Source organism: Gossypium hirsutum, chromosome A11 (assembly GCF_007990345.1).
Source record: "Gossypium hirsutum isolate 1008001.06 chromosome A11, Gossypium_hirsutum_v2.1, whole genome shotgun sequence".
In the NCBI taxonomy this organism is placed as follows: domain Eukaryota; kingdom Viridiplantae; phylum Streptophyta; class Magnoliopsida; order Malvales; family Malvaceae; genus Gossypium; species Gossypium hirsutum.
Window position 1 is genome coordinate 42,542,546 of NC_053434.1, and position 144,179 is coordinate 42,686,724.

Below are 144,179 nucleotides of genomic sequence, written 5' to 3' on the forward strand. Positions count from 1 at the left end.
TGAGTGGGCTACCTTTGACACCCACCAAGAAAGATTCTGTGTGGGTAATTGTGGATAGGTTAATGAAATCTGCCCATTTCATACCTGTTCGTACTGATTACTCACTGCAAAAGTTGGCCAAGTTGTATGTGGCGGAGATAGTGTGACTGCATGGGGTGCCAGTGTCGATTATTTCTGATGGAGACCCTAGGTTTACATCTCGGTTCTGGCAGAAGTTGCAGGAGGCATTGGGTACACGATTGGATTTCAGTACTGCTTTTCACCCTCAGACAGGTGGACAGTCGGAAAGGGTTATTCAAGTTTTGGAGGATATGTTAAGAGGTTGTATCATTGATTTTCGTGGTAGTTGGGAGGACTACTTGCCATTGGCGGAGTTTGCGTACAACAACAGCTACCAAGCAAGTATTCAGATGGCTCCATATGAGGCACTTTATGGGCGAAGATGTCGTACACCTACGTGTTGGACAGAGTTGGGTGAACGACAAGTGCTTTGATCGGAATTAGTGGCAAATACTGAAAGTAAGGTTAAGTTGATAAGAGATCGATTAAAGGAGGCATCTGATAGACAGAAGTCGTATACAGATCTAAAGCGTAAAGAGATTGAGTTCACTGTTGGGGATATGGTTTTCTTGAAGGTTTCACCTTGGAAGAAGATCTTGAGGTTTGGCAAGAAAGGCAAACTGAGTCCGCGGTTTATAGGGCCTTATCGGGTTCTTAAACGGGTAGGGCCAGTAGCATATCAGTTAGAGTTACCATCGGAGTTGGACAGAATCCATGACATCTTTTATGTGTCCATGTTGAGACGATATCGATCGGATCCTTCACATGTTGTGCCAGTGGAGGAGATTGAAGTAAAGACTGATTTGACCTTTGAGGAGGAACCCGTGCAAATTTTAGATCGAGAAGTTAAAGTTTTAAGAAGGAAGTGGGTTCCATAGATGAAAGTACTGTGGCGTAATCATGGAAGGGAAGAGGCTACTTGGGAGTCAGAAGACACTATGCGTCAACAATACCCTCAATTATATGGATCAGGTATATTTCGAGGCTGAAATTTTTTTAAGGGGGGTAGAGTTGTAACGCCCTGATTTTTGGGATTTTCTGGGTTTCTGTGATTTTTGGTAAATTTTGAAATTTTGGTGTTCTAAATAATGGAATTGTGCTTAAATGTGTTAATGGGCCTTTAGAAGGCCCAAGCCTAAGTTAAACACGGTAAAATATCAAGGTTGGATTTTCAGTGAATAGGAGACTTGATTAAATGGGCTTTTAAGAAGAACTTCGTAAATTACAACAAAAATAAGGCCTTGGTAAAGTGGCAAGGTAGCACCACTAAGTTCCTAAAAAAATGGCGTCTGGGAAGGAATTAAAGGTCCAGGGTTCAAGTTGCAAGGTAGGCATATTATTACTTTTTAATTTTAGGCATGTGCCGGGCATGTGATCACTTAAGTGAATTTCGGCAAGGGCCTTAGGGAGGTTGGGCCGACTATTTTAGTTGATATTAGGGTTAGGTTCTTTTCTTTTTCTTTCTTGGAGAATTAGGGTTAGCCACATGAAAGCTTTTACTGTCATTCATCCTTTTTGAGTTCTCACAAAAACCGAAAAAGCAAATTCCTTCTCCTTGGTGCCAATTTCTTCTTCCTCTCTTTTTCCTCTATTTTCTTTCTTCATTTTTTCTTTTTCTTCTAGCCAAAACTTTTGATCACCTTACTCACCTCCTCTGTCAATCCCATCCTCCACAAAACCTCCATAGCCGATTGCCATAAAAGCCGAAATCCCGAAAACTCACTTCTTGTGCTGATTACTCCAAGCCAAAATCCTTCAGTTATTTTTATTCTTTTTAATCAAATTTCATCTTCTCTAAAGCCTTAGTATCTGTCGACAACATTACTTCAAAGTTATAGCCTCAAATCGTCATCTTCTTCATCACTTAAAAAGCCGAAATACCATAGATTTAGGGACTTATAGCCGAAACTTCAGATCTCCTGGATTCGAGTTCTACTATCGTTTAGAGGATAGATCTGCATCAGATCTGCATAGAAATCAAAGAGGAAGAAGTGGTAAGTGCTCATCACCTCAGATCTAGTCTTATTTTACAATTTAGAAAAGCCGAAGTCCCTAAAATCTAGGGAGGCTGTCGATTTTGGCATAGGGCTTCAAGGGTATCTAACCGACGATTTCTTTTGGTGATTAGTGTCTTCTAGAGGTTTGATCGAAGGCTTGGATCTTTGGAACAACTAGACTTAGATCTAGTCATCAGTTTTTGGCAAAAAGGTAAGATTCTAAAGGCTTTAGAGGCATGGTTCGAATATGGGTTGCTGAATATTGGGATTGGTTGTTGTGGGTTGCAATCTAAGAATTGTGGTAATCAATTGTAGGACATCGTAAGGGATCTCAGTAGCAGTCGTCGTGAAACAGGTGTGTATCGAACACCCTCTCATAGTTCAATTCGGCAAAAGTCGAAATGCCGAAATTCCAGCATTTAGTGGGCTTGTGAGTGTGCGAGTGCTCCCAAGACGTTTAGAAATCATTAAATCTGAAATTGAAAGTGGTAAGTTAGTTGTGTGTGAAGTTTCGTGCACTTCGGTAATTGGGCCTCGATAGGCTAAAACTGGGCCCAATTGGCTTACGGGCCCATACAGGTAAATAATAAAAAATTAATAAGAATATGTATAATATAAAAAAAATAGGCAATAAGTATGTTCTGTTAGACTGTAGAATCGAAACTCCTTAAACCGGTAAACTGGTCATAAAACTTATATTAAATGGGCTTAAATTGCTAATGGACACTGTAGGGCCCATTAGGGGTTTTAGGGCCCAATGGCTAAAATTGTGAAGTTGAGATAAATAAATTACTGCGATGACAAATGGGCTAGTAAGGACCGTAACATTCATGAGAACCCTTAAAACTGATAAAATTACTGAAATACCTTTATAGGTGGAAAGTTTACAGTTTTAATCCAAGAAGCAAAATTACTGATATACCCCTAGGGTTAAGGTTGACCTGAATACATGTTTGGCTATTACTATTTACTGTATGCCATGTTATTATTATTTGATGCATGGGACTGGGTTATTGATGGAGGAAGTACTGAAAGTGGCTTGACCACGTACTGGAGGCTTTGCCTCAGCTTATTGATATCTGAGCAGCTATGCTGCAACTGTGGAGTGTAGGGCTGGGTGGGTTGAGCTATTCCCCACATGGAGTGGAGGGCTGGTACGGGTGGAGTGTAGCGGTTGGTTATAGGCTGGGTTAGGCATGCATACACGAATATGTCTTTTCTGTTCTCGAATGGGCCTACGGGCCATACTGTTATCTGAAAAGGGGCTAAGGCTCAGTTTATCATATTCTGAAAAGGGCTTCGGCCCAGTACCTGCGGTTATCTGAATAGGGCTTAGGCCCAATGGGCTTGAGCTAACTTGGGCTTTGGATGGGTTTTCCATATACACAGAGTTTTCCAGACTCACCCCCTTTCTCTTCCATCCTCGCAGGTGAGCCCTAGTTGGTGGACTTGGAGCTAGGCGGGATTCAGAGTGGCCACGAATATTAAATCTTTGGTTTTAAATAAGTTTCAAGTAGCTTCCTTTTAAATTTCGCATTTATTTTTGATTATTTCTGTGTTGGTTAAAGTTGTAATAAGGCCGCTCTATTATTTTTATTTTGGGTTTTTAAATTACTTAAATTGTTTTCGACTTGAGATTCACATCACTTAAATTGATTCCTTGAAATTGGTTAACTCTGGGTTTATCAAAAATTACTTTTTCCAAACCGACACGACAACCAAACGTCTTCAAAATGAAACTTTTCAAAGTACAACAAAAGTCACGTTTTTCTAAACCCTTAACAATCGATAATGGATAGGACTCACACTAGTGAATCGGAGCATTTCTCTTAAAACTTCATTAATGGTTTTTGTAAAGCTCACCCAAACTTTAGTAAACTAGGTAACTTGGTTAGTGGTAGGTAATGTGACACACCAGATTCGACCGTAACATCTAGGCCGGGTTTGTGGTGTTACAAAATTGGTCCGTAAGGGATGTGACACCTATCTTGCGTAATTCTTGGACATGAATATGGATAGTATGGCATTGTAGAATATTCAAATGGTAAAGGAGTTTCCTGACGTCTTTCCTGAGGAGCTGCCAGGTTTACCTCCTGAGCGTGAGGTCGAGTTTGGTATTGAGTTGCTATCTAGGACAACATCAGTGTCCATTGCACCTATCATATGGCACCTAAGGAGCTCAAAGATCTTAAGGCTCAATTACAAGAGTTGTTGGATCGTGGCTTCATAAGCCGAATGTATCACCGTGAGGAGCTCCAATTTTTTTAATAAGAAGAAGGGTAGGTAATGAGGCTGTGAATCAATTATTGTCAGTTGAACAAGTTGACCGTGAAAAATAAGTACCTGTTGCCAAGGATAAATGACCTATTCGACCAATTCCAATGAGATATGTCTTCTCTAAGATCAATCTGAGGTCAAGATACTACTAGCTTTAAATGATGAAGGTTGATGTGCCGAAGACTACTTTCATGACTCCGAATGGGTGCTATGAGTTCTTAGTGATGCCCTTCGATCTTACGAATTCTCCTTTTGCATTCATGGACTTAATGAATAGAGTCTTTCAGCCCTACCTTGATCAGCTCATTCTTGATGATATCCTAATCTACTTCAAGTGTGATTTGGAGTATGATGAGCACTTAAGGTCATTTCTTCAAACCTTATATGAGAAAAGTTGTATATGAAGCTCAGTAACTGTGAGTTTTGGCTCTAAGAAGTGACTTTTTTTGGACATGTAGTATCTGCTTGAGGTATTCGTATGGATCCAAAGAAAATCGATGCTATCTTGGATTGGAAGCAACCAAAGAATATTAGTGAGATTCGGATTGTTCTCAGATTTGTTGGCTATTATAGGAAGTTTGTGGAATTATTCTCATTAATTGTAGCTTTGATGACTAAGTTGTTGAGAAAGACTGGATTGTTTAAATGGACTAGTAAGTAGCAAGTTAGCTTTGAGAAGCTTAAGACAGCTTTTACTCAAGCACCTGTGTTGTTCCAACCTAAGTCTTGGAAAGATTATGTTGTCTATAGTGATACATCCCATTCTTGTCTTGGTTGTGTGTTGATGCAACATGGGAAGGTTATGACCTATACTTCGAGGCAACTCAAGCCATATGAGTGCAATTATCCAACACATGATTTGGAATTGGCTGTTGTGGTATTTGCTCTTAAGATATGGAGGCACTATCTTTATGGGAAAAATGTGTCATCTATACAAATCATAAGAGTCTTAAGTATCTTATCACCCAAAAAGAGTTCAACTTAAGATAGTGGTGTCGGATTGAGTTTCTGAAAGATTGTGATAGCACCATCGAGTACCATTCGGGTAAGGCTAATGTTGTGGCAAATGCATTGAGTAGGAAGTCCATGTTAGAGTTGAGCGCAATGTTTGCTAGGTTAAGTGTAACTAATATTGGTGGTTTGCTTGTGGAGTTACAAGTGTGGCCAACTTTGATTGAAGAGATTATACTAAAATAGGTTTCAGATTCATCATTAGAAGCTTGTTAAGGAAGGTAAGACTTCAAATTTTGCTTATAATTCTGAAGGAGTCTTGTGTTGTCATGGAAGATTCTATATGCCTTCTGATTTTGAGTTAAGGCAATCTATACTTCAGGAAACACATAGTAGTCCCTATGCTATGCACCCTGGAGGTAGTAAGATGGATAGAGATCTTTGTGAGCATTATTGGTGGCCAAGACTGAAACGTGACGTGATAGACTTTGTTGCAAGATGTTTGACGTGCCAACAAGTCAAGGTTGAACACCAATTTCCTTCGGGTTTACTTCAGACTATTCAAGTTCCTTTGTGGAAATGGGAGCGTATCACCATGGATTTTTTTAGTGAGCTACCGTTGACATCATCCAAGAAAGATTCTATTTGGGTGATTATGGATCGATTGATGAAATCTACCCATTTCTTACCAATGCACATAGACTATTCATTGTAGAAGTTGGCGAGGTTGTACATCAATGAGATTGTGAAACTTCATGGAGTACTAGTGTCTATCATTTTTTATAGAGATCTTTGTTTTACGTCTATCATCCACAATCTAATGGACAGTCTGAGAGAGTTATTCAAATTTTTGAGGATATGTTGTGAGGTTGTGTAATCGAATTCTAAGGTAATTGGAAAGAACATTTACCACTTGCAGAGTTTGCATATAACAATAGTTTTCAGTCAAGTATTCAGATGGCTCCGTATGAGGCACTTTATGTGCGCAGGTGTAGGACACCTTTGTGCTAGAAAGATTTGGGAGAAACGAAAGTGTTTGAACTAGATTTAGTTTAAGAGACTAAGAACAATGTGAAGATTATTCAGGATTGATTGAAAACTACATCAGATCGATAGATGTCCTACTCTAACTTGAAGAGAAGGGATATTGAGTATAATGTGGGTGATGAAGTCTTCCTTAAGGTTTCACCTTGGAATAAAATATTGAGATTTGGTCATAAAGGGAAGTTAAGTCCAAGATTCATTATACCTTATCGCATCATTAGGAGGGTTGGATTGGTGGCTTATTAGTTGAAGTTACCTCCAGAGTTGGATTGTATTCACGATGTGTTTCATGTGTTGATGTTGTGATGTTATCAATTCGACCCTTCTCATGCGAATTCAATAGAGGATATTGCGGTTCGTTCTGATTTGACATTTGAGGAAGAACCAGTTTAGTTCATTGACCATGATGTTGAAATATTAAGAAGGAAATAGGTTTCGCTTGTGAAAGTGTTGTGGAGAAATCATGGTTCAAGTGAGGTAACTTGGGAACTTGAAGATGCAATGCGGCAACAATATCCTTACATATTTCCATTAGATAATTTCAAGGAAAAAATTTCTTTTAAGGAGGGTAGAGTTGTCACATCTCATTTTCTTAATTAATTTTAATTTAGTAGAGAGAGTGAAACTACTAGCTCTTATGTCTTAAAATTATTCGTGCAATATTGAGCACAAGGAAGTGTAATGGTCAAGAGGTTAAGTGCTCCTTAGTTATCATTGAAATCCCTAGTTCAAATCTCAATGTGCGTATTATTTTTATTTAATTTTTTCACTTTTTGGTTTGGTACATTCAAGTTTTTGTCGTCCACCTATGTTGCCATATAAGGAGGATTCCTTTCCTCTATTAGCAAATCAAACTTACCTTTTTATGTGAAACACATCCCTCTTATTGCTTTTACGTTTCCTCACCTTTCCCATTCCTCACCCTTACCAAAAGTACAAGTGTTCACCACCAAAAACACCCTAGCAGGCACACCCTCATGTCCACCATTTTATTCTTTTTCTTTCTCCTCTCCACCCTTTTTTTCTCTCTTTTGACAACCACCACCACCATCCTTTTTTCTTTTCTCCATCGTAAGCTTATTTGTACCACCACATCACCACCATCCACAACTAACTTTAACTTTCCTTTTCTCTCCTCTCCACCCTTCTTTTCTCTCTTTTGACAACCACTACCACCACCATTTTTCTTTTCTCTGCCATAAGCTTATTTGCACCACTATATCACCACCATCCACAACCAACCTTTACTTCTATTTTCCTTACGCTCCCCCTCCCCTCTTCCACCGTGCACAGCTGTGGCAGCTGTCGCAACCACCGAGGGCCATCTCTTCCTCCAATATTTTCCTTTTTCTTCTCTTTTTTCCCTTTTTTTTCAATTGAAAGTGATTGTACCCTCTCCATTCTTGTACTTTCGCACCACCATCGGACCAGTGCACTCTATCACCAAACCGCCACCTTTAGACCACCTTCACTACTACCACCGATGACCAATTTTTTCCTTTTTGATTTCTCTTTCTTTTGCTGATTACTCTAGTGACTAAAACACATATTTTCTTTTATTTTATGAGACTATTTTAGATTATCCAACCCTCGATTTCACTCCATTTCATTCCTTCGATTATCTAGTAACGAAACAAGCATAAGTGAAGTTTTGGGATTGAAAATCCTTCGTCCTAAAATAATTATGACATGGTCGAATGGTATAGGGCCTAGAAATTTTGTATTTAATTTTATTATTTCGAAAATCTTAAATACTAACATGATCTCGTGTCGACATGAAGGACCACCAAACAACAATCTTCCAAGAAACCAATAGTGTGACATAGCAAGAGCGATGGATCCGAGCATTCGAATCGAGGGTAAGTGTTGGTGATATTTCCACATTAGATCTCGTATTAAAAGTTATGTTATTCGATTAATCATGACTAACATGGGTTAATCATGTGATTAGATTTGCGATCGTGACTAGATCCAAATTAGACTTCTAAAAAGGAGCGTACGATTTAGATTTGTTTAAGGTGTGGGATCTAACTCTTGTTTCAAGTGAAATATAATGTTATTTACTCTAATAAAATGTTATTTAATTAATTAATTTGTGAGTACATTAAGTACTCGAGTGGAGTTGAAAATCTCAATCAAAGAGGAATCCAAGTGTCCCAAAATATTTAGTGTTGTGAAAATCCATGATTTGTTATATGTGATATATGTTATGTTCATTTGAACTCTATGTTATGTGGTTTATGGCTAGATTGATATGTGATGATCTAAACATGTGATATATGTATGTGTATATTAAGATCCATGTTTTAATATAAATATGTATATTAAAGCATGCTAAAGTGAAAACTATGTGATACGTGAAAATGCAAGCATGATACATGCATATGTGTAAAAACCGAGAAATATGAGTTACGAATATGAATATGCAAAAAATGTAAAAAGTGAAACATATGTGTTAAAATGGCCATATCAGGTGCATGGGGTGGGATTAAGAAAGGAGGAAGTTATGTGGGAGTTTAATTGCGATTATATGGCTGTTATTGGTAATTATGTGGTGCCTTGTCCATGATGTGTTATGTGACCGTTTATTGGTATCTATGTGGTGGCTTGTCCAAAAATAGTGTGTTATCAAATGGAAAAGTTCTGGAGAACTCGATATTGGTGTGTATCAGATATGAGTAGGAAACCTATAACACCCTTTACCCATGTCCGACGCCGGAACAGGGTATGAGGCATTACTCGACTTAAACATACACATTCATACAAAAATCGGGCCATAAAATCTATTTTAATTCAAAACCTTTCAAACACATGCATGTCGTTCCTTATTTGGGTCTACAAAGCCCAAACATTCATCAAAATTGATTCGGGACTAAACTGAGAACTTTGAAAAGTTTCAAGAAAACTTAGAAAATTTTCCCATAAAATAGGGTCACACGTTCGTATGGACATAGACACACGCCCGTGTGCCTTTGGCACGCCCGTGTCCTCAGGCCGTGTAACTCTCTATTTATGACGTCAGCATGCACATCGAACCACATGGCCAGGCCACACGCCCGTGTCTCCAGGTCGTGTCTCTCACACGGCTGAGACACACGACCATGTCTCAGCCCGTGTAGCCAACACTTAGGCTATTTTCCAAGCCTTCATGTTACCCATAATCTCATACAACCTTATGCACATCAAAATTGCAAATCATGGCATCATTTTAGTGATTAAACACTCTTTATTAAGACATATCCTTAACATTAACATGTCATCTTACAAGTAATGCATCTACTCATGCAATACCAAGTCTAGATTCCTTATTTCACATTCATAAGACTTTTCATTTTGATGACCACTTTTACCATTATACTATGGTTACCAACTTATCCATCAAGCACTCAAGTTCAATCATTATAACGTTGTGTTTATAATGTGTGATTACTACATGGCTATGACCACCTCAATTGGTCATAGAGCATACATCCAACACACATGTCATATTACTATCCATGCATGGCAAACAAACATAATCACCTTATAAACATTAGACATTACATGAATAGCTAGGCTTACAAGCCAAAATCAATATGAGCCGCATCTCATGGCCATATACATATAACTCAACATAAGCCAACACATTTGGCCAAAGCAAAATAATACATGTCAATCAACTAGATCCTTATACATGCCACTCACTTGAAATTTCTAATATATGCTTTATTATTCCAAAGGTAGCAACTTGATAGTGTGATGCTGCCTCTGACGATCTCCAACCCCGAGCTAACTTGAAAACACTAAAGGAAAGGAAAGGAAGGGAGTAAGCTTTATAGCTTAGTAAGATCGTATGAAAATAATAAGCAATTTATCAACTTGCTTCTCATGGTAAATGTAACATCCCGAATTAGGACCTAGTCAAAATAGTGGTTTTGAGACCACAAATCCAAAGTAGAAATAATTATTTTATGATTATTATAAGGTCTATGAGCTATTTACATGCTTGTGTGAAAATTTCATGAAGAAATTTTATGTCTAAGGTGCTCGATTAGACTTTAAAGACTAAATTGAATAAATTACAAAATATGAGTTCTAGACGTTTTTAGTATGAAATTGAATTGGATTTTTAATTAGGGGGTCTTAAATAGCAATATGACCAATTTCTAAAATTTTGGACAAAAATGGGTTTGGATGGATAATTAAAGAAAGGCTAAAAGGGCATTTTGGTCATTTGGTCATTAAATGGACTAAAAGACAATAAAAGCCAAATTTCTTGTCCATCTTCTACCTATGGCTGCATGGGAGAAGACATGGTTAGGGTTTTCAAGCTTCCAAGCTCAATAATAAGTGCATTCAAGCCCCGTTTTTTTATGTTCTTTATATTTTTGAAATCCCAGTAACATACTCTACTCATGTCTACCATTATTTTGAGCTAGGGTTTATGTTTAAAAATTTACCCATGAATGATATGCATGTATTTTGATGTTTAATGGTAGAATATGAAGGCTCGGTGTGTAATAAATGACTTTTGCTAAGTGATTTTCGGTAAAAATGCTTAAAAAGGACTAAATCGTAAAAGTTATAAATTAGTAATAAAAGGGTGATTTAGTGGAAATTGGGGGCTGTCATAGTTATGTAACTGATTCGACTAGGCTTGAAATGCAAGGAAATTGAATAAAAATCATTTTACGAGTATTGGGGAAAAAGTAAAAATATGTAAAAGTTTAGGGGTCAAAATGTAAATTTGTAAAAATATAATTTTTGGACCCATATGAATAATGTGACTAGTTAGTAGGATAAATGTGATATTATAGACCAAGGAAAACAAGATTCAGGCTTAGAACGAGGTTGAACAAGGTTAAGCACATACTCGAAATAAATAGTCAGACTCGAAACCGAGGTAAGTTCATATGTCAATGATAATGCAATGATATTATTGTTCATACTTGAACTTAAATTGATGTGTTAGCATAGTGTGATGGATATTTATTTAGTTGATATAAAGATTATATATTGTAACAAATGTCTAAATATAATTATATGCAATACCATGTTTATTTCATGGACTAATGTCTAAATAAACATGGAAATGTGTTGAATTGGATGTACATTGCCTGATTAGCTATGCAAAATGAGATACTTGATGAAAACCAAAAATCCCAGTTGAATAAAAAGGGAAATCCGATGGATAAACCACGGCTTACATGACTTGTGTAACACCCTAAATTTTAGGCCTAGAAGTAATAGGCCTTGAGTTTGGGATCGGTTAGAAGGCGGCTTAAATAAATGAAATGTGCTTAAATATTTTATAATTGCATGTTTAGTCTAATTGTTAAGTGATTTAGGAAGGTTTGGTAGTGTGGAAAAGTCCTGGGTTCAATCCAGGGCTTTAGCAAAATTTTGCTTTTTTTTTCTAAAGGACCTTAAGCAATAGGTGGAAGGCTTAGTAATAAGGCCTGGTAAAATCTAACACAAGGAAATGCTTGGCCTAGTGGAAAAAGGTGTTGGTAGCAAGTAGGAAGTCTAGGGTTCGAGTCCTGGCCTTGGCGAAAATTTTTATTGCTCATATGATTAGTAGGGAAGCTAGCGTTTAGGCCTTATATATGTGTTTGGTGGAAATTCGACACAAAGGATGTGCTTGGCCTAGTGGTATGATGGCGTTAGGAGTAAGGAGAGGTACTGGGTTCAGTTCGCGGCATGAGAAAAAGTTGTGGGTTTTTTTAGACAACCTGGAGGTCGACAAAAAGACTTTATAATTAATTGAGGGAGGAAAAACGACACAAATAAGGTAGGTACCGTAGTGGCAAGGGACGTATAGTGTACCACCTATAGTTAAAATCAAAGGGATTAGGATGAGGAGTAAGTGTGGATATGATGATGATAAAAATTGGAGAATTTGAAGGGAATTTAACTGGACAAGTTTAAGTCGATTAGGGAGTGTATGTTTGTATTTTTATTTATTTATTTATTTTAGTATATATATGTGTGTCGTATGGGCAAATTAGGGCATTTGTTGTTTTTGTGTGCTTCAGTCGCATATCATCTCTTATTTTCTTTAAGACAAACTCTTGATCTTTTCTTCGCTATTTTAATTGAATCAACCTCTTCCCTCTTCAACTTAGTCGACTGTTTCTTTTTCATTTAAAAGTCGAGTCATACACTTTGGGGGTTTGATTTCTTGTTGGCAAGCGATCTCGCAATCGGTAAGTGAATTAGATCTTCTTCGACTTTTGTTAAATATTTCTAAGTTCTTTCGTTTCTACACTCTTAAAAGCTGATTTTTATTTATTCTTTCCAATACTTTCATTAACCTATGGTTTCTCCATTTATTTCTCTTTTTCCCTCTTATTCAAGAGTGTGATCGCTGGCTAAGTATTAGTTGACGGAAAAAGGGGGCTTCTAGCAGAGAAGTTGGGATAGAGGCTCCTAAGTTTAAGCGACGTAAGGTGTCAGCCATTCGAGACTTTTGGCCTGGATACGGAAGGGGGACTACGTCAGATTTCAAGTTACATAGGCAGATCGCAGCCGATCAATCTAGTCAAGGAAAGTATAGGTTGTTCTTCGATAAGTAGTGGATTTATCTTGAATTAATGGGATGTGACTGATGGAGTATAATGTTGAATATAGGGTCGGGCGATTATGAATACTTATTACTCCAGGTGATAAGATGTGTACTTCTACCCTCTGATAGCTTGATATAAAGCCGAAGGTGTGTACATACATTGCACACACACAGTAGATCGACAAATCTTGAAATGCCGAAAAACCAAAATACTGAAAAGCCAGAAGTTTGGCTACAACAGACTTGCGAGTGCGCGAACACTCGTAAGGGAACAATCAATAGGTTATCTGAGGCCTCATGGGCGATTCCATGGACTTGGGCCGTCTATTGGCCAACCGAGCCAGAATGGGCTAAATGGGCCTGATGAGCTGTAGGGCCCATAATAGGCAAAATTGGCAAATTGATGCTAAGTGATGGAAAATCGTATTAAAGCATGACTATGAATGTGATTGGGCCTAATGGGCCATATGAATCTGATTTGGCCCTAATGGGCCAATTGAATGTGATTTGGGCCTAATGGGCCATATGAATAAGATTGGGCCTAGTGGGCCATATGCATGTATGTAGACTTGTTTGGGCCTTGTAAGGGGATCCGGGCCTAGTATATGATAACTGGACAAAACTTGATTAATTAATTAAATTGCGACCGTGGACGAGTCATAAGGTTAAGGTGTGGCAATAGGTATATGCATGTCTAGGATTGGATCTAGGGTGAGCTTGGTACTTAAGCAGTCTTAATAACTCACCTCCTCTTCTCTGGAATCCTACCTGGTGCATTGTATCTGTTCACTTTAGTAATCGAGGACTTGTTAACGGGCCAAGGTAAGTAATAAACCCATAATCAAGAGAAATTACCGAAATTCCCCTAATGGCAAAAATGACTAAAATACCCCTATGTGTGGAATGTAAGATTTATGGATGTTACATGTATACCTGCTGCATTCATATGCATTCATATAATATTCTGTTTAGGTTGCATATGGGTTAGGAATTATGGAACGGAGGAAGTATATGAGGATCGCATGGTTGCTTGACAACCGTGGATCCACCGAGGGCTATTAAGCCCAATATATGATTGGCAGCTTGCTACAATGAAGGTAATTTCGCAACCGAGCTATCATTGATATGTATCGATTGGGTGGGCCGATATTTATATCCCCACATGATGTGTACCGGGGGACAGAGTTGGTGTGTAGCAGTTGGATTATTGGGGTGGGTTGCACAGCATTGCACGTATGATATTATAGTGATATTATTGCAATATGGCCTTCGGCCCAACTGAGACTAACATGGGCTAAGGCCCAAAGGCCACCGTTATTGAATTGGGCTCAGGCCCAAAATGACTGATGATTGCTTCATACTCGTTGAGGGTTGTACACACTGAGTTTTCGAAACTCACCCCCTCTTTTTAAATATTTTAGGTGATCCTCAGTAGGCGGTTCGACGGATAGAGGGACTCGGAGGTGGCCAACTTGCATAAAAGTTTAGACTTAGTCTTTATGTAATTTTTAATATTTTTATTTAGGTTGTAACAAGGTCTTTCCTCTGGCTAATATTTCAAATTAGGATTACTATCATTTTTATGTTTTATATTTATTAGAAGTAGAACGTTAAACCATAACTATTTTTTTTTAAATACTACGTTTCCGCAACTAAATTTTTAAATGACAAGTTACATTTAAATTAAATGTTTAAAACAAAGCTTCCGCAACTGAAAAGAGATTTTGCAAAGCAATTGAGGTGTATCATTTTAAAGAAGGGTTTTCAATAAAAACAAGATTTTCACTAAAACACTTCAATGTGACACGCCAGATTCGACCATAACGTCCAGGTTGGGTTTGGGGTGTTATATTTAGTGGTATCAGAGCTAAGTTCAAAACTTGGGCTATGAAATAGGCTTTGTTTTTGGGCTTTTAAAATTTTTTACAAATAATATTGAGGTGGTTTTTAAAGATTCTATTGTGTGGCACACCGAGTCTCCGACGTCGAGCTAAGTAAGTTCTTTTACTCCTGAATTATGTTGAACTGTTATACTGCAATATGTCTTAAGCTATTAATTGTTTATATTCAATAGGATTTCCTTAGATGTCAGATTGTATTAAAACACTTGAATCTGAATTTGATACTTATTTTGTGTGTTTGAGAATGTTTGCGATAGGTGGATGTTTTGAATATATATTAAAATTATTAGGATTAGAGTGCACAGCAGTAGCGTAGTGGGATAGTTGATACACGACTACCCAGTTATTTAGAAATTTCGAGGACGAATTTTTTTTTAGGAATGGTGAATTCTAACAACCTGAATTTGGGCCTAGAAATAATGGGCCTTGAGTTTGAGATCGGTTAGAAGGCGGCTTAAATAAATTAAATGTGTTTAAATATTTTATAATTTCATGTTTAGTCTAATTTTTAAGTGATTTAGGAAAGGTTGGTAGTGTGGAAAAAGTCATGGCTACGATCTAGGGCTTTATCAAAATTTTGCATTTTCTTTTCTAAAGGACCCTGAGCATTAGGTGGAAGGAGTAGTAATAAGGCCTGGTAAAATCTGACACAATGAAATGCTTGGCCTAGTGGCAAAAGGCGTTGGTAGCAAGTAGGAAGTCCAGGGTTCGAGTCCTGGCCTTAGAGAAAATTTTTATTACGAATATGATTAGTAGGGAAGCTAGCGCTTAGGCCTTATAAATGTGTTTGGTGGAAATTCAACACAAAGGATGCGCTTGGCCCAGTGGTACAATGGCGTTAGGAGTAAGGAGAGGTGTTGGGTTCAACACACTGTTGGTACGTATGTGTTCGCGGCATGAGCAAAAGTTTAAATTTTTATTCTTTAAGAAAACTGAGGCTTAGGCATATAAGCCTTATAGTTAATTGTAACCGAATGGTAGCACAAGATAGGATCTGGTGCAGTGGCCAACAGCGTGTTGGGAAGTTGGAGGGCTAGAGTTCGAGTAGTGGCATGCGCAAAAGGGAGTTTAATTTTGCTACTCAACGCAGGGAAGGATTGTTATTCTGTGGAAGCAATTTGAATGCAATTCAAATTGGAATTGTTGGCTAAAATCAAAGGGATTAGGATGAGGATTAAGTGTGGATATGATGGTGATAAAAATTGGAGAAATTGAAGGAAATTTAACTGGATAAGTTTAAGTCGATTTGGGAGTATAGGTTTGTATTTTTATTTATTTATTTATTTATTTATTTATTTTAGTATATATATGTGTGTCGTATGGGCAAGTAAGGGAATTTGTTGTTTTTGTGTTCTTCAGTCGTATATCGTCTCCTCTTTTCTTTAAGCTAAACTCTTGATCTTTTCTTCACTATTTTAATCAAATCAACCTCTTCCCTCTTCAACTTAGCCGACTGTTTCTTTTTCATTTAAAAGTCGAGTCATACACTTTGGGGGTTTGATTTCTTGTTGGCAAGCAATCTTACAATCGGTAAGTGAATTAGATCTTCTTCAGCTTTTATTAAATATTTCTAAGTTCTTTCGTTTCTACACTCTTAAAAGTCGAGTTTTCTTTATTCTTTCCAATACTTTCGTTAACTTATGGTTTCTCCATTTGTTTCTCTTTTTCCCTCTCATTTAAGAGTGTGATCGCTAGCTAAGTATTAGTTGATGGAAAAAGGGGGGTTCTAGTAGAGATGTTAGGATAGAGGCTCCCAAGTTTAAGCGACGTAAGGTGTCAGCCATTCGGGACTTTTCGCCTGGATGCAGAAAGGGGACTACGTCAGATTTCGAGTTACATAGGCAAATCGCAACCGATAAATCTAGTCAAGGCAAGTATAGGCTGTTCTTTGGTAAGTAGTGGATTTATGTTGAATTAATGGGATGTGACTGATGGAGTATAATGTTGAATATAGGTTCGGGCGATTATGAATACTTAGTATTCCAGGTGATAAGGTGTGTACTTCTACCCTATTATAGCTTGATATAAAGCCGAAGGTGTGTACATACACTACACACACAGTAGATCGGTAAATCCCAAAATGTCAAAAAATTAAAATGTCGAAAAGCCGGAAGTTTGGCTACAACAGACTTGCGAGTGCACGAACACTCGTAAGGGGAAAACTGATAGGTTATCTGAGGCCCCATGGGCGATTCCATGGACTTGGGCCGTGTATTGGCCAACCTGGCCAGAATGGGCTAAGTGGGCCCAATGAGCTGTAGGGGCCATAATAGGCAAAATTGGCAAATTGATGCTAAGTGATGGAAAATCGTATTAAAGTATGACTATGAGTGTGATTGGGCCTAATGGGCCATATGAATATGATTTATGCCTAATAGGCCAAATGAATGTGATTTGGGTCTAATGGGTCATATGAATGAGATTGGGCCTAGTGGGCCATATGCATGTATGAAGACTTGTTTGGGCCTTGTAAGGGGATCTGGGCCTAGTATTGATAACTTTATAAAACCTGATTAATTAATTAAATTGCGACCGTGGACGAGTCATAAGGTTAAAGTGTGGCAATGGGTATATGCATGTCTAGGATTGGATCTAGGGTTAGTTTGATACTTAAGTAGTCTTAATGATTCACCTCCTCTTCTTTGGAATCCTACAAGATGCATAGTATCTGTTCACTTTAGTTATCGAGGACTTGTTAACGGTCCAAGGTAAGTAATAAACCCATAATCAAGAGAAATTACCGAAATTCCCCTAAGGGTGAAAATAACTAAAATACCCATATGTGTGGAATGTAAGTTTTATGGAACGGAGGAAGTATATGAGGATCGCATGGTTGCTTGACAATCGTAGATCCACCGACGGCTATTGAGCCCAATAGATGATTGCAGCTTGCTGCAATGAAGGTAGTACCATAACCGGGCTACCATTGATGTGTATCGGTTGGGTGGGTCAATATTTATATCCCTACATGATGTGTACCAGGGGACAGATTTGGTGTGTAGTGGTTGGATTATTGGGGTGGGCTGCACAGCATTGCACGTATGATATTATTGTAATATTATTGCGATGTGGCCTTCGGCCCAACTGAGGCTAGCATGGGCTAAGGCCCAAAGGCCACCATTATTGAATTGGGCTCAGGCCCAAAATGAATGATGATTGATTTATACTCATTGAGGGTTGTACACACTGAGTTTTCGAAACTCACCCCCTCCTTTTAAATATTTCAGGTGATCCTCAGTAGGCGGTTCGACGGATGGAGGGACTCGGAGGTGGCCAACTTGCATAAAAAGTTTAGACTTAGTCTTTATGTAATTTTTAATATTTTGATTTTATATTATTTCTATTTGATTTGGGTTGTAACAAGGTCTTTCCTCTGGCTAATATTTCAAATTAGGATTACTATCATTTTTATGCTTTATATTTATTAGAAGTAGACCATTAAACCATAACTGTTTTTTTTTAAATACTATGTTTCCGCAACTAAATTTTTAAATGACAAGTTACATTTAAATTAAATGTTTAAAACAAAGCTTCTACAACTAAAAAGCGATTTTACAAAGCAATTGAGGTGTATCATTTTATATAAGGGTTTTCAATGAAAACAAGGTTTTCGCTAAACCACTTCAATGTGACACACCAGATTCGGCCATAACGTCCAGGCCAAATTTGGGGTGTTACAACTTGAGATCCTGCATGTGTTGCAGAAAAGGATTTAGCCCGGACAAGTAATCCGTTGATCTCAAATATAGAAAAGGATTTAGCCCGGACGGGTGTTCCTTGAGTGATCGAGCCTCTTGTACATTAAGGATTTAGCCCGGACGTGTAAGCCAGTTAGGATCTGAATTTAGCCTGGAGTGGTAATTCAGATCCGATCTCATTTGAGTATATGTCGTTGTAGGGGATTTTGCCTAGACTGGTAATCCCAACAATACTCTATGAGTTTATATTACGGGGGATTTAGCCTGGACTGGTAATCCCGCCGTAAGATGTGAGGTTCACGGGAGTGCGTACTTGAGATGATCACTTGTATGACTTGACAGTAAATGGATTATCCATCAAGATTTCTGAGAAATTCAATGGGTATTTTAATGAATAATGTGATGAAAGTCCTGAGATGGGCGCGGTGATAAAGGTAAAGTTAATTGATATGCTACAGATTTGTATAGGTACGTACATTATACTCATAAGTGATGCCTTATTGAAATGTGATAAATGATGAGTAAGCAAATTCATGCATATATATGTGTATACATGATAAACAAGTAAAAAGGTTTGAAAGATGAACCATCCTTATGCTTATGATTATGAATTATGAATTATGTTGTAATATCATGTTAACTTACACAACTTAACCAAAATATGAGTAAAAGTGTCATTATGGTTGATTGCCTAAGGAAACATGTTGTTATAGTGCTTATTATTTTCATATGGACTTACTAAGCTTTAAGCTTACTCCCTCCTCTCCATTTCCTTAGTGTTCTCAGATTGGCTCGGGGTTGGAGATCGTCAGAGGTAGCATCACACTATCAAGCTATCAACTCCAAAGTACTGTCACACGTGTGTTAAACACTTTCAAGTGAGTGGCATGTATAAGCACTAGTTTTTACATTAGATGTTGTTATGATTAGCGAAATGTACCAGCTTATATTGATCTATTGTATATAGCCATGCGATGTGGCTTATTATGGTTATGGCTTGTAAGCCTAATTATTCCTGCTATGGGTTAATGCATGTCGTGTGATTATAATTGGTTGTTATGAATAATTAGTATAACACAGGTATATGATGAATGTCCTAGAACCATTCGAGGTGGTCGCGACCATGGAATGAATATGTGGCGGATGTGTAAAGTATGGGAAAGAATTAAGGACAACATAAGGCTTGGAAAATAGCCTAAGTGTTGGCCACACGAGCAGAGACACGGCCATGTGTCTCATCCGTGTGGAGGACACGGTCTAGCACACGGGCGTGTGGCTTGACCGTGTGGATCAATTTGTTTGGCTGACGTCATAAACAGAGAATTACATAAGCTGAGGATACGGGCGTGTCCCAAGCCACAGGGGCATGTGTGACCACGGCCCAACCCACACAGGCATGTGACTCTCCAAAGCAAGAAAATTGGTTAAGTAGTCAAAAGTTTGTCAAAAGTTCTTGGTTCAGTCCCGAACCACCCCGATGTATGTTATAGGCTTCGATGGCCTGTATAAGGGACAATATGCATGTGTATGAGATGTTATAATTTTAGGCAAAAATTTTGTGGCTCAGTTTTGCATGTTGTGAGTGTTTAAGTCCGGTAACGCCTCGAACCCTGTCCCGGCGTCGGATACGGGTAAGGGGTGTTACAAATACAACCCTATTTGCATTTTTACTCATGTTCCAGTCAAGCTATTTTCTTGAGTCATAGTCACTGAATTATTTATATCTGAAGCTACGGAACTCCAAATTAAGTTCTGATATTTTTCCTGAAACTAAACTCACATATCTTCTTACCATAAAATTTTTAGAATTTTTGGTTTAGCCAGTTAGTACATTTTATTCCTTAAAGTTACCCGTTTTTGCTGTCTAATAGTTCTAACCCCTCTTCACTAAAAATTAATTATCTTATTATACGGGACTCGGATGATGTTCCTATCTATTTCTCTTGAAAATAGACTCATTAATAATTCTAAGCATATAAATTATAACTCATAACTATTTTTGTACAATTTTTAATGAGTTTCTCAAATAAGAACAGAGGATTTCAAAGTCATTCTGACTCTATCTCACAACAATTATAATATTTCATAATATGAAACTTTTTTTCTTACACTATGTGAAACTAGACTCATTAGGCTTTAATTTCATATTTTATTTAGCCTCTAAATCAATTTCCATAATTTTTGGTGGATTTTTAAAGTCAGACTATGGCTGCTATCCAAAACTATTTTAGTGTAAATTAACGATACTACGTTTATCACACCATATTAATTCATTTTCACCACACTGGTTAGGTTACATATTCATACATCATAAGTATAGACCTATAATCATAAGGTCATCACAAAATCATTCTCATAAGCATGAATTACCTGTTTACATCTTCACTAAATGTACATCATAAACTAAATTCATTTCTCATGAGCTTGGCATACATACCTGTGTTACTCAACATGCTCATATTCATTCCTTACTAATCATATGACATGAATTGAATTCACATCTCATCAATTTCATGTAAGTGTCTGTATAACTCACAATACGGTCATAACCTTTCTCATTTAGCTTAAATCATAACTCTCACCGTTAAACCATTCGGAAAGCTATCGGATATTCATTAAGCCTCAAACATAGGGTATAATACCGATGCCATGTCCCATATATGGTCTTACACTGGCTCATCCATCAAGTCAATGCCATGTCCCAGACATAGTCTTACACTGACTATCAAAATTGAGGCCGACACCATGTCCCAGACATGGTCTTACACTAGCTCTCACATATTTGTGCCGATGCCTTGTCCCAGACGTGGTATTACACTGACACATCTCGTAGCCGATGCATGTCCTAGACATGTCTTACTCTGGCACACAAATAACTCGAATGTCATGACATGAATATCCGAATTTTTCTTAAGGTTCAAACGGGAATTCTACTATCTCAATATTCATCAAACATAATCATTTCCACAACCAAGCAATTCATGCTATATCAATTTAAACACATATAATAACAATGTAGTTGTATTATTTACATACAACTTACTTGTTTCAATGGAATATCTTATTCCATCAAATCTCCAAGCATTCAATCAACACATAAATGTTATTTACATTTGACATCACTTTCTCATATACAATATCATCAACATAAACTTTAACACAATCATGGCAAGATAGATTTTCAAGTATAATAACAATGGCATAAATATCATGCTCATTTAATCACCAGACTTACCTCAAATGCAATTTTGGCTAATTATTCTCTTTTTGTCTTTAACCACGTACTTTCTCGATTTAAACCAAAATCTCGATTTTCTTGATCTAACATGATGAAATTCACTCATTTAATCACTAAATAAATTTGGACAATCAAAATTCACATTTTTGACAAAATTTCCTTATTAGCCAAGCCTAACCGACCAATTATTACTCTTATGACAAACCCAAATTTCCACTATTTCACACAATTAGAACCTATTTTATAACTTTTACAAAATGGCCCTTTTAGGTGTTTTCCATGAAAATCCTTTCACAAAAGTTGTTTATTACACAACCAAGACTCATTTTCTTCCATAATTCAACAAACAACATAAATCCTTTCGTGAAAAATCCCTAAACTATCAACTATTTTACAAAATAGTCCCCCCATTAGCTAGTTCACGCTACAAGGATTCCAAAAGTACAAAAATTATCAAAAATAGGCATCTAAATTACTTACTTGTAAGGGATATAAGTTGCTAAAATTTTTGAGCTTTCAAAACCCCCTCTTTGCTGGTATTTTCGGTGGGGAAGAAGGAAGATGAAAAAATGACAACAATTTTTTTTCTTTTTGTTTTATTTTATTACCAAATAAGTCACCTAATGCACACCAATTTTGACTTTTCAACCTTTTTTTTGTCTCCTTGAGCAGCCACTAACATATTTATGGTCTATTTACTCAATAAATACCTAATTTAATGTTCTATAGCTATTTGACACATTTAGCTAGAAAAACAAAACTTTTGCCTTTTACACGATTTACTCCTTTTTCGCAATTAAGTATGAAATCGCTAAATTATTTCACCAAAATTTTCATGCACTCATATGATCATGCTATAACACATAAAATATCATTAAAAATAATTTCTTCAGCCTCGGAATAGTGGTTTCAAAACCACTATTCTGACTAGGCCCAAAATCAGGCTGTTACAAAACCCTATGAAATGTGCATTATTACATAAGCATAACTTGTTATGTTCATTAAATCTGATATGTGAATTCTGTGAAAGTTATATTTATGATGATTTGGATGTGTTATGCTACGTGTTGAAATATATGTTTGTAACGATCTCACACTGAGCTTTTTAAAGCTCACCCATGTTATGTGTGTATCTCAGGTAATCCCTATAATTGAGGCTCAGATTTGGATCTTCAAGGGGGCTCACGAATTAATGATCATGGTCATGGTTTTTTTTTATAATGTGGGGCTTTTACTAACTATATGAGTTCATTTTAGATTTTTATTATGTACTTTAATTTGGGTTTGTCTTAATAACTCTTTGGACTTTATTTTAAAATTATGAGCTATGGCATGGGATTTCTATTTTGATATTTTGGGATAATATTCAATGAATTGTTTTTATATGATTTTTAAACGAACAATAAACATTTTAGTAATTATTAGCCTCTGCAAATTTGTGATTTAAAAATTAAGTTACAGTACGAATATTTTTAATTAAAAAGGAACAAGTAAATTTTTATTGAAAGAGATATGATGTTCTAAAAATGATATATTTTCAAGACAAGTGAGTTTTTTTATAAAACCGTTTTGGCCATCTCTATGGCCCATGTAATTACTCAAATTGGGTTGTAGCGTCTAGGCCTGATTTGAGGGGTTATATAGCTCGACCCGAAAGCCCACGTGAAAAGTGGAAGGGTTTGGGTAAAAATATAGGCCCAAAAATGGGCTTGGGTAAAAAAAATAAGGCCCGTTTAGAAAACTAGCCTCAGGTAAGCCTTTTTTGGCCTGACTCGAATATGCAAAAACCAAATTGCTATTTTTTTTTATTCTTTTCTTGTTTTTACTGTTTTGTTGTTATTTCTTGTTGTGTTTTTTTGCTATTTTGCTACAATTTCACTATTATGTTACTACAATTTTGTTATTATTTTTTAACTATTGTATAACTCTTATTTTATTATTAATTTCGTTACTATTTTATAGGCATTTGCTTGTCAATTTGTACTTACCTTAGTGTTATTTAAGCATACTTATTTTTTGAAAATTTATTTTCAATTTGTTGGGAAACATTTATTTTAATATTTTTAGTATTTTTGATGTATTATATATATATTTTTAAAAAGTATATAAAAAATTAATACGGGTAGAGCGGGTCGGACTCAAGTTTTAGTATTTTTATCCGGACAGAATTTAGGCAAAATTTTAGGCTCATTTTTCAAGATGGGCCTGGGCCTAAAGTTTTGGTTGGGCCTAACCTAGTTCGGCCCATGGACACCTCTACTTGTGGCTATTCTGTTCTTTTGTTGCTCTTTTGTCTTTGAATTATTTTTGCTTTATTTTCGATGCCATAAAGAATTTTTATTGTAAATTGTCACTTTTGAAGAGCTAAGCTGACTTAGACGGATTTGAAATAAAAAAATATCTAAAGTCGCACGAATTGCAAAACTAAAATTCTATCCTCGTGATACTAATCAATCTATAAATTTTAAAAATTTCCTCTTGTTTTTTAGTGCAAATGTTTGGGATCAGGTTTGCTCGAAGGTTCTTCGTATTTTAAATGTGTGGGCACTTATGAATCCGAAGTACTTAAGTCTAACCAATTATGGTTCGGGAGAAAGTACTGTTTCTAGGGCCTTTGCAATAGAATCAAACGGAGAAAATCAAGGGTTGTTGTAATCGTTACTTATCTCAAGTGGATGTGAGGTTTTAATTAAATATATATTACTTCAGACTGCATTTTCATTATGTGATAAAAATGACTTCAATTATAATCTTTTATTGGTGGGAGGGGCCTAACAAGCGTGGCATCCACCGGTTACAATGGCAACAATTGTGTGTGCCAAGTCCAGTGGAGGACTAGGTTTTTGTGGTCTAACTAAGTTCAATATATTCAGTTTTAAGGTTAAATATTTTTCTAATTGTGACTTTTTACGGAATAATCTGCCTTTATCTTGCCATTCGTTTCGGAGTGCAAAAGGATTATTGCAAAATGGTATTCCTTGAGTCTTTTCTAGTTATGTTACCATTGTTTGTTACTTACAATCAGGAAGTCTTACTTGATCCATGCTCTTTTTTAACTATATCACTCCTGATTCATGCTCTTTTTTAACTATATCACTGAAAAATGACATGCATCAAGTAAATCTAACATAGGTTGCTATTCTTTTATTCAAGAAAAGAAAAATATGTATGGTTCATAATATAGTTACAAAGAAATCAGAGTACAAGCTTCAGCATATTGTCCTTTCAAGTTTCAGCGTATTGTTCTTTCCAGACCTAGGCTATCAACCTGGGTTTCAACAACTGCATTAACCTTAACCCTTTATTTAATCTGGCAAAAGAATCAATTATATTAAAAAATTCTATCTAATTGTGGGAACCACTTGTTTGTTCCTCCTATTTTTGGGTCTCAATTAGAACCCCACAAGCTGTGTGTACTGAGAATATGCTTCTGACTGCATTGCGATCGGGGCCCTTAAAATATAAGGAGGAAGATCAAATGCATCTATAACTTCCCCGGCAATATTTCGAACTTGGAAACTCAAGTACTGTGTGAGCTTGTTGATTGCCTGCGTGGAGGAAAAAAAATGTAATGACACCTCACCAAAATTGTATCTCTAGCAAGTCTAATAACTCGAATAAACACAAATACTAGGACGTGTTATAACCGTGCATGAGATGTTTATAGTCATTCCTGTTCTCCGGGGATGGTTACATTATAAAAAGAGCCCTTTTTATATCTTATAAAGTCTAAACTGTTCTGAATAACACTATACCTTGGCTTTGTTTGGTGCAACATAATCAACATTACGGTATGTTCCTATGTCTTTCCAGATCCGATCCAGGGCATACAGATCGCACAAAAGTTTTAGTGCAGCTTGACTGCTTGCATCAGGACAGCTGAAAATTACATTCAAAACAATTAAGAAACTCAAATTTATATATGTGGCAAGTAGAAAGAAAAGGAATGAATTTGGTGGCTGAGTTTAGGAAGTACTTCTGAACAGCTTCAATAAACTTTGCGAGGATGACAGATTCAATATGAGACTCTGCAAGTGTGAGAAGGTGATTCAGACACCTATTCCAAGCACCAAAGCTGCCAAGAGTTTTGGTGTGCTTTTGAAGTCGTGCTGCTACACTTTGAAGAAGTCTTGACGTTCGGTACTGCATACCAAAATTGTAAAAGATTGTGTTACTTGCAGTTTAAACTGACAAAACACTGAATTACAACAATGAAGAAAATACTCACCCGGAAAGCATCCAACTGGAATTTTGGGTCTCTCAAGTGATCTTCACTTTCCCAACGGGCAGTTACAGGATTTGGCTGAGACAAGTATGTGCTCATAGATTCTCTCAAGTAGTTCCATGTGACAGAAAGAGCACCACCTTGGAACTTGTCCTTGTATTGCTTCAATAAATCTGCAGCTACCTACATCCCAGTAAAAGGTTCGTATGAAATTTATCAATGTTAAGACCAGACTACAACACATATTAGGTTCCGATGAAGGAAAACAATCCAAAGGCCCTTGCATACAGAACTGATTACTAATGACTGATGAGAAGATTGGTGTCATTGGTAAAAAAAAGTTGTTAACAAACTAAATGCCCACCCCCCAGAACCACATTTCCAGTCCCCGAAAAAAGAATAAAACACTTCAGAATAACGAAGTCAACAAATTTCCCTATTGCCTTAAATAAACATGACAAAAAAATCTAATCAGACCCAAGGAGTCCACGTAAATGGATCAACAACAAGGTTTCTATAACTCATTTTAAAATAATGCAGGTCATAGCGACAAAAGAGCTTATATATGTCAGGAGAAGAAATGAAGAGGAATCAAAGAAAGGATAAGCGTGACCATATTTGAAGAATCATGATGAATGGATGTAGAAGGCATGAAAAGATTGGCAATCTAATTTCTAAGTGGTTCACAACTGAATACAGATTTGAAGAAAAGCTCAGTTAGGCAGTGTACCTAAAGGCTTGGAGTAAAGATGACATTAAACACAAAAGCTATCTAAAGGGGTCACTACTGATCCTTTTATCTATTTTATATCTAACATATTTCTAGACACTTACCAAAACTAACATTGTAAATTCTCATGCAAGGTTGTGATATAAAGGGGTTTGTATTATACCTGTTGCAGAAGTACTGTATTGTCTCCTTCAAATGTCTGGAAAATGTCATGATCATTCCTCAAGGTACCAAACCGGTTGACAGCAGCATACCCATGACCTCCACAGGCTTCCCTGCAGGTACTCAATGACTTTGCTGTAAATGATGTCACATAGGACTTCAGGCCTGCAGAAAGAGCATGCACATCTCCAACCAGTTGTTCATCATGTGTCTTCTTCATCTCTGAATATTTCTCTACCAAATACTGAGTGGCAAAATAAAATGCATAAGTTGAAGCCAACATTGGCATGAGCTTGTGCTGCTGAGATTGATAATCAAGAATGCTGACTTCAGGCTGTTTTGGAGGACCAAACTGCTGACGTAGTAAGGAGTATCGTACTGCAATAGTGACAGCAATCTTGAGGATACCAACTGAAGAATGTGCGAGGCCAACCCTCCCACCTACAAGTTCACCAAGAGTAGCAGCAAAACGTTTATTTATTGTAGGGAGACTACTTGTGTATTTTCCATCTCGGGTGACATCCCCAAATCGATTAAGAAGATTATCTCGGGGAATTCTAACTGAACGGAATCTCAGTGCTCCATTATCCACCCCATTCAGGCCAATTTTGTGGCCACAATCATTTATTTCAATTCCGGGAAGTGGCTGGTGAGTTTTTAGATCCCTTATTGGCACAATGAAGGCATGGACTCCCATATCAGAAACTCCTTTAGAGTCATGAGTTGGTAAAACCAACCTAGCAAAAACTGTTGCAAACTTGCCATGAACCGCAGCATTGCCAATCCACCATTTAATAGCCCCATCGTTTGGTGTGTCAATTATAAATTCATCTGTAATTGGATCAAATGTTGCAACGGTTTGAAGACCTTGAACATTTGAGCCTTTGAGCAAAAATTTGAAAGTTTAGTTTGGCATGCAAGCTTGGCAGATTATGAACAAAAAAAAAATCACTTAAGGCAGAAAAATGGGTGCACTTTGCAATATTAGAATGATACTCTAACATGAAAAGCACAGTAACCACTCACACCATATCATCACAATTATTTTCTTCAGCATAAATTGTCTTCTTTAACTTACTTTATGCCTATAACATGAATTTATTAATAATATAATTACATATTTAATTCACACTCTGTTGCATGCCATGATGAGTTCTAGTGCAGAAAAGTAGAAGGATAATGTCAAAGGAAGCACAACAATATACATCTAAGAAACAGAAGAGGGAAAAAAATGTAAATAAATAAAGAACAGACGGCTGACCATGATGCAGTTCTGTCATAGCGAAGCAACCAAGATAATCCAAATTGTCAATACCATCAAAATACTTATCTCGGTGCTTTTTAGTGCCTAAGTTCAACACAGAACCTCCCCAAAGACTGCATAATAAAGCATTCAACATCAACAAACGATATAAATCCAGAAATTCTACAAGCAATATCACGTCGGTTAGCATCATGCATCTATATCAATGAATTTTCATCCATGATACACTTCATTCCATCATCACATTCAATACTTTAACTAACAGTATTTTACCAAGAATAAGCTCAGATGCAGTATTCAAATGGTCCACATGAACAATAAAAACATTACCCAAAACAAACCCACCCCCAAACTCAATCTCCAAGTATTTGTATCCAAAACCCACATACCTAAAACTCAAAATTTAATCCCAACCCCCACCCCAAAAGATTTCCAAGACTAAACATTTAATGGCAAAAGAGACAGAAAAGCAACAACGTATTTACCTATACTGGACACCAAATTTGATACCAAGTGATATATCAATACTCCCAACCGCCTCAGAAATAGCAAAATACTTAGCAGGATCTTCAACAACATATCTAAAAGGCTTGATCTTTGCTTCTCTAACCAACCCGAAAAGCTGTCTCAAACAAAGCTCCCTATGTTCTTTCATTGAAATCTCAGTCGGGGTTTGCAAATCAGGCCTTGAGTTAAAAAAATCAAAAATCTTCTCTTGAATTTCCCTATGCCTCCCTCTCATGTAGCTTGAAAGGGAGGCTACGTCGACCTCCTGCTTATTGGCCTTGGCGCATGTCAGCATGTCCAGCTGAGGTGAACGTTGGAGGAACGGAAGTGGGATAAGGTGAAGAGACAAACGTTGGATGCGACGGGTCACGCTGGCGATGGATGGTTGTGATTCATCCTCGATCGTCTGACTCGGTTCCATAATTTTCTTTAGCCAAAAGAAAACTAAAAACAACGGGGAGGGGAAGCAAAGGGTTTTTAATTTTCCTTTTCTTTTCGTTTCTTTTCTTTTCTTTTCTTTTCGCTTTTTCCGGGACGGAATGAGACTGCGAAGCAGGGGGGAGATTGAGTAACTTAAAAGGAAAGGTTCTGATGAGGTGTCGTTTTGTCGGTTAGCACGTGGCAATCGACGATTGGATGAGTGGAAGGTAGTTATTTGGCTCGCTTTTCAATGTGGAGAATGGATAAATTGATAACGTGGATGATATGGACAGATGATAGGGTATAATGTTGGTATACTATCCCCCCCATTTGAATGATTAATGGCTGCCAAATATAATATTACGTTTTCTTTAAAACAAATTGGATAAGTAAGCATTTAATAATATTGAGATTATACAATACATTCAACGTTTGACATTTTGGAAGAAATAGGGTTTGGCGTGTATTAAAAATAGATATGATTTTTTTTGTAAATTTAGTTATTAATTCTTATACTCTTTATAACCTTTTTAATTTGATTTTTATTTTTTAGTTAAATATGGTCACTAACCTTTAAAAAAAATTAAATTTGACTATTAACTTTTTAAAAAGATTGTCGAAATTGTCTTTTTTAATGAGAATATTAACTAAACTATTAATTTTTTAAACATAACAATCTACATGGCAATCCACGTGTACTTTATAGTTTTTTATTTGAATTTTTATGAACTTTTATATTTTTTAATTTTAATTTGATTTTTATTTGAATTTTTATAATTTTTGAATTATTTATTGACATGACATATAAAACAAATTATATTATGTTAGCATAATGTGCATATGGATTATCATGCAAGTTGCCACGTCAACTATAATACCCCAATTTTTTTTTGTTTCTGAAAAATAATATAAAAATTAAGCATGTGAAAGGTGAATTAAGCATTTGAAAATGAAGTATGAATGGTGGGAAGTAGTAACAAATAAATTGATTTTTTCTTAAGTTGGAAGAAAATAAAAGAAAAAGAGAGAAAAGAAAGGAATTTTTTTATGCATTTTTCTCGAGTTTTTTCTTAAACCATAGTCAAATTTCATTTCCTAGAGTGCTATGGAAATTTCTACCATGAAAACTACTTAGTTGAAAAAGGAAGTGAAGGAATAGGAAAACAGACTTTTAGCGACGTTTTTTTTTGCCTTTAGCCGCTAGAACTATTTGCGGCGTTTTTACAAGCACCGCAAAAAACACCGCTATAGAAAACGCTGCAAAAATTGACTGCACTTATTTGAAAAAAAGGCCACAAAAGATCATAGCTTTTAGCAGCATTTGTGGAAAAAGCACCGCTAAAAGTCATGGCTTTAAGCGGCGTTTGTTTGACAGATTTTCAATATACATTTTTCCTCAATATCCAACCCTTCCTGCATTAAATCCAACCAAAAACAACAAATATAACATAAAATCTAACCAAAAATAGCAAATGTAGCATAAAAAATACAACAAAAAACGTTAAATCAAAATGATACTTCGATGTAAATTAATAAATAAGTATAACTCAAAATATTCTTCCAATAATGTTAAATGTGACAATGTTAAAAATATTCTTACAAGGAGAAAACAAATGTCTAAGATGGCGGCTTTTGTGACTGCTGAAACATCTTTATTATATGCTGAAGCTGTAGCTGGAGCTCATCATACTTTCTACTCTGCTTTGCTACCATCGCTACTGCCTCTGCCTCTTTCGCTGCAGCCGCTGCCTCCCTCGCTGCTACATCCACTCTAAGTTATTGCTGAAGTCTTCATATTTTGTTTCAACCTCGGCAATTTGCTCAACTATGCTTGCTTGCATCTGAACTATCTGGTCTTTTAACCTCTGAACTTCAGGTTGAGCTTGACTCCAGGAAAGCATGTATTGCTGGGAGCCGGATCCAAAATATTGAGTCGGGGTAACACAGATCCTTGAAATCGAACCCGACCATACCTTTCAGGACCTAAAACTTCAGTAATAATTCTGTTATCAATGTTCTCAAGATTAATAAAACGATCAGTCGAAGAAATCGCTTCATACTCCGCCTTCTTCTCCTTTAGTTTCTCCTAATAAATCAATCAAAGAGTTAGAAACGAAATATATAATAAAAAGGAATGCAACATAACTTAACATTATTTAAAGCTACTAACGACGAATTAAACCATTATAATTAAACATTATAATTATTTATAATAAATCAAATTTTATTAAGTAAATATACCATAATTTATCCAGCTTCGGATGTCATAGGAGATCCATCTTTCTTTCTATGCATAATTTAAAAAAGCTGAAGGCATCCAACTTTTTGACCAGACGAGACTTCCTACAATATAGTAGTAAAAATATTATTTAATAGTAGAAAGTCATTAATATTTGATAGAATTAATAAATTCATAATACCTCGGCCTCAGCTACAGAAGCGAAACTTCTCGATCCTGTCGTGTGCGTGAATTTTTGTTTTTGCCTGCTGCTTGTTCCAACTCGCTCACAGTCCTACATAATGTAATTATTATTACGTATATAGTAAACACTATATACCGAAAAATTTATAAGAATTTGGAAGTACGTAATACCTCTCATTTCTTTGAATTCCAAAATCTAACCGCATCTTCCCATTGGTACCTCAGCATTCCCGGCGGGACATTTCGTAGTTTTTCTTCGAGGCTTATGTCTTTCTTAAAATATTATTTTTTCAAAGTGCTTTTATGGGCTCTCCATTTTTTACCCAATGCCTTCTTGATATAGTCATCCGAGACCTCTAAAGCAAATCTCTTCTAAAAAACCACAAGTTTAGAATGTAAATATAAATGAAACTTAAACCAAAGTATTATAAATAACAATTAGATGTTTTGTTACCTTAATATTATTGAGAGCTTGATTTTTATTGCTATCAGGCATGTGATGCCATGATTCGTAGTTGATGGGCAACATATTGGCATTTCGTGCTATAATGCCCAAATAGCCTGCTAACAGTCGAGCTTCAGATCCAACAGGTTGACCATGACTGTTTCTACTTACTTTAACACGCTCGACAGGATTTAAGTCATATAAATCTTTAAGTAGCGTACGTCCTCGACCTCTGCGTGTCCCACCACTTTTAGCTGAAAAACGATATGTTATTATTTATATTAAAAATGAAAAATAAATCAATAATAAAAGTCAACACACATGTAAAATAAACTTAACATTACTTTGAAATTCTACAGGCTCGTCAAGTGTCTCCGGCACATTCAAAGATCCAATAACTGTCTGCTGTTCACTATTTGCTTCTTCCGAATTTGGAGTATTTTGGACAATACTTAAATCTTGTAATCTTCTTCTACACATTTTTCCTACAATACACATAAAATAATTGAAAATTTTAGTAACAAATTACAACAATAATAGTACATATAAAATAGTTAAATTATATAACATGAGCAAGATTGAAATTATAATATTACATATAATTAAAAAATCGTAAAATCTTACTACATCATAATTCGTAAATATCTTCATCCATATCTTGACGAACCCATTGAAATTGTGTACTAGTACTAGGGATATTTTCATTTAAGTTTTGTTCTGGAAAAGACAAAGTTTCTGATCTTTCGACGATGTCATCTCTACTTCCATTGCCCATGTCAAATAAGTCTCTAAGGGTGTTTCGGAGTACAACGTACCAATCCTCATCAGTTGGATCTTTCGAGTAAAAAACTTGTTTCACTTGAGAAGAAAATATATACGGCTCGTCTATCAATTGTTCTCCAATGTGAGTCAATCGAGAGAAATTCACCATTGTAAAACCAAATTGATCGTTTTTAATTCCGCGAGCAGTATTAACATCAGCCCAATCACATCAAAATAAGACAACTTTCCATTTTTCATAGTAATCTAACTCAATAATATCAGTAAGAAGCCCGTAATACTCCACATTTCCCTCAACGAGATTACTGTCCCTAGCACTAGCATAACTTGTAATTGAAGAATTAACAACTATTCCACAATTTTGAGTTCTCCTCAATCTCTCGCGATATTTTGTTTGAAATCTGAATCAATTGATGATGAAGGCACTATATCTTTTTACTACTCTATTCGGGCCTTGGGAAAGCCATTTAACTTCGTCATTAACGTCCTTCCCACTCCAAACCTATTGAATCGAAAGTAAATTGAGTAATTATAAATGTTATTAGAAAACATTATTATTTTTCAATAAAAGGTGTTCATGTTATTGGAAAGTGAAGAGAAAGTAAAAGTGAAGATTTTTCTTAAGGTTTTCATGTTTTTTCTAATATGAAATCATGAAAAGATTATGTTGGATGCAAGATAATGGTTATATTTTGTATATGTATATGTATGCATGGAAAGGAAGAGAAAAAGATGAAGGGAAGGTGATCAAAGTAAAGGAAAGCTTTGAATAGAAAAGAGACCGGTTAAGTTCAAGTGAAGAGAATAGGTATACTTAATTGAATTTATGTTTGCTTATCTTAATTTAAATGTTTGAGTATTTAAGTTTAATATGAAATAACTAAGATATTAATTTGAAAGTATATTATGATTAATGAAGTTTAGAAATTATGTAATTAAGTTAAATTATTATAAGAATTATGTTTAAATAGAAGTAAGTCATGAATGCCAAATTTACAAGTGAGTAAGTATGATAATTGAATATATTTATGAAATAGAATATGATTATGATTATTGAGTATAGATATTGAATTTAATAGTGAATATATACACATATAAGCATGTTAGTAATATAAGAAAGAAAAGAATTTACAGGTGCATGTGTATCAAAAGGAAAATAAATAAAAGTTAGTATAAGTTTTAAGAATTAATACAAGTTAAAGAATAATTTGAATGATAACAAGTATGATATATGATATGTAATATGCTTTTTTGGTGTAATGAGGGGCCAAGGTTTGGTTGGGAAAAGGGTTGGTGGAATAGGGGTAACAACAGGTTGAAAGACTTCTAGAGTTTTGTTCACTACAGGAAAACAGACTTTTAGCGGTGTTTTTTTTTTTTGCCTTTAGTAAAAGCGCCGCAAAAAAGCCGCTATAGATAGCGCCGTTAAAGTTTGCGGCATTTATTTTAAAAAAATACCGCTAAAGGTCATGACCTTTAGCGACGCTTTTCCCACAAACACCGCTAAAGGTCATGAAATTTTTAAAAAAATATATTATAATATATTATAAAGGTCATGAAAAATTAAAATTCATTATCAAAATATTGAGAAGAATAATATCCATGATATAAATATAAAAAATTTCTATTAAAATTCATTATCAAATTAAATTTTCTATGAAAAATTTAACTTTAAAACTAAATATAAAAATTGATGAATTCAAATTTAGAATTTAAAATAATAAATTAATAACACAATTAAAATCCAAAAGTTAGAACTCAAGTTATTAAATATTAAAATAAAAATAAAAATATAGAATCAAAACTAAAATAAATAATAAAAATTAGATTAAATATAAAGATATAAATAAAATACAGCAAGTCTTTTACTAATAGCAAGTCCAAATACAACATCTTGTTTGCAAACCTAAACAACACTGAAAATGCAAAGGTCTTTTATAAAAGACAAATTGCTAAGTTTTGAACTAGGAATTCTAATACCTCGGAGGACAATGTAAAGTTTAAAGCTTGATAAGCTACACTCTTATCAGGACAAGATGCCAATGAACCTACAAACAGAGGGAAAAAATATATTATAGATTTGAATAGTTTGAAAGTGTTTAAAGGATTTTTGTACACTACTCTAGTTTGTCAATGCAGAAGTCATTGAAAAGGCTGTACATAATATGTACCTACAACATACAAAATAATGTAACGCGAAACCTAAATCGGTTAACTACAAAATTGCAGGAAAATAGATCTCTTTTTCAGCAACTAAACACTCCAATTTGCGGCGATAAAACATCTCAATTTCCAGCAACTAAACACTTCAATTTGCAGTACTTAAAACACTTCAATTTACAACATTTAAGCACTTCAATTTACAGCATTTAAACACTTCAACTTGCAGCACTTTAACATATCAATTAACAACATTTATACAACTCAATTACAACAATAAAACATCTCAATTTCCAGCAACTAAACACTTCAATTTGCAGTACTTAAACACTTCAATTTACAACATTTAAATACTTCAATTTACAACATTTAAACACTTCAATTTGCAACATTTAAACATCAGCAGCCATCAATTAAATAAGAGGAATTTTAAACATTTAATAGTCATTTCCATCATAATAGACAGCAAATTATCCACCATTTAATTAGTTTAGTTTCAGCATTAATTCGGTAATGAGCAACAATATACAGCAGCATTCAATCCACCATACAAAGATATTTCAAACATCAATTTACTCACTTCCGGACCTCATTAATAGCAGCAATTTAACTGATTTCTTTCATACAGTTCTCCCAACCTGAAACAGCAAGATTAAACCACCAAGAATTGATCTTACCTAAACCTAATAAACCATGTTATTAGGATGTTGAAATTTGAAAACCAAGATCATTGCTAGTGCTAATTAATAAAAACAACAAAACATCTAAACGTTGCAAGACAATAAGTCAGGAAAAATAGGGCATGCTTTCAATACTTATAGGCTAGCTCAAAATGTTCCTAAGTTGCCGAAAGGACTACTAGAGCACTGAAATTTAGTGGGGACTTGAGACAGCTAGAGTTCCTTGCTTTCTACCTTTTTCATTTCATTTTGTCCTTCATATAAATTAATTAGAGCTATAATTTCTCTTGCAAAAATAAAAATAAATACCAGCTGCGATCATGAACATTTAAATACTTGTGCACATAACGAAATGAATTATTTCAAGGAACAATAAGTATAAAAAATTAAGGAGTTGTTTCAAGGAACAAAATAATAGATACAGAGCATGTTCTGGGTAAAAAATTAACTTTGGAACAAATTATAACACAAAACTAACAACAGTTTTAAGCTCAAACTTATACATTTATTCTATTATATAATTAAAACAACAATCTTATATAAAAATAATAATATAATATTTAATAAATATTCATAAAAAATGAATAAAATATGTAATTACATATTAAATTAAATGAAATAAGCAACTTGGTAAAAACAGTTTGAGTACATATGATGGTAAAAACAAATAAGCACCTTGGTCATACCTGCCAAAGTATCACAAAGTTCATTAGGGAATAAACTGTACAAAGATAGGACCTTGAGTACATACCCTGTCCAGTTTTGTGGAGGCACTAACATTATGCTTAGCCTGCTTGCAGAAGCGATATTAGTATATCCATATGCTTTCAAGTAGAAAAATTTATTCAAGGGGGTTACTGTTTATGAATAGAATGCTTGTTAAGTGCCATCTATTAAAGACTACCTACAGTTTTCTCAAGTCCTTTGCGAACTGGTGGATCACATTCAACAACATCATATCTTTTACTGCCTTTGCTGGTAAAGGATAAACGCAAAAAAATAAGAATTCTATTGTGAGTTATAAGTTATGAGTTATGAGTTAAGGCACAAATAATGAAATATAAGCATTATTTAAAGAATAAATCATACCAAGTATGGAGAGAGACTTATCTTAGCAGATATTTCCAAAGATTTCAGGTAAATTTCATTGCTGGGATCCTACAAATACAAAGCTACCAAGTTAAAAAAAGAGCATTCAAGCATTGAATCTATAGATCCATCCATAAATGCAATAATTGATACTTTAGCCAAACAAAACTACAGAAAAACCTCATCAACTGCTTGTTGGAAATATTGAGCTGCGGTTTCGAAGTAAGGCCTGACCTCATCTTCCTTGTTAGTCAAAAATGCAAAAGAAGTCTGAGCATTTCCCAAACACCATAAAGCATGTTTGTTCTACATGTTTTGAACATGGGGTCAAAAATATGCTTCAGGCTTTTGGCCTACTTTAAATTAATAGAAAAACTCCTTTAGTCTCTTTAAATTAATGGATAGAAAATGAAACTTTTTTTATGAGGCAGCCTAAATAGTAATCACAGTTATAACTTGGTCCGTATACTTGTCAACGGTGTTTCTTAAATTTTTTATGGCGTTGAACCTATCATGGCCCCATAGGTTATGGTATCAATAGAACTCACATACTAAAGGAACCTCTTCTAGTCAAAGCATAGAGGTTGATGCATATGACTACCAAAACACAAAGCAAGACATGCTTTCCAAGATAATATCAATGCTTTTCATTTTAATATATATATTCTTCAGCAGTCATTAATACAGGACCGGCCATCCTTCACTGTTCATGCATATCTCTTAAAGATAGTGAAAGCCAACCGCCCTTTGCAAAAAGATAAAATATTGATTGCTTGAAATATTCAAAGATAACCAGAATGAAAAGCCTTAATGTTTTAAAAGGCAGTGTTATCAATGTCAAATTTTCTAATTCTTGCCTATGTCGCTTACGAAGATCTGCAAAATTTAACAAGTCCATCAGCCATGGTTCTTGAAGAACTCCATTCTCAAGATTCACTCTTTATTCAAAAAATCCACATAAAGCTAATATTATTGAGCATGGATGCATACAAGTACTATATCCATGTCTAATTCATTTTCAAAGGATAAAATAGGTATTATATGAACGACGTTTCTGCACCAATTTGAATCACATCACTTCTCAAGCTTGAAGTTCAAGCCCATTGGTATTTAAATCTTGGGCCTTAGTTTCGCATTTACTTAGACTTATTATTAATAGTGTGAATTATGTATGTGATAATGTTTTGTATCATAAGCTACCTCGATTGTAATGAAATACGAATTAAGTTTAAGTGGTGAGTTTAGTATTTAAATGTAGCATCTCTTACTCAGATCAGGTGAGGGAGTTTATACTAATAATGTTAAAAATTAATGTTTTAGTCATTATTTCTATTAAAAAAAATTATTTGACTCTTTTTTTAATGATTAAGATTAAATTTAGTTAAAAATATAATGACCAATTTGAAAATAAATATAAATACTAAAGATTAAATTTATTATTATGCTTTTTTTTAACCTATAAATGTGACATTTCAACGATAACAAAAAGAGTTAGATTTGATGTCATATAAGAATCAATGTAATTAGATTAAAAATTGGAAACCTTGAGTAATTACACAGTAAATTATTATAATGTAAATGAGTTAAAGAATGGAAATAGTCTAAAATGATATTAATTAATTGAGTAATTAAATTAAAATTTTCAAATCACAGCAGTACATGATGAGACTTAAAGATCTACATATATAATAATTTGGGTACTCAATACTAAGATTTTTATTTTTACTGATCGAGTTAAAATCAGAGGCATAGCTAGGAGGGTTGGCAGGGGCTAGACCTGCTCCTAGGTCGGGCTACCCAGTCCGGCCCGGCCCGAAGGCCCACTCGAAATGTGGGAGGGTTTGGGCGAAAATATAGGCCCGAAAAATGGGCTTAGATAAAAAAAATAAGGCCAGTTTAAAAAACAGGCCGGGCCTTAGGTAAGGTATTTTAGGCCTAGGCCTGGCCTGGCCCGGCCCAGCTCGAATTCACTAAATGACAAAAAAATTTGCTTTTCTTTTTTTTTGATGTTATTTTCTTATTGTTTTCTCCCTATTTTGCTGCCATATTACTATTATGTTGCTACTATTTTGTTTTTATTGTTTGGATATTGTATAAAACTTATTTTATTATTAATTTTGTTATTATTTTAAAGACATTTGTTAATTTTGTTATTATTTTAGAGGTATTTGCTTGTTAAGTTGCATCTATCTTAGTGCTATTTAAGTCTACATATTTTTTAAAATTTAGTTTCATTTTGTTGGAAAATATTTATTTTGATTTTTTAGTTGGAAAATATTTATTTTAATTTTTTTAGTATTTTGATATATTATATATTTAAAATTATATAAAATAATATAAAATTTAATACTGGCGGGCCGGGCTCGAGTTATAGCATTTTTATTTGGGTCTAGCTTGGGAAAAATTTTAGGCCCATTTTTTGGGCCTGACCCGGCCCGAGCCCAATGAATAAGCCTAAATTTTTAGTTGAACCCAGCCAGAACCCGACGCGGCCCGGCCTATGAGCACCTCTAGCAGGGGCCCCAACCCCCTTAAAATAGAAAAAATTTTCATTTAGGCCATTAAAATTTTTAAAATTTTTAATTAATAAAGATAAAATTACACTTTAGCCCTCCTAAAAATGATAAATTTTGATTTAATCCTTTAAAAACTAAAAAAATATAGACATTAAAATAATAAAATTATATTTTTACTATCATAATAATTATAATTTAATTTCAAAACCCTAAAAACTTTTTCTAACTGCCTCCCTTAGTTAAAACCTTATTAGCATGTAACATAGGTATAATTAATTATCCCGTTAGTTGTTTTATCAGTTTGTGGCAAAACAATACATTTAATACAATTAATATAAAATGTCGGGGACAAATACAAATTTATTATCTATATTTACATGCCTGAGCTCTGACTAGAATTTAAACACGATACACAGGAGACAAATTCATGGTCAAGATGTTAGGCGACCATAAAATTTAATATAGTTTTTCACTAAAAAAGGAAATCTAATATGGCACGTAATAATAATATGAATTTGATGCGTTAAGAAATGAAACACTTCAATTATTTCCAGCTTGGTCGTTAGACTTCAATGAAAATTGAAGGACACACGCTCACTTTTTCATATATATATATATAACGAATACAAGAGTTATTAAAATTATTACTAAATTCATTTTTAAAAATAATTAAAATTAAAATTAAAATTATTAATTATGAAAATTGAGTTATTAAAATTATTATTTGAACAAATATTAGAGTTAATTAATACTAAAATATTTTGATTATGAATTAACTAATATTAGATTTAAATTATTATTTTAGATAATATTATTTTACATTAATTACATAAAATACAACTATATTGTATACTTGATGTGTAAAAAATGTTTTAATTATTATTTAAAAAATTTTAATTATAATAATTGAATTAATAAACTAATATATTTTAATTATATTTAATAATTCAAATAAAAAATATTATTTTATATTAATTATTGTAATTAAAAATATAATATTTAAAAATCGATTCAATATTAAATATTTAAAATCACAAACAACATATATATAATCTTAGAAGTTAGTATATATAAAAAGAACACATGTTCATAAGTACCAGTGTCCATGCCCTGGACGGGCTAGATCAAGATTGATTTTAAAATATTTTTAAGTTTGGATTTCAACCTTCTTAATTTGATTAGCGTAAAATATTTGTTTTAAAAATATTAAAATATATAATTTTATATAAATATTTATATTTTTTATTAAATTTAAATAAAAATATTTTATTTGAATTCAGCCCAATAAGTTAGTGGACAAAATTCATTATTCAAGTCTAATCCAAACTGGAAAAAACCAGTTTGACTAGACAACTTTACTTATAAGCAAAAATATATTTATGAAAGAAAAAAACAATGCTTATACTAATAAAAAAATAGCAATGTTTATATAATAGTTTACGTAAATATTTTCTTGTCATAGCATAGAAGACAATATATTTTAAGTTCAAGTCACATTTTATGTAAATTATTTGTAATTTAAAAAACATTTTAATTTAAGTCTCATTATATGAGGGTTCTATTCGAATCTACAATCACTAATTGCTTAAAAACACTTGTTCAAATGGAAGTATCTGATTATAGTGGCCACTTCGGTTGTTACCGTGAGAAATAAATAAATAAAGTAAACAATGAACACATAAGATTGTTTATACAGTTTGGTTTCCCTATGTCTTTGAAGTCCATCTTAATGAGTAATTCCTCTATCTTTAATCTACAATACAACAAGTCAATCAAACTCTATAGTATATAGACCTCACCTTTGTACCTGAAGACTAGAACACCTTGCGTCTAAATTCTCCCCCTGAGAATTTAGGTTGTAAACACAATTTTCACTTCAAATGCACTCACGAAATAAATTCCTTAATGGACAATAAAATGTTCTCTATGCTGTCATACAAAATCTATACAAGTCTCTTAATATATACAAATTTTTTAGACTTGCTAACATACTAGAGGCTAATTACATCCAACCCTTTAATAGTTGTAACTACAAAATAGTAAAAACAATATACTAATAAAAATCCAATATAAAGTGAACTAATAGAGATTCATTCTTCAAAGTAGTCTTTAAAGTGATCTTAATTAGTTCTCCACAATCCAAGGGGATTATTTATTTGATCCGAGCCAATACATCTCCCATTATAGTTACTTTAAATTGATCGGTCTTTAAAATCTAGCTTTCACATATCCATAATATCAATACAATTCGAAGCCCAAGGATTTTGTTTTAATAAATTGCTAACTTAAAATATGGAAAGTTGCTGGACTACTGTAGGGTTTAGGGGCCGAATAAAGCCTAAGGGTGAGCTAACGTACTTTGTGAGTGTGCAAGAAAACCATTAGAATGTGCACTAAATGGATATTGGTTGCTATGTCGCAACACGGATGACTCGATGTCGCAACATATGAAGCAGAATAGAGAAAAATTGAGATTGCCTTCGATGCCGTGACATACCCCTGAAGATAGCTGCAGAGGAGTATACTGATTGCTATGTCGTGACAGAGGTCTTGGTGTGTCGTGACATCGACTCTATGATGGAAACAACACACAAAGCAGGGGCGTTTTGGTCGGTGCAATTAAACTTTAAGCTCGAAAAGGTCAGTTAACCTAGTGTTAAGGATGACCACCACCTGAAGGTTATAAATAGGCTCATTTGTCACTTGTTACAGACATCAATCCTTTAGCCTAGATTCTTTCTTTCTTTCTTAAGGTTTTAGATCTATTTCAATTGTTCTTTGATTTCAAGATATCTAAATTGTGGAAGCATTCAAAAGTGGATTCGTGCTTAATTTCAATAAAATCAAGCTCTTTCGTTTACTCTATCTTGTCAATTTAATTAGCATGCTTTCTCTTTACATCGATTATATATTGTCTATGGAAGCCATGAGGAACTAATCCTTCCATTGGGGATTAGTGAGTGGAGGTATGATCTGTTAACTGTTTTCTAGGGTTACTTAACGTATCAGCTATTTGGGAAAGGAAGAACGTGAAATAAACCTTAGGCTTGACAACCTTGGGAAATCATCAAGGTGGGAATTAACCTAAAATTGGTATTGCCCATTCGTGAGCACCTTAACTCCAAACTAGTATGAACTGTGAGGTCAAAAAATAAGTAGTTCTTATTGACTCAATATATTAGTGGAAGATCGGGAAATCAAGCTAGGGTAGCGAGTAGTTGATTGACAAGGAACCCAGGATGACAGTTGATGGAGATTACCGAAGCGAGCTAATCACCCATAATCAGATTTGACTTATTGTCCTTTTTTCATCTCTTGAATTTTATCTTTTTACGTTATTTTATTTTTATTACTATTATTATAAAACCCAAAAAATCCTTTATTTTATATTTTCGTACTATAATTGATTTAAAAGTATTAATTAGATCTTTTAGTGTTTATGTAATACCCCGAAAATTTTTACAGTAAGATATTATCCTTGATATAGTAAAATCAGAAAATAAAGTGACAAAAAGGGAAATTTTGAGTTATATAAATATTGGGAAGTATATTATGATATATTAATTCAGCAAAGGGCTAAATTGTAAAAGAGAGAAAAGTTTTGTTGCACAAGAGTATATACTCAAAATTTGAGGGGTTAAAGTGTAAATATGAAAAAGTTGAAGGACCAATAGTGTAAATATTTTAAGGGTGGAATGATTTAGAAACTAAGGAAAATGGATGAATTAGGACCAAATTGAATAGGTGAAGAACTATAAGGACTAAATTGTAATTTTACCAAATTAAATGATGACTCAAGGATGAGATTTTAAAAGATAATAAAGGGAAAAATGGTCAATTGGAAGAGAGAGAAATCTAGAAAGTAATAATGATGCTAGAGATATTTTGATATTTTATAATTATTTAATTAGATAAATATTATTTTATTAATATTTTAATAAGATATTTTATTATTATTTTATTAGTATATAAAGAAAGAAAGATAACGAATTTTCATCCATTTTTCCCATGCAAAACCAACGTCAGAAGAAGAAGAAAAGAAGTTTTCATTTCTTTACAATTTGGTCCTTTTACCAAAAATCACCATTTTCACCCAAAAATTGAAAGAATTTCCATAGCTACCAAGAGAGAAAAATGTTAAGGAGACTATGGGAAGTTAGAATATCAAATTGGATTCAAGAAATGGAAGCTGAAGGAGAGAGAAAATCAAGATGAAGATTGAAATCAATAGAACAAGGTAAGAACATCATGATTTCAATATATTTTAAAGTTTGATATTATTGAAAAAAGCATGGGATTAATGTTAATTTAGAGTTTCCTTACATATGGTCCTATGTTCTTGATATGTTAGTGAAGAGAAAATAAGAGAAAGTGATGAGAAATAGTATAGAAAAAGAAAATAATGGTGTTATAAACATGGTAATTAATATATTGCACTAAAATAGTTTTGGACAGCAGCAGTAGTCTAACTTTAAAAAATCACCAAAAATTATATAAATTTAATTATAGGATGAATAAAATATAAAATTAAATCTTATTGAGTTTAGTTTCTTATAGAAGAAATTATGTAAACAATTAAATTGTAAATCATGAGATATAATAAATTTTGTGAGACAAGGTCAGAATGATTTCGGGTTCCCCTATTCTGACTTTGGAAAATCATCACAAATTAAATTTATATTTTTAGAATCTTGAATGAGTCTATTTTCAATAGAAATAAATGGGAACATCATTCGAATTCTGTACGAGGAGATAATTAATTTTTAGTGAAGAAGGGTCAGAACTGTCAGACAGTAGAACAGGGGTAACTTTAAAGAATAAAATGTACTTATTGGCTAAACTAAAAATTCTGAAAATTTTATGTTAAGGAGATATATGAGTCTAGTTTCAGGGAAAATTATTGGATCTTAATTTTGAGTTCTATAGCTCTAGATATAAATAATTTAGTGACTATGACACAGATGGACAACTTGAATATTCATAAAAGTAAATAATAAAAATTATAGATAATGTTACTTACAAGTGTGTTATATACATTAAGGATGTGGATTGGAGAGGAGGAGGAGGAGAATATTTATGAATATTCAGCTAGCATGGCTAATTTTCATGTTTTAGGCTTAGGGACTAAACTGAATAAAAGTAAAAACTTTAGGGGGCAATTTTGTAAAAATGTCAAAAATGACCAAATTGAAGGGAATGAATTGTTTTATTATTTAAATTAATAAATTGAATGAAATTATCAATTTTAGATAGGGTAAAAATTGGGAAAATGGTAAATTACTAAAATGCCCCTGAATCTTGATATTTCTGCAATTTTGCCAGGTAAGTTCGTGTAACTTGAATTATATTCTTAAATGCTTGACATGTATGTTACTGACATGAATATGATTTGAATGTTCATTGTATGAAAATTGATGAAACATTGATATATTTGATAAAAAGGAAAAGAAATCCCAGTTGAATGAAAGGAAAATTTGATGGATCTCTAAAAAGGAATTAACGGTAAAAAATGATCTAGCCCGGATGGGTGATCCTATCATGTTATATCCCTCCCGAAGAATATGTGTAAAATGGATTTAGCCCGGACGGGTAATCCGAATTAGGGTCTGAATTTAGCCTGGACTGGTAATCTCAACAATACTCTATGAGTTTATATTACAGGGGATTTAGCCTGGACTGGTAATCCCGCTGTAAGGATGAGGTTCGCGGGAGTGTGCTCTTTGAAATGAAATATGTAAGACCATGGTTGAAAGATACCATGGCAACATGATATGAAATGTGTAAGACCATGGTTGAAAGATACCATGGCAACTTGACATGAAAAGAATAAGACCATGGTTGAAAGATACCATGGCAACATGACGGGAAATGAATAAGACCATGGTTGAAAGATACCATGGCAGCGTGACATGAAATGAATAAGACCATGGTTGAAAGATACCATGGCAACATGACATGAAAAGAATAAGACCATGGTTGAAAGATACCATGGCAACATGACAGAAAATGAGTAAGACCATAGTTGAAAGACACTATGGCATAATGTGACACCCCTAATTTGACCCTAGTCGGAAAGTGGTTTCGGGACCACAAAACCGAGTTACAAAAATAATTAATTGTTATATTCTATGCTTATTATTTGTGAATAAGTATGTGTGAAAATTTCATGCTTTAATTTTGTCATTTGGATGTGAAATTTAGCTAAAAAGGGCATATTTGAGAAACTTTAAAAATATGATAGGCAAATGTCCAAGTGATTAAAATGTTAAACTATTAAAGTTGTGGGTTTGCATGTCAAAGTACCCAAAATTTGACTAGTGGCCAGCCATGCTATGGGTTAAAATGTATTATAAACATTTTATGTTAGTGTTTTATGTTAGAATTAATAAAATAAAGAACATGGGTAATAAAATAATAGTGGTTAGTAGGGGAGAAACAAAAAAAATGAGCTAGGTTGCTCCTCCATTGTCGTGAATTGAAGGAAGAAGAAGAGGGGAAGTTCGGCCAAGGTGGTTCTTGAGATTAAGGTATGTTCAATGTTGCTTTTGGAGGTTTACACATCCTTTGGAGGGTTAGCCTACTTCTATTTATCTCATGGATGAAATTAGAGTTGTTGGAGAGTTAGGATTCGGCTAAGAGGCTTCAAAATTTTAGTTGATGCCTTGATACTACTAGCATGTTAGCTATATGGATGTGTTAAGTTACTTGAAATGCTAGATAGATTTGAACTCCCTACCAAATTCTTTAGGCAACCCATGTTAGAAATTTCGGTATTGAGATGTCTAGATCTTTCGGCCATTGTAGCTATGGAGGAATAAAGTTTTTGTTTCTTGTTAAATTGGATGAATCTTGTTGTATGAGTGCTTGAACAAACTATGATTAAATGGATGCATAGATTCAAAGTGGGAAGAAATGGGCTATTATATTTGATGCTAATGCCGAATATGAAGATGATGAACTTGAATAAATAATATTCAGCTAGCATGATAAGTTATGAAATATTAAGTAGATGATATAATTGATTGATGAAGTGGCTAATAGGGATTTCTAATGAAATTTTGCCAAGGCCGAATGTATCATGAAGTAAATAAAAAAAATTCTAAATGTGCATTATGTGCTTATATGTGTATTCGGCCAGGGAAGTTTGACATGAAACTTTGATAGGTTTGAGAGATGAATGACCGAATGAGCTAGAGGTTATGTATGGATGAATTTTATGCACATGTGTGTGTGTGTGGCATTAGTAGCTAATGGCATTCGGCATTGTTTAATTAAAATTAGAAATGAACGCTTGAAAGTTAAATAGGTCTCTCTAATGACCAAATATGCTAAAAGCTAATATATGGACAAATGATACGAATGAATTGGTTTTTGAAATGTATATGGTTGCCGTATGTATGTGTTTGATTGAGAAGTAAATTTGTTTGATTTAGCTCAAGAGCCTAGAGGATCAAAGTTGGATAAGGGAAAGGAAAAAAGTGATCGAAGAGCCGTCGTAATCGTTCGGCAACTTCCGAGGTAAGTTTTAAGTGATTAAACGTTGAGTAAATTCAATTATAATAGGACATGATGAGTTGATTTAATAAGATATGATGTGGCCATGATATGTTCTAAGTTCAAATGGTAAGTTCTTAAGTGTTTGAGCTTGGGAATTTAAGGGTAATTTGAAATAGTCTGCTTAGGATAGCAGCAGTAACGTGACTTTAGAAAATCACGATAAATTTATGGATTTGAATTAGAGGCTGAATGAGACATGAAATTAAAGCTTAATGAGTCTAGTTTCTTATAAAAGAAACTGTGTAAGCAAAGGAATTTCTGATAATGAGATACTTAAAGTTGTGTGAGACAGCGCAGAATGACACTGTAATCCTCTGTTCTGTATTTAGAAAATCATTATAAATTGTACAAAAATGGTTATAAGATAAAATTTATATGCTTAGACTCCTTAATGAGTCTAGTTTCAAATGAAATCAAATACAACACATTTTGAATTCTGTAAAATGAGAAATTTGATTCGTAGTGAAGAGTGGTCAGATTAGCCAAACAGTGAAACAGGGGAAACTTTAAGAAAAATCTGGTATTGATTGGCCAAACCTAAAATTCTGGAAATTTTATGGATGGAAGATATACGAGTCTATATTCAGGAAAAATTAACGGAAAGTGATTTGGAGTTTTGTAGCTCCAGTTATAAATAATTTAGTGACTATTGCTCAGGAAAACAGCTTGTGCTGAATTTGAGATTGTGTTGTAAACCTTGATAAACTTGTTTTAGTTGCTCATAAGCTATTGATTAAACCCATACGTGAATTCTAAATTGTGATATTGGAAAATGATAGATGTAGATTCAGCCAAGACAGTGTGTATACGTGAAAGTATATTTGGATAATTGTGATGTGAATACATGAAAATCTATATTTTGATTTAGGATTCTATGTGATGGATGTGAACATGCATATATGAGATAAGGCCTAATGGCCGATGTGATGAATGTGAAAGTGTATATATGTGATAAGGCCTAATGGCCGATGTGATGAATGTGAAAGTGTATATATGTGACAGGGCCGAGTGGCCAACGTGATGGATGTGAAAGTGTATAAATGTGATAAGTCCCGAAGGGCATTTGTGTCAGTACTATATCCAGGTTAAAACCCCGCAGGCTTTATGCGAGAATATTATCACTGATTAATGTCCGTAAGCTTCGTGCTCGTACTATATCCGAGCTCTAAAGACCCGATGACTACGTGTGGGGATTTTGTCCGGGTAAGACCCGATAACTTCGTGTGGAGATTATGTCCGGGTAAGACTTCGTAATAAGAATTGCTTATAAATATATTCAATGCGAAAGGTTAAACAGGTATGTACTCCAAGTTTATATGTGAGCTTGATTTGCACTAAATCATAAGGTAGTTATGTGATGCATACGAGAGCAATCTATGAGACTATTCCTATGATTATGTGACATCGGATCAGTGTGAGAGGTTATGTGAAATCATACGATATATCTATGTCAAATGAGCTCACTTTTATGTGAAAGTTTATCTGCCTATTGTATATGATGAGATGTGCATATTCGGTAAAGGGATGGTATGCCCGAAGGAAGAGTGAAATAAAAAAATATGAACAACTATGTTATAATTTGATTGTTATCTGTTGACACTGCTTAAAATTTACTAAGCATTAAATGCTTACTCCGTTCTTTGAATCTCTGTTGTATAGATTTTGGTTCATCAGCTATCGGACTCGGGATTTTTGGAAGTCGAAGTCTCCCACACTATCAAAGCCCCCTTTTGGTACAATTTTGGTTGAACTTTGAAATGGCATGTATAGGACTACCCTTTTGTTGTTGGTCATGTACCCTTCGGTTTTGTGTAAATTTGGATAGCCATGCGAAAATGGCTTAAATATACTTTGATCATAGCATTATAATCGTTTGTATGTTGTCCGTCGAGAGGTATGGAAATGTTGGTAACGGTTAGCCATGGGAAGGGTTATTCTTGATCACTTTTGGAATATGTATGACAAACTCTAGTTGATCCATGGAGGATCATGAAATAGGTAAAGTTTACCTTAAAAAAAAACAGATGCTGGCAGCAGCAGTGATGTGGATGTGAAAAATCACTAAAAATAATAGGAATGGAATTAAATAGTGAATAAATTATGTAAGCGAACCTTGATGAATATATTTTCATAGGAAAGTAACGAAACGATCATATGGACAGTATGTTAAAAGATATTCAGGTTCTCGTGAGACAGGGCCAGAACGGTTTCTGGATTCCCTGTTCCGACTTTAGAAATTCATTATAAATTAACCAGAGATAATTAGGAGTCATGCCATATATGTATAGATTCCTCTCTGAGTCTAGTTTCTATATAAACAAACGGCATCAGTATTGAAACTCTGTGCCAGGGAGAAAATTATCTTTGATATGTTGATACAAGAAAATTATGTAGGTAAAGATAATTATTAAACTCAAGTGTGACATGTCGAGAAAATAAGTATATCAATGTTGAATTTATATAAAATATGTACTAGTATACTAACAATGTCGCTGTTTGATACTTATACAAGTGCCAAGCTGTTGATTGAATGGTAATATATTTATTTATATGATATGTGACAGCCCAAAGTTGACCCTAGTCGGGAAGTGGTTTCGGGACCGCTAAACCGAGTCACCAAAATGTTTGAATGTGATACTTATTGTCTAGAATATGTAATTATGAATGTGTGAAAAATTCAAGCTTCAATTTGGTTGATTTCATGTGAATTTAGTTAATAGGACTTATGTGAGAAAATTCTAAAATGTGATAGGTCAGTGTGTGAGGACCTATTAGTGCATGTGGACAAAGGGGGGACTTGCATGTCAAATTTCCCCCCTACTAGTAGTGGCCGGCCATGATGGGCATGATGCACAAGTGTGCAATTTATTTTATGGAAATTATGGCATGAGTATGGCACAAATAAGATATGTTAATTTGTGTCATAAAATGTTGGGATAAAACAAATAAAATAATAAAAAGGAGTATGGAGAATACAAAAAAAAAAATGTGTGTGTAGTTGTTTGTTCCCCCCCCATTGCCGTGAGCTAAAGAAGAGAAAGGAGAGAATTTTGTTCATCCTTTTCTCATCTTCATGCTTGCCGAAACTAGAAAGAAAAAACAAAGAAAAATTTTCTCATCCTTTGGTTCATCCTTGGCCAAAAATTTTAAGGAGGAAAGAAGAAGAAAGGTGAAGAGATTCGGCCATGCATGTAGCTAGGCTAAGGTATGTTTGATGATGTTCCATGAGATGCATGCATGTTTTAGTTGTTAGCTTGAGTTCTACTTGGCCCATGGTCTAAATCTTGCTATGTGATGGAATTGGCACTTGACCATGGATGCATCATTCTTGGTTGGTGTTTGATGTTGTGGTGATGAGGCATGAGGATGAGTTAAGATTCGGCCTAGGTGGAGGTTGTGTTAATGCCATTGCATGCAAAATATGAGGCTTGTTAATGATGCATGTGATGATGGCTTGATGATTCTTGAACCTCCTTTTTAGCATTTTTGTGTGAGCACATATGTGCATTGGTTGCTAAATGGAGAAGAATCGGCTAGCAAGATGTGTGCTAAGGCCGAATGTAACTTTGCATGTTGATGAGCAATGCATGTTTTAAATCGATGAAAAGGGGGAGGATGCTTTACTAGTGTGTGTATATGTGTGTATTAAGTGTTGAGATCGACCCCAAAAATAGACATGCATATTCGGCCAAGGGGAAAGAAATTAGCTAATATGTTGTGTTGATGCATGATTTTTGCATGTATGAGACTTTAATGTCTAATGTATAAATATGGGCTAAGTGCCTTGTGTTCATCTTTTTGATGCCTAAATGATGAAATCAATTTATTTGTTTGATTAAGCTCAAGAGCAAAGGGGAAATAAATCCGATAAAGGGAAGGAAAAAGTGGTTGAATAGCTAGCGGAATCGTTCGACAACACCCGAGGTAAGTTCTTGAGTAAGAGAGCTTAAATTACAATGTGATTAAATCATGCTCTATGTGTGGCTATTGAGCCGAATGTGCAAGGACGATATGTGCCTTGTGTTTGAGTTTCGCAAATGAAAATGAAATATGAATGTGCATGATTAATTGAATGCTGTCCGGGCTAAGTCCCGAAGGCTTTGTGCTAAGTGAATATATCCGGACTAAGATCCGAAGGCCTTTGTGCGAGATACTAAATCCGGGTTAAGTCCCGAAGGCATTCGTGCGAGTTATTAAATCCGGGTTAAGTCCCGAAGGCATTGTGTGAGTTACTAAAACCAGGCTATGTCCCGAAGGCATTTGAACGAGGAGCTATATCCGGTTAAATCCCGAAGGTACGTGATTTGGTAATGAATGAGCTTGCTGTAAAATTCCAGCGAATACTCGAAAAACATCCCAATATGGGGATATGTTACGTATGTGTTGAATTTAATCGAGCCCTTACAAATAAATGTTCGCTCAGTTGATAAACGAGCTACCGGCCTTCGGCTAAGTTAGTCTATTGTGTATGTACATAAGGGTTGTGAATGTTGTGAAGCAAGTTTGATATCGGTAAATTGCGTATTATGAAATATTCCATTTAGCTAAATGTGTGTTATTCTTTGTTTATGCTGGAATTTCTTGCTCAAAACTTACTAAGCATAAATTGCTTACTTCGTTCCATTGCTCCTCTGTTTTATAGATTTTTTTGGTTCTCCAACTATCGGACTCGGGATCTTGACGTCGAAGTCGCCCACACTATCAAAGGCTCTTATGGGTACTCTTTTGGTTGAATTTTGATATGGCATGTATAGGACGACCCATTGTTGTTTTTCGAGTACTTTATGTGATGTATAAGTTTTGGATAGCCATGTGAAAATGGCTTATATGTGTTTAAGTATAATGTTATAATCATTTAGTGTGGATATGCTTGACAAGGATTGGCCACGGGGATGGTTAATCACTTTCATAAATTGTGCTATGTATGCAAAAAGGGCTAGTTGAACCATGAAATAGGTAAAGCCTACCTTAAAGGTAGATGCTGACAGCAGCAGTGACGTAGATTTGGAAAATCACTAAAAATAGTAGGAATGGAATTAAATAGTGAATAAATTATGTAAACAAACCTTGAAGAATCTAATTTCATAGGAAAGTAACAAAACAATCATATGGATAGTACAGTAAGATATATTCGGGTTCTTGTGGAACAGGGCCAGAACAGTTTCTGGATTCTCTGTTCCGCCTTTGGAAATTCACTATAAATTGACCAGAGATAATTAGGGTCATATCATATATGTATGGATTCCTCTCTGAGTCTAGTTTCCATAGAAACAAACGGCATCAGTATTGAAGCTCTGTGTAGAGAGATATCCAAGTCGTAATGGGAAAAGGTCAGTGTAGTCGACCCCTGTAACATGGGAGACTTTGACTAATAAACTGTACTAATTGGCCTAACCAAAAATTCTAGAAAAAAATACATAGGTGGGGACATGAGTCTAGTTTCAGGGAAAAATCACCAAACTGATTTTCGAGTTGTGAAACTCAAGATATGATTTTTGAAGCGACTAGTACTCAGACTGGGCAGTGTCTGGAAGGAAATTTTTCAAAGTTTGTTAACATCTCGTGTCCGACTCTGGTGTCGGTCTCGGGTTCGGGGTGTTACATTTTATTGGTATCAGAGCCAGGTTTAGTCGATTCTAGGACTACCGTAATGTTTTGGGTCTAGCTATACATGCCATTTTATGTGATTACTTGATAGTGTGGTGATTTCTGACAATTGTAAATGTGTTTATTTATAGTAATGGATCCCGATCGTGACCGAGAGGTAGCTGATGATCTTGAGAGTGTAGCGCCTGCTCCCGCACAAGGGACAGTGCCGGCGGACTCTCAACCTAATGCTAGTAATCCGAATGATGAAGCTAGACAAGCATTCTATAGCGTGATGAATGATTGGTTTAACCAATACATTCGAACTAATATGGCTGTTCCACAACCTCCATTCCCGACAAATACTACCCCCGCACCTACAATACCACCGGTAACGGACCGAATAAGGTCAAATAAGCCCCCAGTTGACAGAATCCGAAAACATGGGGATACTGAATTTAAGGCTATGGATAGCGATGATGCCGAGCAAGCTGAATTTTGGCTGGACAACACTATCCGGGTACTCGATAAGCTATCTTGTACACCCGATGAATGCCTAAAGTGTGCTATCTCCTTGCTACGTGATTCTGCCTACTATTGGTGGAGTACTCTGACTTCTATTGTGCCCCGAGAGCAAGTAACTTGGGAGTTTTTCCAAACTGAGTTTCGGAAAAAGTATATCAGTCAGAGATTTGTTGATCAAAAACGGAAGGAATTTCTTGAGCTTAAGCAAGGCTCCATGTCGGTTACTGATTACGAGCGAAAATTTGTTAGACTTAGCAAATACGCTCGGGAATGTGTTTCGTCCGAAGCTATTATGTGTAAACGCTTCGAGGATGGGCTGAATGAAGATATAAAAATGTTCGTTGGCGTTCTTGAAATACGAGAGTTCGTGGTACTTGTTGAACGAGCTTGTAAAGCCGAAGAGCTTAGAAAAGAAAAGCAAAGAGTTGATGAGGGAACTGGAGAGTTTCGTAAAAGATCCTTGGGAAGGTCTCTTCAACAGACATCGAAGAGATTTCGAGATGATGCGGGCCAGTTTAGAGGCACTTCGGGCCTTTTTGGACGAGATCGTGATCGACCCCCTGTGGGTACACGAGGCACTTCGGTCGCCAGTGTTGGGAATGAACGTCGAGACAGGACGAAATGCCGATATTGCGGTAAATGGCATTCGGGGAGTTGTAGATTTCCTGACCGCTCCTGTTACAAATGCGGATCAGTTGACCACTTCATTAAAGATTGCCCGAGGTTGTTGGGACAGAATGCAAATCAGAGTGGGAGACCGGGTGCTACCACTGCTCGAGGTAGACCATCTGGAAATATGGGCAATGCTAGTGGTGGTCAGAGAGGATCTAGAGATGATATAACCAGATCCGAAGCCCGTGCGCCTGCTAGAGCTTATGCTATACGTGCCCGCGAGGATGCTTCTTCGCCTGATGTTATTACCGGTACATTCACTCTCTTTGATACTAATGTAATTGCTTTGATTGACCCCGGTTCTACTCATTCTTACATATGTGAAACCTTAGCATCCAGTAAGACTTTACCTATTGAGTCTACTGAGTTCGTAATTCGGGTGTCAAATCCCTTGGGTCGTTACGTGCTTATCGACAAAGTGTGTAAGAAATGTCCCCTGGAAATTCGAGGTTCCTGTTTTCCGGCAGACTTGATGCTTTTGCCGTTTGATGAATTTGATGTTATCCTTGGTTTGGATTGGTTGACCGCGCATGATGCGATTGTGAATTGCAAGAGCAAGACTATTGATTTGAGGTGCGCAAATAACGAAGTAGTCCGAATTGAGTCTGCGGACTTGGAGGGGATGCCAGCTGTAATATCAGCAATGTTGGCACAGAAATATGTAAGAAAAGGGTGCGAAGCATACCTTGCGTATGTACTTGGTTACAAAGAATTAGAAAAGAAACCCGAATCTGTGCCGGTGGTTTGTGAATACCCGGATGTTTTTCCGGAAGAATTACCGGGTTTACCACCTGTTCGGGAGGTAGAGTTTGGTATTGAGCTTGTACCTGGGACTACGCCGATTTCGATAGCTCCGTATCGTATGGCACCAACCGAGTTAAAGGAGTTGAAAGCTCAGTTGCAAGAACTGACGGATAGAGGTTTCGCTCGACCAAGTTTCTCACCTTGGGGTGCACCAGTATTGTTCGTGAAAAAGAAGGACGGAACCATGAGGTTGTGCATTGACTATCGTCAGCTGAATAAAGTGACGATAAAGAACAAATATCCGTTGCCACGCATCGATGATTTGTTCGACCAACTGAAGGGAGCCTCAGTGTTCTCAAAAATAGATTTGAGATCGGGCTATTATCAGTTGCGAATCCGAGATTCAGATATTCCCAAAACTGCCTTCAGAACGAGATATGGTCACTACGAATTCTTAGTGATGCCGTTTGGGCTCACTAATGCCCCTGCAGTATTTATGGATTTGATGAATCGGATCTTCAGACCGTATTTGGATCGGTTCGTAGTGGTGTTCATTGATGACATTTTGGTCTATTCAAGAGACGAGACCGAACATGCTGAGCATCTGAGGCTAGTGCTGCAAATTTTGCGGGATAAGCAGTTATATGCTAAGTTCAGTAAGTGTGAGTTCTGGTTAAGAGAGGTTAGCTTCTTGGGTCATGTGGTATCCGCGTTGGGTATTCGAGTTGACCCGAACAAAATTTCAGCCATACTTGACTGGAAACCTCCGAGAAATGTTACTGAAGTTCGGAGCTTTTTGGGGCTCGCCGGTTATTACCGACGATTTGTCAAAGGTTTCTCGATGATAGCCACACCAATGACGAAGCTACTTCAAAAGGATGTTAAGTTCGAGTGGACGGAGAAATGTCAGAAAAGTTTCGACCAACTGGAAACTCATTTGACTGAAGCTCCAATTTTGGTGCAACCCGAATCAGGTAAAGAGTTTGTCATTTATAGTGACGCATCCCTACTTGGGTTGGGTTGCGTATTGATGCAAGAAGGTCGAGTCGTGGCCTATGCGTCGAGACAATTGAAGCCTCACGAGAGGAATTATCCGACCCATGATCTCGAACTAGCTGCCATCGTGTTTGCTTTAAAAATATGGCGACATTATCTGTTTGGTGAGAAGTGCCATGTATTTTCGGATCACAAAAGTCTCAAATATTTGATGACTCAACGAGACTTGAATCTACGACAAAGACGTTGGCTTGAGTTGTTGAAAGATTACGAGCTTGTCATTGATTATCACCCGGGAAAGGCTAACGTGGTTGCGGACGCCTTAAGCCGGAAGTCATTGTTTGCTTTACGAGCGATGAACGTGCATTTGTCTGTTCTACCAGACAGTGTGTTAGTAGCTGAATTAAAAGCTAAACCATTATTGACTCACCAAATTCGTGAAGCTCAGAAAGTCAATGATGAATTGGTTGCAAAACGGGCTAAGTGTTTTCCGAACGAGGAATCGGAGTTTCAAATTGATGATGATGATTGTTTGAGGTTCAGAAATCGTTTGTGTGTTCCAAGGAATTCGGAACTCATTTCGATGATTCTGAACGAAGCCCATTGTAGCCGAATGTCAATTCACCCGGGGAGTACGAAAATGTACAACGATTTGAAACGTCAATTTTGGTGGCATGGTATGAAACGGGACATCTCCGACTTTGTTTCGAGATGTTTGATATGTCAACAAGTGAAAGCGGAACATCAAGTGCCTTCAGGATTACTCCAGCCGATTATGATACCCGAGTGGAAATGGGATCGAGTCACAATGGACTTTGTGTCCGGACTGCCCTTGTCAGCAAGTAAGAAGGATGCGATATGGGTTGTTGTTGATAGACTGACTAAGTCGGCTCATTTCATCCCCGTACGTACGGATTTTTCATTGGATAAACTAGCTGAATTGTACGTTTATCAAATTGTGAGATTACACGGGGTACCTGTTTCTATCGTGTCGGATAGAGATCCGAGATTCACCTCACGATTTTGGAAGAAATTGCAAGAAGCTCTGGGTACCAAGCTGCATTTTAGCACTGCTGTTCACCCCCAAACCGATGGTCAATCCGAGCGGATAATTCAGATACTTGAGGATATGTTGAGATGTTGCATCCTCGAGTTCAGTAGTTCATGGGAACGGTATTTACCTTTGATTGAATTCGCTTACAACAATAGTTTTCAATCAAGTATTAAGATGGCACCTTACGAGGCTTTGTACGGTCGTAAATGCCGTACACCATTGTTTTGGACCGAGCTCGGTGAAAGTAAAATTTTCGGAGTTGATTTGATTAAAGATGCTGAACAGAAAGTAAAGGTAATCCGTGAAAGTCTAAAGGTAGCCACGGATCGTCAGAAGTCGTACGCAGATTTGAAACGAAAAGACATCGAGTATCAGGTGGGAGACAAAGTGTTCCTTAAGGTTTCACCTTGGAAAAAGATACTCAGGTTCGGCCGTAAGGGCAAGTTGAGCCCAAGATTCATTGGGCCGTACGAAATCTCCGAACGAGTTGGTCCGGTTGCGTATAGATTGATTTTGCCCCCGGAGCTTGAAAAGATTCATGACGTCTTTCATGTTTCAATGCTTCGACGCTATCGATCTGATCCATCGCACATAATTAGCCCATCAGAGGTTGAAATTCAAGTCGACATGAGCTATGAAGAAGAACCGATGCGTATCCTAGCTCGTGAAGTGAAGGAGTTGCGAAACAAAAGAGTTCCGCTAGTAAAGGTGTTATGGCTCAAACACGGGATCGAGGAAGCTACTTGGGAGACCAAGAGCTCGATGAAAGAACGATACCCAAACCTATTTACCGGTAAGATTTTCGGGGACGAAAATTTCTTAAGTGGGGGAGAGTTGTGACAGCCCAAAGTTGACCCTAGTCGGGAAGTGGTTTCGGGACCGCTAAACCGAGTCACCAAAATGTTTGAATGTGATACTTATTGTCTAGAATATGTAATTATGAATGTGTGAAAATTTCAAGCTTCAATTTGGTTGATTTCATGTGAATTTAGTTAATAGGACTTATGTGAGAAAATTCTAAAATGTGATAGGTCAATGTGTGAGGACCTATTAGTGCATGTGGACAAAGGGGGGGACTTGCATGTCAAATTTCCCCCCTACTAGTAGTGGCCGGCCATGATGGGCATGATGCACAAGTGTGCAATTTATTTTATGGAAATTATGGCATTTGTATGGCACAAATAAGATATGTTAATTTGTGTCATAAAATGTTGGGATAAAACAAATAAAATAATAAAAAGGAGTATGGAGAATACAAAAAAAAATGTGTGTGTAGTTGTTTGTTCCCCCCCATTGCCGTGAGCTAAAGAAGAGAAAGGAGAGAATTTTGTTCATCCTTTTCTCATCTTCATGCTTGCCGAAACTAGAAAGAAAAAACAAAGAAAAATTTTCTCATCCTTTGGTTCATCCTTGGCCAAAAATTTTAAGGAGGAAAGAAGAAGAAAGGTGAAGAGATTCGGCCATGCATGTAGCTAGGCTAAGGTATGTTTGATGATGTTCCATGAGATGCATGCATGTTTTAGTTGTTAGCTTGAGTTCTACTTGGCCCATGGTCTAAATCTTGCTATGTGATGGAATTGGCACTTGACCATGGATGCATCATTCTTGGTTGGTGTTTGATGTTGTGGTGATGAGGCATGAGGATGAGTTAAGATTCGGCCTAGGTGGAGGTTGTGTTAATGCCATTGCATGCAAAATATGAGGCTTGTTAATGATGCATGTGATGATGGCTTGATGATTCTTGAACCTCCTTTTTAGCATTTTTGTGTGAGCACATATGTGCATTGGTTGCTAAATGGAGAAGAATCGGCTAGCAAGATGTGTGCTAAGGCCGAATGTAACTTTGCATGTTGATGAGCAATGCATGTGTTAAATCGATGAAAAGGGGGAGGATGCTTTACTAGTGTGTGTATATGTGTGTATTAAGTGTTGAGATCGACCCCAAAAATAGACATGCATATTCGGCCAAGGGGAAAGAAATTAGCTAATATGTTGTGTTGATGCATGATTTTTGCATGTATGAGACTTTAATGTCTAATGTATAAATATGGGCTAAGTGCCTTGTGTTCATCTTTTTGATGCCTAAATGATGAAATCAATTTATTTGTTTGATTAAGCTCAAGAGCAAAGGGGAAATAAATCCGATAAAGGGAAGGAAAAAGTGGTTGAATAGCTAGCGGAATCGTTCGACAACACCCGAGGTAAGTTCTTGAGTAAGAGAGCTTAAATTACAATGTGATTAAATCATGCTCTATGTGTGGCTATTGAGCCGAATGTGCAAGGACGATATGTGCCTTGTGTTTGAGTTTCGCAAATGAAAATGAAATATGAATGTGCATGATTAATTGAATGCTGTCCGGGCTAAGTCCCGAAGGCTTTGTGCTAAGTGAATATATCCGGACTAAGATCCGAAGGCCTTTGTGCGAGATACTAAATCCGGGTTAAGTCCCGAAGGCATTCGTGCGAGTTATTAAATCCGGGTTAAGTCCCGAAGGCATTGTGTGAGTTACTAAAACCGGGCTATGTCCCGAAGGCATTTGAACGAGGAGCTATATCCGGTTAAATCCCGAAGGTACGTGATTTGGTAATGAATGAGCTTGCTGTAAAATTCCAGCAAATACTCGAAAAACATCCCAATATGGGGATATGTTACGTATGTGTTGAATTTAATCGAGCCCTTACAAATAAATGTTCGCTCAGTTGATAAACGAGCTACCGGCCTTCGGCTAAGTTAGTCTATTGTGTATGTACATAAGGGTTGTGAATGTTGTGAAGCAAGTTTGATATCGGTAAATTGCGTATTATGAAATATTCCATTTAGCTAAATGTGTGTTATTCTTTGTTTATGCTGGAATTTCTTGCTCAAAACTTACTAAGCATAAATTGCTTACTTCGTTCCATTGCTCCTCTGTTTTATAGATTTTTTTGGTTCTCCAGCTATCGGACTCGGGATCTTGACGTCGAAGTCGCCCACACTATCAAAGGCTCTTATGGGTACTCTTTTGGTTGAATTTTGATATGGCATGTATAGGACGACCCATTGTTGTTTTTCGAGTACTTTACGTGATGTATAAGTTTTGGATAGCCATGTGAAAATGGCTTATATGTGTTTAAGTATAATGTTATAATCATTTAGTGTGGATATGCTTGACAAGGATTGGCCACGGGGATGGTTAATCACTTTCATAAATTGTGCTATGTATGCAAAAAGGGCTAGTTGAACCATGGAATAGGTAAAGCCTACCTTAAAGGTAGATGCTGACAGCAGCAGTGACGTAGATTTGGAAAATCACTAAAAATAGTAGGAATGGAATTAAATAGTGAATAAATTATGTAAACAAACCTTGAAGAATCTACTTTCATAGGAAAGTAACAAAACAATCATATGGACAGTACAGTAAGAGATATTCGGGTTCTTGTGGAACAGGGCCAGAACAGTTTCTGGATTCTCTGTTCCGCCTTTGGAAATTCACTATAAATTGACCAGAGATAATTAGGGGTCATACCATATATGTATGGATTCCTCTCTGAGTCTAGTTTCCATAGAAATAAACGGCATCAGTATTGAAGCTCTGTGCAGAGAGATATCCAAGTCGTAATGGGAAAAGGTCAGTGTAGTCGACCCCTGTAACATGGGAGACTTTGACTAATAAACTGTACTAATTGGCCCAACCAAAAATTCTAGAAAAAAATACATAGGTGGGGACATGAGTCTAGTTTCAGGGAAAAATCACCAAACTGATTTTCGAGTTGTGAAACTCAAGATATGATTTTTGAAGCGACTAGTACTCAGACTGGACAGTGTCTGGAAGGAAATTTTTCAAAGTTTGTTAACATCTCGTGTCCGACTCCGGTGTCGGTCTCGGGTTCGGGGTGTTACATGATACATTGAATAGGTAAGTATTTAATTGAAATTTTTTAGGTGATCTGCAAATTCTAGTAATCCCCTGAAACCCTATTTTGACATCGGATACGGGTTAAGGGTTTTACAGTTTAGGTTAGAATTGATCTGGCACTCGCCTCCCTTGGGTATGATCCTTAGAATACTTACCTACTTCGTTGTAAAACTATATTACAAATCGACTCGTATACTTGCAGATACCATATCGTCTTTCTATATTTTATTGCAGTATTCACACTCTAGACGTTAGTACATCTGAAGGCAGTCAAGTTGTTGGCGTTGTTGCCAGGGAGGCAACATCATTAGGTTAATTTTAATTTTTGCATGTAAAGGAATAACTAGGAAAATTTTCAATTATAGATACTTATTTATTGTTACTAATCTCTTCTTTCTGAGTTAGTGTATGACTCGCAGTAGGGGCATGCCTATTGTAGCAACCACAGATCCAGAAAGAATAATCCAAAGAAATTGCCGTCAGCAACAGCAGTAGCAACAACAATTGAAAGATCCACCACTACCTCTTGGAGGTAACGTACAATGAGAAAATCCACTATTCGGTGATGCTGACGATAACGTTTTAGGAAATCCACTAGTACCGCAATTACCTGCAAATGGACATATGGCTCGAACCAAGAAAACCCTAAGGGATTATGCCTTACGAAGCCTAGACATGGTTTAGGAAAGTATAGCAAGGTTGAAAATTACAGCTAATAATTTCGAGATAAAATTGGCAATGATTTAAATGATTTAGAATGATTTGTAGTTTAGGGGCACTATAACAAAGGACCCTAATCTGCTTTTAAAACGAGTTCTCCAACTCTGTGATACTTTTAAGTATAACGGGGTCACTGATGACGCTACCTATCTTTGATTTTTCCCCTTTTCTTTAATTGATAATACCTTTTCTTGACTCAACTCGCAGGCACTAGGGTCTATCACGACATAAGATGAATTAGCTGGAAAGTTATTATAGAAGTTCTTACTGATTAGCAAAGCAGTACAACTAAGAAGAGAGGTTGTTGTTTTTAGATAGATGGAGGGAGAAAGTTTCTATGAGGTGTGGGAACATTTCAAAATGTTGATTCAAAAATGCCCACACCATAGATTTCCCTGAATCGATGCGACTGTAGGTATTTTATAATGGGTTGGATGCAAATGCACAATCTAGATTAGACATAGCAGCAAGATGAGCCCTTATGAACATAACATATAAGGATGCATATGAAATCATTGAGAATATGAGACTAAAATCCTTGTAGTGGCCAATTGAATGATTCACATATGGTCAGAAACCCCCCACGATAAAAGCTATCCAAGAAGATGACAAGTATCAACAGTTAGTGGATAGACTCAACCATATCAAATCTGCTTCTACACTGTTTATGCGTGGGGGAAACAAACTGCTCTTCCTCTATATCAACAATCCTACTGAGGATGTAAATTACATTGGGAACAGGGGTGGAAGCCCTTATTTGACTACATATAATCCCAACTGGAGAGATCACCTGAATCTGAGATGGGGAGGGAATCAATGAGTAGGTAATAATTCAAATTAGGCTAAAAACACTAATTACCAACCTCTTTATTTGTAGAAACCCAAGGGCAAGGCTAATCCAAATGACCATACTCCATGAGAGATGCAGTCAATGAGAACAGATGTCAACCAGGTGTAGTCTGAGTGCACCAATTCAACAAGAACATTGGCTAAACTCGAGGATGAAATGAGCCAATTGATGAGCATGATGGGTGACATCAAAAGATAAATTGGCATAGGTATTCCATGTAACACCCCGTACCCGAGTCCGTCGCCGGAGTCGGACACGAGGGGTTTGCAGACTTAAATCACTTCTTTGCACAATCCATTTTAAATTTTCCAGGCAAGCTGGCTAACTGCGTCACTGTCACCTTAAAAATCATATCTTGAGTTTCACAACTCGAAAATCAGATTCGTTATCTCTGGTTAATTTATAATGAATTTCCAAAGTCGGAACAGGGAATCCAGAAACCGTTCTGGCCCTGTCTCATGAGAACCTGAATATCTCTTAACATACTGTCCATATGATCGTTTCGTTACTTTCCTATGAAAATAGATTCATCAAGGTTCGTTTACATAATTTATTCACTATTTAATTCCATTCCTACTATTTTTAGTGATTTTTCACATCCACATCACTGCTGCTGCCAGCATCTGTTTTTTTAAGGTAAACTTTACCTATTTCATGATCCTCCATGGATCAACTAGAGTTTGTCATACATATTCCAAAAGTGATCAAGAATAACCCTTCCCATGGCTAACCGTTACCAACATTTCCATACCTCTCGACGGACAACATACAAAACGATTATAATGCTATGATCAAAGTATATTTAAGCCATTTTCGCATGGCTATCCAAATTTACACAAAACCGAAGGGTACATGACCAACAACAAAAGGGTAGTCCTATACATGCCATTTCAAAGTTCAACCAAAATTGTACCAAAAGGGGGCTTTGATAGTGTGGGAGACTTCGACTTCCAAAAATCCCGAGTCCGATAGCTGACGAGCCAAAATCTATAAAACAGAGAAACAAAGAAACGGAGTAAGCAATTTATGCTTAGTAAGTTTTGAGCAAGGGATTCCAGCACAACAAAAGTATAGCATTCATATAGCTAAACGGATAATTTCATATGCACAAATTTTCAATATCATACTTACTTCACATTACCAACCCTTATGTTCATACACAAAAGATCAACTTAGCCAAAGGCCGGTAGCTCATTTATCGACTGAGCGAATACAGATTTGTAAGGGATCAACTAATTCAAAGCACACACGAAACATACCTCATCGCTGGGATTTTACGAGCGTATTAATTTAAATTTTTACAGCAAGATCGCTCGTTCCCAAATCAAGCATCTTCGGGGTTTAGCCGGATATAACCACTCGACAAGGCCTTCGGGTCTTAACCCGGATATGGTCACTAGCATAAATGCCTTCGGGACTTAGCCTGGATATAGTCGCTAGCACAAATGCCTTCGGATCTTAGTCCGGATGTAGTCACTTAGCACAAAAGCCTTCGGGACTTAGCCCGGATATCATTCGAGTAACCATGCACATATATCAATAAATCATGACACATTCATATTTCATTTTCATTACCAAAGCTCAAACACAAGACACTTATCACATTTACAATTTCGGCTCAATAGCCACATATAAGAGCATGATTTTGATTTACTTAAGACATAATCTAATCGAATCATAATTTAAGTCCCATTACTCGAAAACTTACCTCGGATGTTGTCGAACGATTCCGATGGCTATTCGACCACTTTTTCCTTCCCTTTATCGGATTTAGTTCCCCTTTGCTCTTGAGCTTAATTTAACAAATAAATTGATTTAATCATTTGAGCATCGAAAAGAGGAACTCAAGGTACTTGGCCCACATATATTCATTAGGCATTAAAGTCACATATGTACGGAATCATGAATCAAACTCAACACATTAGTTAATACTCTCCTTAGCCGAATTTTCTAAGTCAAGATAAAGCCTTCAATATGCTTACCTATGGCCGAACAACACATCAACCTATGTACTCATTCATGTGGCCGATTATGCATGTCTATGTTGAGGCCAATTATATACTCAATACCACACACAAATGGCATACCTTTTACTAACTAATGCATTACATATTATAACTCAATACGCATCCATCATGTACTCCATAACCGAAACACCATCATATGTAAATATATACCTTGAGATATTGTATATGTCATACCAATACGTCATGTGCAAACATATATATATATGTGCAAGAGCCGAATCTCAAAGTTGATTATAACTAAACATGAACATAAATCCAAAACACAAATCTTACCTACCATAAAATAAGCATAAATCATACTTATGGATATACCATGGCCGAATACATCACAACACCAAACCATTTCAATTTTGGTCATGGTTAAACAAAGAACTTAATGTCTCACTCAAAAATGCTAAAAAGAAAATCCAAGTGTCATCAATCCACCATCACATGTATCATTAACAAGCTTCATATTTAGCATGCAATGGCATTAACACAAAATCCACCTAGGCCGAATATCATCCCCATGACATAGCAAAGATTTGAACCATGGGCTAATTAGAACTCAAGCTAGCAACTAAAAACATGCATGAATCTCATGGCACAACCTCAAACATACCTTAATCTAGATACAAGTATGGCCAAACCTCCTCCTAATCCTCTTCCAAACCAAACATGAAGCAAGAACTCCTTCCTCCTTCCTTAGAATTTTCGGCCAAAAGAAATGAAAAAGGATGAACAATTTTTTTTTCTTTTCTTTAACTCACGGTAATGGGGGGGAACACTCACACACATTCTTTCTTTTTTTTTCCATTTCTTTATTACCCATACTCCTTATTTTATTTTTCCTAACATACCTCACTAACATAACATGTTTGTGACATGTTTCCACTCATAGCATGGCCGGCCACTACTAATTAGGGGGGGAAATTTGACATGCAAGTCCTCCCTTTTTATTACATGCACTATTAGATCCTTATAGATTAGCCTATCACATTTCAAAAGTGTCACACAAATCCTACTAACTGAATTCACATGCAATCGACTAAATCGAAGCTTGAAATTTTCACACATTCATAATTACATATTCTAGACAATAAATATCACATTCAAACATTTCGGTGACTCAGTTTAGCGGTCCCGAAACCACTTCCCGACTAGGGTCAATTTTGGGTTGTCACATTCCAAGCAACACAGAAGATAATCCACAAAAAGAAGGTAAAAAGCACATGAAAGTAATTGCACTCCGATCGGGCAAAGCACTAAGTAGCCCAGAAGCCACTACTCCAGAAACAATAACAGAGAATATGACGATCCTCAAGAGGTATCCCTATAAGTAGAAGATAACCCAGAATAAGAGGAGGTAATCACATCGACAGCAAAGATAGAGAAGGAAATAACTAAAGATTCTGTTGGTGCAAAAATCCCATTCCCTTCAAGATTAGATGAAAAAAAAGCAGAATGACAATGAATTTGTAAGTTTCGTAAACCTGTTTAAAGCATTAAATGTTAACTTCCCTTTAATTGAGTTAATTGAAAAGGTTCCCAAGTACGCTAAGTTTTTAAAGGAGATGATGGCTACGTAAGAAATTTAAGGAAGAAGAACAAGTTAATTTAAATGCTTCCTGTAGCGTGATTATTTGAAAACAGGTACCTTGGAAATTGAAAGACCCCGATAGCTTTACTATACCCATAAAGATTGTAATAGCCCAAAATTGGGTCTAGTTGGAATAGAGGTTTCGGGACCACAAAATCCGAGATAGAAATAATTATTTTATGATTATTTTGAGTTCTACGATATGATTTCATGATTTTGTGAAAATTTCGTGAAGAAATTCTATGCATAAAGTGCTCAATTTGAAGTTAGGGACTAAATTGAATAAGTTGCAAAACTTGCATTCTAGAAGTTTCTAGTATGAAATTGCTTTGAAATATTAATTAGGAGGTCTTAAATAGCAATTTTACCAATTTCTAAGTTATGGAAAAAAATTGGACATGGATGGAATTTTTGAAAGTTTAGTAAGGAAGGGCATTTTGGTCATTTGGTAATTAAAAGAAATAAAAAGGGAAAATAAAGCCAAAATTGACTCATCTTTTTGATGGAGGACAAAATTAGCATGGGGGAAGCCATGGCTATGGTTTTCAAGCTTTCCAAGCTCAATAACAAGTCCGTTCTAACCCTGTTTTTCAAGTTCTTTACGTTTTTGGAATCCCGGTAATTTGATTAAGCTTATTCTAGCAATAATTTAAGCTAGGGTTCATATTTGGAAAAATACCCATAGGTGAAATGTGTTTATTTTGATGTTTTATGATATACTATGAGGTTTTAAATTATGTTAGACAACTTGTGCTACTCGGTTTTGAGTGAAAATGAGAAAGCGCTTAATTGGTAAAAATACCTAATAGTCATAAGTATATGTTAGAGTGAGAATTTGATGTTTCCATAGGAGGGAAAAGTGATCAGCATGTCATAAAACATAAGAATAAGGGATGAAGTTTAATTCCCGAGCCTAGGGGCAAAAGTGTAAATAAGCAAAAGTTTAGGGGCAAAATTGTAATTTTTCCAAAGTTTGAGTTAAGGACTGTTTTGAATAGTACATTAATTAAATAAGTAAAATATGATGTTTTAGATCTTGGAAAACGAGATATGAACCTAGAATGAGAGGAAAAATCGAAAATTGGGAAAGTTGGCAAAATGGCCGTTTTAGTATCGAGGTAAGTTCATATGTATAATAAGCATTAATTTATGCATGTTTCAATGTTAAATTGATATATTTACTATGATTTATGAGGTGTTGAAAGTATGTAAGTTGGTGTGATAATAATACAGCAATAATGCTGTAATTTATATTTGAAAGTTAAATTTAGTGAATTAATTGAATTATGTTAAATTAAATGTTTATGGTGCCCAGTTTATGAATTGATTTAAAAATATGTCTATGGTACATGAAGTGCATTGAATTATCATACATAAATGTGATTTCTATGATTATGGATATTATGAGAAATTGTAAGTTCATATGATTTTTAATAAGGCAATGTGTAATTTAATGTTATTACCTTGATATTAAATGAGATGTAAGTTTATATGTAAGTAATACATCAATTTTACTTGTATTGTGATATTTTATAATAATGTTGGAAATATGTTTGTTGATAATTACTTGATTGGTGAAATTGTTGGAAAAGAGAGAGAAATCCCGGTTGAACCTTCGGAAAGATTGGATGATACAGATGGTATGTAGCTAGGTCACATGTATGGTGCTGAGTGCACATCATGTGTACAAGAGAGCTACAAGACATTATGATGTAGCTAGGTCACATGGGTGATACTATGTGTACACGATGTAGACAAGAGAGCTACGGGATATATGTAGCTAGGTCACATGCATGGTTCTAGGTGAAGGACACCATGTAGACAAGAGAGCTACGAGATAAACTGGCTAGGTCACATGGGTGGTACTAAGTGTTCACCATGTGTACAAGAAAGCTGAACTATATGATGGGTGGAGCTATGTGCTGAAACCACCAAGTATCGAGGATTGATCCGAAGTGTTCAACAGGAGACTCTCTATGTATTGCTTTGTGAGTTTTGTGATGAATAAGTGCAGGAACTTGGTTATGTGAATGATGTGTATAAACAAGTAAATTATACGTGAGGATGATTTTATGGTGACCTTGTAATCATGGGCCTATACTTGTGATGTATGAAATGTCGTGAAAATGATTTGTGATATGTATGTTAAAATGAGGTTAATACAAAGAAAGTGTGAAAGAGTGAATTAGCAATAAAACTGTTTTGGACAGTAGCAGTGACGTGATTTTTAAAAATCACCAAAAATAGTATAAATTGAATCAGAGACTGAATTAGATATCAAATTAAAACTTAATGAGTCTATTTTCATATAAAAGAAACAGAGAAAGAAAAGGAGTTCTATACTTTGAGATATTTATGTTTTTGTGAGACTGGTTCAGAATGATTACGTGATCCCCTGTTCTGAATTTGGAAAATCAAAAAAATTTGGAAAAAAATAATTAGAGGCTCAAAATTATATTTTTAAAATCATTAATGAGTCTATTTTCAAGATAAATCAACAAGAACATTATCTGAGTTCTGTACTGTGAGATAATTAATTTTTAGTGAAGAGAGGTCAGAACTGTCAGAAAGTGAAATAGGGGAAAATTTAATGAATAAACTGTACTAATTTGCTAAACCAAAAATTATGAAAATTTTATGGTGAAAATATATGTGAGTCTAGTTTCAGGGGAAATTTACGGATCTTAATTTGGAGCTCTGTAGCTCAAATTATAAATAAGTACGTGACTATGACTCGTGTGGATAGTTTGTTGTGAGCATTTATTAGTAATTTGTGAAATCGTACTTACACGAATGCTATATACATTAAGGATGTGGAATGGAGAGGAGGAGGAGGAAAATAAATATATGTGGAATACATGGAAACTATGGTATATGAAATATTGATATAATGAAATAAATGATATGTGTTTATAAGAAAACAGAAAGAGAATGATATGTATCATGACATGTATATATATATATGACTAGTCTCAATGTAATGCTTGTTGTGTATGGAGTTGAATTGAAATGTTTCAGGCAAACATGTTATTCTGCGCATCTGAATTGTGGTATTTTATAAAGATATGATCTAGCTTTAAATATGAATGCTTGATGATTAAGCTAAAGATATTTGGTAAGATGATAATCTTGGTATAAATGTATAAGTGTGTAAGAGATTAAGGTTGACCAAAGCTTGGAAAATAGACTAGGTATATTCCACACAGGCAGAGACACGACCATGTGTCTCAGCCGTGTATGGAACATGACTTTGGGATACGGGCGTGTGGAACCTTAGAGCATGAAATTTCCAAGATTTTCGTAAGCTCTCGGTTTAGTCCCGAACCCTTTCTAAAGTATGTTTTGGGCTCCGTAGACTCAAATAAGGGACAATGTGTAAGTGAATGAACGTTTTGAAATATAAATGAAATTTTATGGCTTGCATTTTAGTTTAATGTTTGTATGTTTGTCCGGTAATGCCTCGTACGTTATCCTGGCCTTAGGTACAGGTAAGGGTTGTTATAGAGATAGTGAGTATTCATTTTAAAGAGCTCTAGGTGATTTAGGGGCTAGTATTATTTTGATGCCTCTATCAATTTTTGAAAAACTTGAGTTAGGGGATCTTAAAGCTACTCAGATAACATTACAGTTGGCGGAAAGTTCTTCAGTACATCCGAAAGGAGTATTGTAAGATGTGTTAGTTAAGGTATGAAGTTTTATTATACCTGCAGATTTTGTGGTGTTGGATTTTGAAGAAGATTGTGAGATGCTAATCTTATTAAGAAGACCCTTTTTGGTTACTTCTAGGTCTACCGTCGATTTAGAAAGGAATTAATTAACCATGAAAATCAATGGTGAGACATAAATATTTAAATGCGACCATTAATTTAGTGAAGACGAAAGTCAGAAAAAGTTAGGAGAACAGTGTAAAAAAGTATATATTTCTAACGTTCCCGGATCAAGGGACACACTTCCTCTTATGCGTACAGACAGAATAAATAGGTTCAAGGAAAAAGACAAGTGAAAGAAGATGGAATGGCAAGACGAACGATGGATTAATACTAATAGAACAAGAATATCGCCTATCTATGAATCGACAATACTGTTGGATGAATCTGGTAGTAAAACTGAAAATTATTTGAATTGCTTACATTTTTTTTTTGTAAACTATTGTATAACTAACCCCATATTTTAGATTCTCACTTTTTGATACATGTTTATTATTTGACAAAAACATCCTCAAGATGGAAATTTGGGGTTGAAACAGAGTCGGTGTCGCAACACGTCAACCATGTGTCACAACACTACACGCATAATATGAAAATTGATGAAAAGCATATCAACGTCACAACATGGCACAAACGTGTCGCGACATAGTAGACAATTTCCCCAACATTTCCAAACTGACAGATGTGTCATGACACAGAACCCTTATGTCGCTATCGCGTGTGAAATGAAATGCAAATTGTTCAAGTATACATGTCGAATAAACTAATAAAGTGAAAAGTGAGATCATCTCCACAAGGATCAGATTAGGTATAAAAGTAGTTAAGTTATTGTAATGAATTATGATTAATGTTATGGCAAAACCAAGTTAAGTACATAGTGGTAAATTTAAATAGCAAGGATGTGTGCAAAATGTATATTGACTAATACTGGTAAATGCTAAGGCAAAGCAAGAGTAAAAGTGCAATGGCAATTAAGAGAATAACTACGTGAATAATATGCGAGCGAATAAATAAATAACTAAGAATTCTATGGCAAAGATACTGTGACAAAGGATTAAGGGTCTATGATGTTGGTTTGGATGGTTGAGATTACTAAGAATCTACCCTTACTTTCAGTAATGCCTTAGGAAAATTGCACTCAATCTACTGCTCAAAAGAGACTTAAAGTGACCTGCTTTTTTCAAGAGAAAAATCTCAAGTTACCTGGCCTATGTCTATAGGCCTTAGCACGGTAACCTACACTATTTTATCTTTATTCTATGGAAGCGCTACTCTATGTCTAGAGTCTGCTGCAAGTATTTGGTCAAAGATCCGTTTGTATCATTCAATTTCAATCCAACTAATCCAACCTTTTCAGAATTACATTCAGTTTATTGGCATGCTTCAGACTCATCTATGTCTAGAGACTGTACGTATACAATTGGGAAATAAAAATAATTAAATGAAATAGTAGATTAAATCAAATATATGCTTCAGCCATTAAAGCAAATAAAAGTCTCATCATGTAATCCTAACCCTATGAGATTTAGCTCATGGGTTGGTAATTAAAATTCAAGTTCATAATAACACCCAACATCATTTTGATCAAATCGATTCACAGGAGAACAAAATAAGAAATACTAGAAGGACTTAGGAAGATGGTTGTCTCCAAACCAATCATAATCCAACAACATATTGTCCTATGGTGGCTGAGAGGGACTGCCTCTGGATCTCCACACCCTTTAAGGTTTTCTCTTGGATTTTTATAAGCTTTTCTTCCTAGGGTAACATCAACAGCCCACGATATATTTTCCTCTTTTCTAGGTAGATTTTTTTGGTACAAGTAGAGTTGGGCTGAAACTGGTATGCGTTGAGTGTTGACTTGGTCATCTCCCTAAAATTGCCACAGTATTCGTGTTGGCAAACTATTCAACCTTTTTCCACGACAAACCTTCATTCCTTTATTTCTTTCTCTACATCTTGTACATGCCAAACCACAAAACACAATCCTTCCATATGAAATTAAAAGTATCTAGCATGAAAACACATTTCAATCTCCTAATGCAATGATAAAAATGCTAATGAAATGTCCTAAAATGCCACTAAATGTACACAAGTACAGTCAATAATCTAGGTCTAGAGGCATAAAACATAACTCTATTCAAGAGTTATCATGCCCACAAACTTGAGTTATTACTTGTCCTCAAGCAAAATATGCATGAGTGCATGTATGTAGCAATATTTCTAGCGTATGAACCCATCTTGTACTGTCACTCTATTCGAAGACCCATCTATACATCAGTTCTCAACCATCTTCTTGCTACAAAAACTTGTTCGAGTTTTAAAGGTTTAATTTAACAAAGGTAGTGCAGAAAATTGCTCCCTAAAAACAAGATTTTCTAAGTGCCATATATGTTCTTGCCATAGAAAATATCTCCTAATGTACTCAGTTCATTTGTTACCTAAACTTAAGTTATTCTTGCTCTAAAACAACTTGAAATGTATAAACCATTTACATTTGTGTATTTTTTTAATGTTAGTATATTAGGGGATTTAGCATGTCACAAAATTCTTTGACTTGATAATCACAATGGAGCATACACTAGATTACCTAGTACTCAATCGTGTCACAATTTAAATAGAAATCACTCTTGAAGATAAGGCTTTTGACATGGAAGATGGATGGAGCAAACAACTACCTCCATAGCTACTGAGCCCTTTACTACAGTGGAGTGCCCTTACTTTATTTATTTTCTATTACACACTCTTATTTAAACTCACCGTTCTAGTCAACAATATGATGGAGCAAACAAAGTGGTGCTGACTTACTCCGCGATTTTAAGCATTGGAGTGCCTAGTGTCCACTATCCTTTATTTAATAATGCTAAGGAAATATGACTGAATTTGGCTTCAAAAGTCCATAAGTTCATTAGAAGGTACTCAATACAACCCAAAAAATTGGGTATTGGACATCTCATTTTTAGAAATTAATTTTCAAGCAACCAATCCTAAGCTACATTCACCTAATCTACTGTCACATGTTCTATGTGTATTAAAGAATTTAAGCTCATCATTAAACATCCTAAGTACAGACTGTACTCCTCATAGGCAAACAATACTTAATAGTTACATTGCAATGGCAAAAAAAATTTAACTATACTAAAATGATCATACATACTAAATATAAAATGCAGCCTAAATGCACAACACCCCCCAAACCTAATGGAGGCATTGTCCTCAATGCATAACCAGATATAGAATAAAACAACAAATGGAGAAATTTGTACCACAAATGCCATGGCAAAAGAAATGTAATGCAAGAAGCATGAAAGAACGAAAAAAAACTTAGCTGGCTTGGACTAGCTTGTAGATACTTTATTCTGCCTGAAGAATGTATTGACTTTATACCCCTACTTCCTCTTTTTCGGATCCATTTCTTCCTCTACCTTGTCAGTTTCCATTAACTCATCAATTGGATAATCAATGTTATGGTTTTGTGCAGTTACGGGGGTTGGTGGCGAAGGTGGAACAGGATCCTTACCTTTGGCGGTGGTAGTGTCATCTTTTTCTTCTTCGTCATCCTTCTCAATATGTATTGGTGCTATCTTTTCGAGCTTTTCAGCAGCAATTTGAGTGGTCTCCTTGGCAATAAGTTAAGTGGGCTCCTTAGTAGCATCAGAAAATGGGAGCAAAGTGGCGAGGAATACAGGAAATTTTGGCATTGACTTTGTAAAATTCTTTTCCATGGATCTCTTAAGAGCCAAATCCCTACTCCTCACATAGGCCCAATAATTAGCTTACCACTTCTAGGCCTGGACTGTTTCCTCAGCCAGGTGAAACTATTGGATTTCAAAGAGTGACATCCTCTACTCCAACTGCTTTAAGGAGTGCAATATTTACTGTTCAAGGGAGCTACGAGAAACTGAAGGTGCTGTCGTGGGAGAATACGCAGTAGAGAAAGTGGTGGCATGACTATGCTGAGTGATAACTCTTGAAAAAAGTTATATTTTAGGCCTCTAAACTGAAATATTTGCTTGTAATTAGGAAAATATGTTTGCATTTTAGACTTATTACTAGAGCATTACATACTAAAGCTTGGATTGTGTTCTAATTATAAATTTATGTTCCTTTTAATTGTTGGAAAGAGGTTTGGTAGTCTTTGGTAGTAGGTGCAGGTAGGATGAAAGAGGTAAGAAGAAGGAAAAGAGGAATAGGAAAAGAGAATGAAGGAGGTGAAAAATTGCCACGGAAAATGGTAGGATAGATTGCCAATAGAAATGTCATGGTAATTCCAGGAAGATGACACAACACTCATTCCACATCACTTTTAGCCAGCTGTACATGTACCAGATAAATCACCATGAAAAATATGAGCAAAATATGTGTGCTGAGAGAGACATATCTACCATATAAAAGGAGAGAGAGAAGAGAAGAAGAACACATAGATTGTGAGGAGAAAAGAAAAGAAAGAGAGCAATTATCTCTCTGCAATAGAATCCTGTGGAGTAATTGTGTGAAAAATCTAGAAGAGAAGAAGAAGGTGACAGCTAAAAAGAGGAGATCATAGATGCAAAGAAGGTGAAGAGAAATTTGCCCTAAGTTTTGCGTAAAATCTTGAGAAGAAGCTAAAGTGTAGCAAGAACTTCCTGCAGTTCTGCCTTTGTTTTGTTTTTCTTGTTTTTAATTTCTATGATTCGTAAAACTTGAAGAATGTTGATGAATGATTTAATTTTAGATTTCATTGCCTAACCCATAAGCTAATTATCTTTGGGTTGGAATTATTTTGGTGAATACTGAATTAGCTGTAATACCCATGATATGATTTTGATTAAAATTACTATTTCATTTGATTTATGCTTATTTTGAATGTGTGCATGCAAGCTCTAGACATAGTTGATTGTATGTTTTGTTTTTAAATGGATTTGAATCTGAAAGGATTAAATCCATCAGATTATTAGTTAAATTTACAGCAATACTTTACCAATTATAATTAATTTCTGATCCTTGTGGAGACGATACTCACTCATAATTATATTACTTGAATTGACGTGTACACTTGCACATTTGAATTATATATTTACATGTAATATGTTTTTGGCGCCGTTGTCGGGGATCAGCAACATTGGTGAAAATTGGTTTGTTATTATCTATTTAATTTATGTTAGTTTAGTTTAGTTAGTTGTTTTGATTTTTCTTTTTCAGGTCTGTGCTGGTGCATGCAGAGAAATATTCTGGAGAATACAAAAATACTATTTTGATCCAGAGATTGAGAGAACCTTAAGGCAAAGGAGAAAAGAGTTGCGAGTGATGGAAAGAATTAGAAAGGATCAGGTTAGAGAAGAGCCATTACATCAGGAAAGAAGGGATGCTGATATTCCTTGAATTGTAGATGACAGAGACATACTTATAAGAGAACATGTAGTGCCAATCTTAGATGATTTAAATCTAGGAATTGTCAGGCCATATATTCAGGCTTAGCATTTTGAATTAAAGCCAGTGATGTTTCAAATGCTGCAAACAGTGGGGCAATTTAGTGGGTTGCCTACTAAGGTTCCAAGGTTGCACCTACGACTCTTTTTGAAGGTTTGCAATTCATTCAGGCATCAAGGTGTTCCTGAAGATGCCATGTGATTGAAGTTATCCCCTTACTCATTGCGAGATTGTGCTAGAGCATGTAAAATGCATTGTCGTTAGGTACGTTGGCATCATCAAATGAACTGTGTTAAAGGTTTTTGTGAAGATATAATCCTCCTAACATGAATACCAAGTTGAGGAATGACATTACATCGTTTAGATAATATGAGGATGAAACATTATATGAAGCATCAGAGCGATTCAAGGAGCTATTGAGAAAATGCCTGATGCATGGTTTTTAGCATTGGACGCAAATGGAAATATTTTACAATGGATTGAATGCTCATCCAAGAATGGTTGTCGACGCATCTTCCAATGGGACTTTACTTGATAAATCATACAATGAGGCTTATAAAATTCTTGAAAGGATAGCAAATAATGATTATCAATACCCCCTACCAGAGTTAGAACTGGCAGAAGAATTGCATGAGAAATGGAGCTTGATGCAATTACATCTCTAACTGTTCAGGTATCATATTTAACAAATATGATTAAAACACTGAAAAGGCCATCTTTAGTGGAGGAAATGAAAGCAGTAGAGTTAGCATGTGTTTACTATAGAAAAGATAATGTCTTTGATGAATGCCCATCGAACCCAGCCTCAGTTTATTGCATGGGGAATTTTAATTGCAAAAACAACCCATACTCCATCACACACAATCCGGGTGGAAACAATATCCTAATTTCAGTTAGAGTAATCAAGGGGTGGGAAATGCCAGTAATGCCATTTAATAGAATGCTATAAGTATACCACCTGGGTACAATCACTCTTAGCCATGGCAAAATGCCCAGCAAAATTTAGCTTCAAGTTCTTCATCTATGGAAGCTTTATTGAAAAGGAATATAGCCAAGAATGATGCTATCATTCAAAGCTAGGTTGCATCTTTAAGAGCTTTGGGAAACCAAGTAAGGAAAATTGCCACTACATTGAATTCTAGACAGTAAAGAGGCTTGCCAAATGACACAAAGAGTTCTCGATCTCTAGGGAAGGAATAGTGCAAAGCCATTACACTACGAAGTGGTACTCAACTACCAGGAGTTGTGAATGACACCATTACTAAAGAAATAATTTCAACTTTTGAAAATGAAAAGAATTTCAAATCAGTATGAGAGTAAGCTATAAAGGAAAATAGCAACCAAGAAAATACTGAAGTAGATACAACTTGTACTGTTGATAAAAATGCCACGGGAAAACAATTTAGACAAATGGAAGGAAGGCTGCCAGCACCTTTTCCTCAGCGGTTCCAAAAATCCAACGAAGATGTTCAATTCAAGAAATTTCTAGAGGTTTTGAAACAATTACATACTAATATACCATTGGTGGAAGCATTGGAGCAAATGCCTAACTGCGTAAAGTTAATGAAAGATATTTTATCAAAGAAGCGAAGGTTAGGTGAATTTGAAACTGATGCTCTCACTGAAGGGTGCACAACAATGCACAAAAACAAATTGCCACCAAAACTGAAGGTGTAACACCCCTTATCCGTGTTCGACGCCGGAACAGGGTACGAGGCATTACCGGACTTAATCATTAATCATCGTATAAAAACTGATTCATAATTTCACTCTAATTTAAAACTTTTTCAAACACATTCAAGCAGTCCCTTAAAAAGAGCTTACAAGGCCCATATCATGCTTTAATTCAACCACACACATAGACAAGCATGCACATTCATAAATTGCATCATTTAATTAATAACATAATCAAGACTGTCTACATTAAATGACTTTATGCAATAGATACCTTCAAATAACATAGGTTAGTATTTTAAGCCAATTCCTAGCAACTTAATAACAATTAAAAGAGTCTCCATACATGCCAAAGACTTAAAATACTTTAAAACCTTTATATATCGATCAATAGTTTGATAGTGTGATTTAACCTTCGGCGACCTCCAACTCGAGCTAACATCTTCGACATTATAGCAAAAAGGAAAGGAAGGGAGTAAGCATTATAGCTTAGTAAGTAAGTATGTAAATATTAATAAACAATACATTATCATACTTTAAACAAGGTCACAATATGTTCTCGGAATATTACCATCACAAACACACATACTTTCACTATTACAATCATAAACAGGTTCAAAATAAGCTATCTAGCATAGTACCTGCAACTAAATTATTTATTTCTGGAGCTACAGAACTCCAAATTACAAACTGTTAATTTTCCCTGAAACTAGATTCATATATATTCTTACCATAAAATTTTCAGAATTTTTGGTCTAGCCAATTAGTACAGTTTATTCATTGAAGTTACCCCTATTTCACTGCTCAACTGTTCTGATCACTCTTCACTACGAATCAATTTTCTCCTCGTACAGAATTCAAAGGATGCTCTTGTTTATTTCATTTGAAACTAGACTCATTAAGGATTTTAAGAATATAAATTATATCCCTTAATTATTTTTTTACAATTTTTAATGATTTTTCCAAGTTAGAACTGGGGATCACGTAGTCATTCTGAACCAATCTCTCAAAAACTTAAATATCTCATAACATAGAATACCTTTGCTTGCTTTGTTTCTGTTATATGAAAATAGACTCATTAAGATCTAATTTGATATCTCATTCAGTCTTTGATTCAATTTCTACTATTTTTGATAAATTTTTAGATTCACATCACTGCAACTATCCAGAACAGTTTTATTGTCAATTTTGATCTTTCACACTTCAATTGTATTCATCACTTTTCCATAACAATCTTTCCAATTTCCAATCACATATCGAGCATATTGCTCATAAATTACACACGTATATACTTACATTGATCATCACAAAGTCATACACAATTTCATTTAATCAATTTCCCAGTTGAACACTTCGGAATAATAACAGATACGCGATGGTATCGCACACAGCCCACCTTTAAAATCGAAGCTCTCTTGTACACATAGTGGCCTTCACTTAGCACCACTCATGTGACCTAGCTCGATTGTACACATAATTTTGGCTCTCTTGTACACATGGTGAACACTTAGTACCACCCATGTGACCTAGCCAGTTTATCTCGTAGCTCTCTTGTCTACATGGTGTCCTTCACTTGGAACCACGCGTGTGACCTAGCTACATATATCCCGTAGCTCTCTTGTACACATGATGTGCACTCAGCACCATACATGTGACCTAGCTACATACCATCTGTATCATCCAATCTTTCCGAAAGTTCAATCGGGATTTCTCTCTCTTTCTAATACTTGATTACATACTTCCAATAGTCAATTATGATTCAAAAATCAGCTACAATACATAAAATATGCTGAAATACAAAACTTAATAAAGATAATGTATTATTTACATACAAACTTACATACTTTCTCATTTCCATGTCGAATTAATATTAAACATTTAAATCATCATAATTATACTTACCTTCAACACCTCGGCAATCATAGTAAATATATCAATTTTACATTGAAACATGCATAAATTAATGCTTATTATACATATGAACTTACCTCGATACTAAAACGACCATTTTACCAACTTTCTAGATTTTCGATTTTTCTCCCATTCTAGATTCAAATCTCATTTTCTGGGATCTAAAACATCATATTTTACTTATTTAATTAATGTACTATTCAAAACAGTCCTTAACTCAAACTTTGGAAAAATTACAATTTTGCCCCTAAACTTTTGCATATTTACACTTTTTCCCCTAGGCTTGGGAATTAAAATTCATCCCTTATTCTTATGTTTTATGACATGCTGATCATTTTTCACTTCTATGGCAACATCAAATTCTCAATCTAACACATAGTTATGAACAATAACAACTTTTACCGATTAAGCCAGTTTACTTATTTTTGCTTAAAAACACTTAGCAAAAGTTGTTTAACATAATTTCAGCCTTCATATTCTACCATAAAACATCAAAATAAACACATTTCACCTATGGGTATTTTTCCAAATATGAACCCTAGTTTAAATTATTGCTAGAATAAGCTTAATCAAGTTACCGGGATTTCAAAATTCTAAAGAATTTAAAAAACGAGGCTAGAACAGACTTACTATTGAGCTTGGAAAGCTTGAAAACCCTAGCCATGGCTTACCCCATGCTAATTTCGGCCTCCATGAAAAGGATGAGTCAATTTTAGCTTTATTTTTGCTTTTTATTTCTTTTAATTACCAAATGACTAAAATGCCCTTAAGGCCTTTCTTTAAAATTTTGTCCTATTCATGCCATTTTTGTCCAAACGAAATATAATGGTCTAATTCCATTTAAGGACCTCCTCTTTAAACCCCCATTTCAATCAAGTACTTATGAATTAGAACACATATTTTGCAACTTTTGCAATTTAGTCCTAAAAGTCCAATTAAGCACTTTATCAGTAAAATTACTTAACGATATTTTTACACAATATTTTAATCAATAAATAAACCTTAAAACTTAATCGGAATAAATTTTTCGACTTCAAATTCGTGGTTCTAAAACCATCATTCCGTTTAGGCCCTTAATCGGGCTGTTACAACAACTTCTGCAAATAAGCCCTCATAGGCAAATTAAACATGCAATCTATAAAATTTCTTATCATTACTCTGCCACATGCTTCTAATCACTCGGTAAATCATAAAAATTAATCGAAATAAACTTTTCTATCTCAGATTTGTGGTTTCGCAACTACTATTCCATTTAGGCCCTATTTTGAGATGTTACAGAAGGATCCAGAGAGTTTTACTATACCTTTCTCTATTTGCAATCACTATGTAGGCAAAGCATAATGTGATTTTGGTGCAAGCATAAACCTAATGCCTATGTTTGTTTTTAGGAAGCTTGGAATGTAACACCCCTAAGCCGTATCCGTCACCGAAATAGGGTTATAGAGCATTACCGGACTTATCTCTTAATCATTCATTTCATATTCTTTTCTCATATCCAAACAAAAGTCATACAAATTTAGTCATATAGTCTCTAACATGAGCCCTCAGGGCTTAAAACAAGCATTAGAAGTGGTTCGAGACTAAATCGAGTACTTAAGAAATTTTTAAAAAAACATGGAAAATTTTCAAAGTGTAGGGGACAAAAGCCCGTGTGGCCAGGCCGTGTGTCTCACACGACCAAGAGAAATGCCCGTGTCATAGAATATGTGGACATTTGAAATGGGATCACATGGTGGTGTCCCAGCCCGTGTCTGACCTCGTATAACTCACTAACTTGGGTCACACGGCCAGACCACATGCCCGTGTGCCAGGCTGTGTACCCTTCGAAGTGGCCTCACACACCCATGTGCCAGGCCGTGTGAAAACTTAAACGTATACTGCTTGTGCCACACGCCTGCGTGCTAGGCCATGTGAAGCTACTAACTTGATTTCGAAATAAGTATCAAGGGACACACGGCCGTGTCACCTATCCATGTGTCACACACGGCTGAGACAGACACCCATGTCTCTATCCGTGTGGACAAAAATAGGCCATTTTCCAAGCCTTATTTCTCACCCAATGTGTTACCAACCTACACATACCAAAAAGAATATGACCAGATCATCAATAGGCATTCAAACCAATCACAACCAAATCTATATCATTCAATTTCATTACCATCAATTCTAAGTTCATAGGCATTTCAAATGATCATTTTAAAACATGCCAAAATCACCTCCAAAAACTACCTAAATGGTCAATTACATATATGCACTATCTCGCCTAAAACTTAGCATGCGAATACATTCTTAATTTCAACCATTTACTACCTTAAATACCAATTCACAACGAGACATTCACATAGCAATTATAAACCACATATCAAAGGACCATTTACATCTATTTACATATCAAAACATATACCATTGTCAAGCCACATTTGTGGCTAAAACATAACAAACCATATAGGCTTCCATTAGGCAAATAACCTATACATGCCATATAACCAAAATACATAAAGTCCAAAAGTACCAAAATAAGAGTTTGATAGTGTGATGCAATCTCCGATAACTTCCAAAATGAGCGAGCTTCCGAATCACTATAAAACATGGAAAAGTAAATAAAGTAAGCAATTAAGCTTAGTAAGTTTGTATAACCTTAAACTTAGCTTACCATTTAATCACATTTAAAGTAAATAAACATAGCTTAATGCAACTCAATTTACTATATAAGTCTAACACACATTCATCCATAAAGTTAGACATGAAATCACAATTCTCATAGATTCAATTCTTACATGATTCACATACATACCTGTATTTGTTCATATTAAACTCAGACATTCTCGGAACATAACCGTGCCCGTTGAACCATTTGTTATTATATCGGATACTCGAGTATCTCGCACACTAAGTGCCAATACATCGTCAAAACCATCTCTATCTCATATCTCATATATATATATATGCTCACTCTTGAATTATCACTAGATCTGCTCACACAAGCTAACGGTCAAGACGTAGCTACACGATGTTGTTCACACAAGCTAACGAGTAACCACAACACATGCAAGAAAACTTTTCCACCAGTAGAACGTATGGGACCAGCACCCAAAACACGGTAACCTCTAATGACTTTTCATTTGTATCCTATCTATTCCTAAGGTTCAACCGAGATCCACACAATTGATGATATCTCGTAGAGAATTTCCGTAGTGTCGTATCATCCCAATTATATTAATTAAGCATGTAAAAATATATAATTTAAAGCTTACTAATATATGAACTTACCGCAAATTAATACAGAGAAAATCAACTGATCAATCTACTACTTTGTTTTTCCCCCGATCTAATTTCGAACATGGCATTTGTTGATCCATATAATCAAATTTAACTTCTTTAATATTTATTCTATTCTATTCTATCTAATTTCATATTATGCCAAAATTACCATTTTGCCCCTAAACATTTGACTATTTTATGATTTAGTCCCTAGCTCATAAAAATGTAAATTCACGCAATTTAACCCACACCTATGCTAGCCGAATTCTATATAGACTTTTAACAGCCCATACATTTCATTATTTTTGTAACGCCCCAAATTATGGCCTAGATGAAATGGGCTTTGGGTCTCATAAAATTTTTAAGAGAGCAAGAAAATGACAAATGACATGTTAGCTTTAAGGGTTTAAGGAATTTGAAGTGTCGAGGTAAGTTGGAGAAGTTCTAGGTTCGAGTTTTGTGGTGGAGGAATTTTAATTTAATTATTAAAAGAACCCGGGGTTGGGAGTAGTTGGGATTTTAAATAAAATAGGGGAAAATGACATCAAAAAGCCTTGTAGCGAAGTGGCTAAGTGACGCCACTTAGGGTGTAGGGAGGTGGCGTTAGTGGCTAGCAAGGAGATCCAAGGTTCAATCCTAGCTTAGTATTTTTAGGAGTTTAATTTTGGGCTTTCTAGAAGGTTGGAAGTGGGGTGAAGATGGACTCTAAGGGGAGTGTTCAGAAGAGAAAAATTAAGAAATAGATTGGGGAGTTATCAGGGAGAAAAATGAGGAGATGAGAAGGGGGAAGTGATAGAGCTGAAATGGGAATTTAGCCATGAGGAATTCGGCTATAGGGGCTATAAATAGGTGCCAAATGCAAGGTTGCCAAGCTAATGCCAAAATCTTTGTCACCCTGTTACCAGAAACCCTTTTCTCTTCAAGATCCAAAAAGCCGAAAACCCTTGCTTCTTTCTTTCTCTTCTTGTGTCGATTTTCTATTCTTCTTCTACTCAGGTTTTTGATTATTTTTTTAGTCTAGCCGACTTCTTCTTTCTTGAAGCCGAATAACTCTCTTTTGCCATACAAATCACAAGGGTAGAAACTTTCTTGGCCGAATACTCTTGGTGCTGCCAGTACCCTTTCTAATCGGTCAAGCCTAGTGTAAGTGCTTTGTTCTCATAATCGGTTTTTGTTAAGTATCAAGTATAAAGTATACAGTCCCTCAATTCTTCTAATCGGTTTTGGGTAATGAATCTCAATCCTTGGATCTCTGCCGATTTTCTCCTGAGGTGAGGGACATTGGTAAGTGCTCTTGATCTTGGTTGGCCGAATGGTCATAGTTAAGGTAAGGGGACTTGTGTTGGATACGAGTCACCTATTATTCTGGTTTTAATAAGTAAGACTAATTCAGATCTAAGGAGTACGTGATCAAGGAAAAGCTATTAGGGATTAGTGTTCAAGGTAAGGTTAAGGTGAGGTTTCGGTTTTAGTAAAGATATGTATTAGGCATGCAATTAATTGAAGGGTGAGATCGTTGTAGGTTGGTGACTAAGGGAATCTCAGCACACTTGCTTACCAGGTGTGTACATACACTGCACACACACTATGAATCGGCAAAAGCCGAAATGCCGAAATGCCGAAAAGCTGAAATGCTGAAAAGCCGAAATGCCGAAAAGCCGAAAGTTTGGCTATGGTAGTCTTGCAAGTGCACAAACACTCGTGACAGGGAGACCAATAGGTTGCTTGAGACCCACAGGCGATTCCGTGAACTTGGGTTGTGATTTGGCCATACGGGCCAGAAAGGGCTAAATGGGCCCGATGGGCTATTGGGCCCACAGTAGGCAAAAACCTGAATATTGATGCTATGTTATAGGAATTTGTATGTGAGCATGAATATGAATGTGACTAGGCCCAACGGGCCATATAAATGTGATTTGGGCCTAATGGGCCATATACAGGTGATTTGGGCCTGAAGGGTCATATGAATATGATTGGGCTTAATGGGCCAGATACAGGCATGTGATTTTGTTTGGGCGCTGTAAGGGGTTTTGGGCCTAGTATATGATAACTACCTAAGACTTAATTAATATATTGCGACTGTGGACAAGTCAAAAGGTTAAGGTGTGGCAATGGGTATATGCATGTCGAGGATTGGATCTAGAAAGAGCTTGGTACTTTAGCGGTCTTAATGACCCTCCTCCTCTTCTCTGGAATCCTACCTGGGGCATAGTATTCGTTCATCTTAGCTCGCAGGACTTGTTAACGGGTCCATGCAACTGAAAACCATAATTAAGGGAAAATTATTGAAACGCCCCTAAGGACAAAAATGACCAAAATACCCTTAGGTGTTGAATGTAAGTTTTATAGATGTGACATGCATACATATGATGTTCTACTTAGGTTGTATATAGGGTGGGAACAATGGAATGGAGGAAGTATATGAGGATCGCATGGTTTCCTGACAACCGTGGATCCACCGACGACTTTTAAAGCCCAATATGTAAATAAAGGTAGTTCCGTAACCGGGCTACCATTGGTGTGTGGGCTGGGTGGGTCGATATCTATATCCCCACATGGTGTGACGGGGGATAGAGCTGGTGTGTAGCGGATGGATAATTTGGATGGGATTCATTACATGTTTGATGATTTCTCTTTGAATGCTTGTTTTTCATCGAGGGTTATACACATTGAGTTTGCGAAAACTCACCCCCTCTTTTATTTTATTTTTAGGTGATGCTTAGTAGAAGGTTCGATGTTTGGAGGGACTCTGGGTGGCCGGCTAGCAAGATAATTCAGACTTGGTTTTTTTTAAGCATTTAAGTTTTTATTTCTTTTTAAGTGTGTTCAGACCAGATTGTAATAAGGTTTTAATTATGTTATTATTACTTGAATTATTATTATTATTTTCAATGTAATCACGAGAAGCTGAACATGGATTTCTTAAATTATAGTTGTTTTCTACATTTCCGCAACTAAGTTTTTTTTTTTAAAATCAAATGTTTTAAATAAGGCTTTCGTAACTGAAAGGTTTTTTTTTGTTAATTAGGGTTTCTTTTATTTTAAGAAGAGTTTTCAATGAAAATACGGTTTTAGCTAAAACACTTCAATGTGACACACCGAATTCGGCCATAATGTCAGGGCCGGGTTTGGGGTGTTACAATTTCACACTTTTACCACATAATTTTCACATTTCTCAATTTAATCCCTATTCGACATTTTCAACAGAAATCACTTTACAAAACTTGTTCATCTAACAACAACCATTCATTTTATATCATCAAACATCAAAACACATAAACATTTATTAATGGTAAAACCCAAATACTTTAGCAGTTTCACAAATTAGTCCCTGGGCTAGCTAGATTAAGCTACAATGACTCCAAAAACATAGAAATAATTAAAAAAGGATCAAAATTTCATAACTAAATGAAGAAATAGAGATGGTCAAATGAAGCATTCAAAGATGGATTCCTCTCTTGAATTTTCGGTTGTAAAATAGATAATGGAAAATGATGAAAATTTTTGTTTAATTTTAATTAACCTTTATTTACTAATTTCCAAAATTATCCTTTAAAACATTTAATAATTACACAAAATACCAAGCCATTATCATCAACTAACTCATTAATGGGCTGATTATCATATAAAGACCTCTACTTTAAAGTTCTATAGCTATTAGACACCTTTAGCTATTAGAACCCAACTTTTGCACTTCACTCGATTTAGTTATTTTTATCAAATTAAGCATGCAAACGATAAAATTTCTTAACAAAATTTTCATATGACTCTATTAACATGCTATAGACATTAAAATAATAATTAAATAAATATTTTGACTTTAGATTTGTGGTCCCGAAACCACTATTCTGATATTACTGAAAATGGCCTGTTATAACTCTCCCACTTAGAAATTTTCGTCCCTGAAAATCTGACCAGAAAATAAATTAGGGTACTATTTTCTCATGGCTTCCTCAGGTTCCCACGTAGCCTCTTCAATACCGTGACGTTGCCAAAGAACTTTCACTAAATCTATGCTTTTGTTTCTTAATTCTTTAATCTCTCGGGCCAAAATTCTGATCGGTTCTTCGTTATATGACATGTCAGGTTGAATCTCAACTCTGTTGGAGAATTATATTCAAAGGATCTGATCTATACCATCATAACATGGATACATGAAACACATTACGAATCCTTTCCAACTCTGACGGTAATTTAAGTCGATATGCCACTGGCCTTATTTTCTCTATAATTTCATACGGCCCAATAAACCGCAGACTCAATTCCCTTTGCGGCCAAATCAAAGAATCTTCTTCCACTGTGATACTTTCAAAAACACTCTGTTGCCGATTTGAAATTCATTATCTTTACATTTCAAACATGCATACTATTTCTGTCGATCTGAAGTTGCTTTTAAACAGTCGCGAATTACTTTCACTTTCTTTTCAGTCTCTCTGGTTAAATTAACCCTGTGAATCTTTTTCTAACTAAGCTTACTCCAGTACAACGAAGTTTGGCATTTATGACCATATAAAGTTTCATACGGTGCCATCTTTGTGCTCAATTGATAACTATTATTATACGCAAATTCTACTAATGGTAAATATTTTTCCTAGTTGCCTTCAAACTCTAAAACACAGCAACGAAGCATATCTTCGAGAATTTGGATCACTCTCTCAGACTGACCATTGGTTTGAGGATGAAATGTAGTGCTAAAATGTAATCGTGTACCCAAAGCTTCTTACAATTTCTTCCAAAATCATGTTGTAAATTGCGGATCTCTATCCGAAATAATGGAGACCAGCACTCCGTGCAATCTGACAATCTCTGAAATGTACAATTCAGCTAATCTATCAAGTGAAAAATCTGTATGTACCGGAATGAAATGTGTAGATTTCGTCAAACGATCAACAACAACCCAGATAACATCTTTCTTTTTCGGAGATAGGGGTAATCTTGATGCGAAATCCATCGTAATTCCATCTCACTTCCACTCAGATATCATTACTGGTTGTAATATTCCTGGAGGCACTTGATGTTTGGCTTTAACCTGTTGACAATTCAAGTGTCTAGGCACAAATTCAGAAATGTCATGTTTCATACTTGACCACCAGTACATCTATTTTAGATTGCTGTACATCTTAGTACTCCCCGAATGAACAGATAAGCTGTAACACCCTTTACCTATATTCTAAGCCGGAACAGGGTACGAGGCATTATTGAACTTATACACAAGAAATCATACAAAATCGAGACATAAATTTCCATCCAAATTTAAAACTTTTCATATACAATTATATCGTCCCTATAACGAGCCCACGAGACCCAAAACATGTATTGGAAGTGGTTCAGGACTAAACTGAGAACTTTAGAAAACTTTACAACACTTAGAAATTTATCATATTTTTAAGAGCCACACGCCCGTGTAGCTTGGGACATGCCTGTGTGGGTAGGCCGTGTGGTTACAAACGCCCGTTTCCTTAACCCGTGTAACTCTCTGCTGTCACCCAAGAACAAATTGAAGACACACAGCCAAGTCACACGCTCGTGTGCTAGATAAATTTCTCTTACTTCATGTTCATTTTTGTCTACTAACTTAACAAATGGTCTAATTACCATCTAAGGACTTTCAATTTAAAATTTCATAACAATTAGAAACCTCTATCATGTAGAACTCAACTTTTGCACTTTTTACAATTTAGTCCTTTTTGCTAAATTGAGTGCTCAAACGTCAAAATTTTCAAACGAAATTTTCACGAAATCATTCCATAAAACCATAGACCATAAAAATGTAATAAAAAGTAGTTTTACTATGTTGGATTCGTGGTCCTGAAACCACTGTTCTGAGTAGGCCTTAAATCGAGTTGTTACATAAGCAACCACTGTGTGCTTCGTGTAAAATGTTCTGTACAAGCTTTGGATTTTTCGGTATGCAAACTCTACCTCAGAACAATAAACAATCATCTGTTCTAATCTGAAACTTTGAACCAGAAGTTAACTCACACTGTACTCGTTTAGCTTTCAAATCATTGTCATATTTCTGAGCTTTACAAATTTGCTGAAGAAACACCGATTTAGCTTTTAGCTCAGCTAAAATTGAGCCATCATTAGACAAAGTCAGCCGTGCATTCATCACTCTCAAAATGAACAAATATTTTCTACTCAAAGCATCTGTGACTACATTCACTTTCCCCAGGTGATAATCGACTACTAACTCATAGTCTTTCAACAATTTGAGTCATCTTCGTTGTTGCAAATTTAAATATTTCTGAGATATCAAATACTTCAAACTCTTGTGATCAGTAAAAATATGACATTTTTCACCGAAAAAATAGTGTCGCCAAATCTTTAATGCAAACACAATAGCAGCCAACTCCAAGTTATATGTCAGATAATTCTTCTCGTATGTTTTTAACTGTCTGGTAGCATACGCTATCACTTTGCCTTCTTGCATTAAAACACATCCGAAACCGTTCAAGGACGCATCACTGAAAATCAAAAACTCTTTACCCGTCTCAGGCTAAACCAAACTAGTGCTTCGGTTAACAGTGCTTTAAATTGATTAAAACTTGACATTTCTCAGATCACACAAACTTTACATCTTTCTGCAATAACCGTGTCATCGGTGTAGCTATCATTGAGAAGCTTTTAACAAATATTCGATAATAGCCCACTAACCCCAAGAAACTTCTGACCTCATAAATGTTTCTTGGTGGTTTCTAGTCAACAACCGTTGAAATTTTGCTCGAATCAACTCTGATGCCTTCCATCGAAACAATGTTTCCTAAAAATCCAACTTCTCGAAGCCAAAACTCGCATTTGTTGAATTTAGAAAATAACTGTTTATCTCTCAAAGTTTGTAACACAATACTAAAATGTTCAGCATGTTCAGACTCATCTCGAAAGTAGATAAGAATATCATCAATGAATACAACAACGAATCTATCTAAATACGGTCTGAAAATTCTATTAATCAAATCCATAAAAACTATAGGAGCATTAGTTAACCCAAATGGCGTAACAAAAAATTCATAATTCCTGTATCTGGTCCTGAATGTAAGTTTCGGCACATCCGAATCTTTAACCTGGAACTGATAATAGCCAGATCACAAATCAATCTTTGAAAATACTATTGTTTCAACTGATCGAACAAATCATCAATTCTTAGGAAAGGATACTTATTCTTAATTGTAACCTTGTTAAGCTAACGATAGTCAATACACAATCTCATTGATCCATATTTTTTCTTTACAAACAAAATCGGTACACCCTAGGTGAGAAGCTCGGTCATGCAAAACCTCTATCCATTAACTCTTGCAACTGCTTTCAACTCTTTCAACTCTGTCGAAGCTATTCTGTATGGAGCTATCAATATCAGTGATGTTCCTGGTACTAACTCAATAGCAAATTCAACCTCTCTGATCGATGGTAACCCAAGTAACTCTTCTAAAAAAAAATTTGGATATTCACAAACCACTGGTACTAATTCAATCTTCGATTCAGAAACCTTTGTATCAAGAACATAAGCAAGATAAGCATTGCAACTACAATAACTCGATTTAGGGCCTAGTAGGAATAGTGGTCTCAAGGCCACAAATTCAGAGTCGAGTAAATTATTTTATAATTATTTTGATGCTATAGAATGATTATATGAATGCATGAAAGATTTGGTAAGTTAATTTTGACATTCGTGAGCTAAATTGAGAAAAAAAGACTAAATAACATAAAATACAAAAGTCCTATTTTGATAGCTAAAAGTGCCAAATAGCTAGAGAACCTAAATTGAGGGTCTTTAAAGGGAAATTAGACCCTAAGATTGTGCATTGTCGGCCATAGGAGGTAATTTGGTCAAAAAGTCCAAGTTTGGTGGGTTTGGTGGCTAATTTGACTAAAATAGAAATAAAATAAAAGAAAGATGATATCATCCTATTTCCCATTTCTTCTCCACCGATTTTCAGCCATTTTTTGGGGTTTTGAGCTTCAAAAATTTCAGCAACTTTAAGTCTTCACAAGTAAGGGATTTTAATTGCTTTTCTTGAATATTTGTGTACTTTTGAGACCCTTGAAGCATGAGCTTTCAAATGAGGGGCTATTTTGCAAAATGATTAAGACTGTAGGGTTTTTCCATGAAAGGGTTTGTAATGTTTGCTGAGTTTTTATTTTTTATTTTTGAATGAAAATAAGTCTTGGGTGTCTTATAAACAACTTTTGTGAAAGGTGTTAGCATGAAAACACCAAAAATGACCATTTTGCACAAGTTGTAAAATAGTTGTTAAATATGTGAAATAGTGAGAATTTGGAGTTGGTATAAGAGTAAAAAGGTTTTAACTAGGCTTAAGATATGAATAAATTCGTAAAAATTAATTTTCGGGCCTAGGGGTAAAATGGCCATTTTATCAAAGTCTAGGGGCAAAATGGTAATTTTACCAAAAATATGAAATTTCAATTGCCTAATTTTAATTAGTGGCTAAATAAGTACATTTTTCTATTATAGATCAAGAAATATCGAATCCAAACCTAAACCGGGGAAAAGCCAAGCAAATCGACTCAATCGACTAGTCGCCATATTTTGCAGTCCAAGGTAAGTTGTTTGTAAATAATACAACTACATCGCTAATGTATATGTGTTTAATTGTATTTGAATTAATATAGCATGAATTGCTTGATTTTGAAATTGAGAAAGTATGATGATAATAGAGATAGTAGAGTTCCCGTTCGAACCTAGGAAATATATCGAATATTCATGCCATGACATATGGGTTATTGTGGGCTAGTGTAAGACATGTCTGGGACATGCATCAGCCATATTATAAGAGCCAGTGTAAGACCATGTCTGAGACATGGCATCGGCATCGAGATAAGTGCTAGTGTAATACATGTCTTAGACATGCATTGGCCTTGAGACGTATGCCAGTGTAAGACATGTCTGGGGCATGCATCGGCTACGAGATAATAGTCAATGTAATACCATGTCTAGGACATGGCATCGACATGAGATAAGAGCTAGTGTAAGACCGTATCTGGGACATGGCATCGGCACCTTACCCACGTCTGAGGCTTAATGAATATCCGGTAGCATTCTGAATGGTTCGATGATGTGTATTATGACTTTAAGATAATGAGCATGGTATAACCATGTTGTGAGTGGTACTGGTACCTATTTGAAATGTATTCGATATATGCTATGAGATTTATATGGATAGTGATGAGTAAGTTATGCTTGCGCCTACTTTTATGTTATGAACATGTTAATGAATGGTAAAATTGTTGTTGTATATTTATTTATATGCAACTTACTAAGCTTTATGCTTATTCCCTCTCCTTTCCTTTTTCTTATTGTGCCACCTATCTAGCTCAAGGATCAACGAAAGTTAGGGATATCGACCACACTATCAATCGAAACATTCGGTATAGTTTGATTTATATTTTTGAATATGGCATGTATAGGGAAATAGACTAATGTTTTGTGTTAATATTAACTTGGCCAAATGTGTTAGCTCAGGATAAATCCCTCATTTTGTATTAAGCTTGAAATGATGGCTAATGTTCATTTTGATTTGTATGGAATGAAGTTATTTTCATGGTTGAGTAAAATGTGTAAATGGAATGTTGTCTATTGTGGATGATTTGGTTGCTTGAGATAGTCTTATATTGGATTTGGTAGTTACTATGTAGGTTGTGTAAGTAAGGGTGGCAAAGAGGCTTCGTAAATAGCCTTATATTGTCCACACAGGTAGACACACGGGTGTGTGTCTAGGCTGTGTGTCAGCTCATGGGCGTGTTGTCCAGTCGTCTGTCTCCTGTACATAGAAATTTCAAGTCAGTATGCATGGTAGTAAACAAACAAGTAGAGACATGACCATGTGTCTCAGCCGTGTGAGGGACACAGCCTAGCATACGGGCGTGTGTCTTTCTCGTGTGACTTCTGGGTTTGCTAACGTCAGAAACAAAATGTCCATGTTTTTGCACATGGGATAGGACACGGGCGTGTCATAGCCATGTGAAGGACACGGGCCAGGGACATGGGCATGTGCCAAGCCGTGTGGAAACCCCTGTAGGTGTGCATTGAGAATTAATTCCACTAGGTGGAGGACATGGGCATGCCTCTATTTTGCTTAGGATGTGTGAGACACATGGGCTATCAGCACAACCAGGTCGAAATGGTCACACAGACGTGCTGCCCTTCCTCACAAGCTTGTGCTCCTGTGTCAAGTGTCACTTTTCTATAGATGGTTTAAGGACATGGGTTGATCCCGAATAGTTTCCTATGGTTGATTTGGAGCTCGTAGGCTCATAACAAGTAGTTTAAAGTAAAAATTGAAAAAGTTTTAAATTGGACCGAGTCGAGGTGATTTGCGAGCGTTTAGATGCATGAGATCGAGTTAAGTAATGCCTCGTATTCTACTCCATCGTGGGTTACAGATATGGGGTGTTACACTTAGTGGTACGAGAGCTATTGTTTAGTTGGTTCTAGGACTAACCTAGCATGATTACGAGTCTAGCTATACATGCCATAACTGTATATTAATAGTGTGACAGCTGTAAGTTATGTTTTTTATATGGTAAATGGATCCTGATAGAGCCACAGCAGATGATGTGGAGAGTAACACGCTGGCTCCCACTGAAGGGGCCGCGCCAGTAGAGAGTGAGCCCGTAACTATGGGCCAAGGTGGAGGCGCTAGAGAAGCCTATCTCCGAATGATAGATGCTTGATACAAAGAGTTCATTCGTGCGAATCCAAACACTCCACCTCCTCCACCTCCTCTGATTCCTTAGTATGCCCGGTAGCTTCGTAAGGCGTGAACGTGTTTAGGAGAGAGAATCCTCTAGCAGAAAAGATCCGAAAATAAGAGGCTAAGGAATTCTGGGCTAACATAGATGACGACCTGCAGATAGTAGAGTTTTGGTTAGAGAATACCATCAGAGTGTTTGATGAACTGTTGTGCACGCCTGAGGAGTGCGGGAAGTGTGCAGTATCGCTCTTACAAGATTCAGCCTACCAATGGTGGAGCACTCTCGTGGCTGTGGTACTTTGAGAGAGAGTAACTTGGGAATTCTTTCAGGAAGAGTTCTGAAAGAAGTATATTAGCCAGAGGTTTATAGACCAAAGGAGAAAGGAATTTCTAGAGTTAAAGCAAGGCCGTATGACAGTAGCAGAATATGAACGTGAGTTTGTGGGGTTTAGCAAGTATGCGCGGGAGTGCGTATCTACAGAAGCCACCATGTGTAAGAGGTTTGAGGATGGCCTCAATGAAGATATCCGAGTGTTTGTTGGCATCTTAGAGCTGCGGGAACTTGTAGCACTAGTTGAAAGAGCCTGTAAGGCCGAAGAGCTGATTAAAAGAAGGAGGAAATCAGCTTTTGAGTCGTAGGATACAAAGAAAAGATAGATGGGGAAGTCACATCAGTCTTCATCAAAAATATCAAGAGAGTTCATGACCCGATCGAGTGCTTCGGTAGGGTTCTCGAATAGAAACAAAAATAAACAGAACACAGCATCTAGAGCCCAGACCGCTTTTGTAGCAAGTGTCGGTAGTGCTCGGCCAAATAGGCCTGAATGTTCATAATGTGGTAGGCGTCATTTTGGTGAGTGCCAAGGGAATGAAAGGGGCTATTTCAAGTGTGGATCATTAGAACATTTCATCCGAGATTGTCCCAAAATATAAGAGAGAGAGAAACAACAAGAAGAGAAGGCAAGTAGTGCTCCTTTAAAGGGTAGATCACAAAAGAACCCCGGAAGTGGGACTAGCGGTAGGGGCATGCCAAGAGATATTATGGTGAGGTCCGAGGACAGAGCGCCTGCAAGGATTTACGCTATTCGTTCCTGAGAAGAGGCAGAGTCTCCCGATGTGATCACGAGTACTTTTTCTATCCATGAAATATCTGTTGTTGCTTTAATTGACCCGGGGTCTACCCACTCTTATATTTGTATGAATTTGATACCTCGTATGAACATGATAGTATAGTCCACTGAGTTTGTGATAAAAGTGTCCAACCTTTTAGGTAGACATGTGCTAGTTGATCAAGTGTGTAGAAATTATCCTTTGACAATTAGAGGTCATTATTTTCCGGCTAACCTGATGTTATTGCCGTTTAATGAATTTGATGTAATTCTTGGGATGGATTGGTTGACCTTTCATAGTGTTGTAGTGGACTGTGGGAGAAAAGTTATCAAACTAAAACGTGGAGACGAGAATATCCTTCGGGTTGGACCAGGTGAATAAGATAATTTGCCTGTAATAGTATCATCTTTGACTGCTGAGAAATACTTGACAAAAGGATATGAGGCTTACCTAGCTTTTGTGCTGAATACTCAAGTGTCTGAGTTGAAGATTGAATTGGTACCAGTGGTTTGTGAGTTTACAGATGTGTTTCTGGAGGAATTACCTGGATTACCTCTAGTGAGGGAAGTTGAGTTTGGAATTGAGTTGGTCCCCGGTATGGCACCCATCTCAATCGCTCCGTATAGGATGGCTCCGACAAAATTGAAAGAATTAAAGGTACAGTTACAAGAGTTAACAGATAAGGGCTTTTCGAAACCGAGTTTTCCACTGTGGGGTGCTCCAGTACTTTTTGTGAAAAAGAAAGATGGGTCAATAAGGTTATGTATCAACTATAGACAACTCAATAAAGTAACAATGAAGAAAAAGTATCCTTTGCCAAGGATCGATGACCTGCTTGATCAGTTAAAGGGAGCCACTGTATTTTCCAACATTGCCCTGAGGTCCGGATACTACCAGTTAAGTGTGAAAGAGCAAGATGTATCGAATACTCCATTTCAGATGAGATATAGGCATTATGAGTTCCTCGTCATGCCATTTGGTTTTACTAATGCCCCGGCGGTGTTTATGGATTTGATGAACCGTATTTTTTGACCGTATTTGGATAAGTTTGTAGTGGTCTTTATTGACGACATACTAATTTACTCGCATGATGAGGGTGAGCACGCGGAGCATTTGACAACAATTCTACAAACTTTGAGTGATAAGTAGCTTTATGCCAAGTTTAGTAAGAGTGAATTTTGGCTTAAAGAGGTTGGATTTCTAAGGCATATTGTGTTGGGTGACGGGATCAGAGATGACCCAAGCAAGTTCTTAGCTATTGTTGAGTGGAAACCGTCGAGGAATGTAACTGAGTTTCAAATCTTTTTGGGTTTGGCCGAATATTATAGACGGTTTGTAAACGGATTCTCTATGATAGCTAAACTGATGACAAGGCTGCTGCAAAAGGATGTCAAGTTTGAATGGACAGAAAAGTGCCAACAGAGTTTCGAGAAATTAAAGGCTTTGTTGACCGAAGCCCCAGTGTTAGTGCAACCGGAGTCAGGCAAGGAGTTTGTGATATATAACGACGCCTCCTTGAATGGTTTGGGGTGCACGCTTATGTAAGAAGGTAAGGTCATAGCTTACGCTTCGAGACAGTTAAAGCCACATGAGAAAAATTACCTGACGCATGATTTAGACTTGTCTGCCATCGTATTCTCATTGAAAATTCAAAGACACCATCTGTACAGTGAGAAGTGTCGGGTGTTCATCGATTACAAGAGCCTTAAGTACTTGATGACTCAAAAGGAGTTGAACCTAAGGCAACGATAATGGTTAGAGCTAATAAAGGATTATGAGTTGATTATCGACTACCACCAGGGAAAGGCGAACTTGTTCGCCGATGCATTGAGTAGAAAATTGTTATTTGTATTGAGACCAATGAACGCCAATTTGGCCTTGTCCAAATATAGTTCAGTTCTACTAGAGTTGAGAGCTAGATCGATGTTTCTGCAAGAGATTCGGGAAGCTCAGAATAACGAGAGTGAATTGCAAGCCAAGAGAACTCAGTGTGAGTCGGGGGTCGAGTCAGATTTTCGTATTGGTACCGATGGATGTATAATGTTTAAAGATAGAGTTTGTGTACCCAAGGACAGCGAGCTTATTTAGAAAATTCTACAAGAGGCTCATAGTGGTTGTTTTTCTGTCCACCCAGGTAGTGTGAAAATGTATAACGACCTTAAGAAAACGTACTGGTGGTTGGGAATGAAAAGAGACATTTCAGAGTTCGTTTCTAGTGTCTAGTGTGTTAGCAAGTGAAGGCTGAACACCAAGTACCTTCGGGTCTACTTCAGCCTATCATGGTCCCCAAGTGGAAGTGGGATCAGATTACTATGGATTTTGTGGCCGGTTTACTGGTAAGCCCAAGGAAAAAGGATGCTATTTGGGTAGTTATGGATAGGCTAACAAAGTTGACACATTTTATACCACTGCGTACCAACTACTCCCTTGAAAGATTGGCCGACTTATAAGTATCTGAGATTGTGAGGGTTCATGGAGTGTCGCTATTGATTATTTCAGATCGGGACCTAAGATTTACCTCGAGGTTTTTGAAAAAGTTACAAGAGGCATTGGGAACAAAGTTGAGTTTTAGCATGGCATTTCACCCGCAAACCGACGGTCAGTCGGAAAGAGTGATTCAGATCTTAGAGGACATGTTGCGGTGTTTTGTTCTCGAGTTTTAGGGAAGTTGGGAAAGGTACTTACCATTGGTTGAATTTTCCTACAACAATAGCTATCAATCAAGTTCAAAGATGGCACCTTATAAGGCATTATATGGGCGAAAATGTCAAATGTTGTTATATTGGAATGACCTCAGAGAAGGTCAGATTCACAGGGTCGATGTAGTCAAGGATACTGAAGAGAAAGTTAAAGTGATTTGCAACTATTTGAAGGCTGCCTCGGATAGGTAAAAATCTTATGTTGATTTGAAACGGAAGGAGATCAAATTTCAAGTCAGTGATCGAGTGTTTTTAAAAGTATCCCTGTGGAATAAAGTCCTTAGATTTGGTAGAAGAGGCAAGTTGAGTTCATAGAACCTTATGAGGTTATCGAGAGAGTGGAACTGGTTGCCTATCGATTGGCTTTGCCACCAGAGTCGGAAAATATTCACGACGTGTTTCATGTATCCATTCCATGACACTATAGATCGGACCTTTCGCATGTAATTGCACCAACAGAGGTTGAGATTTATCCAGACATGACTTATGACGAAGAGCCGGTCAAGATTTTGGCTCGAGAGGTCAAACAGTTAAGAAATAAGAGTATTGCACTCATGAAAGTTTTGTGGCATAGACATGGAGTCTAATAAGCCACATGGGAACCTGAGGATACTATGAGAGATCAGTATCCGAACTTATTTGCCAGTAAGATTTTCGGGGACGAAAATCCCTAATGGGGGAGAAATGTAATAGCCTGATTTAGGGCCTAGTAGGAATAGTGGTCTCGGGGCCACAAATCCAGAGTCGAGTAAATCATTTTATAATTATTTTGATGTTATAGCATGATTATATGAATGCATGGAAAATTTGGAGAGTTAATTTTGACGTTCGTGAGCTCAATTGAGAGAAAAAGACTAAATTGCATAAAATGCAAAAGTCCTATTTTGATAGCTAAAAAGTGCCAAATAGCTAGAGAACCTAAATTGGGGTCTTTAAAGGGCAATTAGACCCTAATATTAGGCATGGCCGGCCATAGGAGGTAATTTGGTCAAAACGTCCAAGTTTGGTGGGTTTGGTGGCTAATTTGACTAAAATAGAAATAAAATAAAAGAAAGATGATATCATCCTATTTCCGATTTCTTCTCCATCGATTTTTCAGCCATTTTTGGGGGTTTTGAGCTTCAAAAATTTCAGCAACTTTAAGTCTTCACAAGTAAGTGATTTTAATGGCTTTTCTTGAATATTTGTGTACTTTTGAGACCCTTGAAGCATGAGCTTTCAAATGAGGGTATTATTTTGCAAAATGATTAAGACTATAGGGTTTTTCCATGAAAGGGTTTGTAATGTTTGCTGAGTTTTTCTCTTTTTTTTTGAAATAAAATGAGTCTTGGGTGTCTTATAAACAACTTTTGTGAAAGGTGTTAGCATGAAAACACCGAAAAGGACCATTTTGCACAAGTTGTAAAATAGTTGTTAAATATGTGAAATAGTGAGAATTTGGAGTTTCTATAAGAGTAAAAAGGTTTTAACTAGGCTTAAGATGTGAAGAAATTCGATAAAAATTAATTTTCGGGCCTAGGGGTAAAATGGTCATTTTATCAAAGTCTAGGGGCAAAATGGTCATTTTACCAAAAATATGAAATTTCAATTGCCTAATTTTAATTAGTGGCTAAATAAGTACATTTTGCTATTATAGATCAAGAAATATTGAATTCAAACCTAAACTAGGGGAAAGCCAAGCAAATCGACTCAATCGACTAGTCGCCACATTTTGTAATCCGAAGTAACTTGTATGTAAATAATACAACTACATCGCTAATGTATATGTGTTGAATTGTATTTGAATTAATATAGCATGAATTGTTTGATTTTGAAATTGAGAAAGTATGATGATAATAGAGATAGTAGAGTTCCAGTTCAAACCTAGGGAATATATCGGATATCCATGCCATGACATATGGGTTATTGTGGGCTAGTGTAAGACATGTCTGGGACATGCATCAGCCACATTATGAGAGCCAGTGTAAGACCATGTCTGGGACATGGCATTGGCATCGAGACTAGTGCTAGTGTAAGACATGTCTGGGACATGCATTAGCCTTGAGACGTAAGCCAGTGTAAGACATGTCTGGGACATGCATCAGCTACGAGATGATAGTCAGTGTAAGACCATGTCTGGGACATGGCATCGAAATGAGATAAGAGCTAATGTAAGATCGTGTCTGGGACATGGCATTGGCACCTTACCCACGCTTGAGGCTTGAGAATATCCGGTAGCGTTTTGAATGGTTCAACGGTGTGTATTATGACTTTAAGATAATGAGCATGGTACAACGTGTTCTGGGCGATACATGTAATACCCCTCACACGTATCCAACGCCAGGAGAAGGTTCGAGGCATTACCGGGGCTTTACACTTGTAACACACTATTTAGGTCGCAAATATTAGCTCAAATTTAAAACCTTTAAACCATGAATATCTCATCCCTTATATAGGCCTTCGAGGCCTATAACATACCTAGAGGCAGTGCGGGACAAATTCAGGCACGTTCGATAAACCTTGGGCTCCTCAAAAAATTCTCCTTATCTTAAAGTGTCACACACCCGTGTAGATGGGCCATGTGGACTCACACGCTCGTGTGGCTTGGGGCACGCCCATGCCCTTGGTCCGTGGGCAACACTGACTTTTAAACACGGCCATGACACACGCCTGTGAGGCCTGCCAGTGTACAATACTGACTTTAGGATACGACTATGGCACACGCCCGTGTGGCCTACCTGTGTCCTATACTAACTTAAAATTTTAAGTGCAGGGGACACACGACCATAGCACATACCCATGGGAGGGAACCGTGTGTCACACACGACCTAGACACACATCAGTGTGTCTAACCATGTGGACCCTAATAGGCTATTTTCCAAGCCTTTAATCACCCCTTTCTACTACTTATGCTTAGTGGTTGCCAGATTCCAAGTAAAACATAATTCTACACTTGTAGATGATCTTGACAAAGTTTGTTGTATGGAAACCTCATATCATTGGTTTCAAACGTGAAAGGTCATTTTCCATTTTATACTTATGGGTTTCCATGCTATTGTAACTTATTCAAAATTTGGCTCGTTTGGTAACTCATTGCCAATGATAGCAACCCATCATATAAGAGTATAAATATGCATAGATTTGTAGGTCATAGCCTACTTCGATTAAGCCAATTCCATTGGACAAATACAAAAAAGATAGATAAATCTTTACATGCCTTCATTTGGCAAATCAAATGAAAGGTATAACAAAATACTCAATACCCTATACATTCCATTGAACAAAATAGAACTGTCTTTATACCAAAGTTGGGATAGTTGATAGTGTGCTAAATCTCGTCCCAGATCCCAATCCTTACGAGTCCTTGAGTTTTGAAAAACGGGGAAAAGAGAGGGGTAAGCACTTACATGCTTAGTGAGCTCGAATAACCGAAAAGTAAACTTACCGAGTAATTAGCATACATCCATATTTAAATCATGAAATTATCAATTATGAAATGATTCCCTATCACATGCACTCAATCAATAAGTTAGTCACATAACAAAGCATAATGTAATTTATCTAGATGAGCTCATCATTCATCATCTTATTTGGTACACATGTCTCAATATTAAACTCGTTGAGTTTCTAGGAAATCTCGATGGAATACCTATTAACCGTCAATTCATATGAATGATCATTTCACATATATGCACTCCCATGAACCTCACATCTCATGGCGAGATTACGAGTCCAGGCTAAATCCCCCATATCATGAACTCATAAGGTGATGTCGGGATTAGCAGTCCAGGCTAAATCTCTTATAGACATACACCCTTACTGAGCTCGGATCTGAATTACCAGTCCAAGCTAAATTCTCACCCTAATCGGATTATCCGTCTAGGCTAAATCCTCAATTCACATATATTCTTCAGAAGGCTCGATCATTCAAGGAACACCCGTCCTAGCTAGATCCTTTCTATACTTGAGATCATAGATTACCCGTCCGGGCGAAATCCACTCTGCAACACATGTAGGATTTCGAATTCACATGGAAACATGGTTCATCCATCGATTTCCTATCCAACCTCAACCGGGACATCTTTCTACATGTCCTCATTAAAGATGCATTTTTATGAAATTTCATGCCAATAATAAATGCAATTATTATACATTCATAAATCATATAATTATGCATATTATAAGTTTACTTTGTGTTAGCCGAATTTACCTGGTAATCGTTTCGATTCTGTGTTTCAGTTATTTTGAAACCTTTCGTTTTCCTCGATCGACCTCCGAAATTTGTTCCTCAGGGTCTATAATAATGAAATTAGCCCATTAAAGCTCTCCATTATAATTTTCAAGCCTAAATTCCACCCCCAGTCCAAATGACTGTTTTGCCCCTAATCTTTTACATTTTTACGATTTAGCCCCTAGGCTGGTATAATGAAGCACATGGAATTTCCATCTTACCGAAGCCTAGCCGAACACTTTTCCCTCTTTTGGAAGCCCACATTTCCCATTATTTTCTCATTTCTACCACACATTTTACAACTTTTGCAAAATAGTCCTATAAGGGTTTTTCATGAAAATCATCTAGGAAAAGATGTTCAACACACAATTTTTAAATATGAACCCTAGCATGAAATATGGGTGGAAATGGAGAGAGCAAGCTACTGGGATTTCAAAAATACAAAGAACAATAAAAACGGAGCTTAGAAGCACTTACAATTGAGCTTGGAAAGCTTGAAACCCTAGCTGTGGTGAACCTTGAAGTTTCGGCTGGATGAAGGAGAAAATGAGCTAATTTTGGTTCATTTTCCCATTTTATTTCAATAAAATGACAAATGACCAAAATGCCCTTATGCCATTTCTTTACAATTTCATCCATGTAAGCCCATTTTTGTCCAAAAATTTAGAAATTGGGAAAATTTCTCTCCAAGACCTTCTAATTTATAATTTAAAGCAATTTCATACAAATTGCTTCTAGAAATCAAGTTTTGCAATTTATTCAATTTAGTCCTTATTTCCTAATTGGACACCTTACTCAAAGAATTTCTTCATGAAACTTTAACACATATATATTCTCATATTCTAGGCCTTATAGTAATCAAAAATTAAATATTTTGATGTCAAATTTGTGGTCCCGAAACCACTATTCCTACTAGAACCTATTTCGGGATGTTACATTTCTCCCTCTAGGGACTTTCATCCTCGAAACTCTTACCAGTAAATAGATTTGGGTATTGGCTTCTCATGGTTTCTTCCAGTTCCCATGTAACCTCTTCTACACCATGTCGATGCCATAAAACCTTTACTAGAGCCACATTTTTTTCCTTAACTGTTTAATCTCTCGAGCCAATATCTTAATCGGTTCTTCTCCATAAGTCATGTCCGGTCGGATTTCAATTTTGATCGGCAGAACCACGTGAGAGGGGTCTGATCGATATTGCCTGAACATGGATACATGGAACACATCGTGAATCTTTTCTAGTTCGGGTGGCAATGCCAAACGATAAGCTAATGGTCCAACTCTTTCTGTGATCTCGTACGATCCGATAAATCGTGGACTTAGTGTGCCTTTCCGACCAAATCTCAATACCTTTTTCTGTGGAGATACTTTCAAGAATACTCTATCTCCCACTCGGAACTCAATTTCCCTTCTTTTCAGATCAGCATATGACTTTTGCCTATCTGATGCTGCTTTTAAACAACCTCGTATCACTTTAACTTTCTCTTCAGTTTCTTTGATCAGATCAACTCCATAAATATGACTTTCCTTGAGTTCTGTCTAGTACAATGGAGTTTGGCACTTCCTACCATATAAGGCTTCATAAGGTGCCATCTTCAAACTTGTTTGAAAACTGTTGTTGTAGGGAAATTCTACCAACGGCAAATATTTTTCCCAGCGACCCTAAAATTTGAGGATGCAACAACGTAACATGTCCTTGAGAATCTGAATCATCCGTTCAGACTGACCATTAGTCTGAGGGTGAAAAGCTGTGCTAAAGCTCAACTTCGTACCCAAGGCTTCTTGTAACTTCTTCTAGAATCTCGAAGTGAACCTCAGGTCTCTATCTGAAATAATCGACAGTGGCACTCCATGTAATCTTATTATATCAGAAATGTACATGTCACCAAGCTATCACAAGAATAATTTGTCCTTATCGGAATAAAATGAGCCGACATTATCAATTTGTCCAGTACAACCCATATGGTATCTTTATTTTTCAGAGTCAAAGGTAATCTTGTCACAAAGTCAATGGAATCAATTTTGGTTCATTTTTCCCATTTTATTTCATTAAAATGACAAATAACCAAAATGCCCTTAAGCCATTTCTTTAGAATTTCATCCATGTAAGCCCATTTTTGTCCAAAAATTTAGAAATTGGGCAAATTTCTCTCCAAGACCTTCTAATTTATAATTTAAATCAATTTCATACAAATTGCTTCTAGAAATCAAGTTTTGCAATTTATTCAATTTAGTCCTTATTTCCTAATTAGGCACCTTACTCAAAGAATTTCTTCATGAAACTTTAACACATGTATATTCTCATATTCTAGGACTTACATTAATCATAAATTAAATATTTTGACGCCGGATTTGTGATCCCAAAACCACTATTCTGACTAGTCCCTATTTCAGGATGTTATAATACAGGTACCTATTGAAATGTATAAGATATAAGCTCGATATATGCTATGAGATTTATATGGATAGTGATGAGTGAGTTATGCTTAAGCCTAGTTTTGTGTTATGAGCATGTTAATGAAAGGTAAAATTGTTGTATATTTATTTATATGCAACTTACTAAGCTTTATGCTTACTCCCTCTCCTTTCCTTTTTCTTATAGTGCCGCTTATTTAGCTTAAGGATCAACAGAAGCCAGAGATATCGATCACACTATCAATCGAAGCATTTGGTATTGTTTGATTTATATTCTTGAATATGGTATGTATAGGGAACTAGACTTATGTTTTGTGCTAATATTAACTTGGCCAAATGTGTTGGCTTAGGATAAATCCCTCATTTTGTATTAAGCTTCAAATGATGGCTAATGCTCATTTTGATTTGTATGGAATAAAGTTATTTTCATGGTTGAGTAAAATGCGTAAATGGAATGTTGTCTATTGTGGATTATTTGGTTGCTTGAGATAGTCTTATATTGGATTTGGTAGTTACTGTGTAGGTTATGTAAGTATGGGTGGCAAAGAGGCTTGGTAATAGCCTTATATTGTTCACACGGGTAGACAAACGGCCAGCCCCATGGGCGTGTTATCCAGCCGCGTGTCCCCTGCACGTAAAAATTTCAAGCCAGTATGTATGTTAGTAAACACACGGGCAGAGACGCGACCGTGTGTCTCAGCCGTGTGAGGGACACGGCCTAGCACACAGGCATGTGACTTGGCCGTGTGACTTTTGGGTTTGCTGACGTCAGAAACAGAATGTCCATGTTTTTGCACACGGGATAGGACACGGGCGTGTCATGGCCGTGTGAAGGACATGGGACAGGGACATAGGCGTGTGCCTGACCGTGTAGAACCCCCTGTAGGTGTGCATTTAGAATTAATTCCACACAGGTGGAGGACACGGGCGTGTCCCTATTTTTCTTAGGCCGTGTGAGACACGTGAGCCATCAACATGACCAGGTCGAAATGGTCACACGAGTGTGTTGCCCTTCCACACGGGCATGTGCCCCTATGTCAAGTGTCAATTTTCTATAGATAGTTTAAGGACCCAGGTTAATCCCGAATAGTTTCCTATGTTTGATTTTGAGCTCGTAGGCTCATAACAAGTAGTTTAAAGTAGAAATTGAAAAAGTTTTAAATTGGACTGAGTTTGGGTGACTTACGAGCGTTTGGGTACATGAGATAGAGTTAAGTAATGCCTCGTATTTCGTTCTGGCATGGTTTATGAATACGGGGTGTTACAATAACCTTTCCTCACATATTTTTGAGCTAGCACAGCCGATATCACAATAGGCAACCCACTTGAATCATCAGATTGAATACGAAGAATTTCACTATTTTAACATTTCAACTTAATAATCTTTTGTCTACAATTTACAACAACATCATGTAGAGTTAGCCAATCCATACCCAGGATCACATCAAATTCATCAAATGAGAAAAGCATCAAATCAATCAGAAAACAGTAACCCCGTGTCATCAAAGGACAATTCTTACAAACTTTATCAACTAAAACATACTAGCTTAAGGGTTTGATACTTTAAACACAAATTTAGTGGACTCAACAAGTAAACTCTTACTAGACACTAAATTCATACAGACATAAGAGTGGGTCAATTGAGGATCAATCAAAATAGTTACATTAGTGTCATAAAGAGAAAAAGTACCGATGATAACATCTATTGCCTATGCATCTTTACAAGAAAAAATAGCGTAAACTCTGGCTGGCGCTTGAGCCTCGAATCTTACAGCATAATCCTTTGTTGCACCTTTACTACTATTCACATTTCCAGAGTTTGAGGTGGTCTCCTCTTAGCAACTGTATTACTCGGTCTTGTAGTTAGAAATTTGTCTTTCTCGGATAACTCATGAGAATCATGAATAAAATGCTCTTGCAAGCCACATATGAAAAAAGCTTTATTATTCATCCAACAATTTCCAAGATGCCATCTTCCACATTGTTGATACTTAGGTTTGTTAAATTTGACTCTATCAATGCTCGATGCTGAAGTGACTTGAGCTTTTGGACTTGTGTGTTGCTTTCCACGATCTCTGTTGGAATTCCCCACTAAAGCAGTCAAACAGTTATAAGAATCCCTTGATTTCTTTGATGATGAATGATATGATTTACCCATTGACCTCTTTCTTGTATCTCTAGCCTCCGAACTGTCTGTTCTCTTTTCTTTGTTAAGCTCCTCAGCTTTGCAAGCTCTATTAACCAAAACAACAAATTCTTTTAGTTCTAGAATTCTAACTAAAATCTTGATATCCTCATTCAACCCTTCTTCAAATCATTTACACATAATTTCTTCAATGGAAACGAATTCTCAAGCATACTTACTCAGTCTCACGAATTCTTTTTCATACTCGGTTACGGTTATACGACATTGTATCAACTCTAGAAATTCCTTGTGTTTTTGATCAAGAAATCGCTGACTTATGTACTTTTTCCTGAACTTGGTTTGAAATAATTCCCACGTGACCCATTCTTTTGGTACAACAGATATCAAGGTATTCCACCACTGATAAGCTGAATCTCTCAGAAGAGACACGACACACTTAATGTAACAGCCAGTTTTTAGTCAAATCAGAACTGTGGTTTTGGGACCACATATTCAAAGCCAAAGTAATTATCTTAATATTATTTTGATGTTTATATCATGATAGAATGATTGTGTGAAAGTTTCGTTTAGAAATTTTATCGTTTGAATTCTTAATTAGGTAAAAAGGACTAAATCGCGTAAAGTATAAATCTTGTGTTCTATTTACTAAGGGTGTCTAATAGCTATAGAACTTTAAAGTAGAAGTCCTTATGTGGTAATTAGTCCATTTATGAGATAGTGGATGATAGTGGCATGGTTTTTAGTGTAATTATTAAGTATTTTTAAGGTTATATTAGGAATTAGTAAATAAGTGGTAAAATAAGTAAAACAAAATTAATTTTTCGTATCCATCTTCTTCAATTACTGAAATTAAAGAGCAAAGAACACCATTTTAGGGCTTGAAGCTTTCGGTCACTTGCTAGTTCAATTGTAAGTGATTTTTGACTCGTTTTTTAATGATTTATATGTTTTTGAGATCGTTACAGCTAGGTCTAGCTAGCCTAGGGACTATTTTACAAAATTTTTAAAAATTTAGAATGTTTCCATTGATGAATAAACATGTATTTTGATGTTTGGTTATAGATTGTGAATGTTTGATGATAGTTATACAAGTTTTGTCAAGTGATTTTTAGTAAAAATGCAAATTAGGGATTATATTGTGAACTGTGGAAACTTTGTGGTTAAAATGTGAAATAAATGAACAATATGCACTGATATGTGCGCTAGGGAAATTTGGCTAGCAAGGGTTGGTATTAAATAGCATGAATTTTTGATTTTATGAAATAATGAATAAATTGTAAAAATGTGAAACTTTAGGGGCAAATGTGTAAAAGTGTCTTAATGTGAATTTTGGACCAAATTGAATAGAGAAATAATTAAATAAGTTGATTTTGATTATATATAGATTAATAAAAGAGAAATCTAGATTTATATCAGGGGAAAGACAAAGTACTCGATTAGTCAATCTATTTAGCCATTTTTGCATCTGAGGTAAGTTCGTATGTAATAAGCATTGGTATATTTGTGTTTTAAATGTTTTGATATTGTATGAATTGTGAATTACAAACTTGTGGACACATTCGATGAAGATTCGACATCTGAAATCCCGGTTGAACCTTAGGAATAAATGAGGATACAAAGGAAATGTCATTAGGACTTCATTGATTTGGCTTTAGGCCATGATATTAGCACTTCAGGTGCGAGCTTTATTAATTTTGCTTCGGTTCATGATATTTGCACTTCGGGTATGTGCTTCATTGATTTGGCCTTAGGCCATGATATTAGCACTTCGGGTGCGAGCTTCATTGATTTGGCTTTGGGCAATGAAATTAGCACTTCAGGTGTGAGCTTTGTTGATTTGGCTTCAGGCCATGATATTGGTACCTAAGGTGCAAGACTTCGAGTATCCAACTTTTATTTCGAATGGTTCAACGAGTATATTGAAGATGTGGATTGGTGAGAAATAGAGACGTATCGGTACAGGTATGTTCAGAAAACTATACGAGCAATGAGCCAAAAGAATTTGTGAGTTTATGATCAAGTATGTAATTAAGTCATGTTAGCTTGAGATTAATGCATTGTTGCATATTATGTCATTTAATTTGAATGGTAAATGGATGGTGAGACTTGCTTATTATTTTCATATGAGCTTACTAAGCTTTATAGCTTATGTTGTTTATTTTTTTGTGTTTTATAGTGATATCAAAGCTAGCTCAGATTCGAGGATCGTCGAAGACTTCATCACACTATACAATAATCACTTGGGTAATTTTGAAATTAAGTTTTTCGTCATATGGCATTTATAGGAGTTGGTCATTTTGATGTATAGTTTGGTAATAAAATTGGCCATTTGGTTTGGTTTGTATATGATAAGTATTTTGCTTAGTATATAGCCATGAGAGATGGCTTATTTTGGTTCATTTTGGCAAATGTGGTGATGTATATTTAAGTACTAATGCTCCTTAGTGATGTGGTTTATAAATGCTTAGCGAATGTGAAAATTTGTACGATTTGAATCAGAAAAATATGATATTATAAGCATGTTAGTTATTGATATAGAAATGGCATGTTTTAGTCTTGGTTGTGGTTGTATTGGTTGCCTATTTATGCTATGATTTGTACAATGTGGGTTATGTAGGTGTGAGCAAGTTTGGATGGCAAAATGGCTTAGTAAATAGCCTATTTTTGTCCACATGGGGGTGTGTCTCAGCTGTGTGTGATACATGGTTAGGTTACACAGCCTTGTGTCACCTGATGTTGAATTAGAAATCAAGTCAGTGTGCTCCACACGGCCTCACACACGGCTGTGTGATTTGGCCGTATGGCATAAGCCAGTATACCCTACAGTTTTGGTACGGCCTAGCAAACGGCCAGGAACACGGGTGTGTATGGCCAAGTTTAGGGCACACGGGCTAGCCACACGAGCGTGTGTGTTGGCTATATGACCCAAGTCAGAGAGTTACACGGGGTCGGACACGGGCTGAGACATGACCATGTACTTCCATTTCAAATGTCCACACGGCCTGTGAATCGAGCGTGTCTTTGGCCGTGTGAGTGACACGGCCGGGCCACACAGGCATGTGTCCCCTATTTTTGAGAATTTTTTTTAAAGTGTTCTAAAAGTTTTTAAAGTTATCAGTTTAGTCCCTAACCACCTCGAATGCATGTTTTGGGCCTTGTAAGCTTGTATTAGAGACAAAATGTTTGGTTGTGAATAAATTGTATTTGAATTAACTAATTGTATGAGAAATGTATTATTATTGTGTTTTAAGTTCAGTAATGCTCCGTAAATCTATTCCGACGTTGAATTAGGGTAAAGAATGTTACATTTATTGGTATCAGAGCTACGGTTTAGCCAATTCTAGGACTAACGTAGCGTATGTGAGAGTCTAGCTATACATGCCATATATAGTCTGTGATAGTATGATGACTCCTGATAATTTGAACATGTTTTCGTTTGGTAAATGGATCCAAATCGAGCTGTAGCTGATGATGTTGAGAGTAATGCGCCAACTCCCACTTAAAGGGCAGCACCGTCTGAATCTAGACAAGTATCAAGTAGTTTTGGAGCAGAGGCTAAAGAAGCCCTTTTCCAAATGATAAATGAGTGGTTCACAGAGTTTGTTAGAACAAATCCGGCTGCTCAACAACCTCCACCCCCACCAATCCCAAACCAATTCCCGTAGCCCTTCAAGGTGTAGAACTTCTACGACTGAATAAGCCGCAGTTGATAAGATTAAAAAATACGGGGCTGAAGAGTTCAGAGCTACTGTTGATAATGATCCTGAGAGAGCTAAATTTTGGCTTGAAAACACTATTCGGGCATCAGATGAACTTTTGTGCACACCAGGTGAGTGTTTAAAATGTGTTGTTTCATTTTTTTGGAACACTATGTATCAATGGTAGAATACTTTGGTGTCTGTGGTGCCAAGAGAAAGAGTTACTTGGGATTTCTTTCAGATTGAGTTCCGAAAGAAATATATAAGTCAGAGGTTTCTCGCTCAAAAGCACAAAGAGTTTCTAGAATTGAAACAGAGTCGTATGACTGTAATCGAGTATGAAAGAAAATTTGTAAGATTAAGCAAGTATGCTTGGGGGTATGTTTTTACTGAAGAAATCATGTGCAAATGGTTCATTGATGGGTTGAATGACGATATTAAACTTCTAGCCGAAATTCTAGAATTGAAAGAATTTATTGTATTGGTTGATAGAGTTTGGAAAGACGATGAGCTTAGCAAATAAAAGCGAAAAGTAGATTTAGAGGCTAAAGATTCGAGAAAAATTTGAGAATTTATTTCAGTATCGAGTGTTGGCGGTGTGGGAAACAATAAAACTGAGTGTCAATAGTATGGGAGATGACATTTTGGAGAATGCTGGAATAAAAGTAATAAAGCTTGCTTCAGATGTGATTCACCAAATCATTTTATTTTGGATTGTCCTGCGTTAGCTAAGAAAGACAAATTCCAGAATGTAAGACTGAGTAACACAACCAATAGAGGGAGGCCACCGAGAAATGCGGGAAATGTGACCAGTAGTAGAGGCGCAACAAAAGATTCGATTATGAGATCTAAAGCGAGAGCACCTGCTAGAGCTTACGCTATTCGCGCTCGCGAAGATGCGTCATCACCTGATGTTATCACTGGTACATTCTCTCTTTATGACACTAAGTGATTGCTTTGATTGATCTTGGATCAACTCATTCGTATGTTTGTGAGAATTTAGTGTCTATTAAGAATTTGCCTGTTGAGTCTACTGAGTTTATGATTAAAGTATCGAGCCCCTTAGCCAAGTATGTTCTAGTTGATAAGGTTTGTAAGAATTGTCTTTTAATGACCCGGGGTTACTGTTTTCCTACGGATTTGATGTTATTACCATTTGATGAATTTGATGTGATTCTGGGTATGGATTGGTTATTTCTGCATGATGCTGTCGTGAATTGTAGACAAAAGACTATTGAATTGAAATGTCAGAATAGTGAAATTGTTTGAATTGAGTCAGATGAGTCTAGTGGATTGCCAGTTGTGATTTCATCGATGTTAGCTCAGAGATATCTGAGAAAAGGTTGTGAAGCTTATCTTGCTTATGTTTTAGATACAAAAGTGTCTGAATCTAAGATTGAATCAGTGCTAGTTGTCTGTGAGTATCCGGATGTATTTCCAGAAGAATTACCAGGATTACCACCAATTAGAGAGGTTGAATTTGCTATTGAGTTAGTACCAGGAACTTCACCGATATCAATAGCTCCATATAGAATGGCTCCGACGGAATTGAAAGAGTTGAAATCTTAGTTGCAAGAGTTAACAGATAGAGGTTTTGCACGACCAAGTTTTTCACCCTTGGGTGCGCCAGTGTTATTTGCAAACAAGAAAGACAGATCAATGAGAATGGGGTATTGACTATCGACAACTTAACAAGGTTACAATAAAGAACAAGTATCTTTTGTAACACCCCTCACCCATATCTAACGTCGGGATAGGGTTCGAGGCGTTAACGAACTTAAACATTCACAACAACACATAACATATTACCAACCATGCATGGCAAACAAGCATATGCACATCACCAATATCAAACATAAAATAAATAGCTAGATTTATAAGTCAAAATCATTAGCTCACTAAAGACTAATATATTTGGCCAAATTATAATAACACATGTTATAAAACTAGGTCCCTATACATGCCACTCAATTGATAATTCTAGCATATGTGTTTATACTGTCAAGGTGTTGGCTTGATAGTGTGATGCTGCCTCGACGATCTCAAACCTTGAGCTAACTTGACAACACTAAAAGAAATGGAAAGGAAGGGGTAAGCTTTACGCTTAGTAAGCTCTCATGAAATAATAATATACAATTTACTAACATGCTTTCCATAGTAAAACTAACCCAATTGTACATTTACACATGTTCTGGTTAAGCTACTTTCTTGAGTCATAGTCACTAAATCATTTATATCTAGAGTTATGGAACTCCAAATTAAGATCCAAAACTTTTCCCAGAAACTAGACTCATGTATCTTTCCACCATAAAATTTTTAGAATTTTTGGTCTAGCCAATAAGTATAGTTTATTATTCAAAGTCTCCCCTGTTTCGCTGTTTGACAGCTTCGACCTTTCTTCACTAAAATTTATTTATCTCATAGTACGAGACTCGGATAATGTTCTTATTTGTTTCTATCAAACTTATACTCATAAAATATTATAAAAATATAAACTATAACCCATAATTATTTTTCTACAATGTTTAACAATTTTTCCAAGTCAGAATAGGGGATCTTGAATTCATTCTGACACTGTCTCAAAAAAATTAGAATATCACATAATATACAACTCTTTTGCTCCCCCTGTTTCCTTTATATGAAAATATACTCATTAATATTTAATTCCATAATTTATTTGAAATATAATTCAACTTACACAATGTTTGGTGAATTTTCAAAGTCACACAACTGCTGCTATCCAACATTGTTTTACTACTAAAATTCACTCTTACATAATTTCACTTAATCCATTTTGTCTTACCGAAGTTCACTCAAATATCGAGCATATTGATAAAAATTTTCTTAAACGTATACCTGAACTTATTCATCATATAATCATGTTTACATGTATTTTTACTTAATCAATTTTCCCGTTGAACTCTTCGGAAAAATAACTGATACTCAGTTGCCTGCACATATTTTCACACTTGTAGCCAAAGCTATCTAATACGCATAGTAGCCTGCACTTAGTACTACACATGCGACCAATTATCCGGTACACGTAGTAGCCTGCACTTAGTACTACACACGTGATCGAAGTTATCGGGTATGCATAGTAGCCAGCACTTAGTACTACACATGCAACCAATTATCCGGTACACATAGTAGCCTGCACTTAGTACTACACACGTGACCTCACAATAGATCATTCGTATCGTTTCTATTCCAAAGGCTCAACTGGGAAATTCCTCACTTTCCAACATATAACAATTTATTCATAGTCCTTTTTCAATTTGCAATTTACAACGAATAATCATTTTATAGGCAACCACATTTCATATGATAACAAAATATAATAAGATAAAAAGAATTGATAAATTATTTATGTACAAACTTACCTCGGATCCAGAAATGACAATTTACCATTCTAGTCCATAACCTTGTATTTTCTCGATTTAAGCCCAAATCTCGATTTCCTTGATCTATAATATCACATTTAGCCTACTAATTAGTCACACTATTCATATGGGTCTAAAAATCATATTTTTAAAAATTTTTATTTTACCCCTAAACTTTTACATATTTGCACTTTTTCCCCAAGGTTCAGAAATTAAACTCCGTCCTATTTTCTTATGTTTTATGACATGATGATCATTTTTCCCTTCTATGGCAACATCAAATTCTCTCTCTAACATGTACTTATGAACATTAGGTATTTTAACCGATTATACCGTTTTACTCGTTTTCACTTAAAATTGCTTAGCAAAAGTTGTTTAACACAATTTCAAGCTTCATATTCTACCATTAAACATCAAAATACATGCATATCATTCATGGGTAAATTTTTAAACATAAATCCTAGCTCAAAATAATGGTAGAAATGAGCAGATCATGTTACCGGGAAATTCAAAAAAACATAGAACATTAAAAACGGAGCTCGGAATCACTTACTATTAAGCTTGGAAGCTTGGCCAAACCCTAACCATGGCTGTTCTTGGTACATTCTGCTGTAGCAAGAAGAAAGGGACACATTTGGAGTTTAAAATTTGTCTTTTAATTCATTTTACCCCTAAATGACCAAAATGCCCTTTTTACTATTCTTTCAAATTTTACCCAATCTAGGCCATTTTTGTCCAACAAGTTATACAATGGTTTAATCATCATTTAAGGACCTCCCATTTAAAATTTCATAACAATTTGATACCTTTAACATGTAGAACTCAACTTTTACACTTTTTACAATTTTGTCCTTTTTACTAAATTGAGTGCCCAAACGACAAAATTTTCAAACGAAATTTTCACGAAATAATTTCGTGAAATCATAGACCATAAAGATATAATAAAAATGAATTTTTCCTCATCAGATTTTTGGTCCCGAAACCACTGTTTCGACTAAGACCAAAATCTGGATGTTACATCTTTTGCCGAGAATAGATGATTTATTTGATCAGTTGAAAGGAGCAACAATGTTTTCAAAGATTGATTTGAGATATAGCTACTATTAGTTATGAGTTAAAGATTCAGATGTGTCAAAAATTGCATTCAGAACGAGATACGAACATTATGAATTTCTTATTATACCTTTCGGATTAACTAATGCTCCTGTAGTTTTTATAGATTTAATGAATCAGATTTGTAGACCATATTTAGACAGATTCATTGTTGTTTTCATTGAAAATATTTTGATTTATTCTTGAGATGAGTTTGAGCATGCTGAGCATTTGAGGATTGTGTTACAAACCTTTAGAGATAAGCAATTGTACGCTAAATTTAGTAAATGTGAGTTTTGGCTCCGAGAGGTTAGATTTTTGGGCACATTGTTTTAGCGGAAGGTGTACGAGTTGATCTGAGCAAAATTTCAGCAATTTTTGACTAGAAAACACCGAGAAATGTAACTGAAGTTAGAAGTTTTCTGGGACTAGCTGGCTACTAGCGACGTTTTGTTAAAGGGTTCTCAATGATTGCTAAACTGATGACTAGATTGCTACAAAAAGATGTGAAGTTTGAGCTGTAACACCCCAAACCCGGCCCAGACGTTATGGCCGAATCTGACGTGCCACATTGAAGTTAAAAATCCATGTTTCATTTTAGTGTTTTATAAACCGACTTTTGTTGAGCTAACAAAGTGAATGGAAGCTGGGCATCAGGTAGGAATCCGTAACAAAGGAGGTGAGCCATAAAGGCTGCTTAAGTACCAAGCTCTTCGATTGGATCAAATCTTAGACATGCCCACAACCATTGCCACACTTGGTTACAACGAGTTGATAAATCGATTAATCGTGACGTCGTGTTATTTTGAAAACAAGTGTCGTTTTAAAAACGCGTCCTAAGTCTAGCCCATTTGAATTATTATCAACCAATTTAAAGTTATAAAAAAAAAGAAAAATAAATAGAATAAGCCCAGAAAAAAAAATAAAGTTAAAATGGCCTTATTACAATCGAAAAATAAATAATAAATAAAGTAACCTAAAGAAACCAGTCATTTATTTTAAAAGCCCAAAATCGAACATCGTGGCCACTCTGAATCGCCTCCGGCTCCAAGTCCCCATATCAAGACCCACCTGCAAGGTTAAGGAAAGGGGGTGAGTTTGGGAACTTAATGTGCAGCAAGCCCCTTTCAGAGCCCAAAACAATATCAGCCTGCTGGGCCTAAGCCCAAATTCCAGATCAGCATATACAGGCCGAAGCCTTTTCATATTTCATATCTCATAACACTGGGCCGAAGCCTTTTCATATTTCATATTACTGGGCCGAAGCCTTCACTGTAAATGGTATGGCCGATAGGCCCATTTCAATATCACATGTAATGTCAATGAAAGAATGCAAGCCCATTTGGGGAGACTACTCGACCCACCATCCGCTACTCTCCACCCGTACCAACCAAGCTCTCCATGTGGGGAATAGCTCAACCCACCCAACCAAAACTCTCCACTGGAAGCATAGTTGCTTTATCATATAACTGGAGGCCTAGCCTTTTATAATAACTGGGGCAAAGCCCTTTTGATAAACTGGGGCAAAAGCCCTTTTCGATAAACTGGGGCATAACCCTTTTTGCACTTCCTCCATCCATATAATAACCCAACCCAATGCATTTATGAATACATCATGTGCATATCATACATATCATGTGTCTATCGTACATATCATGTGCATATCATACATATCATGTATATCAAAATCCCATGTATCATGTTTATAATTAAACCCTGGGGGTATAATGGTCATTTTTACCTAGGGGCAAAACAGTCATTTTCATATTATAAAGGTAATTTTATAATTTTACCAAATATTAGGGTTTTCCATGTTCATTAACAGTTACTAACAGTTCATGTGTTTAAACAGCGATTCTGGCCCATTTTTAACGAAACCGAGTTATTAGGCCAAAAACCCCTAATGGGCCCTACATAGACGAATTAGTCATCTAGGCCCATTTAGCCTATATTCCATAATGGTATTACCAGTCTTAATGCGCAATTTAGTAGGATTTCATTTCCTACCAAATTTACCCAAATGGGTCCGTAAGCCCATTGGGCCCGATTTTAGCCCCTCGAGGCCCAAGTTACTGTGATGCCAAAAACCGTGTTCTTACCTGTTCCAACGATCTCAATCATCAACTTAGCAAATCTAAGTAACCAATGAGCATTCGCTTGCTCACAAGTCCTCGAAATGCCAGAATTTTGGTATTTCTGCTTTTCGGCATTTATCAATTTAAGCTACGAAAGAAGGTTCGTTACACACCTGATTTGCGATATTCCTTGACGAGATCTCCTATGCGATTTCTCCTATAATCAACCGCTTATAGATCAGCTCATAATAATTAAACCAAATCGAGAACCATCCATTATCCACACTTACACATTCGGCCACCATCCATAATGGCCTTAGAATCCATACCTTTGGCGAAATTGATGACTAGATCTAGTCACTCCGATGATCCAAGCTAATCCAAGTCGACACTATGCTTTGCTGCTCCTCCACTATACAAACCATAAAAAGATTAAACCCAATCAGGCCTATACCCACATTCGGGCACCTCCTGAAACTATAGGGGTTTCGGCTTTTGCCAACAGTTACTATAGGAATAGTTTAGAGTTTGGGCACTTACCACAGTCTCTCTTCTTGAATCCATTTATGCCCAGAAGATAAGGGAATTGACCACCAAAAAGTGAAGAGAAAACAGAGAGTTACTGGTCAACAAGGTTTCGACACCACCTAGCCTCACAGGTTTTGGCTTTTGCCGGTTTTTTGGGCAAAAGTGGAAGTAAGGGAAAGAAACAATAAATGAATAGAGGGAAGTAGTGGGCTGGTTTGGAAGAAGGAAAAGGAAGAAAGATGAAAAGGAAGGGCGGTAGATTCGGCTAGGGAAAAAGAAAGAAGAAAAAAGAAGACTAATACTATGGTTACAAAGAAGAAAACGGTACAACAAGTACCCAAGTGCCGAAAATCCCTAACTAAAACCCCTTTGCCGAAATCCCCTCTCCATACCCCTTAAACCGGCTAAACTCTATCTCCTTCTCAATCCCTAAAATCTATCCCCTTATCCCTCCTTAATCCATGCATTTGACTGATTCAAACTCCCTCCCACAGAGTTCCATTCGGCTACAACTCCTATATGCTCAAAGCATAAAAATTAGCATCACATTTGCCATTATAGGGAATCGAACCCAAGTCTTCCCCCAACCCCTTACACGCCACCTTCTTAGCTCCCTAGTGGCGTTACTTAGCCACTTTACCAAAGGCTCATTTGTGATACATTTTACCCACAAATTTTAATAAGACCACCTATCCAAGGCCCCTAACTTCTTAAGTCCAAAATTCAAAAATTCTACCGGGTTTTGGCCAACACATGGGCCTTCCATATGCCCATTTACATACTCAAATTATGAATTTCACAACCAAATACCAAATTTTAAAAACTTTACCAAAATATCGAGAATCGCAAAAAAACCCGAAAATCAGGATGTTACAACTCTACCCTCCTTAAAGAAATTTCGGCCTCGAAATTTACCTGATCCAAACAGTTGAGGGTATTGCTGATGCATTACCTCTTCGGTTTCCCAAGTAGCTTCTTCCTTGCCATGGTTCCTCCAAAGTACCTTCACTAATGGGACTAACTTCCTTCTCAACATCTTGATGTCGCGATCAGGTATTTGCACAGGTTCTTCTTCGAAAGTCAAATCCGACTATACTTCGATTTCTGCAACTGGCACGATATGAGTTGGGTCAGAACGATGTCGTCTTAGCATGGACACATGAAAAACATCGTGAATATGATCCAGCTATAGAGGTAACTCTAGCTGATAAGCCACCGGCCCTATCCGCTTAAAAATGCGATAAGGCCCAATAAACCGTGGACTCAGCTTGCCTTTCTTACCAAATCTCAATATCTTCTTCCAGGGCGAAACTTTCAAAAAGACCATGTCCCCAACCGCATATTTTATATCCTTATGCTTCAGAACGGCATAAGACTTTTGTCGATCTGCTGCCTCCTTTAACCGATTCCTGATCACCCTAATCTTATCTTTAGTATCTGTTACCAACTCTGGCCCAAGTACTTGCCTTTCCCCCAACTCTTCCCAACAAGTAGGCGAACCACACCTTCGTCCATATAGTGCCTCATAAGGAGCCATTTGAATACTTGTGTAACACCCCGAACCCGAGACCGACACCGGAGTCGAACACGAGGTGTTAACAGACTTTAAACCCCTTATAAAAAATATTTCCCAGACACTGCCAATCTGCGTACTAGTCTCTTTAAAAATCATATCTTGAGTTTCACAACTCGAAAATCAGTTTCGTGATTTTTCCCTGAAACTAGACTCATAAGTCCATCTACATATTTTTTTCTAGAATTTTTGGTTGGGCCAATTAGTACAGTTTATTAGTCAAAGTCTCCCATGTTACAGGGATTGACTACCCTGACCTTTGTGCATTACGACTTGGATATCTCCTTGTACAGGGCTCCAATACTGATACCGTTTGTTTCTATAGAAACTAGACTCAGAGAGGAATCTATACATATATGGTATGACTCCTAATTATCTCTGGTTAATTTATAATGAATTTCCAAAGTCGGAACAGGGAATCCAGAAACCGTTCTGGCCCTGTCTCACGAGAACCTGAATATCTCTTAACATACTATCCGTATGATTGTTTCGTTACTTTCCTATGAAAGTAGATTCATCAAGGTTTGTTTACATAATTTATTCACTATTTAATTCCATTTGTACTATTTTTAGTGATTTTCCAAATCTACATCACTGCTGCTGTCAGCATCTGCCTTTAAGGTAGACTTTACCTATTTCATGGTTTCCATGATTCAACTAGCCCTTTTTGCATAAATAGCACAATTTATGAAAGTGATTAACCATCCCCGTGGCCAATCCTTGTCAAGCATATCCACACCAAATGATTATAACATTATACTCAAACACATATAAGCCATTTTCGCATGGCTATCTAAAATTTATACAAGTCCAAAGGGTCCACGACCCACAACAAACGGGTAGTCCTATACATGCCATTTCGAAGTTCAACCAAAATTGTACCAAAAGGGGGGGGCTTTGATAGTTTGGGCGACTTTGACTTCAAGATCCCGAGTCCGATAGCTGGAGAACCAAATCTATAAAACAGAGGAGCAATGAAACGGAGTAAGCAATTTATGCTTAGTAAGTTTTGAGCAAGGAATTCCAGCACAACAAAAGTATAGCATTCATATAGCTAAACGGATAATTTCATATGCACAAATTTACGATATCGTACTTGCTTCACATTATCAACCCTTATGTACATACACAAAAGATCAACTCAGCCAAAGGCCGGTAGCTCGTTTATCAACTGAGCGAATACTTATTTGTAAGGGCTCAACCAAATTCAAGCACATACGAAACATACCTCAATGTTGGGATGTTTCGAGAGTATTAACTGGAATTTTACAGCAAGTTCATTCATTCCCAAATCACGTACCTTCGGAATTTAACCGGATATAGCTCCTTGTTCAAATGCCTTCGGGACATAGCCCGGTTATAGTAATTCGCACAAATGCCTTCGGGACTTAACCCGGATTTAGTAACTCGCACAAATGCCTTCGGGCTTAGCCCGGAATTAGTATCTCGCACAAATGCCTTCGGGCTTAGCCCGGAATTAGTATCTCGCACAAATGCCTTCGGGCTTAGCCCGGAATTAGTATCTCGCACAAATGCCCTCGGGCTTAGCCCGGAATTAGTATCTCGCACAAATGCCTTCGGATCTTAGTCCGGATATTGTCACTTAGCACAAGCCTTCGGGACTTAGCCCGGACATCATTCAAATAACCATGCACATTTAACAATAAATCATGGCCCATTCGTATTTCATTTTCGTTAGCAAAACTCAAACACAAGACATTTATCATTCTTGCAAATTCGGCTCAATAGCCACACAAAGAGCATGATTTTAATTTGCTTAAAACATGATCTAATCACATCATAATTTAAGCTCTTTTACTCAAGAACTTACCTCGGGTGTTGTCGAACGACTCCGATAGCTATTCGACCACTTTTCCTTCCCTTTATCGGATTTAGTTCCCCTTTGCTCTTGAGCTTAATTAAACAAATAAATTGATTTAATCATTTGAGCATCGAAAAGAGGAACACAAGGCACTTAGCCCACATTTATACATTAGACATTAAAGTCACATATGTACGGAATCATGAATCAAACTCAACATTTTAGCTAATTTTCCCCCTTGGCCGAATATGCATGTCTATTTTGGGGCCGATTTCAACACTTAATACATTCTACAAGTATGGTCACTTGTATTGACTAAACACCCTTTTGTTTCAAGTTCAAAACTTGGCTAATACACACATATACACACTAGTAAAGCATCCTCTCCCTTTCCATCAATTTAACACATGCATTGCTCATTAACATGCAAAAGTTATATTCGGCCTTAGCACACAACTTGCTAGCCGATTCTTCTCCATTTAGCAACCAATGCACATATGTGCTCACTCAAAAATGCTAAAAAGGAGGTTCAAGAATCATCAAGCCACCATCACATGCATCATTAACAAGCTTCATATTTAGCATGCAATGGCATTAACACAAACTCCACCTAGGCCGAATCTTAACTCATCCTCATGCCTCATCACCACAACATCAAACATCAACCAAGAATGATGCATCCATGGCCGAGTGTCATTTCCATCACATAGCAAGATTTAGACCATGGGCTAGGTAGAACTCAAGCTAACAACTAAAACATGCATGCATCTCATGGAACATCATCAAACATACCTTAGCCTAGCTACATGCATGGCCGAACCTCTTCAACCTTTCTTCTTCCTTCCTCCTTAAAATTTTTGGCCAAGGATGAACCAAAGGATGAGCATTTTTTTTTCTTTGTTTTTTTCTTTCTAGTTTCGGCTAAATGAAGATGAGAAAGGACGAACAAAAATTTTCTCCTTTCTTTTCTTTAGCTCACGGCAATGGGGGGGGGAAACAACTACACACATTTTTTTTTTGTATTCATCATACTCCTTTTCATTATTTTATGCCCATGCCCCTTATTTTATTTTTTTCCTACATACCTCACTAGGCCAACATGTTCCCAACATGTTTCCACCCATAGCATGGCCAACCACTAGCTCAAATTTTGGGTAATTTGACATGCAAACCCATCATTTTCACAACATGCATTAATAGACCATTTTAAATTAGCCTATCATATTTTCACCATGTCTCATATCAATCCCTATTTAATAATTTCTCATGCAATTGGCAAAATTGGAGAATGAAACTTCCACATACTCATGTACACACATAATAAGCATAGAATATGGAAATCAATTATTTTTATGACTCGGTTTTGTGGTCCCGAAACCACTTCCCGACTAGGGTCAATTTTGGGCTGTCACAACTCTCCCCCACTTAAGAAATTTTCGTCCCCGAAAATCTTACCGGTAAATAGGTTTGGGTATCGTTCTTTCATCGAGCTCTCAGTTTCCCAAGTAGGTTCCTCGATCCCGTGTTTGAGCCATAACACCTTAACTAACGGAACCCCTTTGTTTCGCAACTCTTTCACTTCACGAGCTAGGACACGCATCGGTTCTTTTTCATAACTCATATCGGCTTGAATTTCAACCTCTGATGGGCTAATTATATGCGATGGATCAGATCGATAGCGTCGAAGCATCGAAACATGAAAGACGTCGTGAATCTTTTCAAGATCAGGGGGCAAAATCAATCTATACGCAACCGGACCAACTCGTTCAGAGATTTCGTACGGCCCAATGAATCTCGGGCTCAACTTGCCCTTACGGCCAAACCTGAGTACCTTTTTCCAAGGCGAAACTTTAAGGAACACTTTATCTCCCACCTGATATTCAATGTCCTTTCGTTTCAAATCCGCATACGATTTTTGACGATCTGTGGCTACTTTCAGACTTTCACGGATTACCTTTACTTTCTGTTCGGCATCCTTAATCAAATCAACTCCGAAAATTTTACTTTCACCGAGCTCGGTCCAAAACAATGGTGTACGGCATTTACGACCGTACAAAGCCTCGTAAGGTGCCATCTTAATACTTGATTGAAAACTATTATTGTAAGCGAATTCAATCAAAGGTAAATACCGTTCCCATGAACCATTGAACTCGAGGATGCAACATCTCAACATATCCTCAAGTATCTGAATTATCCGCTCAGATTGACCATCGGTTTGGGGATGAAAAGCAGTGCTAAAATGCAGCTTGGTACCCAAAGCTTCTTGCAATTTCCTCCAAAATCGCGAGGTGAATCTCGGATCTCTATCCGACACGATAGAAATAGGTACACCGTGTAATCTCACAATCTGAGAAACGTACAATTCAACTAGTCTATCCAATGAAAAATCCATACACACGGGGATAAAGTGAGCCGACTTAGTCAGTCTATCAACAACAACCCAAATCGCATCCTTCTTACTTGTTGACAATGGCAGTCCGGACACAAAGTCCATTGTGACTCGATCCCATTTCCACTCGGGTATCATGATCGGCTGAAGTAATCCTGAAGGCACTTGATGTTCCGCTTTCACTTGTTGACATATTAAACATCTCGAAACAAAGTCGGAGATGTCTCGTTTCATACCATGCCACCAAAACCAACGTTTCAAATCGTTGTACATTTTCGTACTCCCCGGGTGACTTGACATTCGGCTACAATGGGCTTCGTTCAGAATCATCGAAATGAGTTCCAAACTCCTTGGAATACACAAACGACTTCTGAACCTCAAACAATCATCATCATCAATTTGAAACTCCGATTCCTTGTTCAGAGCACACTCAGCCCGTTTTGCAACCAATTCATCATCAACTTTCTCGGCTTCACGAATTTGATGAATCAATAATGGTTTGGCTTTTAATTCAGCTATTAACACATTGTCGGGTAGAACAGACAAGTGCACATTCATCGCTCGTAAAGCAAACAGTGATTTCCGGCTTAAGGCGTCCGCAACCATATTAGCCTTTCCCGGGTGGTAATCAATGACAAGCTCGTAATCTTTCAACAACTCAAGCCAACGTCTTTGTCGCAGATTTAAGTCTCTTTGAGTCATCAAATTTTTGAGACTTTTGTGATCCGAAAATACATGGCACTTCTCACCAAATAAGTAATGTCGCCATATTTTTAAAGCAAATACGATGGCAGCTAGTTCAAGATCATGGGTCGGATAATTTTTCTCATGTGGCTTTAATTGTCTCGACGCATAGGCCACCACTCGACCTTCTTGCATCAATACGCAACCCAACCCAAGTAGGGATGCGTCACTATAAATGACAAACTCTTTGCCTGATTCGGGTTGCACTAAAATTGGAGCTTCAGTCAAATAAGTTTTTAGTTGATCAAAACTTTTCTGACATTTCTCCGTCCATTCGAACTTAACATCCTTTTGAAGTAGCTTCGTCATTGGTGTCGCTATCATCGAGAAACCTTTGACAAATCGTCGGTAATAACCGGCGAGTCCCAGGAAGCTCCGAACTTCGGTAATATTTCTTGGAGGCTTCCAGTTAAGTATGGCTGAAATTTTGCTCGGGTCAGCTCGAATACCCGATGCGGATACCACATGACCCAAGAAGCTAACCTCTCTTAACCAGAACTCACACTTACTGAACTTAGCATATAACTACTTATCCCGCAAATTTTGCAACACTAGCCTCAGATGCTCAGCATGTTCGGTCTCATCTCTTGAATAGACCAAGATGTCATCAATGAACACAACTACGAACCGATCCAAATATGGTCTGAAGATCCGATTCATCAAATCCATAAATACCGCAGGGGCATTTGTGAGCCCAAACGGCATCACTAAGAACTCATAGTGACCATATCCCTTTCTGAAAGCAGTTTTGGGTATGTCCGAATCTCGAATTCGCAACTGATAATAGCCCGATCTCAAATCTATTTTTGAGAACATTGAGGCTCCCTTCAGTTGGTCGAACAAATCATCGATACGCGGTAACGGATATTTTTTCTTTATCGTCACTTTATTCAGTTGACGATAGTCAATGCACAACCTCATGGTTCCGTCCTTCTTTTTCACGAACAATACTGGTGCACCCCAAGGTGAGAAACTTGGTCGAGCAAAACCTCTATCCGTCAATTCTTGCAACTGAGCTTTCAACTCTTTTAACTCGGTTGGTGCCATACGATACGGAGCTATCGAAATCGGCGTAGCCCAGGTACAAGCTCAATACCAAACTCTACCTCCCGAACAGGTGGTAAACCCGGTAATCCTTCAGGAAAAACATCCGGGTATTCACAAACCACCGGCACAGATTCAGGTTTCTTGTCTAATTCTTTGTCATCCAGTACATACGCAAGGTATGCTTCGCACCCTTTTCTTACATATTTCTGGGCCAACATTGCTGATATTACAGCTGGCATCCCCTCCAAGTCCGTAGACTCAACTCGGATTACTTCGTTATTTGCGCACCTCAAATCAATAGTCTTGCTTTTGCAATTCACAACCGCATCATGCGCGGTCAACCAATCCAAACCAAGAATAACATAAAATTCATCAAACGGCAAAAGCATCAAGTCCGCCGGAAAACAGGAACCTCGAATTTCTAGGGGACATTTCTTACACACTTTGTCGACAAGCACGTAACGACCCAAGGGATTTGACACCCGAATTACGAACTCAGTAGACTCAATAGGTAAAGTCTTACTGGATGCTAAGGTTTCACATATGTAAGAATGAGTAGAACCGGGGTCAATCAAAGCAATTACATTAGTATCAAAGAGAGTAAAAGTACCGGTAATAACATCAGGCGAAGAAGCATCCTTGCGGGCACGTATAGCATAAGCTCTAGCAGGCGCACGAGCCTCGGATCTGGTCGTAGCATCTCTAGATCCTCTCTGACCACCACCAGCATTGCTCGTATTTCCAGATGGTCTACCTCGAGCAGTGGTAGCACCCGGTTTCCCACTCTGATTTTCATTCTGTTCAAACAACCTCGGGCAATCTTTAATAAAGTGGTCAACTGATCCGCACTTGTAACAGGAGCGGTCAGGGAATCTACAACACCCCGAATGCCATTTACCGTAATATCGACATTTTGTTCTATCTCGACGTTCATTCCCAACACTGGCGACCGAAGTGCCTCGTGTACCCACAGGTGGTCGATCACGATCTCGTCTAAAAAGGCCCGAAGTGCCTCTAAACTGGCCCGCATCATCTCGAAATTTCTTCGATGCCTGTTGAAGAGACTTTCCCGAAGATCTTTTACGAAACTCTCCAGTTCCCACATCAACTTTTTGTTTTTCTTTTCTCAGCTCTTCGGCTTTACAAGCTCGCTCGACCAGTACTACGAACTCTCGTATTTCAAGAACGCCAACGAACATTTTTATATCTTCATTTAGCCCATCCTCGAAGCGTTTACACATGATAGCCTCGAACGAAACACATTCCCGAGCGTATCTACTAAGTCTAACAAATTTTCGCTCCTAATCAGTAACTGACATGGAACCTTGCTTAAGCTCAAGAAATTCCTTCCGTTTTTGATCAACAAATCTCTGATTGATATACTTTTTCCGAAACTCAGTTTGGAAAACTCCCAAGTTACTTGCTCTCGGGGCACAACAGAAGTCAGAGTACTCCACCAATAATAGGCAGAATCACGTAGCAAGGAGATAGTACACTTTAGGCATTAATCGGGTGTACAAGATAGCTCATCGAGTACCCGGATAGTGTTGTCCAACCAAAATTCAGCTTGCTCGGCATCGTCGCTATCCGTAGCTTTAAATTCAGTAGCCCCATGTTTTCGGATCCTGTCAACTGGGGGCTTATTTGACCTTATTTGGTCAGTTACCGGAGGTATTGTAGGTGCGGGGGTGGTATTAGTTGGGAATGGAGGTTGTGGGACAGCCGTATTAGTTCGAATGTATTGGTTGAACCAATCATTCATCACGCTATAGAAAGCTTGTCTAGCTTCATCATTCGGGTTACTAAGATTAGGTTGAGAGTCTGCCGGCGCTGTCCCTTGTGCGGGAGCAGGCGCTACACTCTCAAGATCATCAGCTACCTCTCAGTTGGGATCGGGATCCATTACTATAAATAAACACATTTACAATTGTCAGAAATCACCACACTATCAATTAATCACATAAAATGGCATGTATAGCTAGACCCAATGCATTACGGTAGTCCTAGAATCGACTAAACCGTAGCTCTGATACCAATCAAATGTAACACCCCGAACCCGAGACCGACACCGGAGTCGAACACGAGGTGTTAACAGACTTTAAACCCCTTATAAAAAATATTTCCCAGACACTGCCAATCTGCGTACTAGTCGCTTTCAAAATAATATCTTGAGTTTCACAACTCGAAAATCAGTTTTGTGATTTTTCCCTGAAACTAGACTCATATGCCCATCTACATATTTTTTTGTAGAATTTTTGTTTGGGCCAATTAGTACAGTTTATTAGTCAAACTCTCCCATGTTACAGGGATCGACTACCCTGACCTTTGCGCATTACGACTTGGATATCTCCTTGTACAGGGCTCCAATACTGATGCCGTTTGTTTCTATAGAAACTCGACTCAGAGAGGAATCTATAAATATATGGTATGACTCCTAATTATCTCTGGTCAATTTATAATGAATTTCCAAAGTCGGAATAGGGAATCCAGAAACCGTTCTGGCCCTGTCTCACGAGAACCTGAATATCTCTTAACATACTGTCCGTATGATTGTTTCGTTACTTTCCTATGAAAGTAGATTCATCAAGGTTTGTTTACATAATTTATTCACTATTTAATTCCATTCGTACTATTTTTAGTGATTTTCCAAATCTACATCACTGCTGCTGTCAGCATCTGCCTTTAAGGTAGACTTTACCTATTTCATGGTTTCCATGATTCAACTAGCCCTTTTTGCATAAATAGCACAATTTATGAAAGTGATTAACCATCCCCGTGGCCAATCCTTGTCAAGCATATCCACACCAAATGATTATAACATTATACTCAAACACATATAAGCCATTTTCGCATGGCTATCCAAAATTTATACAAGTCCAAAGGGTCCACGACCAACAACAAACGGGTAGTCCTATACATGCCATTTCGAAGTTCAACCAAAATTGTACCAAAAGGGGGGGGCTTTGATAGTGTGGGCGACTTTGACTTCAAGATCCCGAGTCCGATAGCTGGAGAACCAAATCTATAAAACAGAGGAGCAATGAAACGGAGTAAGCAATTTATGCTTAGTAAGTTTTGAGCAAGGAATTCCAGCACAACAAAAGTATAGCATTCATATAGCTAAACGGATAATTTCATATGCACAAATTTACGATATCGTACTTGCTTCACATTATCAACCCTTATGTACATACACAAAAGATCAACTCAGCCAAAGGCCGGTAGCTCGTTTATCAACTGAGCGAATACTTATTTGTAAGGGCTCAACTAAATTCAAGCACATACGAAACATACCTCAATGTTGGGATGTTTCGAGAGTATTAACTGGAATTTTACAGCAAGTTCATTCATTCCCAAATCACGTACCTTCGAAATTTAACCGGATATAGCTCCTCGTTCAAATGCCTTCGGGACATAGCCCGGTTATAGTAATTCGCACAAATGCCTTCGGGACTTAACCCGGATTTAGTAACTCGCACAAATGCCTTCGGGCTTAGCCCGGAATTAGTATCTCGCACAAATGCCTTCGGGCTTAGCCCGGAATTAGTATCTCGCACAAATGCATTCGGGCTTAGCCCGGAATTAGTATCTCGCACAAATGCCTTCGGATCTTAGTCCTGATATTGTCACTTAGCACAAGCCTTCGGGACTTAGCCCGGACATCATTCAAATAACCATGCACATTTAACAATAAATCATGGCCCATTCGTATTTCATTTTCGTTAGCAAAACTCAAACACAAGACATTTATCATTCTTGCAAATTTGGCTCAATAGCCACACAAAGAGCATGATTTTAATTTGCTTAAAACATGATCTAATCACATCATAATTTAAGCTCTTTTACTCAAGAACTTACCTCGGGTGTTGTCGAACGATTCCGATAGCTATTCGACCACTTTTTCCTTCCCTTTATCGGATTTAGTTCCCCTTTGCTCTTGAGCTTAATTAAACAAATAAATTGATTTAATCATTTGAGCATCGAAAAGAGGAACACAAGGCACTTAGCCCACATTTATACATTAGACATTAAAGTCACATATGTACGGAATCATGAATCAAACTCAACATTTTAGCTAATTTTTCCCCCTTGGCCGAATATGCATGTCTATTTTGGGGCCGATTTCAACACTTAATACATTCTACAAGTATGGTCACTTGTATTGACTAAACACCCTTTTGTTTCAAGTTCAAAACTTGGCTAATACACACATATACACACTAGTAAAACATCCTCTCCCTTTCCATCAATTTAACACATGCATTGCTCATTAACATGCAAAAGTTATATTCGGCCTTAGCACACAACTTGCTAGCCGATTCTTCTCCATTTAGCAACCAATGCACATATGTGCTCACTCAAAAATGCTAAAAAGGAGGTTCAAGAATCATCAAGCCACCATCACATGCATCATTAACAAGCTTCATATTTAGCATGCAATGGCATTAACACAAACTCCACCTAGGCCGAATCTTAACTCATCCTCATGCCTCATCACCACAACATCAAACATCAACCAAGAATGATGCATCCATGGCCGAGTGTCATTTCCATCACATAGCAAGATTTAGACCATGGGCTAGGTAGAACTCAAGCTAACAACTAAAACATGCATGCATCTCATGGAACATCATCAAACATACCTTAGCCTAGCTACATGCATGGCCGAACCTCTTCAACCTTTCTTCTTCCTTCCTCCTTAAAATTTTTGGCCAAGGATGAACCAAAGGATGAGCATTTTTTTTCTTTGTTTTTTTCTTTCTAGTTTCGGCTAAATGAAGATGAGAAAGGATGAACAAAAATTTTCTCCTTTCTTTTCTTTAGCTCACGGCAATGGGGGGGGAAAACAACTACACACATTTTTTTTTGTATTCATCATACTCCTTTTCATTATTTTATGCCCATGCCCCTTATTTTATTTTTTCCTACATACCTCACTAGGCCAACATGTTCCCAACATGTTTCCACCCATAGCATGGCCAACCACTAGCTCAAATTTATGGTAATTTGACATGCAAACCCATCATTTTCACAACATGCATTAATAGACCATTTTAAATTAGCCTATCATATTTTCACCATGTCTCATATCAATCCCTATTTAATAATTTCTCATGCAATTGGCAAAATTGGAGAATGAAACTTCCACATACTCATGTACACACATATTAAGCATAGAATATGGAAATCAATTATTTTTATGACTCGGTTTTGTGGTCCCGAAACCACTTCCCGACTAGGGTCAATTTTGGGCTGTCACAACTTGCTTGGTAACTGTTGTTATACGCGAACTCCGCCAATGGCAAATAGTCCTCCCAACTGCCCCTAAATTCAATAACACTACCTCTCAACATGTCTTCTAGAATCTGAATGACCCTCTCTGACTACCCATCTGACTGAGGGTGAAAACCCGTACTGAAATCCAATCGCGTTCCCAACGCCTCATGCAACTTCTGCCAAAACTGAGATGTAAACCTTGGGTCTCGGTCTGAAATTATTAATACTGGCACCCCATGCAGCCGCACTATCTCCGCCACATACAACTTGGCCAGCTTCTAAAGTGAGTGGTCGGTTCGGACAGGTATGAAATGGGCAGATTTCGTGAGCCTATCCACAATTACCCAAACTGAATCCTTCTTCGAAGGTGTCAATGGCAACCCACTTACAAAATCCATAGTTACCCTTTCCCACTTCCAAAGTGGTATCTTTACCGACTATAACAATCCTGAAGGTAGTTGATGCTCGGGCTTTACTTGTTGACACGTCAAACATTTCCCCACAAATTCGGTCACATCTCGCTTAAGCCCAGGCCACCAATATAGCTCTCGCAAGTCTCAATACAACTTATTCCCTCCTGGATGCATAGCACAAGGTCCACTATGTGCCTCTTTTAAAATCATTAATCTCAAGTCAGAGTCCCTGGGCATACAAATTCTTCCTCAAAAACAAAGAACCCCATCATTATTTAACCCAAAATCTGGATTCTTCCCCTTCTCAACTTGCTGAAACCGAGAAACCAACAACTCATCCTCCAACTGTTGCTTCTTAATCTGCTCCACCCAAGTCGGTCTCACTTGTAACTCTGCCAATAAGCTTCCATCGTCATACAAACTTGAACGAGCAAACATTGCCTTCAATTCCGCCATAGTCCTTCGACTTAACGCATCAGCCATGACATTTGCCTTACCTGGATGGTACTCAATCGAACAGTCATAGCCCTTTAACAACTCTATCCACCTTCGCTGTCTAAGATTCAGCTCCTTTTGAGTTAACAAGTACTTAAGACTCTTCTGATCCGTATAAATAATGTATCTCTCCCCATACAAGTAGTGCCTCCATATTTTAAGCGCAAAAATCACTGCTGCCAACTTCAAGTCATGCGTAGGGTAGTTTACCTCGTGAGGCTTAAGCTGTCTCGAAGTATAAGCGACCACTTTACCCTCTTGCATCAACACACAACCCAAACCTACATGTGACGCATCGCTGTACACAGTGAAATCCTTACCAGACTCTGGCTGAATCAACACTGGTGCTTCTGTTAAAACCTTCTTCAGTTTCTCAAAGGCCTCTTACTGCTTATTCGTCTAAACAAAAGATGATCCCTTCCTTATAAGTTTTGTTAACGGTGCTGCCAACACAAAAAATCCTTCCACAAATCTTCGATAATAACCTGCCAACCCTAGAAAACTCCGGATTTCTGTTACAGACCTCGGCGGCTTCCATTCCAAGATTGCCTCAATCTTTCGAGGGTCCACCTTGCTTCCCTCAGCAGACACAACATGCCCCAAGAAAGTGACTTCCTTCAGCCAAAACTCGCACTTACTAAACTTTGCATAAAGTTGCTTGTCCTTTAGCACTTGCAGCACAACACGAAGATGCTCATCATGATTCTCATCTGTTTCCGAATACACCAAAATATCATCAATAAAAACAACCACAAACCGATCCAAGTACGGCTGAAACACCCGATTCATTAAATCCATGAATGCTGCCGATGCATTAGTTAAACCAAAGGGCATAACCAGAAACTCGTAATGACCATATTGAGTCCTGAATGCCGTCTTATGAATATCCACTTCTTTGACCCTCAACTGATGATATCCTGATCGAAGGTCGATTTTAGAAAATACCGAGGCTCCTCTTAATTGGTCGAATAAATTGTCGATTCTTGGCAGAGGATACTTGTTCTTGATCGTCAGTTTATTCAACTGTTGAGAGTCAATACACATTCGCATGGTCCCATCTTTCTTCTTTACGAACAACACTGGTGGGCCCCACGGGGAAACATTTGGTCTTATAAATCCCTCTATCCAACAGTTCCTGAATCTGAGCTTTCAATTCTACCAACTCCTTTAGTGCCATCCTATAAGGTGCAATGGACACAAGAGCCATTCCAGCTAATAAGTCGATCCCAAACTCGACTTCTCTGTTCGAAGGTAATCCAAGAAGTTCCTCTGGAAACACATCTTGAAACTCTTTAATGGTCCTAAATGACTCCACAGTTATCCCCTCAGGTTCAACTTGACTTATAAATGCCAAGTACGCCTCACAACCTTTCTGAATCAACCTCTCAGCTCTTAAAGCTGAAACAACATTGGACAAATAATTCCTTCGTTCCCCTATGACCATTATCTCCTCATCTTCAGCAGTTCTTAGTACCATTCTCTTAGCAGCACAATCCAATGTCGCCCTATGCTTAGCTAGCCAGTCCATTCCCAAGATAAGATCAAAATCCCCAAATGGCAGCTCCATCAAATCTCCTACAAATATCTTATCTTGTGTCTCTAAAGGCACCATCCTAAAAAGTTTATCTACCTTAATTGAGTGTCCTAAAGGGCTTATCACCGATACCCCACTCTCTGTCTCCTCGGGAAGCACTCCCAAAGCCCCAGATACGTCACAAGCAACATATGAGTAAGTGGAACCAACATCAATCAAAGTAGTGTAAGGCGTGCTATGAATGAAGAACGTACCGATTATAACATCAGGAGGGTCACCCTCCTCATGGCGTCATGCAGCATAAACCAACGCTGGCTGTCGAGCTTCAGTATGCCCAGCACCCCTGCCAGGTGCCCTACGTCCTCGTCCATTTCCATTGCCACCTCTACCTTGCCCACGACCTCTTTGTTGGTCCTCCTTGTTGTGGTTGGACATTCCTTTGTTCCACAGCTAGTTCATGAGCTGTTCTCTAAGGACATTCTCTGAACTTATGCTCCTTGGACCCATATCGAAAACATGCTCCAGTTCGTTTCCAGCACTCCCTCATATGCACCCTACCACAGTCCCTGCAAGCCTGCGGTCTAAAAGTATTCACTGGAACTGCTCGAACCGGTCCCTCCATTCTAGCTCTTTTAACATACCTACTTGCAGCACTCGAGGGTCCAGAATCCCTCCTAAGTCTGGGTCGATCCTTCTCACGATTCTGCCGTTCAGTCCATTTTACCTCTTCGGCTATCTTAGCCTTCTCTACCAATGCAGCAAAATCACGCTCCCTCTGTGGAGCTATCAATACCCTAAGCTCATCGCGGAGACCATCCTCAAATCGAACACTGCGCTCATATTCAGTCGCAACTATCTCGCTGGCGTATCGACTCAACCTCAAGAATTCCGCCTCATACTCCGTGATAGTCTTATTACCCTGAGTCAGATTTAAAAATTCCTTTCGACGAGCATCCACATAACTAGCTCCAACATACCTCCCCTTAAAAGCAATTTTGAACAATTCCCAGGTTACTCGTTCAATCGGGTGCTCTTCCTCACAGTGATCCACCATCAGTATGCCTCGTCTCGTAGCAGCGACACAGCCCCCTTCAGCTTTTGCTCCACAGAGAAATCTGGATCGTCCATAATCCGCTCTGTTGCCTCTAGTCAATATTCAGCCACATTTGGGCTACTCCAGATACGCCCCTAAAAACTTTTGCTCCGTTGGCCTGGAGTCGCTCCGATATGGATCCCCTATTCACTGTCCCAGTGCTAGCTCCAGCAACTCTTTCTAAAACCCTTAACATGGCTTGGGACAAAGCATCATCCCCCGCAGCCCGATCATAAGACCTAGTCTCCGTTGCCTGTGGCACGGATGCCTCCTCAACTGGCCTATGCCCTGAGGATGAAGATTCAGCTTGCACCCTTCCGCGACCACGTCCGCGGCCTCGTCCACGAGTTCCTCTTGTACTCATATCAAATTATTTGATTACGAATTTTATGATATTAGTATAATGTTCAATTGTTCATTACGAGATGTCTTATGGAAATATAGCAGTTCAAGAGTTGTTTTCGCAATGTCGTAGCCTAGCGACAGTTCTCACTCCTACCGTTTTTCAGTTCTACCCTATCTAAAGTATCATAGTAGGGTCTCGGTTCTATTCATAACAGCATATCAATATCACATAACGTAAAAGAGAGTATACTTACAGACTTGGTGTCGGGGATTCAGTGTGCCACTTCTTTCTCTAAACCACTTAAACCACAAACCATGTATTTAGTCACGAAAAAATAAAATTTCTTGAAATTTGAAAAAAATACCTTTGTTTTATAATTCTCAATTTTAGACCCGTAAAAATAGAAAAACCTAAACCATTTTATCATATATACCTTGTAAAATATCTGGGGAAAAGAACTTCTCAAAACCATTTCCAAAAAATACCCTTCTTGGACTAAGTTTGAATTTTTTTCGAAAAGTTTTTGTTTTTCTCTTCGGATCCGATCCACAGTCGAGTTATTGCAACCTAGGCTCTGATACCACTAAATGTAACATCCCAAACCCGGCCCAGGTGTTATGGCCGAATCTGACGTGCCACATTGAAGTGAAAAATCCATGTTTCATTTTAGTGTTTTATAAACCGACTTTTGTTGAGCTAACAAAGTGAATGGAAGCTGGGCACCAGGTAGGAATCCGTAACAGAGGAGGTGAGCCATAAAGACTGCTTAAGTACCAAGCTCTTCGATTGGATCCAATCCTAGACATGCCCACAACCATTGCCACACTTGGTTACAACGAGTTGATAAATCGATTAATCGTGACGTCGTGTTATTTTGAAAACAAGTATCATTTTAAAAACGCGTCCTAAGTCTAGCCCATTTGAATTATTATCAATCAGTTTAAAGTTATAAAAAAATAAAAATAAATAGAATAAGCCCAGAAAAAATAAAGTTAAAATGGCCTTATTACAATCCAAAAATAAATAATAAATAAAGTAACCTAAAGAAACCAGTCATTTATTTTAAAACCCCAAAAGCGAACATCGTGGCCACTCTGAATCCCCTCCGGCTCTAAGTCCCCATATCAAGACCCACTTGCAAGGTTAAGGAAAGGGGGTGAGTTTGGAAACTCAGTGTGCAACAAGCCCCTTTCAGAGCCCAAAATAATATCAGCCTGCTGGGCCTAAGCCCAAATTCCATCTCAGCATATACTGGGCCGAAGCCTTTTCATATTACATATTACTGGGCCGAAGCCTTCACTGTAAACGGTATGGCCCATAGGCCCATTTCAATATCACATGTAATGTCAATGAAAGAATGCAAGCCCATTTGGGGAGACTACTCGACCCACCATCCGCTACTCTCCACCCGTACCAACCAAGCTCTCTATGTGGGAAATAACTCAACCCACCCAACCAAAACTCTCCATTGGCAGCATAGTTGCTTTATCATATAACTGAAGGCCTAGCCTCTTTTAATAACTGGGGCAAAAACCCTTTTCGGTAAACTGGGGCAAAAGCCCTTTCGGTAAACTGGGGCATAGCCCTTTTTGCACTTCCTCCATCCATATAATAACCCAACCCAATGCATTTATGAATACATCATGTGCATATCATACATATCATGTATATCAAAATCCCATGTATCATGTTTATAATTAAACCCTGGGGGTATAATGGTCATTTTTACCTAGGGGCAAAACAGTCATTTTCATATTATAAAGGTAATTTTATAATTTTACCAAATATTAGGGTTTTCCATGTTCATTAACAGTTACTAACAGTTCATGTGTTTAAACAGCGATTCTGGCCCATTTTTAACGAAACTGAGTTATTAGGCCAAAAACCCTAATGGCCCTACATAGCCGAATTAGTCATCTAGGCCCATTTAGCCTATATTCCATAATGGTATTACTAGTCTTAACGTGCAATTTAACAGGATTTCATTTCCTACCAAATTTACCCAAATGGGCCCGTAAGCCCATTGGGCCCGATTTCAGCCCCTCGAGGCCCAACTTACTGTGATGCCAAAAACCGTGATCTTACCTGTTCCAACGATCTCAATCATCAACTTAGCAAATCTAACTAACCAATGAGCGTTCGCTTGCTCACAAGTCCTCGAAATGCCAGAATTTTGGCATTTCGGCATTTATCGATTTAAGCTACCAAAGAAGGTTCGTTACACACCTGATTTGCGATATTCCTTGATGAGATCTCCTATGTGATTTCTCCTATAATCAACCACTTATAGATCAGCTCATAATAATTAAACCAAATCGAGAACCATCCATTATCCACACTTACACATTCGGCCACCATCCATAATTGTAACACATCGAACCCGAGTCCGACACCGGAGTCGAACACGAGGTGTTAACAAACTTTGAAAATTTCCAGACACTGCCCAATCTGTGTACTAGTCGCTTTAAAAATCATATCTTGAGCTTCACAACTCGAAAATCAGTTTCGTGATTTTTCCCTGAAACTAGACTCATATGCCCATCTACATATTTTTTTCTAGAATTTTTGATAAGGCCAATTAGTACAGTTTATTAGTTAAAGTCTCCCATGTTACAGGAATCGACTACCCTGACCTTTGCGTATTACGACTTGGATATCTCCTTGTACAGGGCTCCAATACTGATGCCCTTTATTTCTATAGAAACTAGACTCAGGAGGAATCTATACATATATGGTATGACTCCTAATTATCTCTTGTTAATTTATAATCAATTTCCAAAGTCGAAACAAGGAATCCAGAACCCGTTCTGGCCCTGTCTCACGAGAACCTGAATATCTCTTAACATACTGTCCATATGATTGTTTCGTTACTTTCCTATGAAAGTAGATTATTCAAGGTTTGTTTACATAATTTATTCACTATTTAATTCCATTCCTACTATTTTAGTGATTTTCCAAATCTACGTCACTGATGCTGTCAGCATCTACCTTTAAGGTAGGCTTTACCTATTTCATGGTTCAACTAGCCCTTTTTGCATACATAGCACAATTTATGAAAGTGATTAACCATCCCCGTGGCCAATCCTTGTCAAGCATATCCACACCAAATGATTATAACATTATACTCAAACACATATAAGCCATTTTCGCATGGCTATCCAAAACTTACACATCACATAAAGTACTCGAAAAACAACAATGGGTCGTCCTATACATGCCATATCAAAATTCAACCAAAAGAGTACCCAAAAGAGCCTTTGATAGTGTGGGCGACTTCGACTTCAAGATCCCGAGTCCGATAGCTGGAGAACCAAAATCTATAAAACAGAGGAGCAATGGAACGAAGTAAGCAATTTATGCTTAGTAAGTTTTGAGCAAGAAATTCCAGCATAACGAAAGCATAGCACACATTTAGCTAAACGGAATATTTTATAATACACAATTTTTCCGATATCAAACTTACTTCACACGTTAACCCTTATGTACATACACAAAAGACCAACTTAGCCGTAGGCCGGTAGCTCGTTCATCAACTGAGCGAATATTTATTTGTAAGGGCTCGATTAAATTCAACACATACGTAACATATCCCAATATTGGGATGTTTTTCGAGTATTAGCTGGAATTTTACAGCAAACTCATTCATTACCAAATCACGTACCTTCGGAATTTAACCGGATATAGCTCCTCGTTCAAGTGCCTTCGGGACATAGCCCGGTTATAGTAACTCATACAATGCCTTCGGGACTTAACCCGGATTTTAAAACTCGCACGAATGCCTTCGGGACTTAACCCGGAATTAGTATCTCGCACAAAGGCCTTCGGACTTAACCCGGAATTAATAACTCGCACAAATGCTTCGGATCTTAGTCCAGATATAGTCACTTAGCACAAAGCCTTCGGGACTTAGCCCGGACAGCATTCAATTAATCATGCACATCTAACAATAATTCATGGCACATTCGTATTTCTTTTTCATTAGCAAACTCAAACACAAGGCACATACCATCCTTGCACATTCGGCTCAATAGCCACACATAGAGCATGATTTTAATTTGCTTAAAACATGATTTAATCACATCGTAATTTAAGCTCTCTTACTCAAGAACTTACCTCGGGTGTTGTCGAACGATTCCGCTAACTATTCGACCACTTTTTCCTTCCCTTTATCGGATTTATTTCCCCTTTGCTCTTGAGCTTAATTAAACAAATAAATTGATTTCGTCATTTAGGCATCAAAAAAAGATGAACACGAAGCACTTAGCCCATATTTATACATTAGACATTAAAGTCACATACATGTGAAATCATGCATCAACACAACATATTAGCTAATTTTTCCCCCTTGGCCGAATATGCATGTCTATTTTTGGGGTCGATTTCAACACTTAATACACACATATACACACTAGTAAAGCATCCTCTCCCTTCCCATCGATTTAACACATGCATTGCTCATTAACATGTAAAAGTTACATTCGGCCTTAGCACACAACTTGCTAGCCGATTCTTCTCCATTTAGCAACCAATGCACATATCTGCTCACACAAAAATGCTAAAAAGGAGGTTCAAGAATCATTAAGTCATCATCACATGCATCATTAACAAACTTCATATTTAGCATGCAATGGCATTAACACAACCTCCACCTAGGCCGAATTTTAACTCATCCTCTTGCCTCATCACCACCACATCAAACATCAACCAAGAATGATGCATCCATGGTCAAATGTCATTTCCATCACATAGCAAGATTTAGACCATGGGCTAGGTAGAACTCAAGCTAACAACTAAACATGCATGCATCTCATGGAACATCATCAAACATACCTTAGCCTAGCTACATGCATGGCCGAACCTCTTCACCTTTCTTCTTCCTTCCTCCTTAAAATTATTGGCCAAGGATGAACCAAAGGATGAGAAATTTTTTTCTTTGTTTTTCTTTCTAGTTTCGGCAAGTATGAAGATGAGAAAAGGATGAACAAAATTCTCTCCTTTCTTTTCTTTAGCTCACGGCAATGGGGGGGACAAACAACTACACACACTTTTTTTTTTTGTATTCACCATACTCCTTTTCATTATTTTATGCCCATGCCCCTTATTTTATTTGTTTTATCCCAACATTTTATGACACAAATTAACATATTTTATTTGTGCCATACTTATGCCATAATTTCCATAAAAAAAAATTGCACAATTGCTCATCATGCCCATCATGGCCGGCCACCTTGTTTTAAGGTGGGAAATTTGACATGCAAATCCACCTATTTCATACTATAAGTTATTTGGCCACTACAAATTAGCCTATAGCATTTGCAAAAATTTTCACATGAGTCACATTTCAAAATTTCACTCACAATTGGCAAAATCAAAGCATGAAATTTTCACACATGCACTTTCACATGAAATAACATAGGATATAACATCTAATTATTATTGTGACTCGGTTTAGCGGTCCCGAAACCACTTCCCGACTAGGGTCAATTTTGGGCTGTCACAACTCTCCCCCACTTAAGAAATTTTCGTCCCCGAAAATCTTACCGGTAAATAGGTTTGGGTATCGTTCTTTCATCGAGCTCTCGGTCTCCCAAGTAGCTTCCTCGATCCCGTGTTTGAGCCATAACACCTTTACTAGCGGAACTCTTTTGTTTCGCAACTCCTTCACTTCACGAGCTAGGATACGCATCGGTTCTTCTTCATAGCTCATGTCGACTTGAATTTCAACCTCTGATGGGCTAATTATGTGCGATGGATCAGATCGATAGCGTCGAAGCATCGAAACATGAAAGACGTCATGAATCTTTTCAAGCTCAGGGGGTAAATCAATTATACGCAACCGACCAACTCGTTCGGAGATTTCGTACGGCCCAATGAATCTTGGGCTCAACTTGCCCTTACGGCCGAACCTGAGTATCTTTTTCCAAGGTGAAACCTTAAGGAACACTTTGTCTCCCACCTGATACTCGATGTCTTTTCGTTTCAAATCTGCGTACGACTTCTGACGATCCGTGGCTACCTTCAGACTTTCACGGATTACCTTTACTTTCTGTTCAGCATCTTTAATCAAATCAACTCCGAAAATTTTACTTTCACCGAGCTCGGTCCAAAACAATGGTGTACGGCATTTACGACCGTACAAAGCCTCGTAAGGTGCCATCTTAATACTTGATTGAAAACTATTGTTGTAAGCGAATTCAATCAAAGGTAAATACCGTTCCCATGCACTACTGTACTCGAGGATGCAACATCTCAACATATCCTCAAGTATCTGAATTATCCGCTCGGATTGACCATCGGTTTGGGGGTGAAAAGCAGTGCTAAAATGCAGCTTGGTACCCAGAGCTTCTTGCAATTTCTTCCAAAATCGTGAGGTGAATCTCGGATCTCTATCCGACACGATAGAAACAGGTACCCCGTGTAATCTCACAATTTGATAAACGTACAATTCAGCTAGTTTATCCAATGAAAAATTCGTACGTACGGGGATGAAATGAGCCGACTTAGTCAGTCTATCAACAACAACCCATATCGCATCCTTCTTACTTGCTCACAAGGGCAGTCCGGACACAAAGTCCATTCTGACTCGATCCCATTTCCACTCGGGTATCATGATCGGCTAGAGTAATCCTGAAGGCACTTGATGTTCCGCTTTCACTTGTTGACATATTAAACATCTCGAAACAAAGTCGGAGATGTCCCGTTTCATACCATGCCACCAAAATTGACGTTTCAAATCGTTGTACATTTTCGTACTCCCTGGGTGAATTGACATTCGGCTACAATGGGCTTCGTTCAGAATCATCGAAATGAGTTCCGAATTCCTTGGAACACACAAACGATTTCTGAACCTCAAACAATCATCATCAATTTGACACTCCGATTCTTCGTTCGGAACACACTTAGCCCGTTTTGCAACCAATTCATCATCGACTTTCTGAGCTTCACGAATTTGATGAGTCAATAATGGTTTAGCTTTTAATTCAGCTACTAACACATTGTCTGGTAGAACAGACAAATGCACGTTCATCGCTCGTAAAGCAAACAATGACTTCCGGCTTAAGGCGTCCGCAACCACGTTAGCCTTTCCCGGGTGGTAATCAATGACAAGCTCGTAATCTTTCAACAACTCAAGCCAACGTCTTTGTCGCAGATTCAAGTCTCGTTGAGTCATCAAATATTTGAGACTTTTGTGATCCGAAAATACATGGCACTTCTCACCAAACAGATAATGTCGCCATATTTTTAAAGCAAACACGATGGCAGCTAGTTCGAGATCATGGGTCGGATAATTCCTCTCGTGTGGCTTCAATTGTCTCGACGCATAGGCCACGACTCGACCTTCTTGCATCAATACGCAACCCAACCCAAGTAGGGATGCGTCACTATAAATACAAACTCTTTACCTGATTCGGGTTGCACCAAAATTGGAGCTTCAGTCAAATGAGTTTTCAGTTGGTCGAAACTTTTCTGACATTTCTCCGTCCACTCGAACTTAACATCCTTTTGAAGTAGCTTCGTCATTGGTGTGGCTATCATCGAGAAACCTTTCACAAATCGTCGGTAATAACCGGCGAGCCCCAAAAAGCTCCGAACTTCAGTAATATTTCTCGGAGGTTTCCAGTCAAGTATGGCTGAAATTTTGTTCGGGTCAACACGAATACCTGACGCGGATACCACATGACCCAAGAAGCTAACCTCTCTTAACCAGAACTCACACTTACTGAACTTAGCATATAACTGCTTATCCCGCAAAATTTGCAGCACTAGCCTCAGATGCTCAGCATGTTCGGTCTCATCTCTTGAATAGACCAAAATGTCATCAATGAACACAACTACGAACCGATCCAAATACGGTCTGAAAATCCGATTCATCAAATCCATAAATACCGCAGGGGCATTAATGAGCCCAAACGGCATCACTAAGAATTCGTAGTGACCATATCTCATTCTGAAGGCAGTTTTGGGAATATCTGAATCTCGAATTCGCAACTGATAATAGCCCGATCTCAAATCTATTTTTGAGAACACTGAGGCTCCCTTCAGTTGGTCGAACAAATCATCGATGCGCGGCAACGGATATTTGTTCTTTATCGTCACTTTATTCAGCTGACGATAGTCAATGCACAACCTCATGGTTCCATCCTTCTTTTTCACGAACAATACTGGTGCACCCCAAGGTGAGAAACTTGGTCGAGCGAAACCTCTATCCGTCAGTTCTTGCAACTGAGCTTTCAACTCCTTTAACTCGGTTGGTGCCATTCGATACGGAGCTATCGAAATCGGCGTAGTCCCAGGTACAAGCTCAATACCAAACTCTACCTCCTGAACAGGTGGTAAACCCGGTAATTCTTCCGGAAAAACATCCGGGTATTCACAAGCCACCGGCACAGATTCAGGTTTCTTTTCTAATTCTTTGTCATCAAGTACATACGCAAGGTATGCTTCGCACCCTTTTCTTACATATTTCTGTGCCAACATTGCTGATATTACAGCTGGCATCCCCTCCAAGTCCGCAGACTCAATTCGGATTACTTCGTTATTTGCGCACCTCAAATCAATAGTCTTGCTCTTGCAATTCACAACCGCATCATGCGCGGTCAACCAATCCAAACCAAGGATAACATCAAATTCATCAAACGGCAAAAGCATCAAGTCCGCCAGAAAACAGGAACCTCGAATTTCCAGGGGACATTTCTTACACACTTTGTCGACAAGCACGTAACGACCCAAGGGATTTGACACCCGAATTACGAACTCAGTAGACTCAATAGGTAAAGTCTTACTGGATGCTAAGGTTTCACATATGTAAGAATGAGTAGAACCGGGGTCAATCAAAGCAATTACATTAGTATCAAAGAGAGTGAATGTACCGGTAATAACATCAGGCGAAGAAGCATCCTCGCGGGCACGTATAGCATAAGCTCTAGCAGGCGCACGAGCTTCGGATCTGGTTATATCGTCTCTAGATCCTCTCTGACCACCACCAGTATTGCTCGCATTTCCAGATGGTCTACCCCGAGCAGTGGTAGCACCCGGTCTCCCACTCTGATTTACATTCTGTTCCGACAACCTGGGCAATCTTTAATGAAGTGGTCAACTGATCCGCATTTGTAACAGGAGCGGTCAGGGAATCTACAACTCCCGAATGCCATTTACCGCAATATCGGCATTTCGTTCTATCTCGACGTTCATTCCACACTGGCGACTGAAGTGCCTCGTGTACCTACAAGGGGTCGATCACGATCTCGTCTAAAAAGCCCGAAGTGCCTCTAAACTGGCCCGCATCATCCCGAATCTCTTCGATGCCTGTTGAAGAGACCTTCCGAGGATCTTTTACGAAACTCTCCAGTTCCCTCATCAACTCTTTGCTTTTCTTTTCTAAGCTCTTCGGCTTTACAAGCTCGTTCAACAAGTACCACGAACTCTCGTATTTCAAGAACGCCAACGAACATTTTATATCTTCATTCAGCCCATCCTCGAAGCGTTTACACATAATAGCTTCGGACGAAACACATTCCCGAGCGTATTTGCTAAGTCTAACGAATTTTCGCTCGTAATCAGTAACCGACATGGAGCCTTGCTTAAGCTCAAGAAATTCCTTCCGTTTTTGATCAACAAACCTCTGACTGATATACTTTTTCCGAAACTCAGTTTGGAAAAACTCCCAAGTTACTTGCTCTCGGGGCACAACGGAAGTCAGAGTACTCCACCAATAGTAGGCAGAATCACGTAGCAAGGAGATAGCACACTTTAGGCATTCATCGGGTGTACAAGATAGCTCATCGAGTACCCGGATAGTGTTGTCCAGCCAAAATTCAGCTTGCTCGGCATCATCGCTATCCATAGCCTTAAATTCAGTAGCCCCATGTTTTCAGATTCTGTCAACTGGGGGCTTATTTGACCTTATTTGGTCAGTTACCGGTGGTATTGTAGGTGCGGGGGTAGTATTTGTCGGGAATGGAGGTTGTGGAACAACCATATTAGTTCGAATGTATTGGTTGAACCAATCATTCATCACGCTATAGAATGCTTGTCTAGCTTCATCATTCAGATTACTAGCATTAGGTTGAGAGTCTGCCGGCACTGTCCCTTGTGCGGGAGCAGGCGCTACACTCTCAAGATCATCAGCTACCTCTCGGTCACGATCGGGATCCATTACTATAAATAAATACATTTACAATTGTCAGAAATCACCACACTATCAAGTAATCACATAAAATGGCATGTATAGCTAGACCCAACACATTACGGTAGTCCTAGAATCGACTAAACCATAGCTCTGATACCAATAAAATGTAACACCCCGAACCGAGTCCGACACCGGAGTCGAACACGAGGTGTTAACAAACTTTGAAAAATTTCCAGACACTGCCCAATCTGTGTACTAGTCGATTTAAAAATCATATCTTGAGCTTCACAACTCGAAAATCAGTTTTGTGATTTTTCCCTGAAACTAGACTCATATGCCCATCTACATATTTTTTTCTAGAATTTTTTATCGGGCCAATTAGTACAGTTTATTAGTTAAAGTCTCCCATGTTACAGGAATCGACTACCCTGACCTTTGCGCATTACGACTTGGATATCTCCTTGTACAGGGCTCCAATACTGATGCCGTTTATTTCTATAGAAACTAGACTCAGATAGGAATCTATACATATATGGTATGACTCCTAATTATCTCTGGTTAATTTATTATCAATTTCCAAAAGTCGGAACAAGGAATCCAGAACCCGTTCTGGCCCTGTCTCACGAGAACCTGAATATCTCTTAACATACTGTCCATATGATTGTTTCGTTACTTTCCTATGAAAGTAGATTCTTCAAGGTTTGTTTACATAATTTATTAACTATTTATTCCATTCCTACTATTTTTAGTGATTTTCCAAATCTACGTCACTGATGCTATCAGCATCTACCTTTAAGGTAGGCTTTACCTATTTCATGGTTCAACTAGCCCTTTTTGCATACATAGCACAATTTATGAAAGTGATTAACCATCCCCGTGGCCAATCCTTGTCAAGCATATCCACACCAAATGATTATAACATTATACTCAACACATATAAGCCATTTTCGCATGGCTATCCAAAACTTACACATCACATAAAGTACTCGAAAACAACAATGGGTCGTCCTATACATGCCATATCAAATTCAACCAAAAGAGTACCCAAAAGAGCCTTTGATAGTGTGGGCGACTTCGACTTCAAGATCCCGAGTCCGATAGCTGGAGAACCAAAATCTATAAAACAGAGAGCAATGGAACGAAGTAAGCAATTTATGCTTAGTAAGTTTTGAGCAGAAATTCCAGCATAACGAAAGCATAGCACACATTTAGCTAAACGGAATATTTTATAATACACAATTTTTCCGATATCAAACTTACTTCACAACGTTAACCCTTATGTACATACACAAAAGACCAACTTAGCCGTAGGCCGGTAGCTCGTTCATCAACTGAGCGAATATTTATTTGTAAGGGCTCGATTAAATTCAACACATACGTAACATATCCCAATATTGGGATGTTTTTCGAGTATTAGCTGGATTTTACAGCAAGCTCATTCATTACCAAAATCACGTACCTTCGGAATTTAACCGGATATAGCTCCTCGTTCAAGTGCCTTCGGGACATAGCCCGTTATAGTAACTCATACAATGCCTTCGGGACTTAACCCGGATTTTAAACTCGCCGATGCCTTCGGGACTTAACCCGGAATTAGTATCTCGCACAAAGGCCTTCGGGACTTAACCCGGAATTAATAACTCGCACAATGCCTTCGGATCTTAGTCCGGATATAGTCACTTAGCACAAAGCCTTCGGGACTTAGCCCGGACAGCATTCAATTAATCATGCACATCTAACAATAATTCATGGCACATTCGTATTTCTTTTTCATTAGCAAAACTCAAACACAAGGCACATACCATCCTTGCACATTCAGCTCAATAGCCACACATAGAGCATGATTTTAATTTGCTTAAAACATGATTTATCACATCGTAATTTAAGCTCTCTTACTCAAGAACTTACCTCGGGTGTTGTCGAACGATTCCGCTAACTATTCGACCACTTTTTCCTTCCCTTTATCGGATTTAT

The 144,179-nt window shown here is 37.0% G+C and overlaps 1 protein-coding gene, 2 long non-coding RNA genes and 2 other non-coding genes across 5 annotated transcripts; all 5 read right to left on the reverse strand.

The window, feature by feature from the left end:
- Window positions 1-21,000: 21,000 nt before the first annotated feature.
- On the reverse strand, window positions 21,001-22,284 carry LOC121209327 (uncharacterized). Its single transcript, XR_005904440.1, has 2 exons — window positions 22,191-22,284; window positions 21,001-21,333 (listed from the first exon to the last, which is right to left on the reverse strand). It is a non-coding gene; the product is annotated as an uncharacterized lncRNA (long non-coding RNA).
- A 2,544-nt stretch (window positions 22,285-24,828) lies between these two features.
- On the reverse strand, window positions 24,829-29,148 carry LOC107897986 (acyl-coenzyme A oxidase 2, peroxisomal). The gene is made up of 7 exons (XM_016823551.2): window positions 28,577-29,148; window positions 28,089-28,204; window positions 26,829-27,709; window positions 25,939-26,118; window positions 25,687-25,853; window positions 25,466-25,589; window positions 24,829-25,258 (listed from the first exon to the last, which is right to left on the reverse strand). The coding sequence occupies exons 1-7, from the start codon at window positions 29,017-29,019 to the stop codon at window positions 25,103-25,105; spliced, it is 2,067 nt and encodes a 688-aa protein (XP_016679040.1). The 5' UTR covers window positions 29,020-29,148; the 3' UTR covers window positions 24,829-25,102.
- Window positions 29,149-35,295: 6,147 nt separating this feature from the next.
- On the reverse strand, window positions 35,296-37,007 carry LOC107905557 (uncharacterized). The gene is made up of 3 exons (XR_001686555.2): window positions 36,775-37,007; window positions 36,595-36,663; window positions 35,296-36,480 (listed from the first exon to the last, which is right to left on the reverse strand). It is a non-coding gene; the product is annotated as an uncharacterized lncRNA (long non-coding RNA).
- A 24,138-nt stretch (window positions 37,008-61,145) lies between these two features.
- LOC121210403 (small nucleolar RNA R71) lies at window positions 61,146-61,252 on the reverse strand. Its single transcript, XR_005905516.1, has one exon. It is a non-coding gene; the product is annotated as a small nucleolar RNA R71 (small nucleolar RNA).
- A 13,515-nt stretch (window positions 61,253-74,767) lies between these two features.
- LOC121210701 (small nucleolar RNA R71) lies at window positions 74,768-74,874 on the reverse strand. The gene has a single exon (XR_005905815.1). It is a non-coding gene; the product is annotated as a small nucleolar RNA R71 (small nucleolar RNA).
- Between the last annotated feature and the right edge of the window lie 69,305 nt (window positions 74,875-144,179).

Excerpts from the sequence above, each read along its gene's own strand:
- LOC107897986 (XM_016823551.2), bottom strand. The coding sequence starts at position 29,019 with ATGGAACCGAGTCAGACGATCGAGGATGAATCACAACCATCCATCGCC. Across the intron at positions 26,119-26,828 it reads ATACAGTACTTCTGCAACAG|GTAGCTGCAGATTTATTGAA; the intron begins GTATAATACAAA and ends ACTGGGATGTAG. Across the intron at positions 25,854-25,938 it reads TCCAGTTGGATGCTTTCCGG|TACCGAACGTCAAGACTTCT; the intron begins GTGAGTATTTTC and ends TTTGGTATGCAG.